The 131,837-nt window shown below is 45.4% G+C and overlaps 4 protein-coding genes, 1 long non-coding RNA gene and 3 pseudogenes across 5 annotated transcripts; 4 read left to right on the top strand and 4 right to left on the bottom strand.

The window, feature by feature from the left end:
- The first annotated feature begins 17,397 nt into the window (after window positions 1-17,397).
- Window positions 17,398-21,216, top strand: LOC146191311 (uncharacterized). The gene is made up of 3 exons (XM_084601811.1): window positions 17,398-17,700; window positions 20,565-20,784; window positions 21,034-21,216. The coding sequence occupies exons 1-3, from the start codon at window positions 17,572-17,574 to the stop codon at window positions 21,114-21,116; spliced, it is 432 nt and encodes a 143-aa protein (XP_084457937.1). The 5' UTR covers window positions 17,398-17,571; the 3' UTR covers window positions 21,117-21,216.
- Window positions 21,217-25,914: 4,698 nt separating this feature from the next.
- On the top strand, window positions 25,915-30,194 carry LOC146191310 (uncharacterized). The gene is made up of 2 exons (XM_084600307.1): window positions 25,915-26,335; window positions 29,912-30,194. The coding sequence occupies exons 1-2, from the start codon at window positions 25,915-25,917 to the stop codon at window positions 30,139-30,141; spliced, it is 651 nt and encodes a 216-aa protein (XP_084456433.1). The 3' UTR covers window positions 30,142-30,194.
- A 26,871-nt stretch (window positions 30,195-57,065) lies between these two features.
- On the bottom strand, window positions 57,066-89,453 carry LOC146191305 (uncharacterized). The gene is made up of 9 exons (XM_084601810.1): window positions 89,253-89,453; window positions 87,906-88,057; window positions 86,083-86,242; window positions 83,578-83,754; window positions 82,415-82,511; window positions 81,304-81,426; window positions 65,405-65,585; window positions 63,485-63,656; window positions 57,066-62,123 (listed from the first exon to the last, which is right to left on the bottom strand). Exons 2-9 carry the CDS (start codon window positions 88,047-88,049, stop codon window positions 61,993-61,995), a joined length of 1,185 nt encoding a protein of 394 aa, XP_084457936.1. The 5' UTR covers window positions 88,050-88,057; window positions 89,253-89,453; the 3' UTR covers window positions 57,066-61,992.
- On the top strand, window positions 58,227-62,302 carry LOC146191309 (uncharacterized). Its single transcript, XR_014706636.1, has 3 exons — window positions 58,227-58,253; window positions 60,815-61,052; window positions 61,856-62,302. It is a non-coding gene; the product is annotated as an uncharacterized LOC146191309 (long non-coding RNA).
- On the bottom strand, window positions 70,427-73,580 carry LOC146191308 (uncharacterized; annotated as a pseudogene).
- On the bottom strand, window positions 75,257-77,453 carry LOC146191307 (uncharacterized; annotated as a pseudogene).
- Window positions 77,671-79,064, bottom strand: LOC146191306 (uncharacterized; annotated as a pseudogene).
- A 20,869-nt stretch (window positions 89,454-110,322) lies between the features above and the next one.
- Window positions 110,323-117,411, top strand: LOC146191304 (uncharacterized). The gene is made up of 2 exons (XM_084599909.1): window positions 110,323-110,552; window positions 116,962-117,411. Exons 1-2 carry the CDS (start codon window positions 110,344-110,346, stop codon window positions 117,215-117,217), a joined length of 465 nt encoding a protein of 154 aa, XP_084456035.1. The 5' UTR covers window positions 110,323-110,343; the 3' UTR covers window positions 117,218-117,411.
- Window positions 117,412-131,837: the final 14,426 nt, after the last annotated feature.

The following is a 131,837-nucleotide window of genomic DNA, read 5'->3' as shown; positions in this document are numbered from 1 at the left end:
ATGAAACTTGAGTTGTTGTTTTTTTTCTATGTAACTCAGCTTAATTGGACAACTGAAATGGCAAAACTTGTGGAAGTTGTTGCTGACCATCGCTGTACAAGCGCGTGCTGAAGGCAGCAAAGCTGTCTGGTGTGTAATAAAAGATATTTTGTGTCTGCTCTGGACAATGTGGCTATTTCACGGAAAAGTACGCAGAAATGTTTCTGTTTTAGTGAATTTCAGGCGCGATGACTTCTGTAACGTTACCACCCGATTATCTACAGAGCTCGTAACTAATCACACTGCTCAAGTGAACGAATACTGTAAAGTGAGTTGATTTTGCTTTACCATTGTTACATGCGCCAACATGTATGTAGTCAATTTGCGTAAGTGAATGCAAAAATTACAATGCAGTGTCAGGGCAATATTTAATTATCAGTATTGCAAATAGAGTAACTCAAAAAGCTTTCCTACATAACTTCGGCGTCCACTCGAATACCACGCTGAGACGCATATCATATTCTGGGAAGCCTACAAAATTAAAGGCGATGCACCAATGCAGCTTGACGAATGTTCACGTGAGTTTCCGCACACATGCATCATACTCGTCAGCTAGCCGTCTTCTACCTGGATTTCTTTATCTTCTTGAAGTCGTATTCCTGCATTCGATTCCCAGACAGAAATGGAACATTTTAGCATAGCACTACATTACAGCGCTATATATACCACCTAGAACATACCGCTACCGCCAGATGCCTACAGCGCATGCGTATAGATGGCACCGCGAGGGACGAGATTTCAGATGAACCCAGGCCGGTCTGCTTTTGCTCTAGGGTGTTGGCAGGAGCGATGTATACAGCAATAATGTAATGCAATGCTAAGCCGAAGGTTTTTGATATAGAACGTTCTATGGGTCGCTCATGCGTGACAGCGGCGTTTTCAGCTTAGTTGCACGAGAAGGCAGCAAATTTTTTCACCAGGGAGCATCGCATACTTTAAACCCAGCTGTCACTCTCAGCGGTTAAACTTTATTGACGGGAATGTTGCTCACATTTTATTGCCTTTTCTTAGCCTTTAGTACCAGTTTTTAGTTATAAAGATAAGGCACAGGCCACGTCGACCCGACTATAGACCTTTGCATCGGGCGAAGGATTGTCGAAACGCCTCTTCTCTGGACTGCTGCAAACCGGTTCCGCTGCCGCCTCCACCGTGTGGACGTCAGGCACACACAACAGCCCAGCGAGCATTATGGTGACGCCCAGGAAGCCCTCGTTGCAAAAGTCTATAGGGAGTCCTTAGCGTTTCTGGTCCAAGTTGAGCTTTCATAGGCTGTAATCGTCAAGTATCTTTAAGTATAAAGTATCTTCAATAACCAATATATAGTTCTTTTGTCTGTAACTTGACACTGAACCTCGATCACTTGAGAAAAAACATCTCGACTGCATGCGTTAAACCTTTTCGGTGCTAGCACAATTCGCCGCCATGTATACCTTCAACTGCACAGGTGTTTGCTTTCGTCATGCTGTAGCAATGTTTTTTCCAGCAGTAACCTTGTGGCCGGCAACACAAATAAACGAGTTAATTTTCGCTGCGTCTGAGAATAGGTTGCCACTGTTCTCTTCTCTCCCTTCTACACGTTGCCTCTCCATCTCCCTCCACTTACTCTTTATGCTTTTGGCTTCATACAGACCGCGTGTAACAACCAGAGGGCATCTTTTCAAGAGGTACTTGTTTTCATCTAGAAAAAAATAATGTTCTGCTCCTTTGTTATCCTCCCTCCCGTCAAGAATATCCACCTTTATGTATGTTCATTTGTAACTAAGTATAATTGCTAAAAAATATGCACTGCTCTTGTGGTGACTCCATTATATAGGTTCTGTTCCTGTCTTAAGAAATACGAATAACTTTCCCGTTTAAAGCAAATGCTTTAATCAACTGCTCCTTGGTGCTACTGCATAGCTGATGTCAGCACGCACGGCTGTGATGCGTTGAGGTGTAAACAGCCCCACACTCCGGACCCTCAAAGACGGTCGAAGGCGCCAGGCTGCATTCCACGCGCGGTAAAAAGGCATCAGTCCTGCGCATACCGAATGAGGCGTGTCAAGAATTTGAAACGTTTTATTTATTCTAATTTAGAAATTACCTGCGATAGGCGGTTGGGCAGAGGAAATGAAACGGGCATCGAACTGATAAAACACTGAGACTCCGGATCACATATCCCATTAGCATATCTTTTCTTTCTTTCTTTTTTTTTTTTTTTCGCGCACGCTCGCGAATCTGTCTGATGTCAGGCCTCGATATTTGAATCTGAACGCGTGTTGTCAAGGCACGATGAGTAGCGTTAACCAGTTTGTATGGGAGCTCTAAAACTTGCACAAATTCTGCATCGCCTCGCACCCCTTCTCCGTGGGCGAATTGGTCGGCGCCACCCTCACGCACTGCAAACAGACAGTTGCATATATATTAACACGTACCTGTTTCGGCGAGCGAGAATCACGTAATCTAGGTGTCTTTTTTCTTTTTCTTTTTTTTTTTTTTTTACATTTAAAAAAGGACGACTTCAATGCAGCTATGCTGGCCGTGTGCTGCCTGTACGCCGACAAACATCCTGCGTTGCATTTTTCTTCAATTTTGACAACAGCTCTCACAACATTTGCATTTTTCGCACAGAATGCCGTCAGTACACATTACTCAATGATAGTTACTGTGGATCGGGACTTCACGGGTCAGCGCTCATTTTTGTAAGACGCTGTATAAAATGCTTCCTATTTTATTACAAAAATTGCGAGCTCATTAATTCAAGGAGAAAATTAAAGCGCAATAATGCACAACACGAGCTTTTCTCTAAGTCTTTGTTGTCGTGTCCCACAGCGCACGGTCGCGCATGCAAAACAAGAATGAACGGTGGGTTAGCCATATAGTTATAGCTGCTTATATTGTATAAAACTATGGTCAGTTTGACGGTCAGTCACTTTGTAATGCTCAAAAAAAAAAAAAAAAAAAAAGGAAACAACAATAGCAGCTGTGATCCTGATGCCTGTTGCTGACCTAATTGGGAACAACGGTTACGTTAATGACGACTGACCTGCAGCAAAGGCCGGACTGAAAAACCAATACTTTTGTATTTTTCAAAACGCCAATAATAGTGCAATTTGGTCACCAAACGGAGTGCACTTACGTGTACACCATGCTGCCAAGCGTGTACAAACGTAGCGATCAAGAACTGCTGACTCATGTTTACCAATCTCACGTTATTCTACGTATGTAAATTACGGCGTTCGACGGCCACAACACAAGTGTATATGTAACCACGCTGTACTGCATTCGGGTTGTCGACTGCAAACGCCTTTAAAAAAGGTGTTCACAATCTCAGGGAATATGTAGTGTTTTTGTTTGATGACGCAACAATGCTGTCCAAATGTTACACCTTTCAAAAACGGAATGCATGTGCAGTAACGGTGTGAAGGAAATGTGTGTCCTGTGTGTTCACTGTGAATATGTGTCGCGCTCTGGTGGTGGAAGCGTGCGAGTGTGATTCGTGACGAAACCTCATCCACCCAGCCATTATTGTTTTCAAAATCAAATACACGTCACGCACACTTACTGTGACCTTATATTGAGCGCCATGTGATTGCAATGATGCTTTAAATTCAAGCTGTTTCGTATACAAATGTGTGCTTTGTTTGCTGATATCCGAAATCGTGAGCGCATGGAAGTTTTGTGTCTTCTCTGTGCTGTATCATGGCTTGTTCCTCCGGTTCCTCTTCGGACGGACACGTGAAATAACAATGCGTTATATAGTTAAGTATTCCAACGAGTTGTTCAGAACTCGTCTCAAAACCTGACATAAACCAGATGCATCTTACAACCTGGCGATACTTGGAAGAACAGCGAGTTGCAAAAATTTGCTGGGCAAGGAAGCTGTAAAACGAAACAATTGTTTGCATTGATTAGTCGCAGACTAACTTCTTTTATCCAGTTCAATTATTTATAACGGCTGCTCTACATCGAAAATTGTTGTAATCCTATGTGCAACAGTGTGACGTTGCTCTCAAACCCCGTTAGGCGAGGCCGAATTCTGAAAGGAAGAGTTAGAATCAAATTTTATAAGGAACAAAGAAAAGTTTCCCGGTGCAATATTCATTCTATACAAAGAACACCAGCACTTGTCAATACGCGTAGAAACCCGGCAGTGAATAAGACGTTAAGGATGTAAAGCTTGCGCGTATTTTTGCCTATTGATTATTAAATATTTGCCGATTTATTATGGCGCTACATTAGGAAAAAATAGTCATAATGATGGTACAATGCATAGCCGTCAGCGCCAATATTGCTAAGTTAATGCTTCTTGTCTGACTACAATTATATGAAGTAAGTGCACACATACAAAAAGTGTCAATGAGTGCAGAACATCGTTTTGACCTTAATACTCGCAAATGTTTTTAAAGAACTGCTTAACTGTTGTCGCCCATGATTTCAAAGACCTTTTATTAATTACTTCATGAAATCGAGCCTGCCACGTTAACGCAGTTTGACCTGAAGTCAGGAGATTTGTTTAGAAGAATTGAGTGTTATTCGAATTATAGGGACTATCGTAACAAGTGAAATTGTATCAGATTAATTAAAACCGAATTACGGCAATGAGAATTATGAAAGCTAATTAAATATATGATTTTATTGTAGCACGCAAAATTACAAATTAAACGTAGTGTGCCACTAGTTTCTGATGACAAATTAAGTTCGAACAGCTTTCTTTTACCTAGTACAAATTAGCAAGCGCTCGAGCTATTACACGATCGTTTCCTTCCAAGCACGGCTTGACTGTTGGAACTGAGCTGCTGATATTTGTAACACCGCGAAAGGTGAAAGAAGGTAACGAATCGGATGTAGTTGAGATTTATCTATCTCTTAAAACCATATCTTAAGCTTTGACATTGCTTCTCAAAACAAATGCTGCTATTAAGCTTAATGGTAGAAGCGATAACTAAGAACAAACTTCAGCCGTCTTGCTCCGCGATGCACACACTATATCCTTATTCGTCTGCGATCACAGCGTGAATGAATCACAGTCAATCAATTGGAGCTGACAGCGTGCATGTAAAACGCATTCACGTTGAAAAAAAGAACTGAAGAGCTTATATCACTCTTAATATCGTAGGACCAGACTTTCAATTTCATATTAAAATTGATAGACTTCAGCCTCCATCCATCTATCCTGTAAATTGCCAAGCCATCGGTTTCACTGCTGTGAAAACGAGAACTGCGAGAGGAAAGACAGTTTTCATTGTAAAATTCCGTGTTGTCCATTGCAGGAAGCCTGGTGTCACACAAAAATATTTGTTGCACGCATTGATGACAGATTTCGTTTTCACACAACTCTTGGCAGTGTATTTCATTTCTGCGACTTCAAAGTGCAATTCACCAGTATATACTTCTCTGGACACGTCACGTGAACTGTCTGTGTTTTAGAAAGTGCTCTGTACCATCTTGATCTTTACAGAATTCAAACATGTCTACATTAATGACCATTTTTTCGGCCTCTATTCTTAAGTCATCATCGCGGGTCCTCAGGGGCACGTTGTATTCCCCAAACCCCAACTGACTTCGTGTAATGTCCATGCCTATGAAATGACGGCTATGTTCGCATGCACTTTCGATTTGTTGGTGAGAAAAGTGAAAACATCCCACTGTTTATTGTACAACGTTTATTTATCAGTATAGGCGGAACAGTGCATCATTTTTTCTCCTCAACCGCATTTAAGAGCAACTTCTAACCTTGAGTAAAGTGACGTACCTCCTCGCCGGCGTAAAGAAGAAAAATGAAAGTGAGCGAGTGCCAATGTTGTACTTTCCTGTTGTGTACCACAATGTTTCTGGCCATCGGAGTAAAGGCCCTGAAATGCCTAAGCCTGTTGCCGATTTGTTTATGCGCGCATTTCTTTTCAGCTCTTCGCAACAAAAGAAAACCACGGAGGCGGTTTTTGTTGCTGTCCGGCCGCCCAGTAGCTGTAGAGCACACAACGTCTCTCGCGGCGAGCAGTGGACGAACAGAGCCACGTGTTGTCCGTTTTAGTGTGTGGAATGCATGTGTGTTTGTCCAGAAATAAATATTTTTACGAGATGATAATAAAAGCTACGAGTGTTGTTTTCAGCCAGCGTCGACTTGCAGCGGGGCTCTCTCTCTCTCTCTCTCTCTCTCTCTCTCTCTCTCTCTCTCTCTCTCTCTCTCTCTCTCTCTCTCTCTCTCTCTCTCTCTCTCTCTCTCTCTCTCTCTCTCTCTCTCTCTCTCTCTCTCTCTCTCTCTCTCATTCTTTCGTTTTTACTTCAGTTTTTACTGGCGTATACACCCCATAATCCACGTATCCTTTTGTAACGTTAAATCTCCAAACTTGAAATTCAATAATTTTTCTCTTTCTCTTTCTATCCTGTGCTCTTTTTCTTTCTCTCCCTCAGCTGGCTTACTGAAATAAAAGTTGTGCAAATGTGCGCCGTGCAATGCCAGTGTACGTTAAATATCCCCGGGCATTCGAATCTAAGTCGGAGCCTTCTGTTACAGAACCTGTTCTTTTTTTTTTTAACTGCCTTCTACATCTGCCTCAACTTCAACCTCAACATTCATCCGCTCCCTCATGGCACGGCCAAGTATACTAATCGAGGAAGGACAGTTACTGCGGAGGGACAGTTATAGCAAACCAATGGAAATCGTGCACAGTCAAAGCCCTATAGCCTTCGGCTACTATACTCGATCATGTGTCCAACAAACAAGCCTTTGGAAGTAAAGGCACTAAAGAGGCCTGGTACTAACGCGCTGTATAGCTGTGCTGCTGTAAGCAACATTGAAACAATTAAAGCACTGGGTTTGGAACATTTTAGATAATATGCAGCGTCTACAGAAGGCGCGTCGGTTGAGAAGGCGAATGCTGAAACTCAACCAATCCTCCGAACAGGAGCTGATCCCTCAGCTGTTTTACAAGTTTTTACAGAACAAATGTTTGTTTCCCCGTTAGAAACGACTCATAGTGGTAAAGACGTTTCGTAACTGTTACTCTCTATTCGTGGTTACGAGCTTACTATATATTCGAAAGTTATTCTTCATATACTAGCGCTTCAAGAGACACTTGCAGCGACAGGTGTAGTGATCTCACTTGTTCGCACTACCACTAAGAGGTACACGGGCAGCAAAGTAAAACGCCTGTCATCATATCGCCTCGGCGCAGCACGGTGGTGAGGAGGAAAGCCACAATACGCTACAACACAATTTCTCATTGGTTTTTGGGGTTGCATCGTGAGACGTAATTGAAACCGGTTAAAACATCAGATAAACTGTGTTTATAAGGTCTCTCGAAGATTACAGCGTCATTAAGACATGTGAATGAAAAATAGGTTAACTGCGCGGAAAAGACAATTGGGATGGGATGGAAATTCAACCCGGGATTCTATACGGTCGCGAGTCTGACACGCTGACCTTAGGTCGTTGAGGCACTTTTAAGGTGAAAACCTGTCTAGGCCCATGAAACGAAACTGCGCGAGAGTTGTGCGCGGGATTAATGCGCGAGGTCTGTCATATTCCGCGAGAAGGAGGTGGGGAAGGGTGGCTGTTCCTGGCCCTACGGGGCTGGGACGATAGGTCAACGCCGCTTGCGGCGGGGGCTGGCCAGCCACCGAATTTTTATCTGTTGTAGGCCGCCATTGCACCCGCCACCGTCTAGGTGGTGGACGACGGCTGTTGCGGCGCGCGTCTTTCTCTCCCTCTTCTCTTTATGTCTTCTCTATTTTCTTTATTTCTTTCTTCTCTATTTTCTTCTGTCCGCACGAGGCAGCGGAGGTGGCTCAGCTACAGAGCTAGTAGCAGGCCCGTGCATTTTTTTTTCCTTCTTCCTACAGCCACGACAACAACAACCACCTTGAACTTGGACTGAGGGCAACCGACCATTGGGTAAAAGTGGACGAGGTCGACGGAGAAGACTCCTGGGGATACAATAAGGAGACACCTGTGAAGACGCCCCAAAAACCGCCAAAATAATACAGGGCGAAATAGTTTTCGCTTTCTTCCTTTCCTTGAACTAATTATTAAGGCGAAAGCCTTTAATGACTTACTCGCCAGTATGTCCGTCCGTGCGTAGTATCCGCTCCATCATGATATTCCGCTGGATAAGGAGAAAATGATTACGTGCCCCCACTGTACGACTCTAACCTGCGGCGGCATATCTCATTTACTTTGGGAATGTCCTGCTTTTTCTACTGGACGCCCCGAGATCGAACCCTGCCGCCTGAACTACCGTTCCCTTCTAGAAACTGATGCAAACACACAGATGATATTTGCCAAGTATGGCTCGCTTAGTGGCCTGGTTAGAGCAATGTGATCCGAGTGACGACCTAAACAATGAAGATTATGTCTACTCCCCTTTATCCCCATCCATGGCCATGAGCCTTCCCATTCAATAAAGGACATTCAATCAATCAATCATCGATTGACGTCATCGGCCATGACCAGGCGTGATGTCATCGCTGAATGTGACGCCATTATTATGTCACATCCGGTTGTGTCTAATAACCAGCTAGGCACGCAAGATACTCCCATGAAAGACCTCCTCCCCGTGACATCACGTTCGGTCGTGACGTCATGTCCGGTCATGACCAATGACTTCACCAAGAGACTCACGCATACCCCGCCGGGCTTCGATCCAGGCTTCCGTTATGGTTTCTAGATGTGACGCCATCATTATGTCACATCCGGTTGTGTCTAATAACCAGCCACCATACTTCCGTGCTGCGCCCTTCATTTGGCGTTTCCTCGAACGCCACACCACAGCTTACAGAAGCAGACGTAGAATCATCGGCGTTTCAAACAAAGGTTTTCGCCTCATCACACTTTAGTAGTCCAAGGTGCCCCCTAGAATTTTTATTACAGCTGGGCCCGTATTCTGAGTTTGCATCGTTATCGAAAGTGTCGCTATTTCCCAGACCTCGAGTCACCTGATTGGTGGAGACGCCGGAACATGATGTTGCTATCTCTTCCGGTTCCGTAGTGGCACCACCCGGTTCCGGCGTTTCGACCAATCAGATAACTCGAGGTCACGTGAGATAGCGACACCGATAACGACATAAACTCGGAATACGGGCCCTGCTGCGGCCACTCTTCGCCTTGAGCGTCCGCCTTATTTAAACCGTCAAACCATGCATAACCGTGCGCTGTGCGATGTCAGACAACACCACCTTGTCAGCGCTGTTGTTGTTGTGGCTGTAGCAAGAAGGAAAAGAAAACGCACGGGCAAGTTACTGGCTCTGTAGCTGAGCCAACTCCGCTGATTGATTGATCTATAGGAAGGAAAAGGCGCGGTAACTGTCTCACTTGTTTTCTGTGGACACCTCAACCGTGCCGTAAGGGAAGGGAGGAGGGTGGGAGTGAAAGTGCAAAGAGAGAAAGAGGAGCCGTAGTGGAGGGCTACGGAGTAATTTCGACCACCTGGGGATCTTTAACGTGCGCTGACATCGCACAGCACACGGACGCCTCTTCGTTTCGCCTCCATCGAAACGCAGCCGCCGAGGTCGGGTTCGAACCCAGGTACTCCGGCACAGTAGTCGGGCGTCTTACCACCGCTCCACACCGGCGGGGCACCAACTCCGCTGCCTCGTGCGGACAGAAGAGAAAATAGAGAAGAAAGGAAAAAGAAGAGAGAGAGAAAGACGCGCGCCGCAACAACAGCCGTCGTCCACCACAGAAGCAGTGGCGGGTGCAATGACGGCCTACAACAGATGAAATTTGGTGGCTGGCTAGCCGCCACCGCAAGCGGCGTTGACCTACCGCCCCAGCCCCGTAGGGCCAGGAACTGCCACCCTTCACCACCACCCCTTGTCAGCGCACGTTAAAAATCCCCAAATGGTCTAAATTACTCCGTAGCCCTCAACTACGGCTCCTCTTTCTCTTCTTCCACCAACTCCCACCTTCCTCCCTTCGCTTACGGCCCCGATTCAGGTGTGCACAGAAACATGTGTGACAGATACTGCGCCTTTCCTTTCCTTTGAACCAACTGGTATTATTATTATTATATTATTATGCATAACCATACCACTATCATATCACTATAATATCACTAGTTTCAAGCCTTGCTTAGCCCCCATATTATTTTAAAGCTGAGAACCGTTGATGCGGCACATATTTTGGAACGATGGACTATGCAATTGGCGTTTTTTATTCGAGCTTAGCAAAAACCAGTGGCAAAAGACGCGTTCACAGCATAACAAGTCGAAGGCTAAAAAAAAAAAAAAGAGGTTAATTAGCATCGAACACCTAGCGTTCTGGTTTTTGTGGACAAAGAAGAAGTTGCAGAGAAAGGGCGCTCTATTCACGATGACCAAAAATATGCGTGAGTATAATCATCATTTTATGTTAATTGCTGCTGATAGTCATCGCTAAATGGTAATGTGATGTAATATACATCCGCGCTTGTCTATGCTCAAGGATGCAATGTATTACTGAGCGACTAGTTAAGATCAAGCCCCTGACGAGGCTTTCAGATTCTGACAATAGCGTCGGCGATGTGTGCGGCGATCTGGCATCTTTACTGTTCTTTATGTCCCTTGTAATGGTATTAAGATTCGGCTTCTAAAACCTTAAACTGCCCTCGTTCGAAGACAGAATTTTCATTGCCTAAAGCGATACATCACTTATGAAGGTATCCCTTAATCTAAGACTGGCGCAGCGACTGCGATCGCCTGACGTTCCCTAACGCGCGCCATAATCTCAACTTAATTTCGCACTCCGCCCCGCCGGGGTGGTGCAGTGGTAAGACGCCCGACTACTGTGCCGGAGTACCCGGGTTCGAACCCGACCTCGGCGGCTGCGTTTCGATGGAGGCGAAACGAAGAGGCGTCCGTGTGCTGCGCGATGTCAGCGCACGTTAAAGATCCCCAGGTGGTCAAAATTACTCCGTAGCCCTCCACTACGGCTCCTCTTTCTCTCTTTACACTTTCACTCTACCTTCCTCCCTTCTCTTATGGCACGGTTGCGGTGTCCACAGAAAACAAGTGAGACAGTTACCGCGCCTTTCCCCTCCTATAAATCATTCAGTTTCAATTTCGCACTCTTGTTTCATCAAACTGCGGCACCTTGCGACTTTTTGCTTTTGCGGCATCAGTGTGGAGCCGTGGTGGGCGCCATTGTTGGATGTATTTTCGTCAAAACAGACATGCATAACGATTGTTGGGATTTCTTCTCGCGCTTATGCTGACTCACAAGACAGCATTATTATTATTATTATTATTATTATTATTATTATTATTATTATTATTATTATTATTATTATTATTATTATTATTATTATTATTATTATTATTATTAATGCGAAAGGATTACTTCGCTATGTTCACAGATTTCTGTCCGCAGAACGCGTCAGCAAAATCGTGTTCGTAGCAGTTGTGAGTAATTGAGAAGTGGTAGAGGTTAATGAGTGGTGTCACTCTGTAGAGGGTGACGTAATGCTGTGTCCGAAAATATAATTAGGCCAATAAGTGTAGGTAATTATTTGCAAGCAAAAATATAAAAGTTGTTCGCAGCAGATGTGAGTAATTGAGAAGTGGTGTGTCAGAAAAAATAATATAGGCCAATTGGTAAACAAGAAGTGAATTTATGTGACGTAGAGGATGTGACGTCACGAAACCGGAAGTAGAGTCGAAAAAGGGCATAGGAAGGGATTGGCGCGCAATTTACCAAAGACTAAAATGGGTAAACAAGAAGTTGGTTGGTTGGTTTGTGGGGTTTAACGTCCCAAAGCAACTCAGGCTATGAGAGACGCCGTAGTGGAGGACTCCGGTAATTTCGACCACCTGGGGTTCTTTAACGTGCACTGACATCGCACAGCACACGGGCGCCTTGCCTTTCGCCTCCATCAAAAAGCTGCCGCCGAGGTAAACAAGAACTGGATTAAGCAACGAGAAGCAACCTGAAGTAACCAACAGCAGCATCCGTGGTTTCGCATTACACCAATGCAGATTCTACAGTGCTCTTTTATTATTATCATTTTTATCATTATTATTATTAGTAGTAGTTGTAGTAGTAGTAGTATTAGTGACTGTATGTTGCTTTTATTGTGATTAGTGCCCCGCTGTGGTGGCTCAGTGGTTATAAGGCGCTCGACTTTTGATTTTGATATCAAGGATATGCGGGTTCGATCGCGGCCATGACAGCCGCTTTTTGATGGAGGCGAAAGGAAAGGCACCCGTGCAGAAGAATTGACGCTTTTGAATTGTGGAGCTGGTGGAGACTTGAGAATTCTTTGGACTGCCAGAAGATCAAATCAGTCGATATTGGCGACCATAAACCCTGACTGCCAATTGGAAGATAAAATTCCAAAGTTAAAGCTCAGCTACTCTGGTACTCTGATGCGGAGACCCTTATGAAAATCGAATTTTCCTTTTTACTTCCTTTGTTTTTCCTTTTTGCTTCCTGAACAGCCTTCCTATAGACTTTTCCTTTCTTTTGACTAAAGGAAGTTTCCTTTGAGCTCACCTTGTTGAGACTTTCCTTTCTTTTGACAGAAGGAAGCTCATTTTTAAACTGGCTCTCTTTGGCAATATCAATAATGACCTTCCTTTGTGTGTCCTCAAGTAAAGAGAAAGTTCTCTTTACTCTTTATTCATCATACCTTCTTTTTTTTGTTCTTAAGCGAAAACATACGACGCTCATTTTTCTTTTCAGCTATACTTCTCATTTTTTTTCTTTCATTAGTATCCCTTGCACTTTTTTAACTTCTGAACTTTTTTGAATAAACCAATTATACATTTATCAAAATATACAAAATCGCATTCGTTTCTTTGTTGTGCAAGTAAACATCATTTTATTTTTTTTTTTTTCATTTTATATTAAATCCATGCTTTTTTTTTTTTTTTCACGTGCTAGATCTTATTTTTAGCGCAAGTTTCTTCTTAGTCACCACACAAGGACCAATAATATTCACCACCTTCCTTCCTTTGTCCTTAAGTGTAAAGATAACTTTCTTTTCATTCATTTCTTGTGCTTATTTTTGTGTGTGTGGCATTACTTGGTCTGTTTCTTGCCCCTCTGAATTTTTTAAGATAAAATATAATACATTCAAGAATTTTCATACATTTTAAAGAATGCCAGGTGGTTCTAATTCATCGCTTTCGCAGCCCGCTGGTTCGATGGCGATGCATGCGCGAGACGGCATGTACATACATCCGTGACCGCTGCTTCAGCACTCTGACACGGTACGCAACAAAGCTCGGCGCAGGCCGGCTGGCAGGGTTCGTCAGTATTTGCGTCGGCATTGCAGCCTGGCAACTCTTGGCTCGCAGCGACGCTGTTAGCAAGCGCGGCCTGCTTCCGTCGTGATTTAGTGCACTTCGGTACGGCGCGACGTTGACGTCGCGCAAGTACGCTTTTACCGTGGTGGCATTTCCAGTGCGTTCGACGGGTAGGCGGTTACCGCAGCACCATCGATAACGGCTTCAAAAGCCTGCAGTTAAATGCACTTCACGATGTGCCTAGTACCGGATGTCACATTGTTCACGAAAGTCAAGCTCGTTTACCTCCTATCACAGTTTAAAGACCAGCAATTAATACGTCAGCGACGTCGGTACGTCGGTACCACCACGCACAGAAGCCCCCGCAGCCGAGGTTACGAATACTGCCAGTAAAACCAACGTTCTCACGGCGAGTAAAACCAATGAAGATTGACATGCAGCACAAGAATTCCGCAGCAAAAAAAAAGAGCGCTGCAGCTGCTTGTGGCAATAATTTGCTTAAATTATTTTGTGTTTTGTTACGCATCACATTATACTACTAAAAAAACAAACGTTTAAGGTTGTTTATAAAATATAAGTTTTATTTTGACAGTGTGTGAAGTTTGCAAAAATGCATTTAAAAGTTTGCAATGGCGCTTGAGACTCTAGTGCTATCGTTTTCGTGAAAACAGCCGGCGGCATGCTTCACTATGTGTTTCATGACCGTAGGAAGTTGATTGTTCGCGTTCGTTGTGTTCGTCGTGTTTTCTTAGCGTGAGTAGTGCAAATGGCCGATCATGTCTTGGTTAAATGGGTGACCGCTCAGAAGTGGGACGTATACCCTGTAAGAAACCTACAATCAAAAGAACTGCAGGCGAAACTGATGGATAACCCAAAATACTGGAAGATTATTCCAAACCAAGGAGTACTACATGCCCAGTGGAAGGAGGGGTCGTACTCTCCTACGTTCATTCTCGGAGTGGGTAAGTAGTCAAACGTCTCTTGTCTCTTTTCGTATTCGTGTCTTAATAATGTTTACCCGTGAAACACCTTCCTTTGCTACTCGCGGTGAGTGGTGTCGCGAAGTCGTTTACATGCCCGCATTACGACCGCATTGTGTTAACCGGCAGGTGACAGTAGTGCACATGGTGAAAGAGGTAGACAGTTGATTCCGGGAATTGCGTGAAATTAAAACAAATGCATAATGAACTGAATTTGCGGAAATAAGAAGTAGAATAAACGCGGCTGCTGTCGTTACGTGGACCTGATTCTCCCTGTTTACACAGCAAATGGCAATTCTCGGTGTTTCGTGATAACAGGAGCAGGCTTCCCAATTTGGGCTCAAAAAAAAAAAAAAAAAAAAAAAAAAAAAAAAAAAAAAAAACACTCTGCCCGCATCGTCGTCTCGGAACGGTGCGGCATGGAGAATGGCACCTCCTTGATTATTGAAGCTGATTTAGAACAAGTTTTAAAGATGCCCAGGGTGCTCGTTCCGAGACAATTGGTAGTGTAGCAGCGAAACGGACGCTTTCACAGCTGCAGGCGACTGAAGTTTAAGCAGATAAAAGCGCCTAACGTGTTGTAGCATTCATTTACTTTCATATTCATTTGTTTGTTTCTTTTTATTGAAGCGTCAAACATGCTTCCTTTCTTCGCTATCAGCCATTCCTCAGATTTCGCGCAGAGAGAGAAAACTTTATTAAAAAAAGGGGAAAAAAAAGTGTGTGTGGTGGGGAGGCAGTGTGTGGAGTCTCTATTCTAAGACTCCAGTGGCCTGGGCTGCCGCTTTTGCCTGAGTTACCAGCCTACGCTGGGTTGCTAGGTCAGAGAATAGCAAAGTAAGCAGTGATATCAGTTACCAACAGCATAATGCTGCAATGATTTTTAGCTGCCGATGTAAAAGTTGCTCCCAGTGCATGGGGTACGGCCAACAGGTGGAAGGGCACCGCTCTCTCCACTTCATTTTCAATGCTGCCGTTGCACTTTGCCACTACTTCTGGATGAGGCTATCTGCCACGGGATCGCATGCTCCCTTTCATAAAGCTCATGACTGTACATGGGTACAATCCCAGCATTCATGGCCGCATTTCAGTGGAGGTGAAATGCAAGTTGACTGTGTACTGTATGATGTCATTTGCACATTAAAAAACCCCAGGTGAGCCCACCACTACGGCATCCCTCATCGCTATAGCTTAAGTCGCTTTGGGACATAAAACACCATGAACCTACCATAAAGCAGAGTGGCTATGTTTTACGGTATGCGTGGGAGCTCAAACTGTTTTTCTGGAAATGCATCCTTTGTTTTGTCCACTACTGCTCAAGTGGGCATTCTGCCCACTTGAGCAGTAGTGATGCTGGATGGTGTCAGCTCGCAGTTAAACATTACCATGTCCTTTTATGTGCCAAGGTTTGCTCAAGGGCTAATGTTCCTCCTTAAGAAGTGTTGCTTTGAACCCTAAACAGTGTCCATGCTACGTTTCTCTTGTCAGTGGTCTTCATTTGGTCACTATTTTGCTAATCTCATGTGTGGAACCAGATATCTGCACAATGCGTTATACTGAATAATTTTTGTATGATGCATTTGAGTGCAAGTACAATTTAGTGAATAGACCTTGCCACATGTCGTTTTGCAGGAAAGCTGCAGCTGTGACAAAATGTCTAAGCCAGCAGATGCAAAAAAGAGTCCTGGAGCTTGAGGATGAAGTGGGGTCTGCAAAAAAAAAAAGAATGAAGAAATATAAGGCCGCAAGAGATGAAGCACGTCTGATGCTTGGTATGTGATCGCTTTTTTCTGAAGCCATTGGAATGCTGATCTCCATTGCCATGAGACTGAAATTATTTGCTGTGTCACCAGATGCTACGTAAAGCATAACAAATTCAAGTGCTAACTCTTAAATGAATAAGACCTCTTGGTCTGTAGCACGTCCTAGTAAAAGCACCAGTAAGATTATGTTGCTGCAATAAGGTTCCCCCTACACTGAGGATTAGGATTGGTGTTCCTCCTGTAGTTGTCTTTGCGACACATTATAGGTGGTGTACAGTAGTGCTCAGCTACACCGTGGCGCTGCTGCATGACGCCACCAACCACCATGCTTGCAGTGCACGTAGCAGATGAACTGCTGCCACTCCTGCTCTGCAAGCATGCTTTGTTTGTGTTACAGTGACTTGCGTGTCACATGTCATTGCTTGGGATCGGCATGCATCTGAGATTGAGCCTGTTGTCGTATGTGATAGCTGCATGAAAATGCATGGTAAACAAATGCCACTCAAGGTGAGCACCTGTGCTGATTTGTGCTGCTCAAGCCGAGGCCGAAAAACGGGCGCGGGTTTGGGTTCCTTTCTGTTCTGGAGTGGTCGGTGACAACAACGCTGCAGTGAACCCGGAGAGCTGCATTAGGTTCAAACACATTCACGGGGTATAAGTTGTAGCCAGATGGCTGCGGCAGGTCTGTGGTGCTCTTGCATTACTGTGGATGGCGTATGTGAATGGAACCCTTGATTCCCTCAGATTTTAACCTCAGAGTCTCCTGCAAATGATGAGGTGCATCTAGAATGAGCGCAGGAGGGACAGCAAAAAATCTAAATTTGTATGAAATTATCATATGTGGCCTCGTCCTGTCTTGGACCTTGGAATCCTTATGGCATGCGCTTCATTTTCCTGTGCCATTTTGGTCACTTAGGTGGTGTTTTTTTTTTTTTCACAACAGGAAATTTATGCTTGTCCAAGCACGGCACCTGGCTCGGCAATCTGCCTAACTTAACTCGGTCACTACACCATGTTAGCAAATGTCGACACGAAAGACAGACACGAGATAGGTGAAGCATGGGCTATCGAGTATCAGCTACACACTCGAGTGTCAGCCTTTGTCCAAATGTATGGCGTATTGCTGCCGCCATACATGTATATTGCATGCTGACCTCTTCAAGGCCCTTGCTACCGACAAACTGTTTCAGGGATGTGATCTGACTAACTTCTGTTAAAGCGCTCACAGCTATCTCGGCATCATCATTCGCACCCATGAATTCATTCTAAGCAATAGCAGCACCCGTCAGTTGCACTGTAGTTACAACGTCCTCCGCAGTTAATTCAATCCAGGCATTTCCACAGCGAACAAAGAGATCAGAAGTGGGATGTCAGCATTGGCTTCATCAATTTCTATCAGCATCCCCTAGATTATGTACCGCTGATAGGGCGCCTTGAGTGCGTGAGTGATGCCAGTGTCTAGCAGCTAAATTTTGAATGGCGCATTTGGTGACAGAAAAGGGTTGGTCATGCAGTCAAGGGCAAAGAAAAGGCTTTTCTCCTGTGGTGAATGTTACATGGGCTGCTGCTGCTAGTGATGAAATAGTATGTTTTGTTCCAGCTTTCCTTTTTTGTTTTTTTTTTCAGATGTTGCTGAGCTGGTCAATCAGCTGACGGAATCCGTTAATAATGCTGCGTGTACAAAACAAGCAGTTGTGCTGCCAACCGAGGCTCAGGTTAGTTGCTTTAGTCTAGTGTCTGCATGGTTGTGCTCATTACTGCCTTTCTCGATGAAACTTTTTTAAGGGTCACACAAGAACTTGGTTCTAGCTTTATGATAGCACTGCCACAAGTCATGCACTTCCATTGAGAAGTGTGCAGGGATAGGGAAACGAGGAGCTCATTATCCATGTGAATGAAGTCAGCAGTCACTGAATTCAGAGATAGGCAAGAAGCAATGCTCTTTATGATTGGCTGGCTCTTAGGGTTTAATGTCCAAAGCGACTCAGGCTATGAGAGATACTGTAGTGCAAGGCTCTGGAAATTTCGACCACCTGGGGTGCTTTAACGTGCATCGACAACACAGAGCACACGGGCACCTTGCATTTCGGCTCCACTGAAAAGCGGCTGCCCTGGCTGAGATGCTGTTTATGAGGCTGGGCTCACAGACTGCATAATTAGTAGCATAATGATATTTTTAAATGAATGTCAATTTGATACAAACGACAAAAGACAGACAGTGCTATTTTCTTAAATTCGTCAAAACAACCATGAAAAAAAATCCCAACTGCTTCCTTTCATTTTAGTGACTGTTACTTCATTCGTGTGTATATTGATTTGGAAGAGTTTTTGTGAAAGCTGTAGTGATCGGAAGTGCAAGGTTACTTTTGTTTACGCTTCCTGTTGAGCATACTTCGCTTGGGCTATAGCAAAGCCCTTTTCATCAGAAAAGAGATTTCCATTAGCTTGTTTAATATTCAGCAATTTCTTAGGTTATCGATCTCGGAAGGCCATCTTTTTGCACTACAACTCGAATGACGCAGCTGGTGCTCCTCTAATCAGTCATTTTAGTGACTTGGGCCAGTCATCATGGTATTCAAGCTAATGTGCATATAATCCACTTGCACCTGACAGCCACCTGCAATGTCACTCTGGCAAGTCAAAGGCAATTAACCACCATGGTATTGCCAGGAGGGTCTCATTTGAGAAGGAGTTATGGCTTCTTAAGCTGATACAACAAAAGTTCAATTTCACTTTAACCCCTTGAGCACTATTATTTCGAGATTTCTAGCTAAAATTGCTTAAAATTACGATATCGTAAAAGGCCCCATTACATGAAAATTTGTTGTCTGTGTTGTGAGTGAAACATCAAGAGCATGGTGCTGGCAAGTGGCATGGCCGAACACACATTCTTCGATGATTTGTGTGGCTTAACGAGACCACATGATATCCAAAAGTTAGGAGGAGCTGCTAACTCCGGTCGTTCATTTGAGGTGGGAAGGTGAAATTAGAATCAAAATTCCAGTGCTCTTCAATGCTGAGTCAGGCTTGCTGCACCTAGGCTACGCAGACATGTTGATACAGCTTGGTTAAAGCAGGGCTTTATATGTTGGGTGGTAGCCTACACTGGTCGCATTATACCCTTAAAGGCGGAGCTTAAGTGTCCCTTTAGTTTTTATTTTTACTGCTGGTTTCTATTGGTAGTGTAATAAAAAAGGAGGTATCCGAGACAAAAATATTTGAACCAGAAACTAAGTCAAATGAGCGCAGTGAAGTTTATTGCTCATTACGTGAAAAATCAACTGCCCGCCAATAAGCAGCAGTCTAGTCGAGTAACATATAGCGAGGTAACTGGAAATGTTTTACAAGGGACGACCAAGAATGGAAGCCCAGGGGGTTTCATCGGAATGTTGTCAATTTTCATCCACTGACACAGAACTCGCAATAGTATCGTCTGAGCTGTCATCATCTTCGTTGGCAGAACTACTCATGTCATCACTGTCGTCTTCACTTCCCATAACAATGCATAAATTGGTGTCTGAGCCATCTTCGGATGGCGAGGATGGCAACGAAGAAAAGCTTCTTTCCCGCGATGACGGGCCAACAGTGCATGCGTTGCCTCTACCAGGCACCATTTTTCTCATTAAGGCTGCTTAAAAGGCTTTCAAGCGGTAGAACAAAAAGCAGTTAACGGGTCAGTGGTGCCATCTGTCAAATGGCGCATGACCTAAGCCACAGAGGAGCGCTGTACGCACCTAAAACTCTCCGGGTGAGGATCTATCCTGCAAGGACAAGCACTCGTCCAAAATGGCTTGAGGGCATCTTTGCAAGGACGAGCGCTTGTCCAAAGCGCTTATGAAAGCTACCTGTGCAAGCTGGAAACTAAATGTTGCCTCAAAGTAGCACATACAGAGCAGGGAGTGCATGCTTTTTCTAAACCTTCATTGGCAGTTTTTTTAATTGGTTGAGCTTCTGATGTACGAAAAGGATGTTAGTGTTTTTAAACAGGAGGTGACAATGTGGGCACTGTGCTCTGTCTAAACTGGCTTTTAATGGCCTTTGCAATGTTAATGATGAGTAAATCCGTTTATTTTCTGACTTAAAATCTGTTTGTTTCTTTTATTGTTGAAATGCAAGCATAAATTAGGTCGTTAAAAAATCTCTTATTTCTTGTTTTTTCTTCTGCTATAGCAATGCACTATTAGCGCTCAATCCTTTGAGGGGCATTATGTGCCCTCTTTTTGGCTAGTTACTTTAAATACATATTACACAATTTTCAGGTTACACTAATAAAAATGTTAAAAGATGTTTGGCCTGATTCAAAATTAGATCAAAACACCGCTCGGGAAGGTGTCAAAAACATCCAATAGTTTTCGTATGCCTTCATTGTTGTACATGTTAAAGTACGGCTTTTTGAATGTGTATTTTTACTTGCAAACAAATGACCTTAATTATGCGTTTTGGGGTTTCTTTGAGTGTTCTTAAGCTGGTCTAAGTTTTTTGTTTGTAAAGCCCTTCATTTTCTTATTGCATATCAAGGAATATTGTTGTATGTTACAATACTGGTCATAGTACTAATATTTGCTTTTTGTTCTTGCAGGTGCACATTGGCAGCAATATTATGGTAAATCAGCAGTTGATTGACCGCATGAAACTCGGTGCGGGCAATCAAGCAACAAAGTTTGCGTGTAACTTGGTGCGGGTTGTGTTCTCACCCGAAGAACTGGAAGAAAGCTCACTCTATGGCCGTGTCTGCAATGCCCGCAAGGAACAAGCTCCAAAAAAGGCACTGGGCTGCCCAAAATTGGATGCTGTTATCTGTAAGTCCTCGAGCTCATAGCTTGTGCATGTGATGCAAGAGCATTCTGAAATATTGTCCAAACAGCTGACTTTTCAGTGATGGTCAGGGCCATAATGCTTGCCTTAATGCATAATGCTGTGGTGCCTGCATGGCGCTCACACTGTCCGTGCTCTGTATATTTAATTTACAAAAGCTAAGGAAGGCTGGATGGACTCTAGCTTGTTCATTGCAGTCATGCTTCTAATGTTTTTTTTTTTTCTTTTTGCAGCCTACACCTGCTTGCTCAATGGAGTACTAGCCAAGGTGGTCACCGGCAGTTGCGCAAGTTTGCACTGGGATTGTGGACAGTGATCCAATTTTTTGTCGCAGGGTCTTCGAAAGCAGGCCTAATTGCAAGGCCTAAACAGAGGAAGTACATCTATTCAAATAAATATAAGCTCATACAAACAAATGTTTCAGTCTGAACGTACTTCCTTCGAACATCCACCAAATATCCCATAGTCATCATTCCTTCGAACTTCCTTTGAACCAATAATTGGCCACTGCCTGTGAACTCAACTCAAACTGACAACGGTCTGTTCCCTGGGAGCTCAAAGGAAATTCACAGGAAATTCACAGGATGGTCAGAGAAAGTTAATTCACTGTGAATTCAAAATCAGTAGCCAATTCTCAGTTCAGAGGAAGTTGCTTCCTTCTGACTTTTTTGAGTTCACATTGAACTCAAAGGATGTTCCCATTTTTATAAGGGGAGGAGTCGCTGGAGATGACATATATGTTGGGAAAGATTGAGGGACTCCATATAGATAGTCTTGAATGTTTTCATAGGTCATCTTTCATCTCATATTCCTCTGATTAGGCCACTGAGGGAGCCATACTTGGCAAATATTATTTGTATGTTAGAGTCCTTTGCTATAGAAGGGAACGGTAGTTCAGGCGGTAGGGTTTGATCTCGGAGCGTCCAGTAGAAAACGCAGGGCAATCCCAGAGAAGATGGGATATGCCACCGTATGTTAGGGTCGTGGAGTGGGGACAGATAATCATTTCCTCTGTGTACTGACGCCAACGGGCCATATAATAAGTGGCATGTAAGCCGAATGGGTGAGGAGCTATTCAAGCAGACCTTCTGACATCGAACGAGATTGGTCTCACACGTAAAAGGCGGGTCCGGTGGGGCCACCTGCACGCGATTCTGACTGAGGCTAAGAATGGCCCGTGTATAGTGCATAAGGGCAAGAGAAGGGGTGTGTTGCCCGCCCAAGGTCGGATAAGGATGAAGCAATCAGGGTGGGGAGGTAAATATAGATATGGAATTAACTCTTCGAACATAGAGAGCATTACGCACTAGGACCCACAGCTGCTTCCTTACAGCAACATTTCTGCCCAGTCAAGTACAACTTCATACAAGCTTAATTTCTACTTACTTAGCTGGAGCGTCAAGAACTATTGGACATAGCCCTAGTTAACGGGAATTACCTTTTATTCCTAAACGGAGCACGTGCAACGTTCACGGCAGTTTCAGCTAAAAGATTTTTAGGGCGCCTCGATGCGCGCGCCCTCGACGCGCGCGGGGGACGCGCGCATCGAGGCACCCTAAGCGCCTTTGCACTGGCGCGCCGCCTCCCGCCGACGCGATCAATTAAGACCGTTTCTCCATGGCCTTAGAGATCCCCTCCGCGCGCGGGGCAATCTCGGAGGCAATGGTTTCTCGCAACGAGCAGTCTCTAAGCCCACGCTTGTGCGGCCTCCGCGATGTTAGAATGCTCTTTGAAGGCCACGGTTTATTCATTATGTGGGTGCACGGAGCAGTAAAAATGTAAGAGCTTCTCAGTATTACTTAGAAGGAAAACTCGCGCTAACATCAATAAGAGTGCCTTAAAAAGCACTTAATCCGCGGCGGGAATACCGGGAAGGCAAGATTTCGTATTTGGCTTGGCTAGTGTTGGGGAAAAAAAAACAAAAAAAAAAAGAACAAAACGCAATTCTGCCTCGAATCGATAGCTTCACAGCGATGCTGCTCTTTGTGTAGAAACTTATTTCAACAGTTCGTTCAATTCTTCAATAAATCCAACAGAATTATTAGGCTCGCACAGAACTCTCCCAGCATTTCTTGGAGGTTTTCCTCGAGAACAGTCGTGTTAAAAGCCATGCTTCATAACCAACACCAAGCAAGAAAATTCGAAGCCTTCCAACCATTCCTTCGCTTCATGGCGGATAAAGTGTATCGCCGACAGCTTTCCATGTGTAGGTGATGTTAGCACACTCCATGAGCGCTAAATGGTGTCTCGGCGTCTGCAGTGGCACGCTACAGTGAATTATAATATTCTAGTTCACTGTAGGCGCGCGCTAATCGAACAGGTGGGTCACTCCGCACATCTATGCAGGGTGTCCTCCTCTGCTGTCCTTGCATTATGCCACAGAAGTAAACGAAAAATAAAGGATACTTAACTTTCTCAAAGTGCGCGCCAATATTTCACGAGCGCCGAGGAGAAGAAATAAGTGTTCGATTGTAAATGCAAGCAAATATGACGTATTATTTGATGGGCATGCACTCTGCAACATATATGAAAGTTCTGCTCTTTGTCTCAGATAAGGACAAGCAAAGGATGGCTGGTAGATATCGTCAGTTCAATCTAATATTCCATATGAGATTGTCTGATGACTGGAAATAATGTATCTGCAAAGGTGTTTTTGTTGTCCGGAAATAACATAGCGGAAACGTATATATGCAAAACAGCTTTTTTTGTGTACCTACAGAATGTGGCCAACACTCCGAACGGTGTCTTTAAATGTGAACGGTGTCTTTAAAAAGCTGAAAAAGAGAAAAGAGGTGTCGTAGTGGAGGGCTCCAGAGTAGATTCGACCACCCGGGGAGTTTTAATGTGCACTGACATTGCACAGCACACGGACGTCTTTTCGTTTCGCCTCCATCGAAAGGCAGCCGCCGGCGGTCGGGGTCGAACCCGGGTACTCCGGCACAGTAGTTGGGCATCTTAACGACTGATACATCACGCGGTTAAGTTAGGTTTTGCGGAAAGGAAGGAACAGTATAGTTTTGGGTGGACACCACGGAATCGCGGACATCCACACTTATTAGGTCAAGGTCACTTGAAGGTCAAATGTAGTGTCACGCGAAGACGGGCTCTACCTAGCGTAGTGAAGCTTTCGCTTCAAAGAAATCTATACTGACAGTTTTTAAGGACACGCTTCTCGGTTCTGCAGTATAGGCGTAGCGCAGTTGATTGCGAGAAGAAAGAGGGAGAGGAAGGTAAATGACACAACGCACACAATGATTGGCCAGAATGTCACATGTAGCGTTATAGTAACACACCATGTTGTCGGTCGCGCCGGACGCCTATACCTTATATGGATGGATGGATAGATGAACGACTATGCCCGACAGTCCCCACAGCCTATAATTACTGGACACTCCGACTGGCATCAGCCTTCTTCACCACCACAAGGTAAACGTTCGTTGACTCTTACGTGCTTAAACATTTTTTTTTTCTGGACAAAATTAATGCAGATACCATCCATTATGCACAGTCATCAGAAAATGACACATGTAAAAATATCAGTTAAATCGGAAATGCCTACTAACTGCTTTTTGAGCGATCTCATCTCAGACAAATGCGCCATAAGACAAGAAAACAAAAGCATGTAAGCTGATTGGGCAGATTTGGCTTGTCACACTTCAGCGCTGTACCTGCAGATTAGTGACGAGCCACGCAACCTTCGGACAACCGCTCCCACCGCCTTCTACTCTGCAACAAAACATTTAGGTAATAAAAATGAATTCATTCATTGTTTTACAGGTTTATAGGACTTAACGCAGCAAAATGACCGAGGCTGTAAGGTACGCCGTACTGGAGGGCTCCGGAAATTTCAATCAGACGGGGTTCTTTAACGTGCACTGAAATTCCACATATACGAGAGCCTTGCCTTTTCGTCTCCATCATTAACCGGTCGCGGAGGCCGGGATTCGATTCCGCATCCGTAATTGGGTACAGGCTGTAGTCACGTGCCCTAACTACTGAGCCACCACGGCGGGGTGCAAGTAAATAATGCATTCCATGAATCGCCTTGTCCATATTATTAGTTCTCCGCAAATAAGAGAGTATTAACGTGATATCGGTAAAGGTGCCGTTCTTCTAGAAAAAAACAAACAAAAAAAAAACACCGTGTTATGAGCGAAAACTCATGAACTTGCCTCTAAGCAGGTGGTACTTGGCAAGTGACATAGCTGCAGACGCTGACTGGTCGGCGGGTTGTTTGACGTCACGAGACCACACGACATGGTCGATTTGAAAGGAAGACCAATTTAGGCAACTTAGGCGCGTCATACCCTTAAAAGCGGAGCTTAGGTGTCCCCGAAATGTTTACCATGGCAGTGAAAGCAAGCCTGTGAAGAGCTTCGCGCAAAGAAAGCTTGAATCAGTGGGTAGTGACAAGATTACAACACAAGCATGAAGACTACATATTGTTATAAATTCCGCGGGCTTGCTTAATAATGCATAGGTGCACGTATAACACCGTATATGTCGAAGGCGTTCTGATTATAACTTCTCGAAAACCTTTCTGCACTGTTGCTTGCGATGTAGACACCGGTTTAAAGAAAAAAAAAATATGGGTGACATTTAAACTCCGGCTTTACATATGGCGCGATTTAGGGGCTCTCGTCTGTAGCTTCTCGTTCGCTTACATGCTGCCTCTGATCGCTTAATTGCCAACATCTTAATCTGTGCCTCGAATATCTCGCACATTCTTATCAGCATACCGTCCTCCGATACGACGTCATCCAGCTATCGGTCCAGGCGACTACACGACGTTGACATAAAACACTGCCTGAGCCAAGCCGTATGAAAGTATGCTGTACCTCGTGGACATAGAGAGGTATAGTGTGTTTGACGCGTGATCCAAGAGCCCTAGCAGGTCGATTTCTATCCCATCATCCCATCTTCAGCTCCTACCTATTTTGGCCATGTCACGTGGTCTCGTTAAATTCGATCGGAGAATCAGTGCTCGGCCAGGTCCCCTTCCAGTTACCACCTGCCAAAGCAACGCCCAAGATTATTCGCTCACGGCAGCGTTAGATTTTCCGCAATGAGGGCCTTTTAACGCCATCGCTTTAACACGTGCTGACAACAACCATATGGATGGGCCTGCAGAAAACATCGTTGCGGCGCGCCAGTACGTGGCCGACGTCATGTCTCGACTCAACGAGGACCCGCAGCTGCGCCAGAACGTCGAACCCAGCGGTACGTTCAGCAAGTGCGGCGGCGAGTGGGTGCGGCGGGGCGGCGTCATCCGCGGCCTGGAGGTACGCGGCCTGAGCCGGCTCGGCCACGACGGCAGGCCATGGCTGAAGGAGACGGAACCGCATAGGCAGGAAGGCTACCCCCGGATTTTGGCGCCGGAAGGCTTTGGCTCCGGCTCCTTGGACGTGGCCGCCACGGTCCTGGCGCGCGACTGTGAGTTCGACGCCTGCTACGACTTCAAGGACGGCGAGAAGCAAGTGTCTGGCCTGGTGTGCGGCAAGGTGGAGATCATTCGAGTAGATCTTGTCATTGGCCGTGAGTACGAACCTTCTCCCGACTCTGAGACACGTTACTTATGACACAATCTTGTCTATGTGGAACAGCGCCTGTTTCCTTCGCAGTTCTACTGAGCCTGTGCCTCGCGCTCACGCTCCAAGTGTCGGACTTCACTTCAATTTCGAGCGGCTTGTCAAAATGCATAGACATTTCAGGCGCAGGCGTTTGTGCCGTAAGTTATTGGCCCACACAGAAGCAAGCGCTGCGTTTATCGAACTCTATATGTATGGGGCTACTCACCTATGGGGCTGAAACGTGGAGGCTAACCAAGCGGGTTCTACTTAAGTTGAGGACAACGCAGAGGGCTATAGAACGAAAAATGGTAGGGGTAACATTAAGAGATAGGAAGCGTGCAGAGTGGGTCAGAGAAATAACTCAAGTTACTGACATTTTAGTGGAAATTAAGAAGAAATGGGCATGGGCAGGACACGTAGTGCGAAGAGAGGATAACCGATGTTCGCTTAGGGTAGCAAACTGGATTTCAAGCGATGGAAAGCGTAGCAGGGGGAGGCAGAAAGTTAGGTGGGCGGATGAGGTTAAGAAGTTCGTAGAAGTTCAAGTGGATGCAGCTAGCACAGAACCGGTTTAATTGGAGAAATATGGGAGATGCCATATTGGGTATAGTCAGGGAGAGGCCTGCAGTGGGTATAGTCAGGATGATGATGATGATGATGATATGCTATTTATTACGTGCACACCGGTCCATTGGCCACTCTAGTTCAATCGATCTCTGTGTTAGACGTATAGTGTGTAATAGGAAAAGGCCCATCGGATCAGTACAAGAGACGTAGCTTAACAAAGACGCGTTTTACATCCAAGATAGTAGTTATTATGTAGCGGAGAACCGTACTTTAATGGTGCTCTTCTGTGCTCGCATAACTTTCGTTTAAAAAAAAAAAAGAACATGACATACTTTCCTATTAAAAACGAGGCAGCCCTTCATCGATTTCTTTACGGTTCAAAAATTACACAAATGACGTTTCAGCCAAATGGCGTGGAACAATTGAGTCGTATGAAGAAACATGCTCAAAAATTTCGGACAGTGTTGGGAAAGCGTTTTTTAACCGTAATTTGAACGTAACGTAATAACCCGAGGAAGCGCCGAACTTCCTTCTAGTCTCGTGGCGGCGGGAAATTCGCAGTGGCAACGGTTTTCTCGGGATCGAGAAGGACCCTTCCTCGTTGACGACGAGGCCTAAAAACTTCAATTCTTCCTAGGTAAAGTGACATGTTTCAGCCTTTGACGTATAAGGTCGGAAGATTTTATAGCTTGCAGCACCGCCTCAAAGTGATGAATGTGCAAAAGTTAGGGCGAAGACGGTCACATCGTCCAGGTATACGAGACACGTCTGCCATTCCAGGTACGCGAAGACGGCGTTCATAAGTCTTTGAAAGGTCGTTGGCACGAAGGTCGAACGGCATGACCTGAAAATCGTACAACTCCTTTGGCGTGATAAATGTTGTCTTCTCGCGGTCCCTCCGTCTACCTCGATTTGCCAGTGCCCAGATGGGTCCTTGGAAGAAAAATACTTGGTGTTGCATAGGTGATCTAAAGCGTCGTCTATTCTAGGCAGGGAGTAAACATTCTTTTTAGTCATATTGTTTAGTCGTCGGTAGTCAACAAAGAACCGTAATTTTCCGTATTATTTCTTGACAAGGACGACAGGTGCCACCCAGGGGCTCTGAGATGGTCGAATAACGTCGTGGTCAAGCATTTCCTTAACTTGAGTGGTAATTGCTGCACGTTCTCTAGATGAAACACGATAAGGTGACTGTCGGAGTGGTTGTACTGTATCGTCCGTAATAATACGATGTTTTACAAGGTGTGTTCGGGCGACGCGCGGCAGCGACGCGAATTCGGTTTTGTAGCGATTGCGAAGGTTCCTCAGGATGTCTCGCTCCTTCTGCGGCAGTGCCGGGTTGATGTCGTACTTGATCTTGTCAAGTTCCTCTTGTTCGGTTCTAAAATCACGAGTTAAAGCCGCACCTAGTTTCAGCGATGACATCAATATAAGCGACAGTTGCTCCCTTTTTTAGACACCGCGGTGTTCATTGCTGAAATTGGTGAGAAGTAAGTCAACTTTGCCATCTTCGAGGAAGACAACAGTCAGGGCAACAACAATGTTGCGGTAGAAAAGAAAAGGCGGTTTACTCTCGACGACACCTTTGGCTTCCCGGAGGGTGTGCGCACCGACGATAACCATCACTCTGGAGCGGGGAGGAACAGCCACTTGCTCGTAGAGAATGTGGAGTGGCGCTGGCAGAACGCAGTCAGCTTCGAGGACAGTCTCTGTCGAAACCTGAACGGACTGGGATTACACATGGATGATGGCACCACCGTTATCCGTCAAGAAGTCTATACCCAGTATAACGTATCAGCTAGGACAACAAACGTTGCCAAGAAGGTTCACCCTTGCACCGTGACTCGCGCTGTGCACGTTTCTCTAGGCGTAATCAAATGTCCTCTAGCGGTGCGCATCTCTGGGTTGTCCCAAGCTATCGTAACCTTTTTGAATGCCGCGGAAAATGATCCATTGTGTATGAAATAATTGGCCCCAGTATCAACCAAAGAGGTTACGGCGATGCCGTCAACTGAAGGCGATGGTAGACTGGTAGGTCACTGCCGCTTGCGGCGGGAACTAGCCTGCCACCACCTTTTTATCTGTTGTAGGCCGTCATTGCACCCACTAGTATTTCGATGGTGGGCGCGCGGCAGTTGCGATGCGCGTTTTTCTCTCCCTCTTCCTTTTTCTTCTCTATTTTCTCTTCTATTTGCACGAGGCAGCGGAGATGGCTCAGCTATAGAGGCAGTAGCAGGCCCGTGCATTTCCTTTTCCTTCTTCCTTCAGTCGCAACAACAACAACATGACTGGTGCCTAACGGTATTCCATAGCAATGTAAATAGTATTTCATGAAGATGAATGCATTAAGGATAAAACTTATCACACTTTGAAACCTATAGGTTCATTTCGTGTTTAAATCGCCTCAAGGGCGCACGGCGCCTGCAGCTGCCATCGTGATGCTCATGTCACCGCAGCGTGCAGCATCTCCGCGAGACCAACAATCTTAGATTGGCGACACCACTGTTGCCCCGCCGGGGTGGTGCAGTGGTAAGACGCCCGACTACTGTGCCGGAGTTCCCGGGTTCGAACCCGACCGCGGCGGCTGCGTTTCGATGGAGGCGAAACGAAGAGGCGTCGTGTGCTGTGCGATGTCAGCGCACGTTAAAGATCCCCAGGTGGTCGAAATTACTCCGTAGCCCTCCACTACGGCTCCTCTTTCTCTCTTTCCACTTTCATTCCCACCTTCCTCCCTTCCCTTACGGCGCGGTTCGGGTGTCCACAGAGCAAGTGTGACAGTTACTGCGCCTTTCCCTTCCTGTGAACCAATTTATTAACACCACTGTTCAATTTCGCCATCTCCTCTAGTCACGTGCGCTCTGGAAACGTAACTGATGCTCCACGTGGCGTTCATTCGCTGTGTTTGGAAACGCTCCCCTGTGGTGGATATTGTATCGCTAACATTCAAAGTTTCATTCCCTCTTTCCCACCCCAGAACCAACGGGGCCTGACGGCGCGGCCGAGCTGAAGGTTTTCGAGGCAAAGGAGCTCACAGGCCTGACATTCTCCAAAATTGGCGCCAGCATGGTGCACCAGAAGTTCATCGCCGAGGTCACAGCCCACGCCGTGCGCTGCTACATCAGCAAAGTCATGTCACTGCGCGTGGCGCCGCTGCTGGCCGACGTTCTGAGGGCCATCACCTACCCAAAGTTCGACGATGCGTAGCGCCCTCTAACTGCCAACGCACGAGCCCGTATGCCTCGATCTCTACTTCATCATTTACGTTCGATTAAATATGCCGCTGGCGAAGAACCAGTACTTCGAATTTCTGGTTCCGAGAGTATACCTCCATCGATAGCCGAGTTTGCGGCAAGCACATCTACACCTGTAGTGTATCAGTTCAGTTCAGTTCAGGCGTTCAGTCGTGTCCGACTCTTCGTGACCCCATGGACCATGTCACGCCACGCTTTCCGGTCTCTCACTATCTTCTTAACATCACATAGCTTCATCTGCAATGCCTCGAGAATGCCATCTAACCATCGCGTTCGCTGCCTACCCCTTCTCCGGCGACCCTCAACCTTTCCCAACATCAAATCTTTCTCCAGCGACTCCTCTCTTCTCATCAGATGACCAAAGTAGCTGAGCTTTAACTTTAGAATTAGTGTATAGTAAACAACAAACAAAAGTGCCTACCTAAGATAACGGACCAACAAAGTAGGTGGTATATGTCGTCTGGAGCCACCCACAGACGCCCATGTTACATATACTTTATTTTCAAGCGCTCATTTGGGAAGGGCGAAGGCGGAGGGGGGCTGAGAAGGCTGCAGCTTAAGGCCTCATCTCCGAGAGCTGGGGAAAGACAGCTGGAACCCCGGCAACATGCTTATTAGATGACACAGCCAGTAATAAAACTTCAAAAGACACGTACAAAAGCAGAACGATGAGGTAAGGCCCTGCCTATAATGTAACTTCGTTTAGCCTGATCAGTTGGAGACCCCCCCCCCCCCCCCCCCCCATGCCGTGCAAAAACAAAATTCCCGCCACCATGATAGGGGGCGTGGAGGTGGGGTGGGGGGCAGTAATCTGCGTTTTATTACGTATTGAAAACAGTTTCTCGTAGTTTGCCGTCAGTCAAGCTCCGCCTTTAACGATATAACGCAATAGCTTTCATGGCTACCGTCTGCGGCTGCTCTTGCGCACTCTCGTTGCCGTATATCCTCTTCGCTAATCGCTTAACCTCTACTCCAATATTTCGCACCCCTATCATCTCGCACATATTCATTAACATGCAGCTCTAAGCTATATAGTTATGTGAAAGACACTTGAACCAAGTCATACGTGCGTGACTGCGTGACCTAAGAGCACGTGTCTTACTATACCTAACGGTTCTGGAAGGTTTCGTTACATCTCACCCACCCAGCTCAAGAATTCCAGGGGGCACTTTGGACCTCTAAAGAGCAAAGAGGCGAAAGCCTTTGTTTGAAACGCCGCTGATTCCTACTTTACTGCATCTGCTTCTGTATGCTGTGTGGTGCGGCGTTCGAGGAAGCGCCAAACGAAAGGCGCCGCACGGACGCCTGGATCGGACGCCTGCCGGGGTCAGCTTGGCATTTGCGTGAATCGCCTGGTGAAGTCACCGGTCATGACGTCTCGTCAAATCATGGCCGATGACGTCGCCAGGTGATGACGTTAAAAATCTCGCGGTATTCCGCGGATTCTCGCGAAGAAGCGTGATACTTCTCGAGTACGAACGCACGCTCGGACTCATGGGCGTAAAGGCTTTCGCCTTAACTCTGAAGACAGGGTTTGCAGCTTCTGCCATGTCACGTGGTCTCGTGGCGACGAGCAACCCGGCGACAAATCAGTACTCGGCCCTGCACCTGCGAACTATAGCACCTGCCAGAGCTATGTCCGACATTTTTAGGACACACAGCCACAACAGCGGATTCTCTGCGAAACGAGGTCTTTAACGCTATCGTGCTTAAAATGTAATAGGAATATCAAATGCGAAGGGAAATCTTTCCTTTTTTCCCGCCGCCACCACGTTCACCTTCCACCTCTAAAAGGATTCCATCGTACCCTTTCTCCCCCTTTAGTGCAGGGAAATAGGAAATGCCACAGTGCCTCCCGTACAAGTCTCATGTTACTCCGCGTTAACGCAACCACTAACGCTCAGTTAGAGGCTGCGTTTGTCCTCCGTGTGCTGTAAAACTATAATGCTTAGGCATTACTATCGCGTGAATTGTATTGATCGCATTTTTTTTAATTAAGTGTGCTTAAAGTGAAATTATTGTTAAAAAACTAAGCAGACGCTTAAGCATCTGCTTTTGAGAGGTCGCCTTTAACGCGGTAGTGTTATCGGGCCTTGTTCGCATCGCCTTCGCATTCGCTTCTCATGCTCGCAACGACATTCTTCTCATGACACAAAAACCTTTATTGGTACACAAGAGCATACGACAGCGCCCCGCACTGGTAGACATCACCGCATCCATCACACAAACGTTCCGGAGGTGCATTTTCTTCCTGCTTTGCATATTGTTTGCACGCCATTTGTTTCGGCAGCTCCGTTCATCGATGGATTTTGCGTTGATATGCCGGTGATAAAACCACAGGTAAGTAAAGCGGAATTTCGGCGGAACTGCAGCTCGCTATAGCTTGCTGAAGGAGGGATGCAGGGCTAAAATCACAATTTTCACTTAAAAAAGTGTTTTTAAATTTTTGTTGTTCTGGATTGTACATGTGTTAAAGAAACTCACAAAAAAAATGAAAAATTTTTTTTTTTGCTAGTTGGGTGCACTCACTATCGAAAGCGCTTATGAACGCCGATTTCAAGACGCAGCTGCATAGCAGCCAAGAAGCTATGCCGAGGAGGAGGAAACTTTATTGAGGAGGAATTGGTGGGTCGTGTTCTTCATGAGAGGACGCTTCTCCTCAAGTCGCCCCAGGGGTCATCATCGCTCGATGGCGCTCGACTACCTCACCTCCCTGGCCCAGGCCGTGATGGTGTGTTGCAGGCCTGGGTCAGAGCTTAACAATGCGGCCTCCCACTGTTCCGAGTCTAGCCAGCTGACGGACCTCTTCGGCGAGGTATAGAAAAATGTGAACATCAGCGTGCTGGTTGTCGTTGTCCAGATGTGGTAACATGGGGTCAAGCATCGTGGTCACCTCGCGGCTGTAGACTAGGCGGAAAAGTGACATGCTCGTTGTTTCCTGGACCACCGTAGTGTATGCGAAAATGACTTGATAGCTCTCAATCTCATGTTTTGTGCTCTACGTCGACGTACAGTGTGAGAATATCAGCGAGTGTTTTGTTCAGCCTTCGGCCAAGCCGTTCGTTTGAGGATGGTATGGTGTCGTCTTCCTATGTTAGGCATGACCGTGAGGCAAAATCTACTGCAGCAGTTCAGCTGCGAATGTGTTACCCATGTCGGTGATTAGAATACCCGGTGCACCATGGCGTAGAACAATGTGATGGATCAAAAACTTTGAAACCTCTATGGCTGTACTTTTGGGTATAGCGGAGGTTTCCGTGTATCATGTAAGGTAATCCGTAGCAACGATGACCGTCCTGTTACCGGAGTGCGAAAGTTGGAATGGTCCCAGCATGCCCATGCCAATCTGCTGGAAGGGCCTCGATTGTGGGTTAATTGTCTTCGAAAACCCAGTGGGTTTTGTCGGCGGCACCTTGGGACGCTGATATCCGTGGTACGTTTTGACATTGTGTGAAACGTCCGCGTTAAGACGAGGCCAGTAATATATTGTCACAGTTGTTACACTTAAGAACTACTGCAGCCGCTGAATGAGGACACTGAAAGAGCGAAGCAGCGAACGAGGGCACCAGGAACGGGCCTTCACTTCAACGTCCTGTCAACACACACGTCACTGCCCCTCCTCTGGAGCATCACCCCGATGCGGTGTTACCGTCAGTTAGAAGGGCGGAGAAAAGCGTACAAGAGTTACACCACGAGTCTGACATCACGGAATAGACTGCATGCAGCCTGAAGACGTCGCTCGTAGTACGGCTTCATTCGCACCACGTGCACAACGTCGCTGAGCTTGCTCTTGTGCGATGTGCGAGCTGGTGAGGCTGGTGCAACTTCGTACGTTACGTCGCTGAGGTGGAGGACAATAAGGTAAGGGCCGAAGTAGGGGCGCAGTAATTTTCCGGACAGACCGCAGCGACGAACGGGCGTCCAGGCCCACACATGGTCGCCTGGGTTGTGGGTAACGTAGCGGCGTCCAAGGTTGCAACGGTAAGCATCGATCTGCTGCTGACGGTGAATACGTTGTCTGGCCAGTTGCTGCGCTTCTTCTGCGCGCTGAACATAAGTGGCGACGTCGACGTGAAGTTCAGTCTCACTGTCAGGGGGGTCCACGGGTATCATAGCGTCCAGCGGGGTGGCAACCTGGCGACCGAAGACTAATTCAAACGGAGTGAGCCGCGTCGTTTCTTGCTGCGCGGTATTATACGCGAATGTTGCGTATGGAAGAATTTGGACCCATGTTTTGGGCTCAACATCAACATACGTGGAAAGCATGTCGGTCAAGGTCCTGTCGAGGCGTTTCACCAAGCCATTTCTCTACGGGTGGTAGGCAGTTGCACGTCTATGGCTGGTGTACGTGAGCTTCAGCACAGCCTGAGTGAAGCGAGCCGTAAATGCAGCTCCACGGTCGGTAATAATAGCTGCAGGAGCGCCATGACGAGGACGATGTTGTGGACAAGAATTCGGCGACTTCAGCAGAATTAACGCTTGCAAAGTGACGTGGTCTCAGCATACCGTGTCAAGTTAATCCGTCGCGACCACAATCCACCGTTTTCCAGTGGACGACTACGGAAAAGGGCCGAGAAGGTCTATGCCAATTTGCTGAAAAGGGGTCTTTGGGGATGCTATCTATGGGTTGCAGAAAGCCGGATGGTTTCAGAGGAGATTTGCGCCGTTGGTGATCACGGCCTGTTACGTATTTGCGCACTGATGGTAGTAAAATGGGCCAGTAATACTTCAGCCGACTGACTCCCAAGTGGCCGGCGGATGGTTCATCATGACAAGCGCTCAAGATCTCGCACAGTAACTGGGATTACACAAGAAGCAGAAACGTCTCCTTGTTGCTGTTAAAGTCGCGCTTGTATAGGACTCCACGCCGCAGAATGAAGGACTGCAGCCACGGCGAAACACGCGAGGTACACTAGCATTAAAACCCTCTAGGTACTCAATGAGTGGCGCCAACTCAGAGTCGGTCTTTTGAAGCTGCGCGCCATACGGGAGGCGCTAATGGCACAAAGAATAGGCCAATCTTTGGTGATGTCTTGCGTAGCCGGTTCCACGGGCGCTCATGATGAATAGTCCGCATCTTGGTGCTGCCGACCCGACTTATAGACGACCGTTACGTCGTACTCTTGCAACCGGAGGCTGCATCTGGCCAACTGGCCAAAATGGTCTTTAATGATGGATCCAGCCAGCACAGCGAGTGATGATCGCTGACAACACGAAACGGTCGTCCGTAGGTGTACGGCTGGAACTTACTCAGAGCCCAGATGGCGACAAGGCACTCTTTTTCCTGTCGTCGAATAGTTCCTTTCCGATCGAGAAAGTGTGCGGCTCGCGTAGGCAAAGACTCGTTCTGCACCATCCTGCCCCTGTATGAGGATCGCTCCGAGGCCAACATTGCTGGCGTCAATGAGGACATCAGTGCCTGCATTTTCGTCAAAATGAGCTAGTATTGGTGGACTTTGAAGGCGGCGGCGGAGTTCCTTGAAGGCTTCATCTTGGGCACTCCCCCATAAAAAGGGTGTGTCATCTCGAGTCAAGGCTGTCAGTGGCTCCGTTAGGCGAGAAAAATCTCGAACGAAGCGGCGGTAATACGAGCAGAAGCCCAAAAAGCATCGGAGGTCCTTCTTGTCGGTTGAGCGTGGGAAACTGGAGACGGCACAAGTCTTTTCGAGGTCTGGGAGAACACCTTGTGCGCTGCCATGTCCTAAGGAACAGAGTTCTTCGAAGGCGAAATGACATTTCTCTGGCTTGATGGTTAGTTGCGCAGATTTGCAGAGCTTGAAGGACAATGCTCAATTGTTGCAAGTCTTGGTCGAAGCTAGACGAAAAAATTACCACGTCATCCAGGTACACAAGGCACGACTGCCACTTCAGATCAGCTAAAACAGTGTCCATCATGCGTTCAAACGTGGCCGGAGCGGAGCAAGGACCAAACTGGAGCACCTTAAATTCGTACAGATTATCGGGTGTCACGAAAGTCGTTTTTCTTGTGGTCTCGATCGTCCACCTCTATCTGCCAGTATCCACTTTTCAGATCTAAGGAAGAGAAAAACCTGGCATCATGGAGTCGGTCAAGCGCATCATCGATCCGGTTTTTCCTGGATCCTTGCAAGTTCGAGTGACTCCTAAATGTCCAGAAGTTAGTTCACTATGGAAAGCTTGCAAAATTTCATCACGTGGACTCATGGATACAACAATTAGGTACGGCGTATGGCGGGCGGAAACTTTTGTCTTCACCAGAACCCCATCATGCACACATAACGATGGTAAAACACCTTTGAAAGCTTTCGGGGCAGTTGTGCATGCACCGATGATATAGTATATTATGTGAAGAAGTTCGGCGTCTGCAGACTGCCTTTCAGCGAGGCACTCTGCGCTGATGGTATTTAAGATTACGGCGTCATCAGCAATATCATCGGTAGGAGCGGGGGGGGGGGGGGGATACAGGGGCGCGCCACACGAGTGGCAATCGGCATCCGAGTGCTGTGTCTCGCATTGTTTCGTATAAAGGTACGGACGGAATTTCGACGTCACCCACACAGTGGCTAGACATTCGTTCTCGGTCGCAGAGTAGTTCGATTCAGCTTTAGGCAGACGGCGACTGGCGCAAGCGATGACACGTTCCTGGCTGCCCTGGATTTGATGTGACGGCGCCCAATATATTTATTGCTTGCAACAGTGTGAAGCTCCGTGTCGCCGTTTTCACCGACGTGAGCCAGAATGGGAGGGGCTTGAAGGCGGCGTTGAAGCTCGTGGAATGCTTGAACCAGCGGTGCGTCCCAAGTGATAGACACGTCTGCCTTTGTCAGACGCATCAAGGGTTCAACGAGTCTAGCGAAATCTTTGACGAAGCGCCGGTAGTATAAGCACATAAGCCGAGAGATCGTCGAACTGTTTTCTGGTCTTGGGGTGGAGGTAAGTTGGCAATAGCTGTCGTTTTGTCGGGATCCGGCAGGACACCAGCCTGTTAACAACGTGCCCCAAGAACTTAAGCTCGGTGTACGCAAAATGACATTTCTCGTTTTTCAAGGTAAGTCAAGATAATGTCATGGCTTGTAGAACTGTTTCGAGGCGACGAAGATGTTCCTCAAACGTTGGGGCGAATACCAAAACGTCATCAAGGCAAACGAGACATGTCTACCAATTGAGATCTACAAGAACTGCGTCCATAAGCCGTTGGAATGTTGCCGGTGCAGAGCACAGGCCCAAAGGCATAGGCTTGAACTCATAAAGCCCATCCGTAGTAATAAACGCTGTTTTCTCTCGGTACCGCTCACCTACCTCTATTTGCCAGAGGTAGTGAGCGGTAGGTAAGTGAGGTAAGTGTATTAGGTCCATCGAGGAGGAATATTTCGCGGAGCACAGGCGATCCAGAGCCTCGCCGATTCATGGTAGGGGGTAGAAGTCTCTTTTAGGGAGTTTGTTTAGCCGGCGGTTATCTAAGCAAAATATCAGTGTACCATCCTTTTTTTTTTCTTTGACGAGAACGACAGGTGCAGCCCACGTGCGCGACATCTGCGAGAGGTACTCGATACCCAGCACCTCCAAAAGACGTCGCAGAGTGAGGTTGTGATATAAATCACCGATGCCACAGAGCGGCAGCGAGCTTGGTAGCGCACGTTCGGTTTATCAGAGCTTCGGCTTCGGAACTCAGATTTCCTCGCCTCGAGAAGGCACGCGCTCGCGATCAGGGCAGAGCGAAGACGAGGAATTCGCTATGTAAATATGATACTGTATTATCGGTTCGAGGAATGTTTACTATACCGTTTATATAGACTAGGAAGAACAAAGGGCCCAATATGGACTCTTGCGGTAAACCATATTTTGCTGTCGTTGCGTTTGATTATTAGCCGTGCAGGCATACAAACGGAAAACGCGACTTAAGTATGTTGAAGTGCTATGCCCCAGATTCCGTATATTTCGAGTTTTCTTAGCAAAATCTGGTGTTTGATTGAATCGAAGGCCTTACGAAAATCTAAACAATTTCAGCGGTAAAGAGCTAATACCCAATATTTTTAATTATTTTATTTTTTTTGTACGAGGGATATTTCAGTTGATTTTCCTTTCCTTGTCGATATGAATTTTTTTTTTTTTTTTTTTGGGGGGGGGGGGGAAACGAAAAAGCAATTAATGCGTTTGTGTGTGACACGTTCATTTACTTTTGAGAAAAGAGGCCTTACTGAAATCGGCTTATAGTTATTCAGTTTGTAAGGGATCGTCAAGGTGCGCGCGGGGGCGTACATTGCCCTGTAGACTGGAAGTCGAAAAAAAGAGGCTGGGGAGTAAACCGGCGCCTAGCGCGCAGGTGGTGGCGCATTGCTTAGTTAATCCCCTTCGAGTTCCTGAATGGGAAGCGGGAGGCGCTCCCTATCTCGTTCGAAGGAATGCGCCGCAAAGCGTCGGCAGCGTCTCTTGTGTAGAAGCGAAGGAGACAGGTGTCGTCCGCGGATGGTCAGACAGGTGCGTGCCAGATGCGTGGGAACGAACATCTTCGCGAGTGCTCACAGGGTCAACTCCCCCTAAACTAAAAAAAAAAAAAAGAAAAGAAGCTCCATGGGTCACCTGCCTGTACTGTTCCAGTGTGGAAAGAGTGCTGGAGACAGCGGTGACCGGGCACGGGGCAAGGGTGAATTTTCTTGGCCCAATCACGCCGCTTATGGTCAGTGATTGGATAGCTCGGGCCAAGGGGTGTGAACCCGAGGTGTAAACTGAAGTTGCCGAAGGTTCGTTAGGTGTTCTTGGTTGGATCGGGTCTTAGGTAGGTGCTCTGCACCATCGGCTCTGCCGAATTTGGGAGTCTCTCCCGGGAAGACCGACCAACAGGTTCCAGTCGTTGTCATGTCTTTGCAAACTTGTAAAAGTGTACATATGTAAATAGATGTACTACATAAAGCTCATAATCAAGTTCATCTGTCAAGACCCTTCAGTCTGGTGTTGAGATACCCGTCCCTGACGGAGCAGCACCGCTGGTGGTGCAACAGGTCCCTGCCTGGAGAACGAACCAGTTCGCGCCAACCCCTGGTTGGGCAGAACGACGGTTGTAAAATTTACTCAGTTCATTATGAGTTCCTCCATTGTGAATGGCAACGACAAGGGCTAACTTCATTTTTTGCAAAACGAAGCCAGTATGAGATTGGAAATGAATGCAATCGGCGTTGTGATTACATGGGCTGTTACTTTAATAGGTGCAGTAATAATGTCATCACGGTCAGCTGCAAATCGATTATCGAGTGAGATTATGATAAGCTCTTCTTCGGAGTTTGGCGTTACAATATACAATCAGGTAGCGGCTGCCCATTGCCCAATATATCTTTCAAAACTACTGCAAGGTATTAAAAGGGATGAAAATTTCCCAGCCCCTGCGTTTGCAAGGTAATCATTAATACGGCTAAGTTTTGCTCAGAATAAGCAATCCCATCATAAATAATTCTAATGGCAAATCAGAACCATGCGATAGTGTTCAGTTCGTTGAAATGGTCTAACTTTTTTCTGGGGTTATCTGCGTACTTTCCGAACTTGTGTTGATAACATCTAGACTTTGCTGTTTTTTTGTTTTTTTTTTAAGTCAGAGCTGATTTTGTTTCTAAACCACTTATATTCTTGTAGCTTTTGAATATCACCCGTCAGCAGAAATTGCTCGAACAGTTCGTCGTTTTGTTTTATGCGTATAAAAAGGTCACTTGTAATCCATTCTTTTCTTGCTTTCTTGTGCTTAACGATGGTTGCAAATGGGAAAGCAGCATCGTAACAGTTTTGTAATTCAGGCATAAAAATATCGTAGGACAAGGATGGGTCAGGTTCCTTGTATACGTTCGTCTAATTTATTATTATTATTTTTTTTCAACAAGTGACTGAAAAAATTTTTTTTCCTCCGTCACTGAAGATAAGCATTGTATTTTTTCTTTCTGCAGTGTGTACCCGTGCAAATTTGTAGTGCAGCAAAACTGGTAGAAGATTTCTCAATCCAGAAGCAAGTAAACTGTAGCAAATAGCAGACCCAGAGAAATCTGAAACATAAGTTGATCAGTGTACTTGTGTTGAATGTGACTCTCACAGGCTCTTCAATTACGTTCTCACAGCCATTTTCAAGCATAATTTCAAGAAGCTGAACTTTAGTAGGGTTATTAGAAACTAGGTCGACATTAAGATTACCTATGATCATTACATGTCCCTTTCGAGAACTGACAAAATCCATGAGTGATTCAATGTAATGAAAGCAATTTGACAGTGTGCCATGCGACGGTCGGTAGATATATACAAAAAAACAAAAACAAATGACAACAATGTTTTTACACATGACGGCAACGGTTTCAAATTCATCACACATGCATGTAAAGTCGTCTATAGTCTCAAAGTGATGACAGTGACGAACAAAGAGGGACACACCCCCACCTCGCTTTTGCGCGCGATACACAAGAATGTGACTGTACCCAGAAAAACTGGAAACATCGGTTACACTTGAAAACCAAGTTTCAGAAAAAGTCAAGAAATCAAAACAACAGTGGAATTGAGAAAGGTATGACTGGACGTCATCTTGTTTGTTTCTCAGATACTGCGAATTGAAATGAAAAAAAAAAAAAAGAAAAACGACAAATCCCCTTTTCACGGCAGTACTTGTTACTTTCCGCGAGATCATTGAACGCGCATTCAGCTCAGAAAGTACCCGGGCTAATTGCGTGCAGTCTAGCTGGGCTGTTGTAGGACAGTGTTTGTAACTGCCTAAAGCGATACTTCTATGATTTATCAAGTCCTTTAGCGGGTGCCGGGAATGTTTATCTCGCTAAGCAGACGTGCTTCAGTATCTCGCGGTATGTAGTGAGTTGCTGGGGGTGGTCATGTGAGGGGAATAATGAGGGATACCAAGAGCGGAATGCTCGGGCTGCGGCGTGTGCACATTCGTTTCGCTCTACCCCTTGATGACCAGAGTGAATTTTCGTTGTTCTCGAAATTAGGTTCTTCTCGGTGACTTGAAGACGTGGCAAATTGCACACAGGTGCGCCCCGTCCAAGACGGTGATCAGAGACGACGAAATATGGATAGCGACACTTGAGAGTTACAAATAGATTAACTGAAGTTTATATACAAAACTTGGCAATATTTACAGCAAGGTTAGGCAAAAGATACATGGATCTGGCTAGCTCGGCCTAGCCGAAGATGTACACATCAAGCCATAGCTCAGAACATCAGACTGGTCTCTCGGGCTTGGTTTTAAGCCCTCCGTGTCCAGCCCACATTTCCATTACGTCCAATCGCCACGAACTTCAACATGATTGGTTCGTGGCCACGTGCAACTTCAGCAGTGTGAGTGAAACCCTTTCCCCCAACGAAAAAAAGAAAAACACAAAATGTCACATGCTGCCCACATTCTACTGTGCACCTTGCCGCGTTCTCGCGTTAAGATCATCAAAGCAAATGAGTAGCATTGTTAGCGGACCGCCGCCATCTCGCGCCCCCGCTCTTCCTAGAACTTGCAAAGTCCATGACCTCTGGCTTAGCGGCGGCGCGACGAAAAGACGCTCGGTCAGTCGGTCCTCCCGCGGACGTCTTCCCCTTTGTTCAACGTTCCCCATCACTCTTCCACCGGCGCCGAATGTCACCCTTCTGTCTGGACGCGGCGTGTCTGTGAACGGACGTTTCAACCGCGACGGCGGTGTCGTGTCGGCTCGTATGAAAAGCATACTGCAGGTATGCACAAAGCAGCTTAACCTCCCCATCTTGGGGACTCGATTGCCTGTCAGCCGCCCGGTGACACTCGTCACTCTAATGGCTTTCCCTGCTTTATCCGGTGATTCGCGGCGCCTTCTCGTCTGAACGCAGCTAGCACCAATTCATGCTACAAGCAAACCTACCACGAGGTACTGAGTACATAGCCGCTAATCCGGGTGCGCCTAGCGATACCTTACCCAGATTAGTTCTTTGTCTGAAGCCTGGTGTCTGGCTTTTGATAATATTTTACAGGATAAGGCAGAAACCCGGCCTGGCATGTAGTTTTTGTAGGCGGTTTGGCAGTCGGTAACGATGTATATGGAATTGGTGTGTGTTGCGGTTAATGCGATCGCTGCTTTCTCCATTTATGCAACGTCTGAATTTCCAGCCGTCTGTGCCGCTACCGTACGGCCTAGGTGAGTGACGGTTACTGTTGTGATGCTTTCGCAGGGGCCTGCAGCATCCACAAATAAGGCTCCTTTGTCCTTAGAGTAGTCCTTATCCATAATCCTGGCTCATACCTTGCGTCGCGCCTCATGGTATTCGGGACGCATATTGCGTTGTAGGAGCATGCTCTGTCTCTGTTGCGTGGTGCTGGGAAGGCTAATGCCGAGCTCTTCGAGTACTTGCCGTTCGGCGGCGATGCCAGAGAGGCGAAAAGTTTGCGTTATAAGGTGAGCCTCTATAAGTTCGTCGATGGTGAAAAACTATGGGCGCAGTAATGCGCAATAAAATTCTGCAACTCGTGCTCCGTGAAAAGACATTTCTTATTTTGGCTCGTCATAAAGCAGCCACATCGAGACAAGGAAATGAAAACAAAAAGTAAGAGTCGAAAGAGCTGCGAAGACCTTACGGTGTCATTCAATCGTACCTTCGCTTTGTCTTGGTTGTTCCGCGTTGTTTCTGCGAAATGGATGACCATGCAACTCGCCTAAGCTTCTGCTTTAGTCATTTCACCGATTCCCGTGAGAAGCAGATGACGCATCCCGTAACGCATTATGGTAAAAACCTAAGGATTGAAAAAAAAAAAAAAAGTGACCACGATTATGCAAGTTTGAGGCCTTTCAACGGGGACGACTTCTTTCCGAGTAAGCATCGACAGCATGAACACTCACAGGAACATGTGGTGACCGTGGTACCTTTTTCTACGCGCACTTTATTTGGCAGCTGCACTGGCCGTCGAACTTGCGATGTGATCCATGGCTGTTTCTGTTGACTGATGTTTGAAGGAGACAAGTTGGCCACAAGGCCCAGTGCGCTCCAGTGGCTGACAGTGCTTCGGTTTGTCGTTGATCAGTCACAGCGTACTGGGCAGAATGTTATGGGTTATCAGTACAAGTCAAAACGGCTTCCATATATTGGCGGTAACTATTTTAACTTTTATTTGTTGCACATCGCCCCTGTAGCTCAGTGGTCATGGAGCTAGACTGCTGAACCCAAGCGCGCGATATCGAATCCCGGCCACGGCGGTCGCTTTTTGATGAAGGAGAAAAGGAAGGCACCCGTGGCATTGCGATGTCAGTTGCACGTTAAAGAACTCCAACTGGCCGAAATTTCCGAAGTCCTCCACTATGGCGTCGCCCATAGCTTGAATCGCTTCGGGACGTTAAACCCTACAAACCAAGCAAACTTATTTCTTGCTTACCCCACCGCCCAGCGAAATGACAACGGTGTGCTTCAGCAAAGGCTTCAGCCGGTAACATTCACAGTAGACGGCAAAGCCGAGATATCAGACACCGAGGCCGGCCTGTAACGTGAAGGACTATCAACTGACATTGACGTGGCTGTCGACGGCCGCACGGTGACAACCCATTCAGGTACACACGGGTGCTGACTTCTGAGTCTACAGTGGGCCGTTCACCACCCAGCTAGAAAGCCACCATGTCACACCGCCAGGGCGATGCACCACCAGAGTAAAAGTAAAAGTACATACTTACTCTGCCAGCCTGTTGTCCTGCAGCCGTGCTCCCGCGACGTGATATGGAGCTCGAGCGAACATCGAGCGATCACTAACCTTCGAGTGCATTTCGTCAAGCTTTCACGTAACAAGCCATACCCGCTACAAGAACTTTGAAATGACCCTTCGCTCTAAGCGTACGCGATGAAAAATTGAGCACACGACCTCAACCAATTGTCATCCTCCCCGTGGGTTCCGGAGACATCGAAAGCTCTTCGAAAGCTCCCAGTCATCGATGGAGACCCATGCAGTGTTCTTCAATCGATAGCTCGACATTGCAAAGGCATCCCCCATTTCCGATATGGGCAAGCCCAGGTCTGTGATTAGCATCGCGGAATATTATCAGCATCTGAACAAAAGTACGAGTGCTTTTCCCGGCGAGCTAGCAGACATCCGAGATGTATGATGCAACAGATGTTTGGTTTGGGCTAGTTGGTAGCAGTTTCTTGAAGACATAGCGCAAAAAAGACGGGGACAACTGTAGACAGATGCAGACAGCGCCTGTCCTGTCTACATCTGTGTTAGTTGTCCCCGTCTTTTCTGCGCTATGTCTTCAAGAATCCGAGATGTCTTCGCCCGCTCCGACCAACCCGTAAATGCACTTAACCAAGTCAATCAGTCAACGTTTGACATAAACGCAGCTCTATCTCGCACGAGGCTTTGCTTGTAGCAATATGGCCTTGGTAAGGCCGTGAAAAGTTATGCTCTATACGTTTACTCATGCTCAGTACGTGTCGCCTGGACGCGACTTTATCGCTTTATTTGTAGCGCAAGACGAGCCGAGATTAATCTCCCATGATTACAGCCACACGCGGCAGCTTCTACATTGTTCCTGATCGTTCTAGTTGTTTTTGGTAGGTTTATTTCAATGATATATGTTATCCTGTCGCCTTTAATTCAGCGCTGGCGAGATTATTTTAGTTCGACAGCTGCCGATTACGCTGCTGCTATCACCGCCGCCGAGTTACTTGGTTCTTTTGCGGGCGCAGGTCAGACCAATAAAAGAGGTCATTTTAGTGCAACGCGTCTGTTCGCTCGTTTGCAAAGGCATATTGTCATCACCACGTGTCAATGTTTTCTTGAAATACAGTACTACCTTATCTCGATGCATCTCACATATCATTCACAATTCCAGAAAAGCGGCATGCTGTCCACTAACTTCTGGGAATACTCTGAAATTCAAATGCCCATAGGAGCTGTCAGAACGTGGTTTCGGGACTTCAAGAGTCATGGCGTGGTCAACGAAGCTTCAGGCATCTATCTACAAGTACAGCATCCGCAGCAAGTTCATAGCTCTTGACATCGGTGCATGCTGCTGCTCAGGCGTTGGGGACCTTTATCTAGCGAAGTTAGTACGAAGTATAACTCGCAAAGCAACCTACCTTTAGCAGGGAATAAGTGCTGTACACCCGTCCAATTCTTTAACTGAACCCCGCGACAGCCGCCTGCTCGGTGCAGCGGCTCCGAGCAGAAGCAAGGTGCAAATCGGGAGACGAGCGTGGAAGTGGATTCGTGCTGCTGGAGCCAGTGTCGTCTGCTTGGCCATTGAAGTGATAGTTTCACTATACGCTAGGTAACGCCGGGTTTCGCCATGTGCTTCCCAGCTTGTCAAGTTAAAGGTCAAAGGGAGAGTGTGCATGGGTGGGGTGAGTTACATTGCGGGGGCGCTGTGTATCAGACGTGACGTGGTGCCATGTGACTACTGACGTCAAGTCTTAAGAGGGCGCGGAGCACGTGAGTCGCCATACCAAGTACATACAGTAGAAGGTTGGCTACTTCGGACGATCCAGCGGACATGGCGGTCAGAGCGGAAAATCTAAGAAAGAGGCGAGAATTGAGTAAAGCTATGAGAGCGGCCGAAACGCCAGAACAACGACTCTGCCGCGACGACGCTGCGAGGCGGGAACACCGGGCATCGGAGGAGCTCATAGAGAGGTTATATTTGGTAAAGCTTTAGCAAGTGCAACCGTATAGCAGAACTCAATGCTTTACCTGGCGTAGACACGAGAAGCTATCACAACATACTCGATTTAACCAAAACTAAACCACAGCCATTTTTTTCCTGCTTCGTCGGAAGCACCTCCTAAATCAAGTTTCATGTTCTAATTCTGAGAGCGCTTGTTCTATCTACTGTGTACTTGCGGCTTTCATTGGCGTGAACTTGTAAAGTTCCAAGTACTAGTTATCCTCGGTTTCATTCACACGGTACTGTCTCGGGGAGGTTTCTGTTTAAATTGATCAATGTGACGATATTTAATGCACTCGACAAATATTTATTCCGAAAGTAACGATTGCAAATAGTTACTGGGCATGCTAAGTTGTTTATTACAAATGTGTGTTCTTTACAGATACTAGAGGGATTTATTATAGCGCGAACCGTTACCCTGATCCTCCACCGCATGTCGTGATCACCTTGACGGTGCTAAATGGCGCCACATGAGTTGGCACATGAGTCGCCCCCTATGCGTCGGGACTGCGTAGGGGCCGGCGAAGCGCTGGTCACGGTGACGGATCGCGGATCACGCTATGCTAAATCTATTTGTCCTCACTATATGCAGCGCATAAAAACAAGCAGTGGCAGCTTCGTGGAACGCTGTTGCATGCCAGCTGATTGTGGGCGGGGCTGCTTCGCACTAGCAGACAAAGCTCACTGCATAAGCTAGAATTGTGGGCATGCCCTTTCACTTGATTGCCTTGTCACCTACTACGTCTTCCGGCGCAGGAGCACACGCGTGCCTGCGCCTTTCCGAAAGGCCAACAACAATGTGCAGCTGCATTCCACAACAGAAGTCTAGAACTCAGTGATGCGTCATGTTGAGCTTCTAAACACGTCGACCGGGAGTAGATGCAATACATAGTAACACGCACCAACGCAGACAGCGTGAAAGTTAATCGAGTGAAAAATGAGCAGAAGCGCAGAACTTACCCGTGGGGTGCACAGTCGACGGTGAGCTATCCTGCGTCCTCACTGGCTGACTCTAAGTCACATTTGTTTGACGACGTCATGTTATTTACCTACGTACCTTCTTTTTTCATAGAGATGTCGCTATCGACGTGTATAGAAGAATATTCGCGGTAACGTAAGAAGCTGGGAAGCCGCATCCGCTGCTGCCGCTTCGATCATGGCTCAATTTCGCGCTCGGTAAGCTTCTTGGCAACTGACTAGCCTGGCTTCTCTTTGTTTGATGGTCTCGGCTACCTGTCTGGTACGGCGAGAGTGGACACTGTACGCCACGCCGCCTGGTGCAATCGCCCTACACTACGCTCGCGGTCTCGGCCGCACTCACAGATGATGCACGTGATGGCGTATTTACCTAGGTTAAATGGAGCGGCGTAGACGAACCTTCACGAAGACGATGTTCACTACATTGAGCTTTAGCTCTAAAATCTCTCTCTGCATCTTATCTGCGACCGAAGAATGATAGTGGCGCTGTAGAAAAATCGCTTGCACCTAGAGAAATCCGGCGATGCTACTTCAGCCTCGTCCCGTCCAGCGATACCTAAGACCCACCCCTTCATGCGCTCTGCAGCACCTAGCTGGCAAAAAATGGGGCCAGACTCCGATTGTAACTTCCTGAATTCTCAACTACAGGTACCAAGCTGCAAAATCCCAAGGGCAGAAATTGAGCAAACAATTTAGTTGTGATGTTACTCCGCTGACATGAGTGTATTGATAACAGTAAAAATGTATTGCATATGTACAGTACTAGGGAACGCACTTTTCGACTTACAGTTCTTGAAAATTAAGTTGAGTTATTGGTGTTTATTGCACACCGCAAGCTAAGGAATTTTTCGGAGGATAAATCGCCCCCTTTTCACTGTGATTTGGTTTGGTTTTGGGGTTTAACGTCCCAAAGCGATTCAAGCCACGAGAGACGCCTTTTCTGTGATTTATTGCGACAATCCCGTGCGATAAAAATGTGTTCAGTTTACCTCGGCGTCATTATCAGCATGAAAATAATTTCTCGTTCATTCGACCCCGTCAATTAGGAAATCCTAACTAGGAGCGCGGTCCCAGTCAACGCCTATATAACTCCATGGCATCTGACTTGTTAACTCGAATGTGGGCGGGCTCGCACCAGATGATTCGGACGGAAGGTTGCGTCAAAGTACGAACCGCGCACTAGCGACCACAGAAATATACCTTCCGGAACCTGAATTACAAGGATCAGCGGTGCCCGTGCAGGCACGACGGCGATTGGAAATTCGCTATTTTCGAAAATAGCAGCCATATAGTTTCGGCTTCGCCCTAGCTCCACGCCATTCCGCGGTTGTGATTGGGCGAGCGCACCGGCTAGTCGCGCCGTTTCGTACGCTACTTGGCAAGCCACTGTCTTTATTTTTGGATGTGGTCACGCTGTTCTAACACGCATATATATCCCACGCGTGCTGCCGCATACTGTACGCTGAAACTGTGCATTGGTCACCGCGCAGTTTTACCGCACTTCGAAGCAATGCTTCACCGCGTATATTTTGAGCTGAAAGCACCCTAAAAACGCTGAGGTACCAGTGAATTTCAGGTCTGGTTCCTCTGTGACAGTGGGGTGAAGCGACGATGGTTGACGAAATATGGATAGCGACATTTGGAGATAGCAAAGAGATGACTAAGTTTATGTACACAAAACTTTACAATATTTACGGCACCTGAGGCAAGGTTGGGCAAAACATGAATCTGGCTACTTTGGCATAGCCGAAGATGTCGTGCTCAAACCCCCTTGACTGGACCCTGCAAGTGCACGGTTTTGATGGCTCAGTGCCCAGCCCACACTCGAATCGTAGCCAATTGCAGCAATTATCAACCTGAATGGTCACTTGCTGCCTATCACACCCCCTGAGCTTTACTGAAGGTTACCACACTCTCCCAATGCATACATGCAAGCAAAAAGAGCAACAAAACAGTTAAATAATATAAATGGCAGTGATCCAAGCAACCACCAATGGCCTTTAACAACTTTAACCTTTACACGGGCGCCTCTCTTACAGAGAGAAGGAAGAACAAACAATCACAAGAATGCAACTTTTCCTTTTGCCCCATGTTGGTTACGCGTCAAAATTGCACCTGGTTATTTCAAAGTTATGGCTGTCAATGCTAAATTGGTGCTGTCCCTTCGATGCATCCTGCCTGTACTTCTTAGTGGCTGTTGCCTTGGTCCACCAGTTCTCCAAAAATTTGCACCGTCAGTGACCTTCGCCCTTGCGAACGCGTTATTGTTACGGAAACGACACGCAATGAAAACCCCTTCCAAACAGGTGCATTTCTATTTTCTCATTCAGGGGCCTTGGTGTTCCAAACCTCGACTCACCAATCGTTACACCCTGTTATTCCAACGGCCTCCATAGATGCAGTTCACCTTTCACCGCACGAATACCTCAGTGCCAAGGAACGACTTTGTACTGCGTACATACACAAGGAACCACTGTCACCGAAGACTGATGCTTGATCGTGTCCATCACGTTACCGCATGCCAACACCGACCTTGACAGGACCATTTTGACAGGACCTTGACATGACCATTGCTATACTGCATTACACTGCAAAAAGGGTAGCAGAGGCAATGCAAAGCTCTTGGACAAACCACTCTTCTCACTTGGATTTCGTCTCAAAGCAGACAAATATCATGCAAGTGTTCATCAGATAAAATTACCGTGATGCAAACGGTTTTTGGCAGTTTTTTCAGGCCAATATATAAGTCAAACTTTCATTTAATGCGAGTATTTTTTCTGGTCCCCTGAGAGCTGGATTAACGAGAGTTCACAGTGCCAGTAATTAATGTGCAAACTGTAGTACTTTCCTTTGACTTGTTGCCGTACAGGCACTGCAGCTACATTCCGTCCTGGGGCGTTTTTGCCATTCAGGTACAGCGCTGATCACTTAGCATGTAAAAACATTTGACACTGGAGGTGAATTTCTTTCGGAATATTCAACGGTCAAAGGATTAACTCAAGATAAGACAGACGGTTTACTTTCAAGAAGCAGGTTGACATGTTATGGTTTGGTTCGGCACTGAGTTGATCGAAGGGGCGGGACACCACCTGGTGTGCGTGGCCATAGTAGCAATGGTAGCCAGAGCATGTTACTTTTACATGACACCTATGCACTTTTGTGCCAATGTCCTCTACTGCATGCATTTTTTATTAAATGATTAACCGCCAGGAATAATAGTGAACAAACTGTGCACAGCTGGCAGGCGGTGAGAAAGTGGTGCTTCCCGGTCTGCAGAGGCTATAGGCTAGTGAAGTAATACCTCAAACTGAAATCTCCCTCTACGCAGATGACATATGCATATGGTGCTCCGGAAGAAACAGGCGCATTGTGCATGCTCGGCTACAAAAAGCAATAGTTGGCATTGCATTATTTTTAAACAAGCGAGGCCTTGTTATATCTCCAGAAAAGTGCGCAGCAATTTCATTTTCACGACGTGATCTCTCCCGCTATGTACTGAAAGTTGCTGGCACTCCTATACCGTGTGTCAACCATAAAAAATTTCTAGGTGCGACCTTTGATAGGTCTCTTTCATGGTCACCACACGTTCAACAACTTAAGACCAAACTCTCCTCATACGTATCTATATTCCGTATGCTCTCAACGACCAGAAGAGGTTGCTCTACCGATTCCTTATTACGGCTTTATGGAGCACTTTGTGAAGGTCTCCTGCGTTATAGCCTCCCTGTTCTTCAAGGCCTCTCGCAGTCAAGCATTAAACTACTTGAAGCCATGCAGGCCAAAGCTTTGAGAGTGTGTCTTGGCCTTCCAAAGAACACTTCCACAATGGGCACTCTGGCGGAGAGCAGACGTCTATTTGTAACCGTGCTGATACCGCAGGAGCTGCTTCGCGCCCAGCTGCGCTTTGCACGTGAACCTACCCCCGTTTTCAGAGGAAAGTATGACATCACTCTCCCTTCTACTGCCTGCGCAATATCAATGCGCAGTACCGTCATCTTTCCCACCATGGAGGTTTGCTTCATGGCAAATTTGGACAACTATACCTGGCATCAAAAGAAAAGCTCACACTCCAGGACCCGCACTTAAATACTTCGCCCTTGAGCACATCTGTGCACGCTACAGTCATCATTGCCACATCTATACTGATGGCTCTGTCACAGCTATTTCTTCATCGATCGGCGTGTGGATACCATCAATGCACACCACAATCTCGGCAACACTCAGTCATCGCACTTCAGCTGTGGCTACTGAGTTAACAGCTCTGAGAGAAGCAATTATATATATTCTACAACAACACCCTGCAGCACGGGTTATCTTCAGCGATTGTCGCGCTGCACTACAATTGCTTAAATCATCAAGAATTCAGGAAGAGCTCGTCATTGACATAAATAAGCTACACACAGAGGCCTATGACCTGAGTCACAGCATTGTGCTACAGTGGTTACCTGCTCACTGCGGCATCGCGGGCAACGACTTCGCCGACGCCGCTGCAAAAGAACTAAAAGATTCCACAAGGACAATTTCAGTACCATTCTCACGAAGAGATGTAGCAAGACTTGTAGCAACTGAATCATGGCGATTGCAACGCTCTCTGTGGTGTGACCCGAACCATCAATATCGACCTCTACACCGATTAGATCCCACTTGCGTCTTTCGAATTCCTCACAATTTGAACAGGTGGCATCGAAACTGTCTACACCGAATCCGCTTCAATGTGTCATACACAAACTACTTCCTACATAAAATAGGCATAGCGAGAAGGCCTCTGTGCTCTACATGTGATGTGTGTGAAAATTTTGAACATTTGGTAACCTCCTGTCAACGGTCTACTGCACATCGCAGGACACTGCGCAATAATTTAAGCTTACCTAAAGACACAACCTTGCGCCTTGAACATGTCCTAGGTCCTGTGGGCGATTCCTCTGCCCGAGGGATGCGCACGACAAACACACAGTGGGCCGTATAACAAACATATTTAATCTCACAGGGATCTTGTCGTCCGGGTGGCTGCGGGTCGTTTCTGTGGAGAGCTGGGAGGGAAGCGGGAGCGACGAGCCAGGGACCAGGAAGCGCCAGGGACCAAGAAGAGGGCGAGGCGGCGGCGCGTGCCTTCTTTTATAGCCCCCTCGCGCGGGACCGGTTATCCCCGCGCGAGCGGGGAGAGGGAAACAGGCACGCGCGCAGGGAGCATTGGGAAGTGGCGCGGCCTTCGAAAGCGCGGCGCGCCACGAGCCCTACATCTTCCCCCCCCTCAGCGTCCGACCCGGGCTCCGCCAACAGCCGGGCCATGTCCATGTCCGAGCCCGGGTCGGCGTAAAATATGAAGCCTTGTCGCCAGGCTCTGGCGGGATGCCATGCCATCTCAGCTGGTCCGTGGAAGCAGCAGGCATGGCGGGACTGTTCCGGCTGGTCCCTCTCCGGCAGCGGCCACATCCTCGGGGTCACAGCGCAGCTGGGCTCGGCCACGGATACGCCTGGCAGCGGCCCTGAGCTGCTATTCTACATCGCTGACCCCTCTCCACGTGGCGCCTTGCTGGATGTACATTGCAGCAGGCGTTTCCGCCACGGGCACACCTGGCTTCCTGAGGCCTGTACTCCAGGCCTGGGCAGCGGGCTCCAATCCAACTCGTTGAAGACGGCCAGCATGGCCGCGCTGGTCACGATGATGGGCCACCAACCACTACAAACTAGGGGGTACCCCCTGCAGTTGTGGGCGATTCCTCTGCCCGAGGGATGCGCACGACAAACACACAGTGGGCCGTATAACAAACATATTTAATCTCACAGGGATCTTGTCCGGGTGGCTGCGGGTCGTTTCTGTGGAGAGCCGGGAGGGAAGCGGGAGCGACGAGCCAGGGACCAGGAAGCGCCAGGGACCAAGAAGAGGGCGAGGCGGCGGCGCGTGCCTTCTTTTATAGCCCCCTCGCGCGGGACCGGTTATCCCCGCGCGAGCGGGGAGAGGGAAACAGGCACGCGCGCAGGGAGCATTGGGAAGTGGCGCGGCCTTCGAAAGCGCGGCGCGCCACGAGCCCTACAGTCCTTGGTGCGACGGATCGTCTGCTGCGCGAGCTACCAAGGCCTTACTAACTTTTCTGAAGGACACAGGGTTGATTAATACCCTTTAAAACTCATCTGTGTGTGATTATGTGCGTGTGAAAGTTGACTTTTCTTAAGGACACAGGGTTGATCAATACCCTTTAAAACTCATCTGTGTGTGAGTGCGTGCGTGTGAAAGTGTGCGACACCGATTCTTTTTTTTTTCTCATTTATTTCCCCTTCCCCTCCCCCACTCTGTCACCCTCATCCCTCAACCCTCATCAGGAGTAGCATGCTAGGCTTTCCACCAGGCAGACATCTCCTGTTGCCATTAAAATATATATCTCTCTCTCTCTCAAACTGCACAACTGCTCTGCTTATATAGAATACCAGCATTGGATCATGCTGCTAGCTTCCCTACTTGGTCTATTTTAAACTTTGACTAACTCGCAGGCAACAGCCATCTAGTTATTTGCATGCCAAAAATAGTGACATTTTCATCTTTAACAAAATTTCATACATTGAATTCGAAGCACTATTCCTAGTTTTTATCAATATAAACTAAAATCTCCAGCCCTTAGATGTATGTCACTTCAGAAGCACTAAAAGGACAAGCTAGCCCGACTGCACATAGTTTGGAATAAATTTAGTACTACAGCACTTCCTTGCTACTAAGCTGCCTGGTTCAATGATGCATGTATAGGCTTTGGTGCCATATATGTGATGGCACCAAAGCAATTTTTCTTTCATAAATCCACCTTCCCTAATTTTTGCTGCCGTTTTTATGGCTATGACATCCCTGCAGTATAATTATCACGCAGCCAACAAAACTTCAATGTATTTGTGGAACACTTGCGTTGCCTCACTCTCGATAAGGGCTCCTCTACGATAAAGACGAAGGCAATAGCTTAGTTATCCAAGATTCATACTGCTGATCTAATTTTCTCACGTGCTTTGCTAGGTTTTGGATAGCTGGAACCTAAGTGGAAATTTATAGTTTTCTAATCAATAAATAAAGAAAAAATTAAAGAATAAGACACTAAAGAATCCTGCACAAATCACTCTGCTTATTTGGCCACCATGGCAGCTTTGCAGAGCATACTCTATATTTAAAAAGGGCAATAATGTGCCATTGAAGCAAAACATACTGCTTCTGTTTGCATGATAGAAGTAGCTACAATTCTTAGTAATAAAAAACACACAACACACATTCATTTTATTAAACTTTATAAAGCCATATATACTGAAGACATATCATGGGCAGCACAAAAGAAGCATCATGAAGGTAACTGGAAAATGTATAAAATTCAACATACTATATAAAAGGGGGCCTGCCACACTCACATGCACATTAATCTGTCAGATACAAGTGTAAAACTTAACTGTAGTATATCTTTGTGAGCACACAGAAGTGAAGAGGTACCAGAGCATGTGAGAATTTGCCATGAGCAGCCTCGCTACCTATAGCAAGGTATTCGAAAGAGTATATGATTCCGTCTGCCGTTTTGTGCATTTATGAGAAATGCTCAGCCAAACTCTCACAGAATCTGGCACCGAGAGCATTCCAATGACAGTCATTCACATGGCGTCTCACCAGGAGAGCCAAATAAATACCTTTGCAGACAAACTAGGACCTGTTTGCTCAGCAAACAGGCAGTTAAATGACAAGCATCAAGAACACTGAAAAAGGGGAAAAAAAATTATGCATAAAAAACACGTCTGGAATTCGCTGCATCGAAAGATGTCATTAACCATCTCATCAATGCATCACCGCGATCAAATATCGTTTGGGAACGTCATATACAATTTGAATGAGGAATAAGGACACGTTAAAGCCCTCTACGTGCTTATATGGCAGCTGCAACAAATTTGGTCTGCTTTCTTTTGCTAGACCGGCTTTTGACACCTTGATAAACTCGGATTTAGTAAAGTGAAAGTGAAGTCTCAGTTTGACTTCCACAGAGGACTGTACATTATTTATGCTTAAGTGAAGACATTCTTTATTTAAAAATATTGCGGAGGTTTGTTCTGGTTAAACCGAGTCATCCGAGCATACATGGTCATACTGGCATTCCTTCTCTATGAGAGTTTCTCGCTCTTCATCGATTCTGCCTTGAGCCAATCGTGCTTTTTCTTCGGAGCTGCTTCTAGGCAAGCTATAAACTGGATGATCAGACTCAGCCTGTTGCTTGTTCTGAAGCGTTGACACACTCTGACTGCCAAAAATTCGCAGTACCGGGCAATGCAAAGCATGAGGCGGAGATGTCAGGAAGCGGAGGCACAGCATGTACGGCTTTGCCGCTCTTGATTGTGTCACATGCATATTTTTAGCTTTCGCATGAACTCAAAATCGCGCTGTATTCATAGCCATGTTGTATTTATGCTAAAGCGATACTTCTACACGATGTAAACATAAAATCTAATAACTGACAGAAAAAAAAACTCGCATAGAGAGACGATAAGAGGGGGATGGAAGGCATTTGGGAGCGTTTCTTTTGTAGACCAAAAAGTTGTGTTTAGCATGTAGCCGTTTAATTTCCAGACATCATCTTCAGGGGGCATGTCATCACCAGCAACTAACACAGTAAAGACCCTGGCAATAGCAAAAAGTTTTGACGGTCCAGGTGACTTTACTATAGAGAGGTTCTACTTGTATCTTGCACAGTGCTTTGAAACTTAGGCTTCCAACAATACTTTTGCAAGGAACTTGGAGAAACCAGCATTTGTGTTGGTTCCACCTAAAGAGAACTTTGAAAGCTTGATGGTGTTATGGTATGCAGGAGCCAACACTTCAAAGTTGGACTATGAAAGGTGTGCCATAGTGGAGGCTTCAGGATTAGCTTACCACCTCTCCAACATGCATTGACACTGCAAAGCAAATGAATGTTTTGCATTTTGCTGCCACAAAAATGGAGCTGCGCAGCCAATACTCAGTCCTTTGACTCCACGTTAAGCAGTGGAACATTTTAGCCGATCTTGTTCTCACAAGAAATGAAGAATCAACATAAAAAATTATGACAGAAAGGTGCATTGCACTAAACTTTTCCCACGACGCAAACCAGTTGATCCAGAACTAGAGTCCTGCTTTAAAGCAGAGAAATAATTTCTCTCTCTTCACTCCCCCCAATCCTCCTCCTTCGAAGCAAAATATGATGGCACTGCGCTCAAAGTGCCATGACCCAATAATGACCTAGCCTGTCAGGAAAAAATATCTCCAAGTGCAGTCATTGTTACAGTCCCTGCAGTACACCTGGGCAGCAACATGACATGAAGCTGGCACCCGCTGCTGTTCGATGCTTGTGACTTCACTATTTTGCGAGCCACGGCAGGTATCCAAAAAGTAATGCCTCTCAGTTTTTTTTCTCAAATGCAACTCACTCAAAATAAGGAACTAACAAATATTACAGCCGTATGCCTTTTGGACCAACATTATTTCTGAATTCGATTCCAGTCAAAATGTGTGCCCTTGCGCCCTAGATGAACAAGGGTATGCGCGCCTACTTTGTACTGCCTTTTTTCATTCATGGCGTCAACCGTGTTCACAACAGCCTCAAGATTTTGTACTTATTTCCTTAACAGCCCTGACTTGGTGCTGTACGATTTCACCCCTAGCACTTTGAGGATCCAGATTTAAAGCTGACGAGTGTGTCACTTGCACCGTGAGGACAAGGCTACACCAGAAGGCAAAAAAACTTGAGTGACGAAAGTTCAATTTACGAGTGTGATGCAAAGGGTCAAAGTTTGGATTCCATCACTTGACCACTCATTTGTTTTTCTTTTAGCATATGGCGTCATGACTAGGTTATGACCTCTTTCCACCAATTAAGATCTTCCAGTCACGCTCACGTCACTTCCTCTGCCGAATGTGACCTCAAGGTTGGTACAAAGAAGGCACGCGTGCCCTTGTTCATCGGAGGCATAAAGCCACACGATTTGACAGCGATCATGTTAAAAATGAATGCAAGTCGGAGTAGATATGATGCTCTAATATTTGTGCATTTCATAAATTTCAAATGAACGGTGTTCGAGAAAAAAACAAAAATGAGGGGCATTATTTTTTGGATAACCCTCACAGAGCTTTAAGGCCAGAGTACAGGATGAAGAGAAGCACTAGGAAGCATGAACTGCTTGTCATTGTAACGCGTTGTTGGGATGATGAGAGTTCCACGCACACATACACATACGAGTGTAGAAAAATATAGCACCGAACAAGCATCAAATTGTCACATGAGTGATGGTTCAAAATTGTGCCGGACAAAACGTTAAAACGAATGTGAAAGAGAAGGGTATTTTGTTAATTTTTTTTTTTGTAAAATAATGAGTCTGCTTTTAAAACTGCATTAAATGTATGCAGCGCACAGTAAAATTTCCAACTGTTTTGCCCGCATCTATGCATCCTATTAAAATCGACACAGAGATCACACAAAAAATGTCACTATTTCCTCGCAGGTGAAAAATAAAAATATCGGCAGTTAAAACAGTCATTGAAGCATGCAACAGCTTTCTGATATAATACTGACAAGTACTGTTACTGACGGTGAAGGCAAGATGATAAAATACAGACAAGAAATGCAGAATAATTGCCCACAATCGCGCTTCTGAAAGATTTAAAGCACACCCGAGAAATACTGAAAGTGTACCTGCATTCACTACAAAGGTTTCCACGAGCTACTTGTGCATTGCTTTATGCACCATAATGTAGAAATGTCCCACGAATTAAAAGATGAAAAATAAAATGGCTATGCCACTCCCATGCTTGCTGAATTTGTCAAAACAAACAAACTTCATGTATTTCGTTCTGCTCAGAGATAAGCTGAAAGTAAAGAGTAGAATGTTACACTCCAATTTGGTGATGTCTCTAACTGCTTGAGAGTAAAACACGTATCATTTTTCACTAAATTTATGCAAAAATCAATCAGCTAGAGCTAATGTTAATCCATACCTAGTGCTGACAATGTAAAATTATGAACAGTTTTCATGATCTTTGGCATGGAATAACTACAGAGTATAGAGGAATGTCCTGAAGTGTTGAGTAGCTCAACAACAAAACAAACTATCGCATAGCAGGCTTGTTAGAGGACCAACGTCGTGTTTATGAACATAAGGGGCACTCACAGATGCCAGAACAGGTCAGGGGTACTAAAAAGTAAGGTTAGCACCTATTAGTAGGCAAAGCAAACATGTAAACATGTAAACAACAATTTTCAAAGCAGTTTTCTGATTTTACAGTGTATCTATGACATCATTTCTCCGTAAAGAATAACCAAGTTAGTCCTAGAACAGATTGTGAAAGTACAAAACACCATTTAAAAGGCAATGCACCTTTAAATGATGTGCGTGTGTGTGTGCGTAAGGGGGGGGGGCGGGGGCAGTGTCTTCTCACCACTATGGGTATGAGGTGTAAGTCTGAGCCACAGAAACGCAAGTAAGTGAAACTTTCCTAAATATTTTTCTCGTTTTACAGAGTACCGATGGAGGCTTCTATTCATTACCACTTGGCGAGTCCTTGAAAAAGAACGTGGCAAATAATGCTTCGCCATTTAGAAAGTGTGTTTTTAAAACATCAAGACAATTGTGCACTACATTTGCCCATTAATACAGTTGTTGAAACTAAACGCCCAACACAGGTTTACATTAAAGACAGCCTTCAAACATTACGACCAAAGAACCGTGCATAGTAAAAGACTACAACCCCCCTGTTTACATTAACATAAGTTTGTAGTGCTAGAAAATGCCAGAGGCAGCCAAGGACACTGTCTGCACTGCCATCTGCTACAGTGTGCGGTTACCTTTCATATTCGAATGAAAGATTCAAATGAAACCTGAGAGCTGCTTTTTCATGTAATGCTGTCTAGTGTCAATGACTGTGTCAGTGGGCAAATGTAGCGCACACAGCAGCATGTTGGACTATACAGGAAGTGTGCGCTGTCTGGAGAAACACTCAGTGGGTAGAGCACAATTAAGGGATAAGTCTGGCTTCATAATACAGATTTCCTAGGCGATTTTAAAAACATAGCTTCCAACTGATGACACATACTTTGGTTTTCTTCTTCAATGTACTCACCAGCTGGTAACAAAGAGCGGTCTCCATAGGTACTCCACGAAAGGACCAAATAAAGAGTGGTCACCATGGGTACTCCACAAAAGGAGCAAAATAGTTCGGAGTGTTTTGTTTGCTTGTGCTTCTATGGCTCGTGCTCCAGACTCATACCCATACAGGAGGCGACCCCTTCATGCATGTATTGTGATGTTCTTGAATAAACTCCCAGCAAGCTAAATCGGGTATTGCATCAGCAGAATACCTAGTTGATATGCAGATGACACCACCTTCAGGACCATTTCGGCAGAAAACATTGTGCAAGCCTACACAGCTATGTGAGGCCTCACTTGCCAGCCAGGAAAGTCGCCAGTTGCTGTTACTTTACAGCTTCCCCTTAAGGTCAACCTCAATGAGCCATGGACATATCCACGGCTCAAAAACGCCAATTCAGGTTGCACGCATGATAGCCAGGGTTCTTACCAACAACAAGGGTGTGCTCGAACAAGACACCTTGCGCCTGGCTCAAGCATTCACCTTGAACAGCCATGTATTCCACCTTGTATTTGCACTTCAACGCAGGAGATTAGAAGAAGGCAGATATCGATATCATGATCTGGAGCGCAGTCAAAAAGGCGCTGGGCCTACCCAGAGTACCTTTTGTAGTTGGGGGTGCATAATACAGCCAAAGAGCTCCTTGTCGCCTAGCGCGTCACCCAAATCAATCAAATGGCAGCAACCCGCATGGGCCAGACTGACGGTTCTCATGGACCTTAACCTATCTTGCCTGCAAGGACTCGAACAAAAAGCAAGCTATACCACCTGGGTGGTCAGACTTATCCCAACGACGCAATATGCATCCTCTGGTTTGGTTTGCTTTGGAGGGCTTAACGTCCCAAATAGACTCAGACTATGAGAGACGCCGTAGTCGAGGGCTTCAGAAATTTCGACCACCTGCGGGGTTCTTTAACGTGCATTGACATCGCACAGCACACGGGCAGCATCGCACAGCCTTGTTTTTTACCTCCATTGAAAAGTGGCTGCCGCGGCCTAATATGCATCCTCTATTCCACCAAGGGCACCAGCCAGCATGGGCCGAATACATTTGGAAGAAATATGGGCAAAACTCTGCGGTCTACTACGTAGCTGCTACAAAGTCGGAGGTAGTGGTTGTGATCCACCAACAATTGACTGATGCCCTGACCGCCTGCTAGGACAATACAGAAATGGTGGAGGAGGCAGCCAATTCTATTGCTGCCGCGCATGCCACCTGCGCTTATATAATCCCAGAATCTATGACTGCCGACTACAGTCGCATCAATTGATGGCTTGATCTCAATTCTCTTGGCTGCCAGAATACTGCCAAATCAGGGCCACCCCAACACATGAAATCACCTCATCATCTGAATGGGATATCAAGGCTTGAAAATGGAGTGTGCCCATGCCGCTGCCCGAGCTATCCTCCCCGGAACTCGACCTGTCCATCTCCCACTCCACCCTACTCCAGCTCCATGGCAACACATGCCGAGAGACTATGGCACTGCAAACTCTCTCGCAAAAAACATCCGCCCCCGGCGAAGGAGCTTTCAAAAGCAGAGGAGGTTAGATGGCAACGCCTACAGACACAAGCATACAACTCACCCGCCTCGAGGACCATAGGGCCCTCTGCTGCAGTCCCAGACCAGGGACCACACCTACACATCCTCCTCCCTTATCTCTCAATTTAATGTTTTTCGGTCTGTTAGTGGTGTTTTAAAAATACACTATTTCTAAAATAATGTTTTCTTTTCTTTCACAGTCCCTTCGATGATGTGCTCAGTTATTCTTCAAGGAGGCATGACATCACAGGTGCAATGTGAAATTAGAGAACTGCTTTGAAAATGTTTTTTTTTTACATGTAATCCCTTGGGCGCTAATCCTACTTTACACCTTCCCTTTAATCAACCCAGCTGGTGACAAAAGCGCCACCTCAACCAGCTTATGTCACAGATCACTGCTGCTCTATAGACCTTTGCAACAAGGGCCTCCTGGGCGTCACTATATTGCTCGCTGGGCTGTTGTGTACGCCTGACGTCAACACGGTGGAGGCGGCAGCAGAACCGGTTTGCAACAGTCCAGAGAGGAGGCGTTACGACAACCTCCTCACCCGATGCAAAGGTCTATAACAATGAAGTGCTTTTACACAAGGTAAGCTTATCTTAGTACTCATCTAAAACTTGCTTGCTAGTCCTATCACCAAGAGCTATCCAGAGACTTAGTTTCAGATGCTTCATAGCCATCTGGAAATTGTAACTGTAACTGAAGTCTTATTAATCAGGCACGTCCTGATTTTTCTGAGTATGCCAATTCAACCAATGAGTCAAATAGTATAGTGAATGAAAGGCTAGGGCTTGTAGTAAGAACGTCTATAACAGAAAAAGATTGTCACATCAATGTGTAGCAACTGCCTTTTTCTAAATGGATCGATTATTCATTACTTTGCAGAGCAGGCCACACTTAGATTTCTGTGCTTGCAGCGGTTGGCCTCTCTGGCATGCAACAAAGCAGTTGCTATAAATGTTGAGCACAGAAGTGCAGCTGTCTACATTGTGCAAAATGAGGATTGGTCGGTGCACTGTAAGCAATAGCAATGTTTAACAGTGACTTGTGAATGAGTGTACGTCGAAGAATGTACACAACTACCTGTAAAGATGGTGGTTTGTACATGCTTTCAGAGAGCTATAGCTTCGACCGACATATTATAAGACAAATCAAGGCTCATAATTTCTAGAGTGAACAACCATGCCGTGGTGGGTGCCTCAGTGGAGAACAACTCCATGTAATTAAGTGTTCACACTTAATTTCCGTAACAGTGGCTACAGATCTGTCACGGGTAGGAATAGCTCAAAACAAATAGCCTTCCAAGAGCACTGCCCTTGTTTCCCGCGTGTTTTGCCTACTGAGCCTTAACATTTTTCTCTTTTTTTTTTTTTTTCCTATTCTTTTTTCAGAAGACACTACTTTTAGCTCTCTCCAAAAAAAGGTTCCCTGAATGGAGATTTCAAAAAACGAGGCTGAGAGAAAAAAAAACAACTCGGTGAAAACTGTCATCGCCTTGGTTGAGCTGTACGTCACGGTGGAGGTAAAGTTACTTGCTAGCAGTGCGGGCCGTTTGCAACAGCTCCAGAACAGCAGAGTTGATGACCTCGGGATGTCGACGAAACAGGTAGTGGCCTCCTTTCTTGAAAAGCATTACTTTCTTCGAACCTGCCGTTGACCCTAAGATAGGGAGAAACATTCTGAGGCCCTAGCAAGTAGCTCGCCCCAGCAAATTTTACCAAACCGGTCAGACCGCTCGTGGAAAAGTATGACAACAAAAGGAAACATGATTGTGCTGCATCCACTGCTGCATCCACTGCATTCATATACCTCCATTATGAATATATGAATAACACGGAACAACCACAGCACTACTACAACCACAGCTCTACAAAGGCTTTGTTTCAACCTGCTGAATAAATTGGGGTAATCCTCAGTGTAAGGATGCATTATGTATACATTAGCCGATTGATTTTTCGGACTCCAATAATTGGGATGTACGCGATATTTCAGACTTCATTCAGGAACCGTCATGCACCCCATAGAAACATGTGCACTTGCAAGACCAATATTTCGGACTCTGTAGAGTCCAAAAGTTCGACTTTTTGGACTAAATTTGACATTACCAATACTGTTGCTGCAACCAACCACTTTTGCACGCCTGTCAAGGTTGCCATTTTAGATTTAAGCAGAGTCATTCGGATGAACTTGCTTGCCTCTTTGTCCACTGTCGCCACTGGAAGCAGTGTCCTACAAAGAGCGAGCATCGTTCGTCACAGATTCGATGATGCCGCCACTTTAGAGTCGGCGAGGGGGAATTTAGTGCATTTACGAAGACTCTTTTTCCACTGTTTTTTTTTTTCCCTTGAGTTCCACCTCGTGCCTCGTGGTCTCCACAATCGTTGTTGCCCACAAGAAATGAGCCCTATTGCTTCACGTGGTGCGTGCATTCACGGCATGAGCATGACCTGCAGCTGCGTCACAGTCATGAAGTGGCATGGACAGTACAAAAACATGACAGGCTGAAATAGCCTAACTAGAAAGTTACAGTAGTCGTAGTTCACAATCTGATTCTGTGGGGCTTCACTGCACATGCAAAAATCACCTTGAGTGATATGCATGCTTGCCGGCAGCACACACGCATCTAGTGTCAGGATAAACCAGTGCGCACACTGGCGGCCACACCCGCTGTATCAGATTATGCTAACGTGTGCGCACGGGAGGCACGCGGAAACAGATCACAGTAGTGGATCATACTATGCTATAATTCCCCGTTATCAATATATATAAATTAAACACTGGGAGCGGCGAAGTTCGTGATAGTTTAAATCCGTGATTAAATCCATTTCGCAAGTCCTACCGAGTCTGAAAAATCAGTAGGCAAATGTGTGTATACAAAAGGTCCGGTAGCTAAATAATAGTCACTACCATCACACCAATTCGGAAATGACGTTGGTTTACATGAACCATTGCATAGCTTAAAAAGAAGCACATTCTACCGTGAACATGCAAGTCGTTCTCGTGATTCCAGCATGGCTCACCTTTCCTGACCAATTTCCCGTCAGCATCGTAAAGCCAGAAGTCCTGGTTGCGAGTTCCAATCAAGTCAACCATGTTGAAAATCACTTCTGGGTTGATGGCTCGATCATTCTCGCTGAATGCTATCAGCAATGGGACTCCACTGTCTGCAACTTGCTTGATCTTGTCTCCAGCCTGCACAAAGATGTAGTTTTGTTTAACATTCCCAGTTATTCACATTCTCCACTTGATCCTCCTTTCTTATATTTCCAAAGGTGATATTTCCAATTTTCTGAATATTCGAAAATTACCGAATACAACGAAAATTTTACAGTTCACCGCAGTTTCACCGCACTGCACGCTTCATCGCGACGCTTGACCACATAGACTGCGCAGCGAAGCTTCCTCAAAATGCGATGGGGCTTTGTGAAGAGAAGGACCTCCCCTTTTGTGAAGACCTTCCCGAAAGTGCATGCAAAGCAAAAAGAATTTAATGAAACTTGGGGAAAAACGTTGCTCTCAATTCAGTTTCATGTCAGCTGTAGAAAACGATTATGCACGTATTCATCAGATAAAACTGCGGTGACTGTGGTTTTTTTCAGGCTGTGTTTCACTGGAGGGGAAACAAAGTCCCTGTGCTGTGCGATGTCAGTGCACGTTAAAGATCCCCAGTTGGTCGAAATTATTCCGGAGCCCTCCACTGCGGCACCCTTTTCTCTCTTTCAGCTTTCACTCCCACCTTCTTTCCTTCCCTTACAGAGAGGTTCAGGCGTCCACAGTACAAGTGTGATAGATACTATCTAGGCTCTAAACCTCCATTTATTTTGCAAATATTTGTGACCTTTTTCCTAAAGGTCTCTGCTTACCAATGTAATGAGATCTCTGTGCAATCGTTACTAAACAATTTTTGCTTTGTACAGGTTTGTTATTTTTTTTTCTGGGTGCATATCAATCAGTGCCCCTAAGGTATGTAATAAAAAATCTACTCTTCTTTGCTTAATATTACCTGTCTATGCTGATTATTATGCGATTTTTGCTGCGATCGATGGAGTATAATACTGCTATGGATGCTACCAGAAGACAATTATGCACGCAGATAGGAAAGGGTTTAGCGGGAAACTCTGCGCTGACACACCAGGCATCCTAACTAATGTAGAGGAGGCATGCACTGGCCTTAACTATCCCTTGAACCATGTGGACAGTCAGTGTACCTGTTTTGTTATTATTTTAAAAAGCAAGCTATATGCAGCACAGTTATGAAATGGGGTATAGTTGGTCACCTTCCAGGTACTGACACTATAATTTTTTTTCGCTAAATAATTTGTGCGCCCACAAGTGAGACATGGACATGAAATCTTGGTTTGAAAAAATCCGAAATTTCAACTTGCAAACGAATGAAAATTCAAATAATAAATAAAGCCTGCCGTCTATCACTGACCCAGTACATCTTCACAGGAGTCTACTGTAAATTTGTGCCACACTTGCACATTATACAAATCATTCAAGAATAAGCCAAGAGTAAAAATTATAGATTGATTTATAGGAAAACAAAGACACAGTATTTGTCATAAATCACTGTGCACACCTGAGGCTCGTTATAAGGAAAAGAAGAATGGTGGATCTGAAAGAAGAAAGGAAGAGGTGCTGCAGTAGAGGGCTATCGAATAATTTCAACCGCCCGGGAAACTTTAACATGCCCTACCTTACAGCACGTAAACGCCTTTGTGTTCTGCCTACATCAAAATGTGACCGCCGCGGTCGGGTTCGAATCCTGGTACTCCGGTTCTGTAGCCATGTGTCGTAACCATACAGCCACTGCGCTGGGCAGCCAAGAATTTGCTATTGTATTTAGATTTTGCAACATCAAGTTTTTAGCTGCGATTCTCGTGGGCAATCTGTAAACACTTAAGTCACAAGTGACACAAGTCAGCAAATGTGAGCACCTCTTCATAGTCAGAGAAGATCATGGTTTGCAGCGACATGATGGCATCTTCAATGTTGGGTTTGATGGGGTTCCGTGTGTACTTCATGATGGCAATGCCCAGGTGCCGCATGAAGCCCTGGTACCGGGGGTTGGTGTAGTGCACAGCAAAGGCTCGCATCAGAGGTAGAGGCCTGATTGCTCTGCACCAGGGAAAGGAAAGAAGGCACGAGTTAAGAGCACTGTGAATGCCTACTTTCTGAGGCCTAGTTTAGGCCTGCTGGCTTCTTGCCACACTTGATAACCAACTCTGTAAAGGCCTCAGGGGTGTTTCATCCAGTAAGCCTATGTCCCACCACCACCGTGCCAGCTTAGGGGTGAACAGATTGCAGAAGCCAAACGGCGTTCTCAAACAGCAGAGGTACGGTGCATTAAAAGAAGCTTTTATTACATACTGCAAAGCTTTTATTGCAGTTTATTTATTACAGACTGTGAAGCTTTTATTACAGTCAGTTGAGAAGGCATATAGAATAGTCATGTTATGACTCAAAAACAAGTGCATACAGTTGAAGCCGTATATGTTGAGCTCAGAACAGATATAGTTTGATATATTGATAATTCAAAGAATAAAAATAACAAGAGACTAACTTATCTGTAACCTTCCACATTCCAGCCACACCAGTGATGCACTTTTTGCAGTGACATGCTGCCCACCAGTGCACGAGCAGTGCACTGGCAGTGCACTGTTTGTTAGGCCTTGCTATGCCTAACCTGCATCCCATCCAAGCCACAGTGGACAGTTCTTTGGAGTTATAGCCACGTCCCTGCTCCTGAACAGCTGGACGAAGAATTGGGACTGAATTGGGACCGAGTAAAGACTAAACTGGCCTATAAAAAATATGCACTTGATTAAGCCAGCACGCCACAGCCAGCAGAGGACGTGGGAAAGAGGGAACGTGTTGGCATGCCGCTAGAAGGGGTTCGATTCCTCCCAGCACTGTGACATTCACTCATTGGACACCCGAGACAGCAGTGCAGCCAGAGCTCAAGTTTCACCTACGCTGGCATCAACTAAATGCCGTAAACGCTCTCTCTCTAGTGCACTCTCCATTTCTGCACTCCTCTCACGTTTCTTTCACTTTGAGAAAGTAAAGCCGGCTTTGAACCACTGTGCTTTTAAAAAAAAACCTGCAAAGCTGCACCTAGCTGGGCCATAGCTACTGTGCAACCTTTCTTTTTTTTTTTTTTTTTGTTTGGTGGGCGTGGGTTTCACGAACCGAACCTGAAGATCACTTTATGAACCCCCTGTGTTCGCGGACCCCCATTCGAGAAAAACTCGTCCAACGTCAAAGGAAAAGTGTGGTAGGTGCGACAAAGGGGCAAGCGTTGAAGGGAAAACTGCTCCCCACAGCCAGTCATTAACAACTATTATCAATTTGAAGTTTGAACATGAGGTACACCTTGATGGATCGTCGTCTATGCTGCTGCTGCTTGAAAGCAGTGCACAAATAGCAGGCATGCAGCACGTCGTGCGCACACGTGCACTGTGGTAGCTTCACCACTGCTTCCTTATGGAAAACAAAAGACGTGGATGCTGAGCTACCACGCGTACCAGAGAGCGTCAACGGCTCAATCACCATCGCTATTATCACGTTCTTAAAGTGGCTGACTGTCAGAAAGTGTCTCAGCCATGATCACGTGGAAACGGTGGAGAGTTTAGAAAGCAGCTTCAGAGTGTCTGCTTTGAAGGAACAGACGTCCATTAATCGACCTTTTAAAGAAATAAGCGCCCATTTTGTTGACCTTTGCATCATTTTTTTTTGGCTGGACAAGCCCAGTTGTAACGAACTTTGGATACAATGAACGAATGCTATGTGATTATCAAGTTCATTAAATATGGGTTGAACTGTATCTCATGAAGTACCTATGCTTTGCCTCGTGGGACAGCAAACATACCGCACAAATTTTTCGGATATGATTGCAACAATAAGCAATAAAGCTTTTTCGATTGTAGTGGTATGTTGTATCAGTGTGGAGAAAAAAATTAAGCCATAAAATAAACTTCATATAGTGTATTTAGTAGAACCCAGGCCGACCATGATTCATCACTCGAAATTTGAAGGCTCCCCAACCCCCAAGAGAGAGAGAGAGAGAGAGAGAGAGAGAGAAAAAAAGATTTCCTCAAATGTAAGCTGGCAGAAAAAAAACTACTGAGAACTACAGCAGGGACAGCACGCAAAAGACACCTTTTTGAACTGGCTCTCACTCAGTCATCATCATCACTGACCTCCCTGTCACTGCCCTTCTCACATAGTACTCTGTGCCATCAAGAGTGCTGGAGATACTGCACTTCCGAAACGAGTGGGAAATCAAGCTTTCTGGGATGTCCTCCTAGGGTGCAGAAATCCAGCTACAGTCGAACCCCGCAAAAACGAAACTGCGGAGGAACGAAATTTGTTTCGTTATTGCGAAACGTTCGCTGTACCGAAAATGGATAAATAGGCCTACCCATTATGTAAGAGAACGAAAATTTAATAAAAGTAGTCAGTTATTTTGCTCTACTTTGTCTTGTTGTGCATGAGTTTCATGACTCGGGCCTCCCAGGCTGATAAGCTTTTAATGGCTTCGCTTTCATTGTGGATGCCAAGGAAATTCTTCATGTCGTCGAAAGCATCAAGCACGTCGCGCGAGCTTGCTTGTTTTCCTTGTGCTTGGCTTTCGCCATCCTCGTCATCACTTGCATCTCCTTTGCGCAACACGGTAAATAATAGCATCGTCACTAAACTAATCATGGACGATTAAGTCAGCGTCTACACACAAAAAGTCATCCGATCCAACAGCGTCGGGCACCATTGTGTCCACACTGCGAAGTGCGTCTCATGCTTCAGCTAATAGCTGCAGGTCGCCGTTGCTTGCTGAACCACTCGGTTCCGGCTCTTCAAAGGAAACTGGTGTTGCTGAAGCAGTTGTGGATAAGGGTGGCTGAAGTAACGGTTTAGGCCGTATAATGCATTTCCAGAGCCATGAAAAGATCAATCACCGTAGGCCACTTCGTTTTGATGTTCAACAACATCCGTCGGATGAGCGTACCCCGGCATGATCCCTTGGTCCAGAGGTTGGATAACAGACGTGCAGTTTGGGGGGAAAAAAAGAGGACATTCATCAAGACAGTCTTTGTTGTGGTGGGCACTGTAATTGTCCGAAAAAAGGCAGACGGCTCCGTAGCAGCAGAATTGCAGTGTTTGCGGCTGGTGGCGTTGTCACGTGATGGAAGTGTCATGTGCCTGCGTTGTTGCCAACAGATAGTCTGGCAGTGCTGTTTTCAGCTAAAAAAAAAGTATCTATCATCATCATTTCACCGACAGTCTGTAAAAAGCAATGGCTGCGCCGATGCTTGTTGGATAAGTGTGCTGCTACAATTCCAGTACTTCTGTGTTCTCAACTGGCTCATAGGCCGAAAAACATTTGCAGCTCATTTCCTCAAATTTTCGTTAATGCGGGATTCTTTTTAAAATCTTTTTGCTTTTAAGAGGGGGCAACTCTATGGGTGCTCGCCGGGGCCGCTGAATTTATTCGTTGCCGCGAGAACTTCGTTTTGAGGGCTTTCGTTATTGAGAGGTTCAACTGCATAGCTACAACTCCTAGTGATGTATGCTTGTTAGAGTTAGCCCGCGCGTTTCACTCAGCCAGTCAACGTCGAACTTGTGTAGCTGATCCTTAAAAGGCTTATTTAGGCAACCAATGGCAGCCGATGCTCATGTGTGCTTTCATCAGCGTTGGCAGGGGATAGTAATGGCTACAGCGCTGTCTTGGAATCTCTGGGGGTGTCACCTGCGTGTACTACTTTTTAGTTTTTATGTATTTATCATGTTTTATGACATGACAATGAAATCCTCCAATCAAAGCAGACCTAGGAGTTTCACATCTTGTGTTTTTTTTTTTTTTTTACCCCTTTCAGTGTTTTTGTCGTACGGGTACTGTGGCTGAATTCCGTCCCGCACGGTTTTAGCCGTATGCATATGCTCCGAGCGTGCATTTGAAATTTTGTGCCCTTCTGAAGAGAGGCACTTATTTAGGTGCTGCCATCTACTAAAATGTACAAGAAATATTAAAACATTGTTTCTGCTGCCATCTTGTACAGGAAAAGAAAATTGATAGTGACCATCGTGTTGCACACTGTGATGCATTCTCGCAGTTTCGGTTTCTCCACGCGATCACAACAGACGCACAAAATTTGATCTCTACGTTGGGACGCTAGCAAAGGTTTGTGAAGACCTTCTAGGACCTACAAGAAGTGTTGCGAAATTGTTTACGCTACCATTCTGCAGAAAAAAAAAAAGAGCATGATTGTGACATTGGTGCCACGCGTGGTTTAAGGCGACTCGCCATCGTGGTTTCATTTTCTTCATGCGTTCACAACTGAAATGCGAAAAGCAGAGGCCTGTGAAGGCAGATTTTTATCTTTGTTCATGCTTCTCAGCTTATCGAAACACATGGGATGTCATCGCTCTCCAGTTTAGTTAGTTTCATTGATGCTATAACTGCAATACTCTCCATATATATTTTTTGCCTTATGTACACAGACTTTCACAATTTTCTTCATTTAAAATCAGCAATAAAAATTTGACATCGGTGGTAAATTTTTTCTAAAAATGTTTAACATTCAAAGGGTTGAAGAAACCATTTGCCTAGGCTCGAATAAATATGGTAGTGTGCTTTTCCAGAGCCAGCATATATTTCGGAAGCTGAACATCATACAAAACTTGTGTGTGTGTACAATTTAGACAGTTTTAGAGTAAGCTACCGGAGTGCTGTCTAACCTTTGAGGATGAAAGCATGAAACTGTTGTGTGGGCGTTCCCATGCTGTTGTGTTGGGAGGCAACCCCCAGCCACGAAGGCTGGGAGAGAGAGCCAAGCAACAACGCTGCTTCAGAACCAAACATAAAACTGCCTTATTCAAATCACCCTCGGCTGGGCTTCAGCTTAGAGGGCACCACTGGTAAGTTAATAGGTGGTGACCCCAACATCTCCCCCCCACCTCAGTCACAAGTTCAAGCGTTCCGGTGGTACTACATGGCAGCCACTACGGGTAAACACAGCACCATCACCAGGACGTGAAGAAGGTCCCGCTGTAACAGGCGGCGGATCAGGTGCTGCTGCCTCTTGAGTTAGGCGGTGAGGCTGGAGAAGTGCGGGATCTGCTGCCCTCAGCACAAAGATAGCAAGGTGTCGATGATTCCGCTGCAGAATCGTTTTTCGCTCCGTTTCGACGTTGAAGGACCTTGAACGCTGTGCCTTGCCAAGAACTGTAGCACGCACCTGGTCAGGTCGAACACAAACCTGTTCACCAGACTGAAATGAACCTGAAGTGATGGCAGATCCTCGATGCGATGACATCGGTTGAAGTCCTTTGCAGTCCTTTTCTTGTCAGGGTCATCTCTGATGACTACCTCCTTACTTTCGGGCCAGTGTGGACGAAGCTTTTCCTCCGGCTTTGGAACTCTAGTTCTCAGTTGCCTTCCCATTAGGAGCTGAGCCGGGCTAAAGCCACTCACACCTGGTGTATCCCTATAGTAGCTTAGAAGGGCCAAGCGAGGATCTTTTGCCTTACGGATGTCTTTCGCAGTCCGGATCATTCGCTCTGCCTCTCCGTTAGACTGTAGGCAATGGGGGCTACTGGTGATGTGGTCGAAACCAGAAGATGAAGCGAATGCGGCAAATTCACGTGAAGAAAAGGGCGGACCATTGTCTGACTAAACCTGTTGCGATATCCCATGACAGGCGAACAGCCTTTCGAGCACCTCAATGACCACTGGAGCTATTGTACTTTTCAATGTCACTACCTCTGAGAACCGGGAGTAGTAGTCCACTATCATCAAGAAGGTTTGAGAGTTGTGGTGAAAGAAGTCCATGCCCAGAACTTGCCAGGGACGACCAGGGAGGTTTGTAGGAAGGAGTGGTTGCGCTGAATTCACTCGAGTAAGGGCACACCTTCCACAGCTGGTCACGAAGGAGGCTATTTCTGCTGTTATGCGAGGCCACCACACAGATTCACGAGCGAGGGCCTTGGTGCAACCGATGCCCTAATGCCCTTCATGCAGAAGCGTCAAGTCTGCTGGCCTCATTGCTGAGGGGATGAGGAGGCGAGTGCCTTAGAGGAGAAGAACATCACAAATAAAAACTTCATCCTTCATTGAGTCATACTTTGACACATGAAGAGGTATCTTTGACTTCTTTGGCCAGTCGTGCTGGCAGGAAGAGATGAGCGTGGTGCATTCTCCATCACAACTTTGGGCATTCCTGAATCCTGCATGTTCACAGGAAGCACATCTGTAGCAGAAGCCACGACTTTGGTAGCAAAAAAGTTCTACGGTGTCTACTGGATACACTTTGGGAGGGATGCGAGACAATGTATTCGTTGTAGCCAACAATTTTCCGGGCACATACATTATCTGAAACTGATAAGGCATTGTCTTTAGCCTGAGTTTTTGCGCCCTCGGAGGAAGCATGTCAAGTTCCATTTTGCCAAACAATGACACGAGAGGATGGTGATCAGTTTCTATGGTGAAGATGATGCCTTTGATGAATTCGTCGAACTTCTGGATGGCCCACGTTGTAGCCAAGGCCTCCTTTTCTGTTTGACTGTACCTTTATTCTGTGGTCGTCTTTGCCCTTGTGGCAAAGGCTACTGGCCTCCGTTCACCAGTCGGTAGTGCTTGTAGCAGGACTGCTCCGAATCCAAAAGAGCTGGCGTCGGCAGAGACTGTTGTGGCATACAATGGATGGTACTTGGCAAAGCAGCGTTCGGACATCAGAAGTGTTTTGTCTTTCTTGAATGCAACTTCCTGCTCATGCTGCTAAGTCCAACTAGCATTCTTGTTGAGAAGGGTGCGTATTGGAGCAGTGATTTTTGAAATATGAGGCAAGAACCTGGCAAAATGATTTACCATCCCTAGTAAATGTCTTGACGCCTGCAACATCTGTGGGAGGTGGCATTGCATAAACCGTATCGATCTTGCCCGGGTCTGGCTTGATGCCTTGTGCCGAGACGACGACACCTAGGAAGGAGACTTCGGAGACCCCAAAACAAGATTTGTCCTTGTTAATGTGACCCCTACAGTTGCAAGACGAGTCAACACTTGCTCAAGTCTTGCATCGTGTTTCTGCTTGATATGTCCAAAAACAAGAATATCATCAATCATGTTGACACAACCGCCTGACCTTCAAGGATCTTGGCCATTTGCTTTTGAAAATACTCCAGGGCGGAAGTGATGCCGAAGAGCAGTCGGCAAAAAATAGCGATCGAAAGGTGTGATGAAGGCTGTTAATTCTTGTGGAAGCCTGCAGTTGCACTTAATTTCGAAATAACAGCTGCATCACCAATGAGCCCAAGAACTTGTTCAACGGTAGGCAAAATGTGTCTTTCCCTGAGCACTACTTTGTTTAGTCGAGTCCGATCAACACACAAACGATACTTTCCACTCTTTTTGATTAATACAGCGAATGACGCCGTCACTTTCGAGTTTTTCATGTTCTTGCCGAACAACTTCACGCAGGGGGATTGGTATCCGTCGAGGTGCACTAAGTGAGAACGGCACATCTTGTTTCAAGCGAATGGTGTACTCATCTCTGAGCATGCCGAGGCCACGAACAGTTCAGCATGAACCGTTGGCTCAGGAGTGTTGGCAGTACCCAAAAATTCAATAACTTCAAGAGCTTGGATGACTGGTAGACCCAGTAAAGGTACTGAAAGTGACTCAATGACGTAAAGACGCTGGGAGCTGATCGTCCCTTGCCAAGATAGATGTGCCAAATATGAACCCCGTACATGCAGAGGTTGGCCACGGGGCCCTGTAAAAGTAGCATCTACCTTGGCGAGATCAGCCGGGACTCCGGGAAAGCCACTTGGGACTGCGGAAACCTCAGCCCCTGAGTCTATTTTGAACTGAGTTATGCAGTTGTCGACTGTGACGTCCACATACTTGGCTTTAGATGGCGACTCGAGAGCATGCAATTGGATAGCATTGAGTTTGATCTGCCTCGACTTCCTGGAGCGGCGAACTTCAGTAAAACGACCTTTCTTACAGTAGCAGTTGCAGATAGAGCTCTTTGCCGGGCACTCTGAGCGTGCATGATATGCGCGGACGCAGAAGAAACAGACCGGAATGTCACAATAGCGCTCAGACTTCGCGTCCATTCAGCGTGTTCTGGCGTTGACCAGCCGCCGCGAAAACTTTTGAGTCGTAGCATCACTGTTGACCATGCCTTCTGAGGTAGCCTGTGCGAGTAAGCGTTCTTTGTCCGCGTCCTCGGACTGACAAGCTTGCGTCCAAGCTTCTTTGAGAGTTAGCTTCGGACAACTCGGGCAACTCTATGGGTGCTCGCCGGGGCCGCTGAATTTATTCGTTGCCGCGAGAACTTCGTTTTGAGGGCTTTCGTTATTGAGAGGTTCAACTGCATAGCTACAACTCCTAGTGATGTATGCTTGTTAGAGTTAGCCCGCGCGTTTCACTCAGCCAGTCAACGTCGAACTTGTGTAGCTGATCCTTAAAAGGCTTATTTAGGCAACCAATGGCAGCCGATGCTCATGTGTGCTTTCATCAGCGTTGGCAGGGGATAGTAATGGCTACAGCGCTGTCTTGGAATCTCTGGGGGTGTCACCTGCGTGTACTACTTTTTAGTTTTTATGTATTTATCATGTTTTATGACATGACAATGAAATCCTCCAATCAAAGCAGACCTAGGAGTTTCACATCTTGTGTTTTTTTTTTTTTTTACCCCTTTCAGTGTTTTTGTCGTACGGGTACTGTGGCTGAATTCCGTCCCGCACGGTTTTAGCCGTATGCATATGCTCCGAGCGTGCATTTGAAATTTTGTGCCCTTCTGAAGAGAGGCACTTATTTAGGTGCTGCCATCTACTAAAATGTACAAGAAATATTAAAACATTGTTTCTGCTGCCATCTTGTACAGGAAAAGAAAATTGATAGTGACCATCGTGTTGCACACTGTGATGCATTCTCGCAGTTTCGGTTTCTCCACGCGATCACAACAGACGCACAAAATTTGATCTCTACGTTGGGACGCTAGCAAAGGTTTGTGAAGACCTTCTAGGACCTACAAGAAGTGTTGCGAAATTGTTTACGCTACCATTCTGCAGAAAAAAAAAAAGAGCATGATTGTGACATTGGTGCCACGCGTGGTTTAAGGCGACTCGCCATCGTGGTTTCATTTTCTTCATGCGTTCACAACTGAAATGCGAAAAGCAGAGGCCTGTGAAGGCAGATTTTTATCTTTGTTCATGCTTCTCAGCTTATCGAAACACATGGGATGTCATCGCTCTCCAGTTTAGTTAGTTTCATTGATGCTATAACTGCAATACTCTCCATATATATTTTTTGCCTTATGTACACAGACTTTCACAATTTTCTTCATTTAAAATCAGCAATAAAAATTTGACATCGGTGGTAAATTTTTTCTAAAAATGTTTAACATTCAAAGGGTTGAAGAAACCATTTGCCTAGGCTCGAATAAATATGGTAGTGTGCTTTTCCAGAGCCAGCATATATTTCGGAAGCTGAACATCATACAAAACTTGTGTGTGTGTACAATTTAGACAGTTTTAGAGTAAGCTACCGGAGTGCTGTCTAACCTTTGAGGATGAAAGCATGAAACTGTTGTGTGGGCGTTCCCATGCTGTTGTGTTGGGAGGCAACCCCCAGCCACGAAGGCTGGGAGAGAGAGCCAAGCAACAACGCTGCTTCAGAACCAAACATAAAACTGCCTTATTCAAATCACCCTCGGCTGGGCTTCAGCTTAGAGGGCACCACTGGTAAGTTAATAGGTGGTGACCCCAACATCTCCCCCCCACCTCAGTCACAAGTTCAAGCGTTCCGGTGGTACTACATGGCAGCCACTACGGGTAAACACAGCACCATCACCAGGACGTGAAGAAGGTCCCGCTGTAACAGGCGGCGGATCAGGTGCTGCTGCCTCTTGAGTTAGGCGGTGAGGCTGGAGAAGTGCGGGATCTGCTGCCCTCAGCACAAAGATAGCAAGGTGTCGATGATTCCGCTGCAGAATCGTTTTTCGCTCCGTTTCGACGTTGAAGGACCTTGAACGCTGTGCCTTGCCAAGAACTGTAGCACGCACCTGGTCAGGTCGAACACAAACCTGTTCACCAGACTGAAATGAACCTGAAGTGATGGCAGATCCTCGATGCGATGACATCGGTTGAAGTCCTTTGCAGTCCTTTTCTTGTCAGGGTCATCTCTGATGACTACCTCCTTACTTTCGGGCCAGTGTGGACGAAGCTTTTCCTCCGGCTTTGGAACTCTAGTTCTCAGTTGCCTTCCCATTAGGAGCTGAGCCGGGCTAAAGCCACTCACACCTGGTGTATCCCTATAGTAGCTTAGAAGGGCCAAGCGAGGATCTTTTGCCTTACGGATGTCTTTCGCAGTCCGGATCATTCGCTCTGCCTCTCCGTTAGACTGTAGGCAATGGGGGCTACTGGTGATGTGGTCGAAACCAGAAGATGAAGCGAATGCGGCAAATTCACGTGAAGAAAAGGGCGGACCATTGTCTGACTAAACCTGTTGCGATATCCCATGACAGGCGAACAGCCTTTCGAGCACCTCAATGACCACTGGAGCTATTGTACTTTTCAATGTCACTACCTCTGAGAACCGGGAGTAGTAGTCCACTATCATCAAGAAGGTTTGAGAGTTGTGGTGAAAGAAGTCCATGCCCAGAACTTGCCAGGGACGACCAGGGAGGTTTGTAGGAAGGAGTGGTTGCGCTGAATTCACTCGAGTAAGGGCACACCTTCCACAGCTGGTCACGAAGGAGGCTATTTCTGCTGTTATGCGAGGCCACCACACAGATTCACGAGCGAGGGCCTTGGTGCAACCGATGCCCTAATGCCCTTCATGCAGAAGCGTCAAGTCTGCTGGCCTCATTGCTGAGGGGATGAGGAGGCGAGTGCCTTAGAGGAGAAGAACATCACAAATAAAAACTTCATCCTTCATTGAGTCATACTTTGACACATGAAGAGGTATCTTTGACTTCTTTGGCCAGTCGTGCTGGCAGGAAGAGATGAGCGTGGTGCATTCTCCATCACAACTTTGGGCATTCCTGAATCCTGCATGTTCACAGGAAGCACATCTGTAGCAGAAGCCACGACTTTGGTAGCAAAAAAGTTCTACGGTGTCTACTGGATACACTTTGGGAGGGATGCGAGACAATGTATTCGTTGTAGCCAACAATTTTCCGGGCACATACATTATCTGAAACTGATAAGGCATTGTCTTTAGCCTGAGTTTTTGCGCCCTCGGAGGAAGCATGTCAAGTTCCATTTTGCCAAACAATGACACGAGAGGATGGTGATCAGTTTCTATGGTGAAGATGATGCCTTTGATGAATTCGTCGAACTTCTGGATGGCCCACGTTGTAGCCAAGGCCTCCTTTTCTGTTTGACTGTACCTTTATTCTGTGGTCGTCTTTGCCCTTGTGGCAAAGGCTACTGGCCTCCGTTCACCAGTCGGTAGTGCTTGTAGCAGGACTGCTCCGAATCCAAAAGAGCTGGCGTCGGCAGAGACTGTTGTGGCATACAATGGATGGTACTTGGCAAAGCAGCGTTCGGACATCAGAAGTGTTTTGTCTTTCTTGAATGCAACTTCCTGCTCATGCTGCTAAGTCCAACTAGCATTCTTGTTGAGAAGGGTGCGTATTGGAGCAGTGATTTTTGAAATATGAGGCAAGAACCTGGCAAAATGATTTACCATCCCTAGTAAATGTCTTGACGCCTGCAACATCTGTGGGAGGTGGCATTGCATAAACCGTATCGATCTTGCCCGGGTCTGGCTTGATGCCTTGTGCCGAGACGACGACACCTAGGAAGGAGACTTCGGAGACCCCAAAACAAGATTTGTCCTTGTTAATGTGACCCCTACAGTTGCAAGACGAGTCAACACTTGCTCAAGTCTTGCATCGTGTTTCTGCTTGATATGTCCAAAAACAAGAATATCATCAATCATGTTGACACAACCGCCTGACCTTCAAGGATCTTGGCCATTTGCTTTTGAAAATACTCCAGGGCGGAAGTGATGCCGAAGAGCAGTCGGCAAAAAATAGCGATCGAAAGGTGTGATGAAGGCTGTTAATTCTTGTGGAAGCCTGCAGTTGCACTTAATTTCGAAATAACAGCTGCATCACCAATGAGCCCAAGAACTTGTTCAACGGTAGGCAAAATGTGTCTTTCCCTGAGCACTACTTTGTTTAGTCGAGTCCGATCAACACACAAACGATACTTTCCACTCTTTTTGATTAATACAGCGAATGACGCCGTCACTTTCGAGTTTTTCATGTTCTTGCCGAACAACTTCACGCAGGGGGATTGGTATCCGTCGAGGTGCACTAAGTGAGAACGGCACATCTTGTTTCAAGCGAATGGTGTACTCATCTCTGAGCATGCCGAGGCCACGAACAGTTCAGCATGAACCGTTGGCTCAGGAGTGTTGGCAGTACCCAAAAATTCAATAACTTCAAGAGCTTGGATGACTGGTAGACCCAGTAAAGGTACTGAAAGTGACTCAATGACGTAAAGACGCTGGGAGCTGATCGTCCCTTGCCAAGATAGATGTGCCAAATATGAACCCCGTACATGCAGAGGTTGGCCACGGGGCCCTGTAAAAGTAGCATCTACCTTGGCGAGATCAGCCGGGACTCCGGGAAAGCCACTTGGGACTGCGGAAACCTCAGCCCCTGAGTCTATTTTGAACTGAGTTATGCAGTTGTCGACTGTGACGTCCACATACTTGGCTTTAGATGGCGACTCGAGAGCATGCAATTGGATAGCATTGAGTTTGATCTGCCTCGACTTCCTGGAGCGGCGAACTTCAGTAAAACGACCTTTCTTACAGTAGCAGTTGCAGATAGAGCTCTTTGCCGGGCACTCTGAGCGTGCATGATATGCGCGGACGCAGAAGAAACAGACCGGAATGTCACAATAGCGCTCAGACTTCGCGTCCATTCAGCGTGTTCTGGCGTTGACCAGCCGCCGCGAAAACTTTTGAGTCGTAGCATCACTGTTGACCATGCCTTCTGAGGTAGCCTGTGCGAGTAAGCGTTCTTTGTCCGCGTCCTCGGACTGACAAGCTTGCGTCCAAGCTTCTTTGAGAGTTAGCTTCGGAGAGCAGCAAAGCTTTTCGGAGAGACGTGTGTCGAGCAATCCAACAACAAACCTGTCGTGGACCAAGCATTCTTCCACCGCCGGTGATGGGTAGTTGCAACGTTTGACTAACTTGACAAATTCGGCGTAAAATGCGTCGGCACTCTCACCAGGTTGTTGAACGAACCTGTGAAAGCGAGACGACTCATAGAATTTATTACAGGGATGCACGAAGTGCTAGGAGAAGTGTTTGACAACTGCGTCGTAGGAGGCTAACGCGGCAGCATTGAGTGAAAAAGTGTCTAGTAACGAGCGAGCTTCCGGGCCCATACAGTACAGAAACGCACATACTTGCATGTTTTGCGGAGTGTTCCGTACTCCGGAGACAGCGGCAAAGTCCTCGAAGCGAGACTTCAATGAAGACTAAATTTCTGGGTTGCAGAAGTCGAACGAGTCTGGCGGTTGTACAGTGACCGCTAGCCACTGGACCTGCTGGGCGCTTTCGTTCGGGAGCATCTTTTTGCTGTTCACGGTCGTTGAGGGCTACTTCAAGACGAGTTTTTCATGTTGCTGTCACTTCTGACACTATGTTGTGTGGGCGTTCCTGTGCTGTCGTGCCGGGAGGCGACCCGCAGCCCTCGAAGGCCGGGAGAGAGAGCCAAGCAACCACGCCGTTCCAGAACCAAACACAGAACTGCCTTATTCAAATCACCCCCGGCTGGGCCTCAGCTTAGAGGACACCACTGGTAAGTTAATAGGTGGCGACTCCAACAGAAACAATGTAGGGTTTCGCAGAGTCCATAGGAGAGCCCTAGTTGCCCTCTAAAGCCCAGTTCACACTGCGGAAACACAACAACGGCATGAACAAAACATGCTCGCCAGCAAACCTGAAACTTGTTTCCTAACAAATTTGTTTCCAAACAGCTTGTCCCACTGCACAAATAGCTGAGAATCAAGGCAGGCTGCCGGGGTGTTACCTTGGTATGACAGACTGGGGCAGCGAAAACTAAATGCAAACAATGTATGTCAGCAGCCGGTTGAGTGAAAATCCCAGCGGCAACCACCACCAGAGCATGCACTTAACGGTGATTGATTGTTTTTGAATGGTTTCTGTGCTTGCAAAGAGCACATGAAAAAAAAAAAATCCCTTTTATTGCTTTACTGTATGCCGCGGTACGGCATTTTGCAAGCAGTTGGGCAGGGTGCGGTATTGAAACCAGCTGTGGTGGGGCAGCATTGGTTCCCCTCCTCTTCCGTGCGCAGAAGTCGCCCACGGAAGAGAGCACACAGTATGGGACCATACGAGCAGCTACGCTTGAGGGGCAGCAGAGGAGTGTTGGCAAAGTTGCTTTTTTTTAGTGCGACAAGGAGTTCGCTAAGTGTCCTTACAGAAGTTTCCATTCCGTGTAGCCAGGCGACAGAGATGCATTTCTGGACAGTTCGTGTTGAGGCAGTGTGAAAGGGTTGCCAACACTATGCGAACATGCTGTTGCCGGACAGACTTGACCGATTGTTTCTGCAGTGCGAACCAGGTTTAAAACACACGCGAACATTTGTCTTCTAAGCGAGCCGCAGTAGAGCTTTGAACGTTGTCTCTGCCCAACACACCGCTGGCCTTCTGTTGTCCTGGCTGCCCTCCAAGGTGTTGTGCTATTAGGCTCTCTGATTGGCTAGCGTGAGCATGACATAGGCACGAATTTGAGCATCCTTGGAAGTCACTGAAAAATTTACGCAAGGACATTAAAGAGTATTGTGACAACTGAACTAGCGGTCTCCTACGCTCCCCATTACTTCTGTACCATAGGTTGGAGAGTGGTTTTAAAACCAGTACACCCAGTGCGACAACACGGCCACTCCATATCCGAGCTGTGTCATTCTGGCTGTTCTGTGATCTCGATCATAATAGTCACAAATGAATGGATGGAACTGAATGAATGGAACTTTGAAATGCCAAAATAAAAACCAGGACTTTGAACCATGCTGATGTAATCAAGCATTAACCCTTTGAGTGTTTTTGCCGTATGGGTACTGCGCTAAACGGATAGAGTTTAAAAAAATTTGACACTGGGGGTGAACTTTTTTGGAATATTCGACAGTCAAAGGGTTAAGCAATAATTCGTAGCTCTCCACTATGGCACGCCTTAAAGCAAAAATATACCTTCAGAACATGAAAATCCATTAACTTAACAATTAAATCCTTATCTGTCTTGACACTGAAAGCAAGGCATTTCCCTGTTGGCAGCTTGGCACTATCTAGAATGGCACATAAACAGCAAAGAAATTGAGTCAAGCTATATTGAACTTTACTGCTGTTCTGCAAATAGAGCCCTCCTAGTTTCATTTCTCTCTGGCTCAACTGTTTGCACATTGCACTTGTATTCAACAGGATGCAAGTTCTATGCACCCACTCAAAAATTCTCGCAGCATTATTAACTTTATAACCTTGAATGCCTAAGTTCTTCTGCAGCTTAGTTCAGTCTCTCACTCAAACTTGTAAGTCAAGTCTACATTCTGGAACTCTGTTCATTTCTACTACGACTAAAAAAGGATAGCTCACAAAGCATCAAAAATTCAAATTCTAATAGCTACTGAAACCAGGGCTGAACTTGGGGCATTTCTTACTTTATTCAAGCACTGTACACTTATTAACTAGGCAACTGTCTTGCATATAAGTTATGAAGAATCTCAACTTAAAAAAAAAAAAAAATGGCAATATGAAATATCACGCAACCAAGAAGTGACGAGTGACACATACCTGACCAGCTGGTGTCCTGCGGGTGCCAGCAGGGCCACAGCGTTGACTTGGGGCATGCCTGGCCTTGTCATTACATTCAGAGTTGGATAGATGGCACTGCTGTGAGCCACAAGCAAGTCAACCCTGTGAGCAAAAAGATGAGGCAATTCTCAACTAGGAATTCGAATGATTTTATTTGGTTCCAAATGAAAACCAGCTAGTCACAAGTCTAAACAGTTGCTATTCATTGATGAATGCCAAATCAAGCCAGCCTGACACTAACTGGAACCTGAATCGAATTGTGCGGAAAATACGGGTGTGCAAATCTTAAAATTTTTGAATACTAATCAAATATGAATATGAAAAAAAAAAATGCCTTCAAATATTGAATGGAATATCGAATATCGGACCAATGAAAAAAAAAAAGCACAAAACTAAAAAATAGCACACACTGTTCATCTAGTTTATTTCAGAATTCACATGATATTTGCAATTAGAATTAAATTAAACTAAAATTGAGGAAAAGTGTATATCCCTCTTCACAAAACGGCCCTGCAGCGTTTTGAGGATGCTTCATTGCATGCAGTGAAGCGTTGCGGCAAAGCGCGCAGTGCGGAGGAAATTGTGGTGAATTCGAAAATTCCGAATATCAGTTCTTCGAATACGAATCGAATAACGCATGAATCTGATTCATATTCAAATTTCTGAATATTCACACACCTCTAGAGGGAAGCAATTCGTAATGGCTACAACTTACAATTGGAGATAGAACAATTGAATCAAGCAGTTCGGCCATAGACTAGCTAGAAATCAGTTCAACGCTTCTAAAAATTATTCCATTATGGTCTTTGAGTTCTAGGACTTGCAGCTACAAACTGCATTTTTCAAAGCTTGGAAACCATGACAGGAACTGCGTAATCACAGTAAAATGAGCTTAATATTATTTAAACATGTTTAATTAATGAAAACACAGTAAAAAAAAAAGCTACACCAGGCACTTTATTTTCCCACTGGTGCCATTCAGCAGTCCCGTTCAGTGGTTATCAGGGTGAAAAAAAAATTGCTGGCAGTGCAATTGCCGAGGTACAAGTACCATATATGACGTCACAAATAACGTAAAATAACTGGTTACTTGCTGACGTTGATGGCCTTGAGAAAGTCAGTCAACAAATGTGTCTTCTCTTCTGCTGAATGCCAAAATGTTCCCATTTGGTAGCTGAGGCGTAAGTCTGCAAATAGACAACAAGGACAAGGTGGCAGCGTTAGAAGGCCTCTTTCCTTATCCCGCCCAGTGACCACCGTTTGGCCATTAACAATAGATGTAAACACTTATTTTAAGCACATATGCGCCATTCTTAAATATGTTGAACCAAGTGCCTTGAAACTCGAAAATTACAGCTCATTCTTTTCCTATTTTAGTCTTTTATCTGCATGGCGGCGATTTGCAAACCACTTGTGAAAGTAGTGGAGCGTAGAAGTTGAAGACGACTACCTCCGCCAATGTGGCACATGCTCCGAAATGTGGCAAATCGAATGACTCAGTTAAGTGCACGCTTGATATTGCGGATGACCTAGGTACAGCGAACTCCCTTTAAAACGAACTCAAAGGGACCAGAAAATTTGTCTTATCAGAAGTTTGTCTTAAAAGAAGAGCGCCCTAAAAAGATATGCGAGCATGCTATAGGTAAGTCCGAATAGGTGTTACATGAATACAATCAATAAAATAGCCTTCCAGAGATTGGATAACTGGCAATAGTGCATTTATTACGCAATACATGAAGTGGGCTGAAGACAACATGAAACCAGCTCTCACTCTATCACACAAGAAAGAGTGAGGCCGAGATTATTCCACAATGGCTTGCACTTTTCGTTTTGCCCTGCAGGGCTGCTCTATGACTCTTGCAGTTGATATGCCTGCTTTCTACAAGAAGGCATATCACATACTTTTTTGTATATGCTGCAGCTAATGCATATAGTACCGATATCAGGCAATCTCTGCACAACAAAAACATGTTTTTACTAGTACACCATGTTAACAGAAACTGCGACCCAGAGTTCTTAAGCCTCAAATCAGCGAGTGGGTGCACTTTGAGCTTTATAGTCTGTAGGAAGCAGCGTGCAGCATGTGAAATCCGAGCACATACGTTAGAGATTTCAAGGCTCAGTTTCTTAGCGTGAAGCTGTAGTAACTCATTTCGTGCCATCATTCTATCTCGGTAATGAAGCAGACTGTCGTTCATTTCCCGCCTATGTAAGCTGCAACCGGACCACTTGTCTGAGTGGCTCGTCGCTTACCAGGCCACCGGGGGGAGATGACGGTGGCGCCGTGGCTGTCCAGGAAAGGCACCAACTGGGTGAAATCTCGGTAACTGCCAGGCGCCCCATGAAGCAGCAGTATGGTGGGGCAGCCCTCGCGCTGAGCAGCTGGCTTGTCCAGGCCCGTGTGCATGTACCCCAGGTTCACTTCAATCCCTGAAACAGCAGCCCAGACAGCGTCCACAGCGAATCAGTACTAGCTAGTTCCCATTACAAAGGTGCACGTTCACTCAAGTAACAAAAGAATTTGCAAGCGGCAACAAGGAGCAATTACTGCACAACAAATGGTCCAGCAATAAATTTTTTCTTTAACAATCAGCTTTGCTCGATAGCACTGGTAACGGTTATAGTAGGCTACAAAATCAGTTTCCATGAGCTATTATATAGTTCACAAAAAAAACAAACACATGCATGAATTAAATTAAACAAATGTTCACTAAAGAAGAAACCAGGTTAGGTAACAAAAAAAAAATTAGATATTTTCAGAACTACATAGCATACACTGGCACTACACAGAAATGAATGGGGACAATGTTAAAGGTATCAGCCCCCAATAAGTACAGGCCAAGGTCTTGCAGAGGCTGCAGCGCCAGTCCTAGAGTTTTGGAACAAATCTCACCCACCAATAATAATGTCTGTTTTTTTCATTCGAAGAAAAACGTGCTGCCAGTGTCCTAGCCTTACACTGTGCCCTGGGTCCTATATACAGTTCAGCACCCAATGTATAACAAAAGCAAAAATCATTGGAATAACACTGTACATACATAAAATATTGCCATTGAAATAGAAGAACAGAACCCAAGAAATTAAAGGACACTTGACTCTTTCGAGACCGCGCCACAGGCCACCATTCATATATGAACAATGGTTTTCGATGCGCTGCAGAATGCAAATTTCCATGTTTTGGAACACGTAGCCCCATCTAGGCAGATAGAAGGACAACTTCAATTTTTAGCTTAGCTCCGTGTGGTTCATTTTTTTTTTTTTTTTGGCAGGCAGAAAAGTAGAAGAAATAATTATTCGGAGCGAGGTGGTCAACCAAAACAACTTCAAGCTCGCTTCAGGACATGTTATGAATTCTGCACCATCCACGCGATTCCACTGCTTCTACTGGAGTTTTTTTTTTTTCTTATGACACCAGTAGTGCAAAGTCCAAAGACAAGTTCACGAGCTGTGACTTAAGCTGGACTTAATGTCAGCCTGGAGTAGCAACTGGTGGTCACTCCAGAGCAGTTACACTCGCTCAAGTGTTTTAGACATTTTATTTCCATTCGTTAGGGTTTCAGCAACAAGGAAAGCTCTGGCACATGAGATGGCTCACCCAGAAGCTGAATAATTGCGAAGCTCATTCAGTCACTTCAAATGGAGTTTCAGCCCCTAATTTTCAGAGAACAGCTCCTAGAGCAGGTTTTCTATTCCGACAACAAACTAGATTAGACTCATCACTCTCTGCAAAGCATTCCGCAGAACATTCCAGCCATAAACCATAAAATGTTTGAAAACGCGAAAATTGTAGGCTTTGCTATAAGCAGAGGAAAACTGAAATCAAAATGAATTTATGTTGTTATGAGAAGGGCACACCTTTAAAACGAACTTCAGCACGTAGCATATTAGTTCCTCAGTAATTTCACTTCACTGCACTTTGCTAGTGTAGGGAATTGAATGGTCACCACTGCTTCTGAACAGCATTAAAAAATTATAAATTAAGAAAATTGTAGATAGGCACACCAAAATTTTGGAATTAATAAAAGAGACAGCATAGCATATATTTTTATATTCTGAATTATTATTATTAATATTATTATTACAATGTTTTATTTTGATACTTATGCCATTTTTTTTATTTTTTGGATGTTTCTTTCAGTGGCTTTGCAGAGCAACATATTTTCTATGTGCTATGTATAACGTTAAACACAAAATTTGCATCGACTTGAAAGATGTTCTAAAGAGTTGCATATTGCTATACGTTACAGCAGAATCCAGCAAACCTGTCATTTAATTAAAACATTTTTTTCCAAGATCCCTTAGAGTCATGCCATGGTAATGAAGAGTTAACACCAAGAAAAAGAAACATATACGCAAGCCAAAATTTTAAAAGTAAGAAAGGACATATTGTGTGCTATTTTGTACACTATGAGTTTATTCTTACTATATTTCTTTTTATATTCCTCCCTTTTTGACAATCCCCGAAAGTTTCCGCTGAAAGATTTTTTAGTGTTGAGTAGAGCACTTAAGTAAAAATTGTTCACATGTATGAAAGAGCACTTAAATAGCTACATTTTGGTAGCCCACCAAAAATGCTCTCTTAGCTGTAAGCGATCTCATAACACAAAAGGCCAGCCAGCATATTCAGGCCTGGAGTCAGTGCAGTTATTGGGTGGTGGACATGATAAAGCCATCGCTACCCCTTCTTTCCCCTTGAAGGAGAAAGCAAGAAATATGGGCCTTTCCTGACGATGCAGTCTTGTCAATAAACTCGTATACCTTCAGCAGGGGCATTCTGGTAGCCAGGCTTCCACTTTCTCCAGTCTTGGTAAAGCTGTGCGCATGTGTGCACCTTTACAGTGTGCTCTGTGTACGGCCATTCCGATGGCTCCAGTGGCGCTGGCTGCTTCTTCAGTGCCGCTGTGCCAGGCTCGAGAACCTGCAAAGAATACGCACCAGTGCCACGTGTCACTGCGGTCAGAAATTTTTGAGATTCACAAGCTGTCTTCAATACTAAGAAATTCTGCATGATGTGACTCGGCTTAAAAGCCGGTTTGACCTCTGATGTTTAAAAAATATATATTTTAAGAACTGTAAGAAATACATTTGCAGCTGTCTCTGCAGGTGAACTCTATGCCAAGGTGGATCTTATGTATATGAGAGAGCTCAAATCAAATGATTATAATTAACCAAAATTATCTAATATACTTCTTTATGCTTGATTTAGGAGGCCAGACTATATTGCAAACTTTAAGGCTGTCAGCATAGAACGTAAGCCCACTTTTTGAACTGTCTTAATCACTGATGAGACTCTGAATACTGAATGCTAACAATACACATTTCATTGCTGTTGAGTTGGCTTTCCCGCACTGCACATTTATAGAATGGTGTCACTGATATTTTTATTGTATATCGAATACAGACGCCATGCGTATTTGGTGATAAACCTAAATTGATTTCAGCAATGATACCACGTGCCACCAATGACACCAGTTTACGAGGTTTTCCTGCTGCGATCACTCTGGCTAGGGTGCCACTTGACTGCTCAACCCATGAACACAGGCTCAATCGCGCCCGCAGCCGATGCTTTAGATGCAGGTCAAAAGCAATACACTGCGCAATGTCACGTTAAAGAACCCCAGGTGGTCAAAATTTCCGGAGCCCTCGACCACAGCATCTCTCATAGCCTGAGTAGCTCTGAGACAATAAACCACATGAATTAAACCAGACAAAACCTATCTTGAAAAGTAATGCCATTCTTAGATTAGAAAGAAGGTAGCTGTTTTCATCAGCCAGTACAGTTCTCATCGAATGCCTGCTTCAAATCTGATCTCAGCTGCATTTCCATGACACCTATTGGCTGTGGCGCAAGTGACGACCCGCCCGCTTGTAGCCATGTGATGAAAACATAGGAGAACATGTAGCCGTTGTTAAATTTTTTCTGGACTCCATCGCCCTGCCCCTGCATTTTGTGCATGTTGTTTCACAGTGAAAAACATAATTTGTTGCAATGAAGCAGTTAAAAAGACAGAACAGTGACCAAAAGTGTCGTGAGATTATGGTGGAAATGAAAATATCTTGCCGCATATGCTACAGATGTTACCTATCAATTAGCATCTGCCAGCGGCATGCCTGTGATTTTTCATTCACACCGACAACTACTACAAAACTGATGCCGAATTTTCTGCAGAACGGAGACCTTAATGCGATAAGATTCCATAAAATATTACTGTGTCCGGTAAGAGTATTTCTTGTGTAAAGCACCTCAGCAGTGTACAGCATTTAATAACAACTAAAATTAGAAAGCAGCCTGTACTTCTAGGCAATTGTTGCATCCAAGAGCTACAAGCTTTGAGGAGACATCCATTTCTATTCAGGAGATTTCCCCACTTGAGCACTTTATACAAAGAGGACGCAGAAACGACCACAAAGAAGCTTGGTGCTTGACTCGTACATGTTAGATGAGCCCACAGCTAAATAAGGCTTGGCAGTGGAGGGAATGACCACAGAATTAGAAATACTGATAGTCTTCAACTCGGCTACACAATCTTCAGTAGTTGCTACCAATGTTCATTAAAGAAAGGGAGATGTAGAAAACAGACCTGTGTGGCAACAGCTTCAATCTGCCCTTGCGATCGTGAAGTCAGGAGCCCCCGGCACAGGAGAACATTCTGTGGAAGTCTGCTCACTGTGCAAACATTCTTGCATGCCTTCAGGCTGAGGACAATCTTGGCTGTGCCCTGCATTTTGTTTTCTGTGTAAAAAGAAAAAGGTGAGAGGTTCGCAGTCATTGCTGACTATCACAGTAAGGCTATACAACAGGAACAATTTGCACAGTAGATGAATGCCTGCTTCACACAAATGAAATCATTCAAAGATTATTTTAATTCTAACAGATTTTTTACATGAGTAGTATTTTGCCTAGACTTGGAATAAAAAAGAACTCAATGTGAAATTAAGATGATTAATGATATTTTTTGTTTGATATATGAAATCGTGCTCCCATACACACACAATTGCTTGCTTTAAGAAAACGGCACTAAAAAATCACGAAGCTGGAGGTGATTAAAAGGAGCTAGGCACACGCGACTTCCACGAGCGCACTGATAAGTTCTTTATCTTTTTTTTTTTTTTTTTTTTGCGGCTATCATACAAAAAAGAAAACCAAGAAAATATATACAACTTATTTCCGTGCCCATGTGCATATTACATGCGTCATGCAATTGCCTGGAGCCATGATTTCGAATAATTTAATTAAGCTAGAGTTTAGTTGGGGCAATGGGAAACGAAGACCTAAATTACTCTGATGTTGCTACCTGACGCCAGCGAGATTCACAAAACGTTCTCTTACGCTACGTGAGCGGTTGACAACGAGCGTTGGCCCAATCATGACAGCGCACAGAAACGGCGCAATCACGCATCGCTCTTACGCAATGAACCGCTTTAAATCTACCCCTCCCCCTCGTTTCTGACAATTCCCCACGTGGAATTGCCGCGTGAAAGAACTCTTGCGCTTACAACTGCGATATGACGACAGTTCACAGTTGGTGAATATACCAGCGCTCTCAAGACTCATAATTTGAAACAAACCGGTGACAGCGCTACGGAAAGGCTACCGTGTTTCTGCTCTCCTTTCCACTACCGACAGCAGTAACGTTAATGTATGGCTGTCAAACGGTTAAGTTTCCGTCCCACGCTGCAAAGCAAGAGAGAATGGGCCTCATTAAACGGCCCGTAGCGCCAGATCTTTGGGTTCTGACGGATATGTCAGCGGAGACCGGAAAGGCGCGCTGCCAGTGTTCGTTCCAACCCTTTCTTCCCTGGCATGGCAGGCAGGCGCAACAAGCGTGCCGCCTTAACTGACATCTTGCCGGCTCGACAGCAGCTCGCGGCGAGAGAGAGAGAGAGAAATCAAGCCGCTGACAAAGGGCTGACAGCTAGGTACTCACGAGTGCGGATGAGACGGAGAAACTTCGCGCACAAGGCAAGATAAGAACGGAGAAACGGGCAGAGCCGGCCTCGTCTAATGCACCATAGCAACGCATACGCCGAGATGAGCCGGAGATGGGGAGCTGCTGCCGCAAGTTGAATGATCGAGGTAGGAGCAGCGGCCACAGCGGCCACACAAGGGTTACGTCACGATCATGCGATGCGTCTCCCCAACAAGGCCACTGTCGAGAGGTGGCGCGACGTGCCCTCGTTGCCGAAATATGGCGGCCTTTCCGAAACTCAAATTCAGGGATGAAGTCGGCGACCAGCCGCACAGGACTGTCCTCGCTTGCTGCAGCGAAGAACCTTTGGAAATAGCGCTTAGGAACCCTAAAAGCGCTGAGACGAAACAAAACAGCCGGCGCCTTTCTCACAACTTGTTTGGACTCGGTCCGGTTGTTTTGGTTGCGGGTGCCCGGCGGCAGACGATAACTCGAATACGGAGAAAAACCGGAATTGAGGTCATGAGCGTGCGATGAACTGCACACCCGTGAGAAGGAGCCTGGTAATGGACTTAAATGTCGTCTACCTTTCGTGCCCTCTCCGATTGCATTGCAACACAACAAAAGGATTCGGAGTAGAATGCAGACTGGGCCGCCGTAAGGGGGGCAGTGACGCGTTGATGCTGGTATAACTGGTTCATTCCAGCGTCGTGCGCTTGCACTGAAAACAATCTGAAGCGGGCGAGCAAGACAGCAAACTTGAATATGCCTTGTAACTTTCTTTTTAAAGATGAAACATATTGTTCGATCATCTCGAATGGGAAATCGATGCCGGTGAGAGCAAGGTAGAAATCCCCCTTCCCCCCGACTGAAAACGAAGGCATGATTGTCGGTTTCCTGGTTATGAAAAGGTTGTAGTAATTTTTATTATAATCCTTATCTTTTAAATGTTCTAATAGTAAGTGTTATTATAATCATTATCGTTTAAATGTTCTAATAGTATAATAGAGCGCTATTTTATTTTAGCATTGCTTATAATGTTATAGTTCATAGGCGCTTAGCGCATGTACGTATAATGTTGTTGGCCTCTTCAGACTTTTACGTGTACAGTCGTGCCTACTTTGATTTTCGCGCAAAACTGTCCATCAAGCGAGTTGTCCGTATTAACGAATCGGAATTTTGTTTCTGAAAAACAAACAAACAAACAAAAAATGCTAAGGATAAGGTCTGCTTTAGAGCATAATGTAGGCTAGCGAAGTTGGCATTAGGAGCTACAAGCATATTATTCGAGTCACCCTTATGCTTCAAATTCGATGCAATTGAAAATATATTGTGATGTAGTTGCATATTTTGTTCTTAACTGATAGTGTTTAGTAAATTACTTGACTACTACTTTTAATGTACCATGAACTCCTGCTATGTATCAGCAATTCAGTCGGCTGAATACTACTTTCTACAAGGCGCGAGCTGTTGTCAGAGTTGTGTTCAAAAGAATTCATGCAATACAAGAAATCATAACGTGCACAGACTGCACAACATCGCAGTGTAAAATATGAAACCGCAAGCGAAAAGGTCAATCAATAAATCATTGGCACTACGTTAATGTGGTGCCGTTCAACAAAATGTAGAAGAGAAATTATCTTTGAAGCAGGTAAAGATGGTTTTCTTGACTGTACATATATTAACGCGACAAATATACATGGACCCGAATGGTATCTATGCATTTTCTCCTTGTCCATTGTCCGGACAGCGAGTTTCCATAACAACGAGACGTAAAGGCATAAAAAAAGTTTGGTCCCCAGAAAAACTGTCCATAATTCCAGTCGTCTATATTAACGGGGGTAGTATTAACGAGGCACGACTTATTTCGGTTCGACGTTCTTTTCATTCGCATAGTGTGTATTTTCGAACGTTAGCTCAATCCTCGTGTTACAGTACGTCACCGAGAAAGACGTTAATGTTTCCGCAATTTCTTCAGCAGACACGATGAAATATAGATGAAATATCGCTTACAAAATATGCGACACTTCCAAGCTTTTCGAGTCTGTAAACATGCAGTGACTGAGAAAATCGCGTATGAATAGCGAGTACCGCAGATTCCAAATGGATTACGTGATTATATCCTTTAACTGTTACCGCGTAACGAGTGGTGCGTTGTAGGCGATGCTAATCGACGCAAATTACAGCCGGCACGTTGCATAACAGCTAATCTCGAAGTCAGTAAACGTACACTGGAGACCGTGAAAGTGGAGGCGCCTATCTCTAAGAAGCAAAGCGCCGAGGGAAGTGTTTTGTAATCGGTGGATTGATCTCTCACCATTCATTACGCTGCGAAGCACGCACTCGCTTTCAACGTACGTTTCTGCATGCACTGACCCTTATGTATACACGTCTTTCCTTTTTCTGATTCAACACTGACTATTGTTTTAACACCACTTGCATTAAACCTTCCTTTGTATATTTATTTCTTGCTTTACCGTTTCCAAACTGCAGGCGGGGCAATCTTTGCAAGTGACCGGCACCTTGCATATGCCAAAGGTAATAGAACGAGTGATTTTATTGCTATTGTAGCTCGCTTTGTGTTGAGGATATCGTCCTCAGCAAACGGCACGCAACACATTTCCCCCTGAAATATCTTTACAGCCGCGATGCTTCTGTCCCCTCCGTGTCTTTTTCAAGTATTGTGTTTGGAGTGAAATAGGAACCGATGTCCTTTTCTTTTCTCTTCGCTGGAGCTCGCGAAAATAATGCGCTGGCCGTATTTGTCGTGCTTATTAAATACGTTTTTGTTATAAGATGTCATTCCTCGCCTGTGAACGCTTTAATTTCATCACGTGCACGCAAAGTTTCAATGGGACGTTGCATGGCTGTCTGGACAGTATGTCACCTGAGCAGCTTCGCAGTGAATTGGTTGCACGACCTATTTCTTTCTCTTTTTTTTTTCTTTACTATTGCTTAGCAATGGAATACAATTACCCGTTAAGAGCGCACGTGTTCGTCTCTCCGCACTATGTTATTCGCTACAGCCCCTGCCCGATCTCATTCGTATTCAAGAAAAACTAATGCGGTTCCTGCAAAATACCAGCCAAAGCACAGCTCCTTCTTGCGTCGCTGTAGGACATCTGGGAATATAGTATTTTATTTTCGTTGCAGAAAATAATTGCCTGCAGAGAACAGTACAGCTACAGTTGCAGTAAGAGCGCTTCTTGATTTCACCTTATATGATTATTGTTCCAAGCAGGAAGAAACCCTGAGGACTCGTTTTTTAATAACAAACTTTCTTTCATAACGTAGACGATACTCTGACGAATTATTGCGAATCCAAGCGAAGCAGAGTGACCTATCTAAGTTATAACCAAAGAGTGCAAGCACTTCGACGACCGCAAATGTCGAAAAACTCCAGCGCAGAAAAATTAGAACACTAATTGCTTCTCCCGTTCATTTCTGCGCGGTTTCTGGAACATTCAGAAGTCCAACCGGCCTACGAGCTGCCTCTTCTGGTCCTTTAAAAAACCATGCATGCAAATTAACGCCGTCCCTTGCTGGTTCGCCTTATTATTTGCGACAATGAAGACGCGGAAGCTTTTTCTTCGTGTGGCGGGCAGCGGACATTTCCATTACTCACAACAACGCAGCAGACTCTGATGAAATGGAGGTTAAACACCATTCTGACCGAGACCAGCAGAGGCGTTGCTTCTGCAACCCCGCAGTCATTGCCTGAAGGTACTTACAGAGGGGTGATTTGCCTCAAGGCAATGACGTCACCGAGTAGGTCAGTTTGTGCGCATTCCTCTATAAACACGCACAACTCGCGCATTCCAATGACAGTGTGGGAGCTAGCGTTGTTTTGATGGGGTCGAGAAGACTTGAAGCTTCTGACAGACTGCAAATCTCAGGCCGATGAGAGCGAGCTACTTGTGCGCAGTTCACCAGCCAGAGACTAGACTGATTATCGGCGACCTGGCGGCTCCGCTCCGCATGTGCAGTGTGAACTACACGATGCGTCCTCACGCATCCTTCATCTCTGATTATAGTGCAGTGAGGAACCGTCCACTGTAGTGAGGACGGTTTCGAAGGCAGGTATAATGGGTTTCAGGGAGCCAGCCTCTAATTTCGGCGTCGTATATATCGAAAGCCGCTATGTTTAGAATGGGCGTTCTGAACGCTGCATCGGGGAACCAGGACGGTCGTCTAAGGCAATGCTGTGTTCATAGCTGCCGAATTCCCATCTCATTGACGTCGCGACTCGCCCAAGCCTAATGGTCAAAGCGATTGCGAATTTGTGCGACCACCTAACGTGAACAACATTTTCATAACCAGGAAACCGACAACCATGTCTTCGTTTTCAGTCGGAAATCTTCTCTGGCGCCCGAACATTGAAGGGAATAAGCTTGAGCGCTTCAATTCAGATGTGGGTATACATGACCGGAAACTGCAGGCATTTTAGCGACTGCTCTTTTTCTTCTTCTTCCCCGCGCGCGCGCGCGCGCGCACGCACGCACGCACGCACGCACGCACACACACACACACACACACACACACACACACACACACACACACACACACACACACACACACACACACACACACACACACACACACACACACACACACACACACACACACACACACACACACACACACACACACACACACACACACACACACACGCACACGCACACGCACACGCACACGCACACGCACGCACACACGCACGCACGCACACGCACACACACAAGCGCGAGCGCAAAAAAAAAAAACTAGAACAAATCACCAAGCGCGCTCTGCGCGATTATAATGTACAAATGTCTAAAAAAGAAGTATATTGGTTCTAGACCGGATGTGCGAAGCATGCAGCATTTATGTTTACATTTTTCAAAAGAACGAAATTCGGTTTACGGTAAGGAAAACGAGTAAAATTAGGCTGTGCTTAGGTATAGCACCGTAACACTGCATCATTACTTTTCGGGTTTGGCCAAATGTTACTGTATATATTGCTTGTACTGCTTTTTATTTTCATACAACATTACACACAAATAGGGGAACCTTGGCCTAGTTTTGATTAGGCATTTAAACAACGTAATTGTAACTGTTTCTGAAGTAGTAAATCAACTTTGTGAGAGCATGTAGAACAACTCAATGTGAATGTACACGATGGTTTGAAAGCGCCAAGAGTGCGACACTTGAGCTCTCTATATATAGCAGAGCACAGCCAATACATGCAACTCGCTCATCTCTGCACGAAAACCATTAGAGACAAGTCATTATGGCAAGGTGTCTCACGAGCGATATTGCCGAATGGGCCTAAATTAAGCAAAGCTTGAGTTCTATACAACAGGCCACAACCAATACTTGCAACTCGCTCGTCTGAGTACGGGTACCACAGAGACAAGTCATTATGACAAGGTGTCTCATGAACGATATTGCCGAATGAGCCTAAATTGAGCAAAGCTTGAGTTGTATACAACAGGCCACAGCCAATACTTGCAACTCGCTCGTCTCAGCACAAGTAGCACGCAGATAAGTCATTATGGCAAGGTTTCCCGTGAGCGATATTGCCAAATAAGTATTAATTAGGCACGGATCGAGTTCTGCAACTGACCACAGCCAATACAAGAAACTCGCTCATCTCCGATACCATGGAGACGAAATCATTATAGAAAGGTGTCCCATGACCGACATTACCGCCTAAATTAAGCAAAGCTTGAGCTTTGCAACAAACCATAGCCAATACTTGCAACTCGCTCGTCTCCGCACGGATACCGTTAGATAAGTTATTGTGGCTGGGTGTCCTATGAGTGATACTGCCGAATAGGTAGCAAAGCTGGAGGTCTACAACCAACCACAACTAATACGTTCAATATGATCTCCGAACGTATATACCACTGAGAAGTCATTACGAAAAGGGGTCTCATGTAATGAATGATATTGCGGAATGGTTATTAATTAAGCACAACTTGCGCTCTACAACAGACCATAGCAATACGTGCAATTCGCTAATCTCCGAACTGATACCACGGAAACAAGTCATTATGGCAAGGTGTCCCATGAGTGATATTGCCGAATGGTCATTCATAAAGTTTTCTAACGAAATGTCCCGCCTCGGTGGTTCAGGGGTTGGAGTACTCGACTGCTGAACCCCAAGGAAGCAGGATTACATTCCAGCCGAGGCAACTGTTTTTCGACGGGGAAAAAAAAAGCAAGGTGCCTGTGTATTGCGCGATGTCAGTGCACGTCAAAAAGACCCAAGCGGTCGGAATTTCCATAGACCTCTGTTACGGAGTCCCTCATAGCCTGAGTCGATTTGGGACGGTGAATCCTACAAAATCAAACCTTTCCTAACAAAATAATGAATAATGTAGGAAAGAAACATCACAAAAATGTTGCTTTTTTGTCCAGGTCACTGTTTATCCATTCTTCTTAACGCCTTTTTAGAGCGTTAGCTCTACTGCTCACGTTCGTCAAGGCCGCGTTATTTCGCAGTGTGTAAACAATGGCGGTCGCCATGGCAACGGCGCGAATACATCGTAAAGCAGCAGCGCGTACCACATGATCTAAGCAGTAACGAAATTGGTGAGAAAGCATTGCCGCGGCTGGGTTTCGAACCCGTGCCAGGACGAAAAGGTTAACTCCCTGGCCGAGGCAAGACAGTACGATGCTATCGAAGCAGCCCATCACGCCTCGTGTAAAAGTGCAACACTCTCGCGCTTATTCTTCTTATCGCTTCTGTACATATGGCACATACCAACAGTACCCTTCATCCAGTTCCAACTGCGACACAATCTCGCATTATGTAGTGACTCGTCAGCGTCATCGTCTTCATGAAGTTTTATTTGTGCCGCTTCTTTTTTCCTTAGGCAAATACGGCATCACATACGCCATGTGGGCGGGTGCGGCCGAGACCGGGGGGCGTAGTGTTGAGCGAATCCACCAGGCGTCGTGGCGGAAGAATTCACTGTCGAAAAGACGGACCGAAACCGTGCCAAACAGGCTACCGAGACCATCCAACGACGAGAAGCTAGACTAATCTGTTGCCGAGAAGCTTACCAGGCTCGAAGCGGCAGCAGCGAATGCGGCTCCGGCCGATGGCTAATGCTATGGACTTGGTTCAAGGATAGTTGGACCTTTACAATTTTTTCTAACGTTTCAGAACTGTTAAAATTAAGTTTTGTGGTTATGTTCCCCTAACCTTATTAATTATGTGGGAACAACGTAACTGAAACAATTCTATAATGCTAAGCATACCTTGCTGGAGCCTGCAGGCCCCCTTGCATAAAGGAGCATGGCATTGTCAGTACTTTACATGGACCAGAAAGGAGGGCTTCACCTGAGCTCCACAGTACATACATCCTCACTCACCTCCAAGCGGGTACTGTGAAGTGAAGCTTATTAGCCGTCATTGACCGATGCTCTATGAGTGGTAGTCGGGAATGGGTAGGATGCAAAATTTTTAGCAAAATAGGGAAGCTGTAGACGTAATCCACGACAGGTACGATTAAATATATTTAGTTGCAGAGTGCTGTCTATCACTTAACTAACTATAATGGGAAAAGTTTTATGACTTAATGCTTAAGACACAGTTAATTTGTAATGCTGTTGTATTGTTATGTTTTAAGCATTATATCAACATTTTTTTGGACAGCGCATTGTAGCAATGCTTAGTTGGGAGATGAACATTATTAGATACATATACCATTATTTAACAATTATACCATAATAATCAGTGGCATCTGGGGAACAACATTAGCGTAATGTTTGCTTTGAGTGTTAAAATGATGTTTACGATGCAAGATATAAGTTATCGATTGTTAACATTGTCGTAAAGTTTTTATATAACATATAGCGTTACATTCATTCACGTAGCAATTTTGTAATCTTATTCAAATGGTCAGTACTACATGGAGGGGGATTGCGCATGCATAATTTAAAATCATTATTAAGGTGAAGCTGGTTGAAAAACCTTTTTACTGTATAAACTATAGTGAACTAGAATAGTATAAACTATGTTGAAATATGCCTATAACGTTGTTTAATAGTAATGGTTTAAGCATTACAATAACATTTAGAACATGGTATGGGTGCAATGTTTACTTCGAATCTAATGCCCATTATATACCATATATATATATATATATACTATACTATATATATATACTTTTAGTTTTCAATTTTAACATGAAAAAAATTACGAGGGCATTCAATCTTCGCATTGCGAGTAGACGCGATAGCGCCTTTAATGTTGCCTTGTAATTCACTTAAAATTAACGGCATACAATCGACGGTACATATGTCGTCGGTTCGAGTCCTTGTTGCAAACTAGCCGCCAGCCTGACTAGCACATGGTTGCCAAATGAGAAGCGAAGTGATATGACATCACCCTGAATGTTGCACATCACCCTAGACGATTGCGTCACAGTCTTGACACGAAGTGCTTAGTTTTTTCAGGCACGTTTCGAAAGATGCCAAGCTTCCCCCCGACAATTTTGCTGTACGGCGACGGCTTTTCAGCAAAACGAGACCAGTACGCTCCCGAGTAATAAAGTGGCAGTGTAATACGTAACGGTACTACAAACTTGAATAACAAATTTCTAGCACGGTTTTGATGCTCAGCGCTATGTGGGCATTGGAGAATCAGCACAAGTTGATGACATCCTACACTTCAAACTTGAAAGTAATATAAGAAAAAAGCTATCGCAGCATATACGTTACGAGCTGTATAGATATAACCCATACAAAACGGGGCTTAACGCTTTCCGGTTAAAACTCGCCTTTCTGCGGTGCATGGGCCACGTGGCTTCCATGCCACACCTCAGCTGCGAGAAGCGGGGCCGGATGAAGAAAAACGGGGTCCCCGGGCTAAATTAGAGCAACAGAAGCTGATAGCAGTGGGAAGGGAGCGTAGTGAAACCTTGAAGAAAATCTGATCGGGAGGATAGGACTAAGGAATGTACTCGTTGGACATTAGTGGGAGATACTTATTTGTACTACTGTAATTTATTTAACATAGCGCCAATAGTGGTAGAGTGATTCAAATTGAATGCTCTTGCAATTATTTTTTTCTTTTCATGTTCTCCAATACGTTCGTTAACATCCACAGGTTCACAGCCGAAAAATTACGGCAGTGAAGTTCTGGGTGCCTGACTTTCACTTACTAGCACCTTTTCCTATTAAAAAAATTTCCGGACATGATCTTGAAAAGTGAACAAGTTCCAACGACAACTTTGCCGTCATTTTAGTATATCGCGTGCTGGCTGTCAACATACAAGGTACCGTGGTATTCAAAAGGAGAAATTGCAGGGAAACTTTCGACATCTTCACTTTTGCTTTCCCCCGTTTTTGTTTCGCGCCTTGAGAACAGAGACAGCCATTCCAGACTTAGCACAACGTCCCCCTTCACCTCCTTTGACTTCCAAGCAGCTGCAGACACGGGCCATTAGTTTGGCCCGGTAAACCGGTCACGCAGTTCACTGTTTTCGGTTTGGTCACTTGCTGCAAAAGGAGTTAGAAAAGCCACCTTGCTGTATCAGGTTGGAACACGCGAGTAAATTTTACCTGTCAGCAAGCTCTCCCATGCATCTTGTTGGTACCAGCGCGCACGTGGTCCCGCGCACTGCAGAAGGACTCGATCGCGAAAGCCGTCCTATGGGATATCGTCGTATATGCGCCAAAATCGACAGTTGTCCAGTGTCCGTTTCTACCTTACACCGTGACCGCCAAGAAATGCATCGTGAGCTAAATATAGAAAACGTACGACTGGTCTACTGGCACAAAGGAAACGCGCTTTTTTTTTTTTTTTCTTTACCCTGGACACGTCCTATGGCCATGCACCTCCCAAACTCGCAGCCTGGAACTTACTGTATTCGCAGTCAATTTCATTGGTTTGACGAGTGGCGTCCAATTGATCTTCGAGATTGAGAAACAATGAGAGTACATGGAACAAACAAACAAACAAACAAACAAACAAACAAACAAACAAACAAACAAACAAACAAACAAACAAACAAAGTCCAGAGGGCGAATATCTCTCACCTTTTCTCGCCTCCCTAAGACCAGAGCAAATGGTGTCGGAGCACAATCAACTCGCTAACAAGCGTGGCTGATGACGACGTCGCCTTCACGCACTGTACCTCCAGCCCGATGAACGCAGCTGCGGCTCCGAGGAGACTGTCTTTTTCAGTCGCGCGCGCGGCAGCAGGACCGGCGAAGCGAAGGATGAGGAGGAGGAGGGTTGAAGCAAGTTGCAGGGGACGCCACGCCTGGTTTTGCTCCCGTCGGCGCACGAGCATCGCGGCACGAAGGTGCTACGCGGGCGACAGCGGCCGGAACACGATATGCCGATCATCCTGCACGTCGTTCGTGGTCACGGTCAAGGACAGGGACCTGTCTTCCCGCACGCCGATGAAGAGCTCCTCTGACCACTCAATACGCCTTGCTGGGCACGTGATCGCTGTGAAACAAGCCGAGGCGCAGCCACAGGAGGGGCAAGCAGCATTCGGTACTGGTGCAACCGGGCCAGGGACGTTTAATGAATTTCTCTCTCTCGTGCACCCAGATAGACTGTGGCCCGGCAAACTTGTTTCTGTGAACCGCCGCCTTCGAAACAAGGCATGCGGGCGTACTCGACGACCGGAATTAGAGGGCACCAGTCCTCTCCTAACTGTCAGTGTGGTTTTACTAAACGGGTATATCCTCTGGAAGATTTTCTCTGTGATTGGTGTGTGTGTGTGGGGGGGGGGGGGGGGGGGGGGGCACGCTCGCTCATGATTCTTTATTAGAGCATAGGAGGAGAGCATGGCCCGCTGGAGAAAAATTTGGGACAGGGGAGGAACAATTACCCCTCCCTAGCCCCTCTTTTCTGGGGTCCACATCAATGTATGCTCATTCGCAGCTCGCTGCGACATAGGCGCTGTGAGGGAAGTGCGCTGTTTAATTAGCAAGTCACAGGGATGGAGAAGGCATGCTAACAATGTGTAATATTTCAAAAGAATTCTCGCTGGTAACCGCAGCATTTCTTTCTCGCTTCCTCTAGAGAGCGATGTGAGAGAGGGCGAAATGCCGATTCTCTTTTATAGGTCGCTGAAAATTTTCCGGAGGCTCTACTTTCACGAGGAGCATTCTTGCAAAATCGCTGGCTTGCTATCAGATGAAGTAGGCAAAGAGATTTAGCGCAGCGGGATCCGTTATCTCCTACCGCGATCAGCATTCACAAGGCGCTGTCTGTACACTATAGGTCTCTCCAAAGAGGGCGCGCACATCAGCGAATCAGAGTAGCGGGACGTGTAATTCGGCGCGCTAAATCTCTCTTAAGTGCCCCGTATACACCGCACAAGGCATGAAGAGCGATGAACAGAAAAGTTAGCTGCCATACGTTCGAGGGGACTGGGTGACCTTGGGTTTGTAAGAAGGCTGCGAAGGTAATAAATTCGTCCACTTGGCTCGCCCAAAAAAAGTAGCATTTGCAAGAGCTAAGCGCAGCCACCGCTGTAAAACACGCTATACAATATAGTTCACGCGGTAGCTGCTCCAAATATGTTCTGCAGTAGTTGCGGGTACCATGTTCATCATGGCGGAAACTGTCCGAGAGTGGGATGATTGCAGGAAGTGTGCCGCATTGGAACACTTTTCCCTGGCTGGCGAAATGAAAAGCCCTACGAGAAGTGTGGGCAGAGGCGGGCGATTTATTCTTGCGGGTCTAACATTCAACTTGCTCCAAGCTGACAGATGGATCGCGCACGCCCTACAGTTTACGCCTTCAAAAGAAGAAAGAAGGGTGCTTGTCAGCACTCACAGACTTCCTGTCATCATCCGCTAGTAGAATGCGCGCCAAAAGAAAGGGGTTCGTTTATTACACAAGAGGAAAAAAAAAAAAAACATTTACTCCATAGTGGCCAATGCAGGGAGTGCGTCCGTTACGTGAGTAAATGCAGTAAATATGAAAACAGAATCACCCGCCCCCCCCCCCCCCCCCTCATTCTGTTTTCTTTAAAGCAGTAGAAGCTAGCAGGTGCTCAGCATCGAAGCGTTATTTTTCTTTTTCTAGAATATATCTTTTTTGCTCAGACTGGCTGCCACAGCCCCTCGCTTTGATTTGTTTCTCGAAATTCGATCTGTCTGAAGTCTCCTTCCCGTAACGGCCTCCCAAAAAGGAGAGAAGAGGAACAGAAGAGGTTATATGGCGGGCTATAAGCAATTTACCACTCCTGGCTGCTGTAGCACAAGCCTTTCGGTAAATGTTTCGGAGCGATTGTGAGAAAAAAAAAAAAAAAAAAAAACTTTTTCCGTCGCCACCATGGCCAATCATTTGGGCTAGAAGCATGAACTTCAGCTAAACTTGGAGGGCAGTCGGATTCGTCGTAAATATTTAAGCGGCATGAAGAGAGCACCATGTATGAAAAGTTGATCCAACCCGGTACTGAGGTCACGTTTACTCGACCGATCCCCTACAGAACTTCAAAAGCGACGTCATACGTTTACAGTTGCCCCGCTGAAGTGGCTCAGTTGTTATGACGCTAGAGTTTTGAACCTGTGGACGTCAGTTAGATCCCGGCTGCAGCTGCTGCGTTTTCGTGAAGGCGAGACGCAAGGCGCCCATGTACTGTACGATATGTCAGTGGCCGCTAAAGAACCCCACTTGGTTGAAGCTCTACTTTTCTACTACTGTACCGTAGACGTTAAGCCCCACCATACCATACCATACCATACCATACCATACCATACCATACCATACCATACCATACCATACCATACCATACCATACCATACCATACCATACCATACCATACCATTCTATGAAACAGGTCTACAGCATACGCGAACAAATATCAAAGCTTTCAACGATTTAAAAATAGGTGTTTCCAGCGTGGTGAGTATGCCTGAGTGAGTATGCCACGGCACAAAAGTCTTATGAGATACACTGAGACATGATAACATTCTCTATTTTTTCTTGTCTTCCACTGTACTTATCTTTTTGTCTGTGGATATGCGCAGAATAGCCACATTAACGTCAGTCCGATGTACAGATACTATACATTCACATTAGTTTAGCTATCTCTAAGCCGAATGGGCTTCAGTAAGAATGACTTTGCCATCGACAATTGTATGGATACTGATGCATTCTGGTGAAATATGTTTCATTGTTTCTACAGATTGTTTCTGCATTGCTTCTACAATACAGCCCGTGCGTCATCATTCTGGATATATTTCTTTGCGTAGCTTTGCGCTCTAAAACACGTTGCTCTCGTTTCAAAAAGTAGGGCGCTGCCTCTTGAATGATCATGGAGCGATTCTTTCCTCTTTTTTTGTTTTACTTTTACGTTTTCTGTACATAGTCTGGGCTCGCTTTTTTTTTCTTTTTTTTTTCATTGAATTAATCCTTCTCTTACTCTTCGCCTTTTTTACCCAGAGTTTGGAGCCTTTATTCTTCTGAAGCACTTTGTGCGCTGTGAGCATCTGTGTATACATTGCGAACTCACAGACTTTTCTGAGACTGAGAGTGTGCTCTGGCTAGCTCCGATTTCTTCCTTTCATACAAACTCAGATTCTTTCGCCTTACAGTTATAGCGCTTCTAATTGCCAAATGGCAAATAATGCCAAAATATATAAAAAAGAGCAGTGAGCGTGGTAGCACGCCTTCCACACCTTTCTTGTTGAGATATTTTGCCATTAGTTCAAAAATATATTATTTTTCTTTTCTGGACTTCTTGCATCATGTGCATCTGCTAAGCACAGAACGATCGGTACCTAGATCGTTGAGTTCATAAATCACTCTGTTTTGATATTAGTTTTCGATATTTTGAAAGTTTGGAAGAAGATTCTTATGCGATTTTGACAGATTAACCTTTCGTGTTTTACGCTCGAAAACTAACGAAGTGACTTTCTTGTTGTTTGGATAGCGCGTTTTGACCAATGAATATTTGTTTTGAATGGAAACAGTAAATGGCACCTGAAAGGGCTATTTCCCCATTACAGCTTCTTGTGTACTTAGTGCTTAGTTATATTGTAGCTTTTCGCTACTTAAATCAATGCGATCTCGATCTGTACACGTACCTAATTCTTTAGCCGCGCATCTGTTTTCGTGCTGTTTATTTAAGCATTCATTGTACAGTATTATACTTTGTCCTTTCCACGCGTAGACGATGGCCATCCTTTGTCCCTCATAAACTGCTTCACTTGCAGTTTCGCCGTGAGCACACAGAGCTTATTTGCCAACCATTCTAGGCTCTTTCCAAGCCCGACTGAACATCTGCCCTTAGGCACAATGCAGCATTACAGGAAGCAAACCTATAATCGTAAAACTATAAAAACCAAAATATCAAGCTTTTTTTTTTTTTTTAACTCACTGCAAAAAATCAACCCCCGCCTTATATTTAGCTCACTAGCGGCAAAACTACTGGAGTTCTCAACAATAGGCGGTTGGAGTTAACAGTCACGTAGGTCAATAGTCTCCATCGCAATCACCAGCAGCGTGATGTGGCGGTGCTAGTCTGTATTTTTTTTTTATTATGCTGAAAGCTGTTTCTTTCCTTTGGTGCTTTTCCTCCTCTCCTCTAAAAAAATTTTGGAGCCAAACCGACCGCCCCACCCGGACGCTTGCGATGTTCGCCACAGCTAGCTGCTTGTGGTTGGGTGTCAACGCATGAAAATATCTCCTTGAAAAGATGTTGCGCCAATATTTTAGGAAATGCAGCATCAGCAACGCGCTGAACGGCAAATAGTAGGGTGCTCTAGACGTCAGCAGCTAGAAGCACTCGTTTGCCCACTTCGTTTTCTTCTCCTGCGTATTGTACTCGCAGCAAACGCAAGGGAAAATACTGTTATTATTACGCAGCCGGTTGATACGCATTTGTTTCCCGGTATGAGTGAATTTCAGTATATTTTCCATTCAATCTTTTGTCCCCACGATTGTTACGACATTTATTTGCAAATATCTCTCCGTACTTCATAACGTTTATCGCAACATCTATAGAAATTTGTTCGCGCTTTTCCATGTATATGTCTCCTCGCCCTGTGTATCTGACGGCAATCTACAGTATTATCCTATCAGCGGTATCGGGGGACATCATCAAGCCTGACTTACATGCACTAAGATTACAGTCTAGATCGCTCCCCCTTTCCCCGAAAATGATGACCAGAGTTTGTAAATCTCTATCCCGCATACATAAAGCGCGATGGCTGCTACTGTGCGACAGCTACGCTTAATTTGTACGAGAGATGGTATTCTTTTTAGCATCCTTCATATTTATAAAAAAAAAATAAAAAAATGATTAAAAAACAGCGTGGTAGCACATTTGTTACAACGGAGAAAAGTAAATTAATCCTATGTATACTTCAACATGTGTTTGAGCCCTTTATCTCTTGTCATGCAAACGGTACCCTATTATCACAGTGAACTTTCTTTTAGTGATTCGATTATCTTACGGCCGATAACATTATCTTTATGCTCCGCAGAATCTTCCAGTTTACTTTGTCGTTCGAGGGGCGTTCGTCCCGGGAAGCATATGTCCATTCTCCATTTGTAATATTTCTATTCCCCGTGTAACCATGCTAGGACAGGCTGTTAATAAGAAACTGCTGCTGCTTCTGAACCTCTCTTCAGTTTTCTCTGTGCCTTATTGTTTTTTTATCTACGACTGCATTGCCACCCCATAGGTAATCAACGCTGGTCCATTCGGCCTGAAACACGTTAGGTTGATCTTATCCCATTTTCCCACTCTGCGCAAAATCAATTCCACCGTCGCCAGCTGTCTGGGATTTCCTTACATCTATGACTATCTATATACAAAGCTTTTAACAGCGCTTCCTCACCGTTTAGACCAGGTTGCTCAATTAGGTTGATTGAAATGATTTTCATCGCTGCTGTTCTACATTTAAGAATATTAGACTACGCCTTTTTCCAGTCATGATTGTGGAAACCCAAATTACATTGACTTTGTTGTCTCCTGGAGCTTTTCTATTCAGGATACTACCCTACTGCTGAGCGCATTGCGCGAGCTCAGGCATCCTCGGAGAAGTGGACATGTTGTCGCGGCTTGACTCGGGATGGTGAAAAAAAAAAATGTGAATAATTAGTCACATGCTACGCAGTAAAATTATGCATACATTTAGTTACATAGCTGATAGATTAGAGAGATGTAGTTTTCGAAATTTCTTACCATTATTGTGCACCCAAGGGATCGAATTCCTCAGAAAGCGACGCACCACGTCCACTTCTTGGCTCCACCAATATTTTGACGCAACAATTACGGCGAGGGCTCTGCGCCGCCGACTGTCTACAGGCGTTGGTCATCATAGCGCCGATACAATGATTAGAACTTCACACTAGCATTAGCGTAGCACTCGACTCACTGTCGGGACCCAGAAGAAGCAGAGGGGGCAGTCCAGTGAGATAGTCCTTGTCATTGCATGAAAACAACCTACCCTTCCAAAAGTATCAAACACTGAAAAAGTTAACAAAAGTAAACATGCGTAAAATGGTATATCGCCCGGAATTTCCACGCAGTACACGGTGTTACTCTAAAACCAGACATGTACACCGGAAATACTCGCATGGTCTCTCGTGTCGCCGGGAATTATGAAGGATACATTTTTAAGTCCAACTCAATTGAAGGGGTAAACCAGCACACCTAAGTTCTGCATACCAATTTTCTTTTGTTACTCTCTGTTGTTTACTGCCGCCTTCATCAAGGGCCCTTTAGGTCAATTTCGAATGAATGAAATAAATGAAAGTCGTCCTGCATCGTCCTTCCTTAGTCCCCGTCTTTTTCGCACTGTTTAATATGGATCGATGCCAACTCGCCCAAATCGCTCTACTTCTACAAATGAAGGTCTCTTTAGGGTGGCCGAATTTAAGTTTGTCAGAAAGACGTGAGAGGTGACGCAGCTCCTCACCCTGTAAGCCGTAACGGACATTATATGGCGAGATTGCTTTAAAGCTGTCCTTAGTATGCTTTGCGATCCCAACATATCCACTGAGTCATTTAAGGGGTATAGAAAGAGCGGCTAATTTTGTAGAAAGCTACCGATGCTGAAGCATAATTCAAAAACAAGAATCGGCAAATAACGTTGTTATGCAGTAAGTGCCCATTGCCATCATAGCCTCCTTGTCTTTAAGATGAGGTCAACGATCTACAGTGGCTGTTGACATGCTCAATGAGCTGCAGGAGCATACCGTAGCTTTATTCAGAGCGTGAATGGCCAATGGCTCAAATTTCAAAACACACGTTGCTTGCGGCGAGCACACTTGCATCATTTTTGTGAACATCTTGTCTTCGAACAAAAAAAAAAAAATGCCGATGATTACGTTACTTCTTAATGCGAAATTTGAGCGCAGCTGATCAGCTGTTTCACCATTTCGGTAGATTGAGGCAAATATTTCGAGCAAGACATGTATGTACAGTTACAGACAACTGTTTTATTTTTCACACGTATTCCTTCAAGAAACACTCCACTAACAGTTCTTGGCTGTTATGAAAGAAGCTTTGTGGTCGGAGAAATGAAGAGAGCAATTAAGTTATCGGGAGATTGCGGGAGGCAGCGCGTGGGACCATAAGAATGTTGCGCGGCGAAGAGATAGCAGCGACTGACTGATGCCGCTGACGCTGCTAGCGAGTCACGACAACGTGGCTTTGCGTTTCGGCTTGGGATGCACGCACCGTGATCCACTGACAGCGAGCCGGCTCTTCAGCAACCGGAGAACACCGTCGCAGCCACGCAGGAAAAGGGGGGGGGGGGGGGGGGGGGGGGTACATGCAGCGGTGAATGGTGGTGGCAGGAGCGCGCGCAGCAAACGGAGAACACGCGCGGTCGCCGCTACAGACGAAGAGGGGGGCTGAGCTGGGGCGCTGAGAGAGGGCGGAGCTTGCTACATGGCACGACGCCGACGACAACGCGAAACCTAGGAACGGGCGTCAAATAGCTGTGCTCTGAAAAAAGCAGATGGCATCAAGTTTGGCCCAATTCGAAGCGTCGTAGCAATACCGACGTCACAATTGCATAGCTGCTCTAGTTAGTACGCTGGGGAAAAACAAACAAAAAAAGCAAATATTTGCTGCAGGATACCTTTTGTGATTATATCATCCGGTTGTTGGTGCGTTGTATTTCATTTCATTTGTTTACACCCAGGGCTGTTTGGTCTTACAGAGAGGAGAATGTACTACGAAAAAGAAAAGAAAAAGAATACAGGTTCTCCGGGCAAGTTAACAAAGACGATTAAATACAGCAGACTTGAAGCCCTCTGGTTCGGTGACGGAAACGACAGAGGCGGGAAGGGAAGGTGGTTCCAGTCCATGGTATTCATCGAAAAAAAAAATTCAAAATCAAGATTGGTTCTGTAGGTTTGTATGCCAGCTTTGAATCGTTGGTTCATGTGGGATGAAGGATAAATAGGGGTTATAAAACGCGATTGAATTGGATTTTGTTTTGGGGGGAGGAGGGGGGGTGAAATAAATTTTGTGGAAAAGACTTAAAAGAGTAATGCGACAACGGTAATGAAAGCTCCAGGAAAGCTTAGTGTTTTCTTCATAAATAATGCACTGTCTAAGCGAGAATAATTAGACAGAATGAAACAAGCAGAACGAGTTTGGATGTATACAAGGGCTTGTATCAGTTGTTTAGTATATGTATCCGAAACAGAATAGTCATACTCAAGTTTCAAGAGCACAAGATACTTATACAGCAGTACTTTCAGAGTCCCTGGGGCCAGGAAAAAAAAAAGCTAAATGTTAGGTTAGCATTATTAGTAATATGTTCAACATGTGTTTTTCATTGAGGTTGTTAGTAATGTACTATACGCCAAGATACTTATAATCAGAGACAGAAAATAAATGTGAGTTAAGAAAATAGGTGCATGAAGACTGGTTAAGCATACGTGCTACTGTTATATTACTTTGCACTTACCAACATTCAGTTTCATAGGCGAGGCGTGGCACCAAGTGGAAATGTTATCAAGATCAGATTGAAGAGCGTCTACATCAGAGAGGTTAGGTATTTGTCGATATAATAAGCAATCATTCGCGTAAAATCTCATTTATGAGTTTGCAGTTGTGATTCTGAGTTTATTGTTGGCTAACAATAGGCATTCACTGCTCAGCTAATAGCTTAATCATCGCCCTAATCTTCATATAGCCGAAACGATCGAATGATTTTGCTGCCTAACCCAAAATAAAAACCTGAATGATTGATGATTCTCGCGGGTGGAGGAAACAAACAGAACTAATGACGACACCTGGGCTCCGAAGTTCCTACATTTTTTACGGAAGAACCGGAGCTTCCGTGGAACTTGGCGTTAAAATGAGGCGTCGTAATTTGCCATACTTCGGTACCTGTCCAGCGGTCATGACTGAATTCTGACTCGGGGTTTCGCATATTGTGTATACCATCGTGTTGAAAAGCAAGGTACAATGCATACGTAGCTTTACTTACCAGCCTCCAAAAGAAAGCTGCTGCGCGTCGAAGTGCTGGCTCATATCTAACGTCCAGTGCACGCGCAAAGCACCATCAGAGAGAAAGCAATCCAGAAGAAAAGCGAATTTTCTACTCTAAAACACGCGATGGGACGCTAAGTGGCCCCATCGTAAACTTGAAGCTTTCATTCTATTGCGAGTCGTGACTTAAGAGCAGTAGAATAATAATAATAAAAAAAAGAGAAACTGCCTGATGCAAACATCTCAGTCACCTGTTTCAGTTTTCGCTGAGCTAAGACACATAGCCTCTTTAAAAAAAAAATTGTTAGATTTAGCTGAGACGCCTGGTATATTATAAAATTCTGGCCAAATTAGTTTTGCTCAAAAGTCGTCATAATCGATGGTACAACAATTTAGTGTCCTGAAAGTCACGAATTAGTGTCCGAGTGAACTGGTTCGCTATTCTGGTTTCGATAAGATAAAGGCTACCTTCATCATTCCCCGGCTTTCGCGAGACCGAGTTGTGGAAGGCGTTCGGGACTCCCGGTACCAGTGATGTTGCCCTCAGTCGCTAGACTGAGTCAACCTTGACACTTGGAGCGGCTTGCTTACAATTGTGAACATTCTTTGCCTGCGTCAGCGGCCACAACAACACGGGTGACAACAAACAAGGTAGTATCCATAGCAGCCACGAAGACCGAAAAACCGCTCGCTCTAAACGAATTGTTGGACGGTCAACGCGCTTCTTCTTGACCGGGCGTCCGACGATGTCGCCGACTTGCCATCACACAGTTTTCTTTACGGTACCTGCGTGCGTGGCCGCACGGCTGCGTCTGGTTGACGGCTATTCCAAGAGCCGCCAGGCTCCGCTGGGCACGGAGCCAATGGAGCTGTTCTTCCTGAACTCGGTTGCTTTCCCTCTCTTCCACTTTTTTCATCGGCTTTTGGGCTGCCGTTGAATACCTGAGCAGAACGGGCGAAGGAGTTTGGAAGGCAGCAACCTTCTCCACCGGTTGTACTCTTGTGTATATATAAGAACGATCCTCAGTGCTCATGGGAAAAGAAGGTTTCGAACTTTGGAATAGGTGGCCATTTGGTTACTTCCAAGAGGTGAGTATACACGTGTGCGGTGCACTGCCTTTATCTCTCCAGTAGTTCGTTGGACAGCTTCTTAGGGCTGTGTATTTCTCTCCCTGAAGAATTTTTTAATTCTACCCAGTGCTTTATTTTAGGGTTGGCTGTGGAAGCAATTTCACAGAACAGTGAAGGCAGTGGCTTTACTGGTAGTGCAGTCAGCGCACACAGCCCAGACAGCACGGATTCTCTCAATAGATGATGATGTTGGCCATGCCACGGTGAAGGTATTTTATTTACGCGAAGGGGGTCAAAGATCCATTGGCAAAGTATTTAGCCCCACATATATCGAAGACCAGGTCAGGAGTGACAACTCCATCATCGGTGAGTATACCGATTGGCAGCAATGGGGATCGAACCCAACGCTTCCTGCATGAGAGGCGGATGATCGTAACACCTGCGAGTTTTCTCAAGTGAGGCCGCATTATCAGAATTCAGAAACCCGCGACGGAGACAAACTTCACGAGCTAGATTTTGTGTGGACACATAGAAAAGGCGTGCAAGGGTGACAGTGGCTGATAACCGAATGCGGTACAACACAGTGCACCGGGAGCTCTGTCGAGCTGCTCGCGGCGATGGACGCCTGGAAGCGGTGCGGGTTGGCCACGTTGGTCGTCCTGCTCTCCGTCTTGGTGCGTCCCTCCGAGCAGGGCAAGTTTCTCAAGATGGCTCTGGCAGCGTCGGCGCTGGGTGGTCACTCCAGCTTCGGCATGATACCCATCCCCATACCCATCCGTCGGGAGAACAAGGAATACTATCCGGTGCACTATCCCGTGCATATACCGTGAGTTGCTTTCGTATTTAGTGCAATCACTGTTCTGTTTAGTGCGCAGTTTGAGAAGATATTTGAAGAATATTATGGAACCAAAGTTTCGCTGATAATGCTTAACGGCACCGCACACAAAACGGTGGGCGACCGATAAATTACTTAAACAGCAACGCACCCCATATCGTTAGCAAACTGTTGGATAATGAACTACGTTGTAGTTATGTCTATTGATGTTATTCTACATGAGCAAACGAAACGTCTTTCATTTAAAGCGGTACTTCTTCGTCGGATCCGAATGCGATAGCACTATCAGAAAACCAGCTGCGGCAATGTTCTCACTGCACTCGGTGTGACTACCTTTATCGCCGTCTGGCGCTTGCGCATGCGTACGGCAGTGTTGCGACTGGATTCGAAATAACAACAGGTATCGGATTCTGCTGTCAACAGGAAGAAGTGTACTATAGTGACCAACCACATGCCGCAGATGGGAACTGAACTCACAAATTTCCAATTTTGCATACTCTACCCTACCAACTGAGTTAAAGCAGCGGCTAAGCGGATTTTCAATCTCCTTTTTTTGCGGATATTTACATCGCGCGTAACCTAACTTTGGGAGCATACACCAGTGCCATCTTCGCCCAGAGCGGTGGAAGTAGTACGTTCTGGAGTACCGCGAGTACCACGTGGAATGCGCGATGTAATGAGGAGGAAGAGAGCTGTGCGAGGACCCTCCCATGCTACGGATGACGCTGAATGTGAACGTTGTCAAGGTTAGATCGCACGCAACATAAATATCCACAAGATTACCAGAAGAGTGAGCTAAGTGGGTGCGAAATGCAAAAGTGGTAGGTTCAGATCCCAGCGATGGAGAGTGTTTTTTTTTATTGTTGTTGTTTGGTTTGGTTTATGGAATTAATTGTCCGAAATCGACTCAGGCTATGAAAGACGCCGTAGTGGATAGCTCCGGAAATTTCGACCACCTGGGGCTCTTTAACGTGCACTCACATCGCACAGCACACGGGCGCCTTGCTTTTCGCCTCCATCGAAAAGCGGTCGCCGCGGCTTGGATTCGATCTCGAACCCCTGGGAAAGAGGAGAGTGGCTTTTCTTCGATTTCTAAATAGTTACCTGTCAGCTATAAAATGATCGACTTATTGTTTTATATTTATAAAGAACATAAATGAAACACTGCAATCTGATTAAAAAACTAAAGTCGATTGACTTCGTCTTTTCAAATATGAAGTGAACTTTAAGTTACTAGCCGAATGAAATTTGTTAGTATCAGCATTCAACATTCCCCTGCACATCCGGTTGCCTCAGGTGTTCCTCAATGTAGGCCTTTACTGCATGTAAATTATGTATTAGTAATACTGTGACCTCAATTACTGAATGGAAGATGGCTCAGTGCCTAAAATTTATTTTTTCTCTCAAAACAACTTCCGTAACCTGAGTCTTATGCACACTACTGGCAGTATGGCGAACCCGACATTGTCACTTTGAGTATTTAACTGTCTGAAATAAAGTAATTAACGTTTTCATTTATTGTTTCCGCCCGTACTACAACGAATTAGAACAATCACCGCATCGCTTCTACTCACTGTTGATTCAATAATGTTTCAATAAGTGACTACTGTTCTGAAAAATCATTAATTAAATATATCGCTGGGTTATTATTTCTTACTTCGCTCAAACCGTACTGATGGCTTATTTACTCTTAAATGAACCATATGTATAAATGAAACAATTGCTTGAGGGATTGTTTTCTTCTTTTTATATATGCTGGTTTGAGATGCTATGCCTTGTTAATCTTTGTTTCTTTTTTATGCCTCTAATCCTTGAGCCATATCAAGACCAGCAGTATTGTGCAAAATAAACGAATACATTAAATAACATTCCCTTATGCTTTTATGTTACCCATACGCCGAGCTGTTGTAACAAAATAGCTAAAAGAAAACTTAACTCAATCTATTATATTAAGATAGCTCATTATGCTCACCACTTGTTTCGGGCGCCTATAGTTGCAAACCACGCACATACCCCGGTGGGAGAAGGAGACGGGAATACTTTAATAAAGAAGAGATGCACAAAAATGTATTTTACGACTGCAAGTTATACTTCAGTGCTGTCCGGCGAAGTGAATTTAACAACAAGGCGAACATTGTGTGCGTTATAGATGTTAATGGCTAGGCAATAAACTAAAATGCAATTATCAACCCCTTTATTTTTATTTCAAAGATAAATGAACCCAGTCAACGTCAAATCGGAACTCAGTTTATGTTATCTAACTTTATAATATCTAACGTCAAATATGAGCGTTTGAAAGCTCGTTAAGTGGGCTCTCACGCTTTGCGAATTTTTACAAATGCTGCCTCCCTGCGTGGTATCACCGCTGAAGTCATTCTATCTTCTTCTTCAGCGTCAAACACACAAACGGCATCGGTACTTGACGCATTAAAAATTGCAACTAGTACCATTTTAGAATTGTGCAATGCGGGAACGCCAACTCAACAACCTTCAAAATGCGTGCTTTGTAATTCGATGTTTTGAACTACTTTGCCGAATCAGAGAAGATAAAATCTAGCCTCAAAAATCTATCCGACTTCTCCAAATTCGCAATATAATAATAAAGTCCATTAAGATCAAAACTAAATATTTATTAGTCAATTTTAGTTAGTGGACACCTAATAGTTATGCTCTATCACGATCATAGTGTTCGCCTTATTCGACAATCAACTTGCACAGAGCTTGTCGACGTATCCCTTACTATTCTAAAAACGTAAAAAAATCGCCTCGTAAATTCCTTCATAGCGGCTACGGCAGGAAAAAATAAAAAAGAAGAATAGCAATTAGGTGTGAAGGATCTCATGCCGCATAAAGTGGAGCACAAGACTTCTCAGTTTTTATTTTTCTTCTTGTTTTATGCATAAGAAAAAAAAAATAGGAAAGATGAGTTGTCTGGCACCGAAGGAGGTTTCGTCTTTTTTTTTTTTTTTCTTACTGTCGCGTTTTCATTTTTTCAAAGTCGTCTTATGCCTAAGATACAGAAGGTATGAACACGGTGACAAAATGCATTAACAAGAGCGCAGAGAGCTGTGCCAACGACCTTTCGGCAGCGTGCATGGAGAATGCCTAGGTCGCTGGTTCGCAAATTCCTCCCCACTCGGAACAGATTGGTCTAACGTTCGCTGGTGGGCCACTATTTTGCTAACTGAAACCTAATTAAGCTCGCGTGGGAGTCTGGAGGGCTATTTTATTTTACATGTCTGGCACAACAAAACACGTCGTTCGCTGAACCTCCTCTGAATGCAGGTCGCATTGTTGAGGCGATTAGTCTTGCGCTGAATAGGTAGTACATACGTCGCATTCTGCGACCGTGTCTGTAAACCCCACTTCTAAATATGGCAAAAAACTGTAACTAAATGCATAGTCATCCCGATGGATTTCACGATGCTGATATCGTTAGTTGGAACTGATTTTAAGCGCGAACAGGAGCAGACGGTCTTTTAGTTACTTCTGGGACAAATAGAGAGTGCCACGAAATGAAGAGAGCTCCTCGTACTAAAGGAAAAAGAAGTAAAATCAAATATTGCTCTAGATGCACGCTACGTTGCTAGTTAGTGGAATGGAATATAAGGCGGAAATAAGGAGAACTTCGTTTAGTCTGCCAGGTGTCGTCAGACAGCTTTATCCCGAGAAAATTTCGGTGTTGTGCAAGCGCTCCTTCATGACTGTGGAGCCGAATGCAGAAATATGTAAAAGAAAATAGAAACGAGTTTCAGAAATCGTAGGATGGCTGCCTTATAATAGTTAAGCTGATTTCGATATCTGGTATCGACGAAATTATTTATAGTCAAAGAGGCGTGCTGGTTATAAGCTTGTATCGAGCTATAGGTATATGCATTCCTTGCTTCAAAGCATAACAAAAATTCGAAAGCTATGGCAAGGGTTGTCACATAGTTTGCAAAAACACGAAAATGACATTGCAGTGGCCAACCGAATGGCATTCTGCGTTGGAAATAAGAAGCACGTATTTGCGTATATAAGCTGAATCCAATTGACACTTCGTGCCTTTCAAGTCTTTCTATAAATATTTGCAGCAAGCGTTGAAGCCCGTCTCTTGGACTAGGAATTCACAACTCTCAGTTGTTGCTATACAATACTGGTACAGAGTCGTAGGCGATCACTTGTTTGTCAGGCATTTGACAGGGAATTTTCTTCCATATAGATACTTCTAACTATCCAAGAAATAAAGCATTTATTTGCTATTACTGATGGTTTGGTTTGGTTTGGTTTGTAGGGTTTAACGTCCTACTGAGTGTATCTTGATGCTATAATGCGTATTGATCATATTGCAGTTGCTGGGGTGGCTACGTTCATTTTCGGTGTGTTCTAAATGATTACCATCTTAATTCCTGTAATTTAGTGTACCATATATTCTGATTTTTATATGCAGTGTGTGGAGAGCCAGGGGCTGTAGTGCCATCAGGACTGTTCAAAAGGAAATTATCATTGACCGCGATAGCATCAGGAATGATTCGTTTGCAATGCATTTCACACAGGCGCAGTGCAAGGCTTCTGAAGTTTTGAAGAGGTGAATATACAGCTAAGATTTGGTCATTATTATTAAACCTACACAGGGACTGAATATACAGCTAAAATTTGGTCATTATTATTAAATCTACACAGGGACGCGCTACATCAAACAAGAAAGTTATCTGAACAAATATTGTTTGCTGCAGCCGAGAAAACTATCGGGAGGTCTGTTATGGACATTTCTAAAGCATTTGCTGTAGTGCCGGGTGCTGCAGTACAGAGGCCCGTCAAAACCCCGCACACAGGTGGAATTAACTAAGCTTCCAGTATGATGTAGGCTAGCGTACACTGAGTGATAATAATTGTCCAAATAAGTCCGTTTCACGTGGGAATGCTGGAATTCGCTGTATACGTCGCTTGCAGCGCACCTTATATAGACCTTGGTTCGTATTAAGTACGTTTTGATTTTACATTTTGGATCCAATTTGTCTCCTGTATCGGTCACTGTTTTTGGGAGGCGAAACCGCGGCATTTAAGAGTCCCTGGGAAGCGGCTCATAAGAACTGGCAGTGAAAGCCGGCCGACATTTAGGATGAGAGGTATGTGAACACGAAGGAAAAAATACAATAGAGAGAGAGAGAGAGAGAGAGAGAGAGAGAGAGAGAGAGAGAGAGAGAGAGAGAGAGAGAGCAGAAAGCCTTGCCAATGACATTTCGCCACGTGCTGTCCCCACGTTGGGAGTACACCAAGTTCACAACACTCCTCAAATTCCTTCGCAGTCGAGAAAATTGCTTTAATATTCATTAATGCCCCGCGAGTTTCTTTTAATAACGCTAACTGGGTTGATTTCTCGTGGCAATCAACTGCGCCATTTTAATTTTTGTCTAGTGTACTCGATCGCGTCGTTCACCGAGCGGCTTCTGCGTGCAGGTCGCATTGTTGGGGCAATTAGGCGTTGAAGTGGATAGACACGTGGCGTTCTGCGACCAGCCGGTTTTTTTTACCGGTTAACCTCCCTGCCTTTCCTCCTCCTGCGACCAGCCGCTTCGGCGACGGAAGTTCTCATAGTCTTGCAGTTTCCCACAACGAAGGGCCGGGGAGCTTTTTCTCTGACTGCTCTGGTGGGATGCTTTCGAAGTTATCGAAGCAGTAGAGCACATACTTTGCGCTCGCCTCATGTGCACACCCTGGCGGCTGGCGACGACTACTTTTCTGCCCTCTCCTCCCCATTTTATTTCTATTACGTTCTGATTTTTTCGCTAAATGAGCAATAATGCCAACTACGCCTAGTCGAAAAAAACTACAGAACTGTGTCAAAAATAAAACAAAATATTCTGTAGTTCTGTCGTAAATGTCAAATTTTTGTGTAGTTCTGTAGTACTTTTCTGTAGTTCTGCAGTTTTCCTGTAGTATATTTCTGTTGCCTGTAGTTCTGTAGTACTTTTCTGTTGTAACTACAGAAATTTGTGATGTTACTACAGAATGTTCTGTTGTGACAACAGGTTTCCCGTCAAAAACCGCACAGAAATTCTGTCGTAACAACAGAAAATTTGCTGTAGTTTTTCCCCACTGGGCGTCTGTCGACGGTGCACTTGCGGAAGCCACGTCATATCCTCTCAATTTTGGTTGCATTTATTGCCTGCACTCAACGTCTACACTTCATGCAGCTCGTACGTCCGTCCGTATTGCACTCACCCGACAAGGCATATTTCTCACAAGCAGCTACTCTTTGGTCCTCCCCGATAACTTTTTAACTGAATACTACAGGTAACTTCGATTCATAACTGCCTTAATGCTTCAATGCTCCTTGATGAGAGGATATATGGCACGCTAACAACGCACCCAGCGTCTGAGCGTAACCCACCGCCTCCTTGTTGTCGCTTCTTCGCAGGGTCTACCACAAGCACCACACCAAGCACAAGATCCACAACGTGCACCACTTGCATAAGGTGTATATTCCGGTGCATCACCACACCAAAAGCGTGCACCACAAGCACTACGTGCATCACCACGGTCACGGTCATGGACACGGCCATGACTACGGTCATTACGGCCACGGTCACGACGACCACGGTGGTCACGAAAGCCAGAAGGTCATCTACATCATACACAAACATGGCGGCTACCGCTGGTACCGCAGGCGGTAGCGTCTGTGGCTGGCACGAAGAGCAATGGTTCCACATACGAAATAGTACAGACCTCAATCTTTACACATTAGGCGTATTCAATGCTTGAAACGCAGGAAAAAGCGTGAAGTATTTTTGAAGACGTTACAATTTTGCTTCAGATGAAGAGTTAACTTCTTTACCGGGACAGTTATGTGTACGGCTAAGCGGTTTCATCTAAGGGGTCCTTCTAAAAAGAAAAGAATTGAAAATATTGTTCCTTTTATTCGTTGATGTTTAGTGCACCGGACTGTATATTTCCATATTTGCTGCGATTGAAAATTCTTGTTCGTTGCGTAATTCTCAAGAGCACCTATGGATTTCAAACATGAAGTTGAATAATGTATAATTCTTACGTGAGTGTGAGTTCTGGGATGCTTGTTTCATTGCATAGTTATTGAGAAGAGTGTAAAATAGCGTGGCAAATATTTCTACACGTCTGCGCAGTTCTGCTACGTGTTCTGTGTTTGTGCCAGTTATTTTTCACGCCTACACAATGCCCTCACTGTCATCATATTATTTGTCGAACCGGAACCGAATTAAACTCGAATTTTTTCCGCTATCTCGAAACTGACCTTGAACGTAGGAAATCGAAGGAACTGTTTTGAACCGGGTCGAGGCAAGGCTCTGACCTACTTTTGCTTCAAACGTACCTTCATTCTTTTTTTTTCTTTTTTTTTATCGCTGCTTGGAACGCGCTCTTCTCGCAAATTTTCAAAGTGCCACTACACATTGGAAACATCACATTTTGAAAAATTGTCGCTTGCGAAAAGACGAGACTCAGCACAAAGGAAAACGTTGTCGAGCAATCGTTCCATCCCGAACACGGGTCTCCGCTGCAATGTGCAATAGCGCCGCTCACGGAGAAAGTTGCACCATTCGAGCGCTCTCCTGGGCATTTTAAATAATAGGGCTAATTTGGAAGTTGAAATAAATTTATAAATAAAAAAAAATGAAATTTGCATTTCGTCTAGCGCTGCCACTAGTTCGAGCACAGTAGGATAGAACTGCCAGCCGCAGAGCACAGCTTCAGCGCGAGAGAGCCGGAGACAAGCGATGGCGTTGGCGATGTCGCAGCGCTGTCTGTTCTTTGTGTTCGTTACAAAATAAATAAATAAATAGCTGCAGTGTTAATCACTTACTGGCGCCACCATGTAGTCGAACTCTGGTGACTGGCACGCGTTTTTTTTCTCTCGGAGCTCGTTCGCAGGTCGGTAAGCCCAGCCGTGTCTGCTTTCGCCAATGCTTGAGTGCTGCTGACTGACCATTACACATCCTCCCTCAACTATACCGCCTTTCTGTGGCAATATTTTATCCACGTACAACAGAAAAACAAAACGAACATGTCACGCAAGTCAGCCGTATACGATGCGACGCTAGGAGATGCATCGTTTCATCTAGACTGCACAACGGTAGCGACGTTGATTATGGGAAGGGTGCGGCTGGAGTGGGAGAGGTGGAGCACAGCTTTACCATGAAGAAGCCTCCTGTCGCCTGCCAAAACTGAGAGTAAGTATGGGGCCTATCATATTGGAAGAGTGTCATTCGGGCTTACAGATATTGGCGGTTCTATATATTTGCGGAAGTCAGCAAGCGCTGTGGCACACATGTGTACGTCGTAAATAGGCTTATTTATAGGCTGCACGAGAAAAAGAAGGAGAAGACGGATATGAGTAAGCACGAATTAAGGCACTTCATTTGTTGCGGCTTCGGCGAGCTGCTCATTAGATTGAGTTGGCGATTTTCTGGCCAGTATCCAGAGCAACGTGACCTTACACAGAAGACGGGGACTACCGGTCGTAACGTGAGAGGAAAAACTTTCGTGACCTACAAATGGGATACTAGACAGATATACATCACCAGAACATGACAGAAAATGGTGCGAATAGAGCGGTGGCCGACATTGTCCCACGTTCGTGGTATCCTTTATGCTCTATAGTAGTCTGGTTCACTTGTACGAGCGCAGTTAACGTGGATGAGCCCGTATACGACTTCTGCACATGTCGAAGCGCCGAATGTGTTTAATGAAGAAACGCCTCCCTAATGTTGTCTAACCTGCATTGAGGCAAGGAAGCAATGAAAGACCTGCAGTGATGTCTGTACGATGCCAACAACGTCGCTGTTAACTTATTTATTTATTTATATTTGTGGAATGAACGAGTGAATGAACGACAATCACAAAAAAAAAAAAAGTAAAAGGCCCGGAGAAACTTTCATGACCACAACTTTTGAGCTATTGATCCTTTGATGCAAGGACCTTGGATAATCCTCCAGCTCAGATTAGTGCCGGAGACAAAGTGAATGTGTAATTTCTCCCCTCCCTTTATCTGTTCGAACAGCTATTCGAAAGGTGCGCTGAGTCAGGTATGTCACGGCTAAAATAAGCGCCCGTTGCGTTAAGACGCTGCACACGTCCAAGAAAGCAGGTTCATGATCAGAGTTGGACGTGTGACTAATTCTCGGCCCCTTGCCCTTATCTGTGCTTTTAATATAACAGTATCGTTATATCCAATGATATGTGGACCGAATTGCTCTTGCCATTAGAAAAAGGTTGAAATTTCGCAAAATAAATATGCGCTTACGAATCACACATGTGAAACATCGACGCAAGCGTATAGAAGACATTTTACTGTAACCAGAGAAACATTTCGGCCGAGACACTAGATAGGTTTAGTATAGATGCCTTGCGTGAACGTGTGCTTAGCGAATTAACTAGTCTAAAGTGCGCATGTGCAGAACGCTAAAGCAGAAATAGCCTTAGCATATGCGAGCAATTTTCATAAGGTAGCGGTGCGGCTTTTGCATATACTTAGCTGAAAACATGGCGGCATCTTTCCAAGCGAGAGCTGCCTGCTTCAGCTGAATAAAAAAAATAGTTGTCCCGTTTGACAGTTTCACTTATACTAGCATTGTTGCCTTTCGCTATGACTGACCTTGATTTGACAAGAAATTTGAGGCTGTAAATGAGCACAGTTTTGGAGATGCACTGTAGGCTCCACCAGACTTACATATCTTATTTCACATAATCTTAGCTGTCGAGGCATTGCTTGGCATTTTAATGATGGAAAAGGTTGTTATTGTATTAAAACCCAATAAAAAGCTATTTACTAAAACTAGAAAACGCGCACTAGCAATAGGTATCTCATCAGTCATTTCCGCAACGCAAAACTATTTAGGCTAGCTTCATTAGCCCCGATCATATCGGCGATCGAAAATCCTCCTCTCCTCTCTCAACTCAGGGCACACCGGCGCGCAAGATACAAAAATGAAGAGAACACGTCGATCGCGACAGCATCCCACTACACCCCCTCCCATTGGCGTCACCTGGGAGCGTCCAATGAATAGGCGCAACCAGCAAGCCTCAATGACGTCACATGGGAGGTTTGCGCATTGGGATGGGTCGCCCCAATCAGTTGCGAGCGGCCGCCAGGAGCACTTTTTAAAAACTTCTTGTAAATTATAGGCTTCATGCAAAACTTTCGTCTAGAATACTGACAAAGACCACCTCTATGGATTTTATGCATTAGCCTATTCCCTCTATTACCGTTACAGACAATTTTAATTAGATCTAAACAACTCTAATATATATCTTTTAAAAATTCAGCAGCAGTAGCAGCCCCATGATAAAGGACCTTTCCCTAATATGTAAATCAGGCTGCCTTTCTCGGTTTCGGAACCCTAGATTAAAACTCTACTTGGGTTTAAGTTGCACACGGCACGCTAATGTAATTTATCTTATTTCTGTTATCACGCCAATGCAGCATTAAAGCCGTATACTTAAAACAATGCGAAAGCACGACTCTAGTGCGCATTACGTTACATTGCAAAGTTCTGAGTTACGATATATACGTTGCGTAATGTCTATAATGAATTATTTTAGTATGAGTTATGACGATGCGCAATGTTTGTACAAACTCTACACCTTAGATTGCGTTACTTGTAATTCAAGGGCTGAGTCATGCTTCTGTCGGCCAATAAGTGCACGGTAATGTCACCTTGCAATGTTTACCTGCGAGAGACGTGCTCCTAAGGAAGACTGGGACGTATGTTGCCCAAGTTGCAAGGAGTCATAATAGATATACAGCCCCTATTAATCAAGCCGCACGAACGTGCCGGTATGGTCTAGGAGTGGCATGTCTGATTCGGCATTCATGGGTCCCGCTGGGTTCGATTAGCATATCAAATGTGCATCCCAAGCTGAAAGCTGTTGAATGTGACATATAAAAGTTAACGTTTCGTTAAACATGGTAAAGCTTCGATAAAACGTGACATAAGACATGCTTGATAAAACCCACTGACAGTGGGCGCGCGCAACCGCCAATAACACATGCATGGGAGGAAGCAACAATAGGGTGAAAATAATTGATTTTTGCAACGTAACACAGCTTAGACGGGAAGTGCTTCCTTGACACTTAACTTTTGAAAACTGGTAGTCCGCGCCTAGACTGATGCTTAGATGCCAGCCATAAAAGTGTAATCGACAGCTGAGGTGAATCATGCTACCATCTTTGTGAGGAAACGCGTTCATCACCTATTTTGTCAAGATTGTTCGGGACTATGACGACCAGCCAGCCGACAATATGCACATGGTTCTTATCTGGTCACATGGGCGGATATGCACATCTGTCTCTAGGACTAGACTGCGGTGTAATTGTCACTTTTTTAGCCTGAAGGAAGTGAAAAGCCCCGGCGATTATCTACTGTATTCACGTGGGTATAATTTTGCTCCTCTGCTAGCAACAACAAAACCAACTTTCCAATCGAGGATCCCCAAGCTGACAGTTTTGCAAATTCACCTAGTTGGACTTTTGTAAACGATGAAAGGATCATGCTGTTACGCGAGTTCCTTGCAGAGACGAATAGAAAAAACGAAGAATCGAAACGAAAATGGGTGAAGGATACGGCAGGCCAACGTTCGAGCTATTATCCGGATGTCAATTTCTTGAAGCAGAAGGCAACTTTTGACATAGTGCATTTTAATCCTCAAAAGGCTTCTGGGTGTAGATACCTCGTTTTTACCTCGTCTTACTAAAACGAAGTTTACATTACATGATAGAGGGACAAAAATAGCTCTTGCATAACCTGACAAAAAGGGGGAATCTGTGACATCATCTGCCCTGACAGCTTCTGAGAGTTTATTATGAGAGTTATCACACACTCAGCCAGCATCCCGTAAGAGTCAGGTGATGCATAACAGTACAGCAGATGAGGGAAAGGTAATGGGATCATGGCCGCTAAAATGTTAGAGAAAAGTCCTTTTTTAACATTTAGGCTGAGCTATGGGATGCCGTCCTCAAATTTATAACCTCTTGCCTTCTGAAGCAGATAGAAAGTGTTTAAATTAAATACCTAAATTTTGTGAAGCTGTCCAGGTCACCTATCCACCAGAAGCTACTCTTAAACGCTTGCACCTGTACTTTATTGGTGGGGAGAAGCCGGGGAGGGGGAGTTGCTTGTGCTAGCTACAGGAAGGCATTGTGATATAGTACTGTCAAATCTTGTTATGCTTAGCCTTGTTTTGCCGTCACCCTGGAAAATCCAGCAGCATACGTCTACTAAAACCCAACTGATTGGTGCGCTGACCGCGGATAGTTACTGAAGCAGCGACCTTGTGGTATAGTACCAGCCTCGAATTCGGGAGGTTGTAGGCTTGATCACAGCGCCAGTGGGTACCCACCGGCTTTCTATTAAATATAAACTTAACTCTTGTCTGGTGCTCGGCGTTTTCTGGATTCAAGTTCTAAGGGAAAAAAGAAGTTTTAGGTCAATCATTGACTGTGCCCCATCGAACAACCTAAATCCAAGCCAAACAGCAACTGCTACTAGTTTATTGCACATTTTGATGGATTTAAAGCGCTATACTGGAAATTAGGCGAGACGAAACGAAGTACATGGGACAGGCGCACTGTCAGCTGTACATTAAAAACCATTCATACACATTCAAGAACTTCATTTAATGCACTACTTTTTCTGAATAAACTACAACTATGAGTGCTTGCTTGTCCATTGTACTTTAATTTGTCTCATTTAATTCCTTGTGCAGCGCATAGTAGTAGTAGTAGTAGTAGTAGTAGTAGTAGTAGTAGTAGTAGTAGTAGTAGTAGTAGTAGTAGTAGTAGCAGTAGTAGTAGTAGTAGTGGTAGTGGTAGTAGCAGTAGTAGCAGTAGTTGTAGTAGTAGTAGCAGTAGTAGTAGTTAGTAGTAGCAGTAGTAGTAGTGGTAGTGGTAGCAGTAGTAGTAGTAGTATCAGTAGTAGTAGTAGTAGTAGTAGTAGTAGTAGTAGTAGTAGTAGTAGTAGTAGTAGTAGTAGTAGTAGTAGTAGTAGTAGTAGTAGCAGCAGCAGCAGTAGCAGTGGAAGTAGTAGTAGTAGTAGTAGTAGTAGTAGTAGTAGTAGTAGCAGCCCGCGTTTTGCATCCCTTTTTTAATCACTTTTGCTTTCCTCCCTCAAAGATCTTACCGGCCGTTTAGGACGCTGGTCGCTACGATTGCAAGAATATACCTTTTCCGTCGTCTAAAAGTCCGGCCGGCTTCACCAAGATGCAGACTACTTGTCTCGTCATCCCGTCTACTGCCCTAGTCCTACCGACTCTGACGATGACGCATGTGTCTTGTCTGTCTCGGCCTTTTATAAAATTGCCGGCGAACAGCGCTTGGATCCTTTGCTGCGTTCCCTTATCCTCCATCTTACCTCTAACCACCCTGATCCATCCCTCGCCTTATTTGTACTCCACGAGAACACCCTATACCGACTTAATATGTGACCAGAGGGCGCATACCTTTTGCTCGTCGTTCTTCAACATCTGTATTCCACCATCCTTGAGGAATTCCATGATGCTCCCACGGCTGGCCACCTAGGTGTCTCTCGCACATACGACCGCCTGCGCCGACGTTTCCACTGGCCGGGGCTCTACCGTTCCGTCCAGCAGTACATTGCCGCATGCGAACTGTGTCTGCGTCGAAAGAAACCCACAATTTTGCCTTCAGGTCATTTGCGACCGATCCCCATACCGCTTGACCAGTTTTCCCGTGTAGGCGCTGACATTCTTGAGCCCTTCTCAGTTTCCGCCTCGGGGAACAAATGGATCGCCTTCGCCACTGATTACGCTACTCGGTACACTATTACCCGAGCCATCCCGACCAGCTGCGCCACAGACGTTGCTGACTTCCTTTATAGAAAACGTGATTCTTCATCGCCCCTCGTAACTGACCATGGCCGCTGCTTGCGGTCGCGACCGGTTGACGAAATTCTCCGTTCGTGCTCCGTCCGCTACAAATTCACCACCGCGTATCACCCCCAGATCAACGCCCTTACGGAACGTGTAAACCGTATACTCACAGACATGTTGTCCATGTATGTGTCTGACCACTACCGGGATTGGGACGTTCATCTACCCTTTGTGCCGTTCGCCGGTCTATTTACATCCTCCGCGACAGAAAGTATAGTCCGTTATCTGTTACGACTTTTCTGGTTACTCAAATAAAATGCTAATCGTTAGAAGCTTAAATTAAAAGCGCAAAATGAATAGAAATTCATTTCATGCCTTGATGCCCTCAGGCAATAAATATCGATTTAAAAAAAAAAAAAAAAGCGCAAAACTGTGATGCTTCTGGCTTCTTTTCCATTGTCAAATGTAAAAACTGATTCTGTTTACTTTTCCATGGAGTAATACGCACGCCGCGTACCGCTGCCCATAGTTAACAAGTGCTGCTTTTTTTTTTTTTTAAGCTGTATCCTACTACAATTTATGGTAGAGAGAATTGTATACGTTATGTTGTTTTAGAGAACTTTCATAGGGAAGAGGTTTGGCTGGCGGGTGAGAAGGTGGGGGGGGGGGGGGGGGGAGGTTCTATGTAAGGTTGAAAGTGCATAATATCCACAACTCGCGCAAACCAAGCCACGTATGAAGAAGAATGATGAGAATAGCGCATGTGTGTTGTGCCTACTCAGTTTAGAGCCTACGGTTTTCCATTCATTCGATTCAGTGAGATAAGAATGGGTATGTTTAAAATGTCACGTAATAGCCAATGTTAGGGATATAAAGCAAGAAAATGCAGTCAACAAAAGGTTATACAAGACAATAACGCAGATCCTTCCTCAACGTCGTTTATTTTCTTGTGCCGCCAAGTATCTCGCCTGATCAAGCTGATCCTGAGTAAACGAAACAAAACGACGAATTTGCGCTAAGACGTCACAGAGAGCTTCCCTAGACAGCCGTGCCCTCTAGAGGCAAGGAAAGCGCGACTCACGGCTGTACAATAATGGACACTGTCTGCGAGCAGAAACACGGCACACTAGGGTTTGCACCGAGTCAACGAGCCAGGGAATAAATCAAAGGAAAGCTTAGTCGGCACAACAATATCTCTATAGTTTACCTGCGTTGCTCTCTGGGGTAAACAAAGCACGCAGGTATGTATGTTTACCCGCATCCATGCTTTTGTTATTTTTCCGTTCCCACGAGAATCGCGCGCGATCGCTCCTTCCTCGCCTCCCCGCAGCGCACACCTTGCCTTCAATTCTGGGGAGCTGTAGCGACAAGCTGCCTGTACTCCCGCTGGGATTTCTCGAGACCGGAGAATCGCCTCACGGTCGTTCTGCACAACTCCACCTGCGCATGCGCAAAAGCTCCGTTTGTAGCGTCGAAAATTTCCGAAGGTAAAGAAGAAATAAACTAATAATAAATCATGGTCCTACATGCTCGCACCAACGTGACATATTTCAGTCTTCCGTAAAGCGTCAAGAGAGAGAGAGAAAGAGAGAGAGAAATGACTCCTCTATAGGAGCCAGCTAGGGCAGTCGTGAAAAAAAAAAAAAAAAAGGCATAGTATAATGTTAAACGCAGCCTCTGCATCCGATGCACAAGCTATGCACGTCTTGCACGTCGGCGCAGCGCGGCATTTCCTCAGGAACCTTGACGGACGTGATTTCTCTGGAAGATTTAAGGTGGAATCCCGTAGTTGTGCCTTCACGGCCGGATACAGATCTGCTGTCGGCTGGAGAAAGCTAACGACTGTTCCATACAGTGGAACGCGAAGTGCCTGACATACTGTCCTCCTAACAGGCTTACGGCACTCATGCCTTGACATTTTAAAGGTTGAGGACACAGTTAAGGAAAATAAAATTGCGTGGGGTGAAGTTTTGCAATATACCACGAGGAGCACCAGCTCTTCTCCCTGGCGCCCAATACAGTAAGGTTACACAGCGAAAAGGAGGCGAAGCAACACTATACCGGAAGGATTCTTTTTACTCTTTCTAGATTTGAATTTTAAAGATTATTGGATATACCTTCGTGCGATGTGTGCACGCGGGTTGTACAGCAATGCCGATTGTTTGTACGTTTCCAGCCTAATTATTAGATGAATAATTGACTAAAGTCGATGACTCATATTTGTCGTTCATGATTTTAAGGGTCAATACTATATTGCGAAATTGAAGGCAGGCCGTCAGCATTAAAGTTGAGTTCCATTTTCGAAGTTTCTAAATCGGAAATGTGGTTCTACATACCGAACTTCAAGACTCCGCCTCGACAATTCGTTAACTTGGCTTCCACGCGTTTCACAATAATTAAGCGGCGTTGCTGCGTCGTCTTCTGGTTACCTTCTTCTTTATAATCGAAAACACGAATGGCGTCTGTGTCTGAAGCACAAAAAATGCAAGCGACGACTTTTTATAGATGTGCAATGCGTTAAAGGCAGATCAGCGAACCATCAGATATTTCGTCCGATATTTCGAGCCGCAAGGCTGATAAAGAAAACCTGAAAATTTGACTCCGATTAAGTGTTAACGGTCTTAAATATCTAAATATAATTTTGCGCCTTGAGACTGCGAATAAAAATTCGATCAGCCAATTTTAATTATTCAAGAGTCTAATCGTTAAGCTCTATAGAACACGGTCTTTGTGTAAGAGTAAGGCCGTGTCAAGAGTAACCATGTGTGCAGCACAGCATCCGTGCCACCTCTCGTGCTTCAAACCTCAGCACTGTAAGGAAAACCTCCTTCCACATCTTTCAAGTCATTTTGATCTTTAGGGAAGTCATGAGGGCCCCGATTAACAAGTCAGAACCAAACTGCACAGCCTAGTCAGTTTTGGTAAAAAGCAATACGCGCTACTAGCTAGCTGTACAACTCACCTGCAAATACCGCACCTAGGCATATTTCGTAGTTTTTAAAATACAAATCTGTAAACAGCAAAAAAATAAAAAAAATACACGGTATAAGCACATCTTGCAGAAGTGCCTATCAATTTAATGCTGCTATAAATGCATAGCTTTTGTAAAAAGTGTACATATCGCTGTGTAATTGAACAAAGCTCTCGTCGGGTCATGTATAGGGACTGGGCTATGTTATTAGCAAAATGTAAAGATTTGCTGGCGTTTTTGAGCTGCCAGGCATGTCCCGGAGTAGTTTATGGCCATGCGCGCAGTGGCGTGTTTAACTAAATATGTACACACTCTACACAGGACAGAGAGAGAGAAAAAAAACGAACTATGGCGAATCGTAGCGGCATGTACTTTGCAGGGGTACTATATTCTTTAATACATCAATCATGTAACAAAAAAACCCAGAAAAAGTCACGTCCCCTTGTCTAAACGTTTGCTCGGCTTGCGAACTAAGGCTTCCCCCCATCCTTCTGCGAGTGGTAAAAGCCAGCCTGGGACACACAATTCTGCACAGCCTCAGGTAAACTTTCACGTTCACGTGGAGTGTTGATGTCTCGGACAGTTTGGCGAAGGGCAATGTAGGGATCCTGAGAAACCGCTTAACAATATCGCTTCCAGCCCTTAAAAGTAGAGCGCAAGTGCTCGCCAAAATTTTGTGTCACGTTCAGAAAAAAAAAAAAAAAAAAAAAGAATCCGGCAGAGAAACGCAAAAATAGAGAAAGAAAATAAAACACGACAAGTGGATGTTACCTACAGCTTTTCGCATTAAAAAATACGGACCCAGTGAATTCCGACACAAACCATCGAATAATAGCGCGTTTAATTGCACTCTGAGTTGTTTTCATTATATTTATCTGAGTTGCCTCTAGCTGTTGTGGGAATCGCGGCATCAGCCGGTAAGTCAGTCAGTCATAAATCTTTATTCAAAGGATGACATAAGGCCTACGAGGGAAGTGGGTGGGTTAGGTGAGAGTAAAGGGCACCGGACTGCGAAATGAAGTCTAGCAGGGCACTAAGCGTAATAGCACTTGGCGTCGGTAATAGAGGCCGTCCAGTCTTCGTTTGTCTGGATGTGGTGACCAGAGGTGCAGCGGGCGTGGAGACTCACCGTTCCAGGACAGCTCCGGATTAATTGGGGCAGCCGATCCAGATACGGCGTCATCGACTCAGGATGTCCGGTCAGTATCGTGATATAACTAATCTTCTTAAAACATCTTCGGCTGGCCGGTTAAGTGACGCTATTCAACCGGAAGCACTGTAGACTTTGGGGCTGTGCCGATGGAAAAAAAAAAACGAAAAAAAAAAAAACCGGATGCATGCTTCTCGCTCAAGAAGGTGGCGACGTAGACGTCAGGTTATCAGTTACGTAAGAAGCTGCACTCAGGTGCCGTCTTACCAAGCATCGTAATCGCGTTTTTTTTTAATTGCTTCGCTGCCTTTCTCGCCTCTTTAGATCAGAATTAGGCGCGATTTCTCTCTAAACGTCCTCTGCTTGCCTAGTGCTGTTCTGCATATGCCACGGTAAGCGTATAAGCGCCATGAGCAAGCGTCACGAAACAGTTCCGCGCTCTGTCTGTCGCAACGGTAAACGGAAACTCCATCGCTGAAACCAGCACACCAGATCACGTTTCTTCCCATTCTCACGCTCATACCAGAACAGCAGCTAAACGGCAATAGGACAATCCAGGTTTTCACAATAAACCTCACTTTTTGTTTTGGTCTTGTGGAGCCACGATTTAGCCTTTTCTGGTTATTAAAAGGAAGTATATCATGCAGCACACCCGTCTGTGCAGGTGGCAGAAAATTAAAGCAGAGCTTGCGAACTGACATCTGCCTTTACACTGTTCACTGTGCCGGCGGATGCGTATGCACTCAACTTAGGAGCGTGGGGACATCCGGCTGACCAGTGCCACACCTTTTACGTTGTTCTCACCAGCCGCCCGGAAGAAGCAGCGTATCCCTACTACTTGGGGGGCGACTTCAGAATTCGTCTCACTGGGTTTGAATGACCTTGAGCTGGGCTCGAATGACCTTGAGTGAAGACAGGTACTTACGTACGTTAAAGGGGCTATCGCGTTTACTCTTAACGCGGAGCTTGAGCGTCCCCTAATTCAAGCAATTAAACCCATGTAAAACCTTGCCAAACCATTTAAGACACGCTTAGCAGAGCTCAATTTGCCCATAAAACTAGGTTCAAGCCAGGTTTAAACCGTCACTATATAATTTTTTTCTGCAGTCCCGTTCTCTGCTTCACTTTTGGAGCACCTAGCAAATATACTGCTCGACTTGAGAAAATGGCCAAAATGTAATCGAGGCTGCACTCCAATGCTATATTGTATCATTGGTAAAAAAAAAAAGACAAAAACAATAATCTGTATGAAACAATGTTCGCCGAAGAAAAAACGAGAATCGAGTTCTGAATCAAGCACCGAAATAAGTCTCCTGACTTGAAAATATTAAAATCCTAAATGGCTCAATTTCCAACAACTTCACGTACGCAGCCCTTCTAAAAAAACAAAAAAACAACAACAACAACAACAACAAACAAAGCTTCTTACCCGCATGACCCTTTGCAGGGCTGTGCTATGGAGGCTTGGGTCAGTTGAAGTTGCAGAGGTCCTCAGCAGCGAGGATTATGTATCTGCTCACTCTCGACGAACTTCGAGCTGAACGATCCTAACGCCACCACCGACGGAGAACTTTGTGGGACCGCCATGAATGGCAAAGGCTACTGCACGCGGAAATGATGCCTTTGCGTCTGAACTTCGCCACGTATACCCGAAGCGTTCATTTACCATCGATGTGCAAATCGGATATCCTAAAAGTAGAGTATGCTATCGTTCCACTTCATCGACTCTCGTTTCCTTTAGCTCAGCAACCACAGCAAAAGAAAAAAGCTACCAAAAAATCAAACAAAATTATATCTGGGGTGCATTGCCATTTTTTATTAATATGATTCTGCCCTAGAAGCAAACACTGTGACTGCCTTTTCTCAAGAGGTCATAGAATGTTGAAAGCTTTACTTGGGCCTTTTTATGAGTCACAGTGAAGAAATCGGACCAGCAGAGCGGAAAGGCAGCGCTTAGATCTTCCTTCTTTCGGATTGTTTCGAGTGATCAGTTGGCTGCTGTGGCGTCGCGTTCAGCTGACGCGCGTCATTACGGATCAGCGGATTTCCCATCAGCGAACGTCCGTCAACTGTCTCCGGAGCGAATGGATCTGTACCTGCCTCAGCCGTACTCCTTGCGGTGTTTTTGTTTTGTTTTGTTTCGCTTGCTATGGCAGTCCGTCATCATTTTGTACAAAAAGAACGTTTTACCTTGCACTGTCATTCCTACTGAAGTACTAAAGCAGAAACAAATTGTACTATTCGTCATGCAGTCACACACCCCACTTTTACACGAACATCCGATTCAACATCAAGAAATCTTTATACTAGTACTATCCGTTGTAGTTAAAACGAGTATTCGTGAATTCCTCGTAACGTGTTTCAAAGCTCTTTTGGCAGACCCAACTTTTTGCTTGGATAGTTGGTGCATAGTTTTTCTCTCAATACGTAAAGCGCAAGAAGAAAGCAATTTCTGTCATTTTCATTTCTCCCTCGCAAGAGAGATTTTAGATATCTACGAGTGGTTTTCTTTTTCTTTCTCCTCGCTTTATGAGGAAGAGAACGGTGCCTTCATGTATTGTCTTAGATGCAATCGACGTGTAGGCCTTTATTCAGAAGTTCTTATCTCAAGACTGCAGTCAACAGACATGCAAAAACGAGGGTGAATAAGGAAATATTTCTAAGATTGTTCATATTATATTAGACGAAACAGGTGCCTCTTTTGTTTGAGCTGTAAATAACTCTTGTAACATGTCTTCGACCATCAAATGTTTCACACACCTAATGCAATGTCTTCCGCAAGCAGATATTCTGAACTGGCGCATTTTTAAACGGGAAATCTTTATGAACGCTATTTCAAATATCGTGAAATTTCACTATAACAATATCCGCAGATCCCTAGGCTTCTAATTTTAATGCTATTTAGCGTTTGGGTGTACTCGTCAGTCAAAACATTTCTCGCTTTTCCGTAGAAAAATTTCCTGATCGGCAAATTGTGATATGACGTCAGAGAGCACCGCCAAATTTAGATTGTCAAATACTCCAGAAATTTGGTCATCTGCATACCTGCAAACTTGGCAGTTCGCCCTTCCTCCTTGCTCAAAAACAGAAAAGAAGGTTTAAGATGGATTAGTGGGAAGGGTTCTCGCATTTTCTTTGCTAAGAAATTAAAAAATATGTGCCATCAAACTCGGATTATATAGGTGGGACCAGAATCCAGGTAGACACGCCTCGTGCTCCCCCCCCCCCCCCCCCTCCTTTTCTTGTTTATGAGTTTTAAAAATTAAACCAATGAAATGACTAAATGAAACGTGCTAAAAGCACCCTTACCTTTAAA

The sequence above is a fragment of the Amblyomma maculatum genome, chromosome 4 (genome assembly GCF_055883805.1).
Source record: "Amblyomma maculatum isolate TAMU_Amacu chromosome 4, ASM5588380v1, whole genome shotgun sequence".
Lineage (NCBI taxonomy): Eukaryota > Metazoa > Arthropoda > Arachnida > Ixodida > Ixodidae > Amblyomma > Amblyomma maculatum.
This window is presented reverse-complemented; position numbering and strand designations above follow the sequence as displayed.

Excerpts from the sequence above, each read along its gene's own strand:
- LOC146191311 (XM_084601811.1), top strand. The coding sequence starts at position 17,572 with ATGTTTTGTTCCAGCTTTCCTTTTTTGTTTTTTTTTTCAGATGTTGCT. Across the intron at positions 17,701-20,564 it reads TGCTGCCAACCGAGGCTCAG|GTGCACATTGGCAGCAATAT; the intron begins GTTAGTTGCTTT and ends TTGTTCTTGCAG. Across the intron at positions 20,785-21,033 it reads AAAATTGGATGCTGTTATCT|CCTACACCTGCTTGCTCAAT; the intron begins GTAAGTCCTCGA and ends TTCTTTTTGCAG.
- LOC146191310 (XM_084600307.1), top strand. The coding sequence starts at position 25,915 with ATGGATGGGCCTGCAGAAAACATCGTTGCGGCGCGCCAGTACGTGGCC. Across the intron at positions 26,336-29,911 it reads AGTAGATCTTGTCATTGGCC|AACCAACGGGGCCTGACGGC; the intron begins GTGAGTACGAAC and ends TTCCCACCCCAG.
- LOC146191305 (XM_084601810.1), bottom strand. The coding sequence starts at position 88,049 with ATGCAGGGCACAGCCAAGATTGTCCTCAGCCTGAAGGCATGCAAGAAT. Across the intron at positions 86,243-87,905 it reads TTGAAGCTGTTGCCACACAG|GTTCTCGAGCCTGGCACAGC; the intron begins GTCTGTTTTCTA and ends TATTCTTTGCAG. Across the intron at positions 63,657-65,404 it reads TCTTCTCTGACTATGAAGAG|GCTGGAGACAAGATCAAGCA; the intron begins GTGCTCACATTT and ends ATCTTTGTGCAG.
- LOC146191304 (XM_084599909.1), top strand. The coding sequence starts at position 110,344 with ATGGACGCCTGGAAGCGGTGCGGGTTGGCCACGTTGGTCGTCCTGCTC. Across the intron at positions 110,553-116,961 it reads CACTATCCCGTGCATATACC|GGTCTACCACAAGCACCACA; the intron begins GTGAGTTGCTTT and ends GCTTCTTCGCAG.